Source organism: Anastrepha ludens, chromosome 5, assembly GCF_028408465.1.
Source record: "Anastrepha ludens isolate Willacy chromosome 5, idAnaLude1.1, whole genome shotgun sequence".
Taxonomy (NCBI): domain Eukaryota; kingdom Metazoa; phylum Arthropoda; class Insecta; order Diptera; family Tephritidae; genus Anastrepha; species Anastrepha ludens.
Window position 1 is genome coordinate 13,636,533 of NC_071501.1, and position 144,179 is coordinate 13,780,711.

The following is a 144,179-nucleotide window of genomic DNA, read 5'->3' on the forward strand; positions in this document are numbered from 1 at the left end:
ATTTAATTTATATTAAAGAGGCGAAGTGAATGTAAGCCATTGCGAGTTAGAGGGTCCAAACAAGTTGGAGCCCAATGGGCAACCACCATAACTCAACTTAACCTCTGTCTGGTAGCTACTCAAGTGAATGAATGGCGTGAGAAGAAGTTGGCTTCATATTATTTTTCTAATGTGTGTCACTTCGTCCAGAAATTCTGAAATTGTTTCATAATTTTGCAGAACCGCAACCAAAACCACTTTTAAATGCTCACAAGCCTTACAACTAAAATATGGAGTCGAAAGCTATTAGCATTAAATAAAACTATCAGAAATCCATAAACCAACAGATAAATCAATGCAATTTAGAATTGATGATTTTTTTCTTGATTAAAATGAAATCGCGGATCATAGAAAAAATAGTTCTTTCAAATTAAAAATGTCGGTCAATAAAATAATTAAGCGAAAATCAATGCTTTCCTGCTGGGCCTCCATTTCAAAAACGTTTATGGAAATGGGAACATATTGGCAGAATAAATTAAAATGTTTTTGAAGTGTAAGAAGCAATTTTTGCAAGGTAAACCTGCTTTTCTTTGGTACTAAAACAGCCCCTGTGATTCTATGCAAGAAGTTCATTACAGTTTATTTGAAGTAATAATATATTTCAAAAACTAATTTGTAAGTGGGCACCCACGTCACTGTAGACAGTTATAATTTCGAGGTTGTAAAAGACTTCGTCTATTTAGGAACCAGCATTAACACCGATAACAATGTCAGCCTTGAAATCCAACGTAGAATCTCTCTTGCCAACAAGTGCTACTTTGGACTAAGTAGGCAACTGAGCAGTAAAGTCCTCTCTCGACGAACAAAACTAACACTCTACAAGACTCTCATCATGCCCGTCCTAACGTATGGCGCAGAAGCGTGGACGATGACAACATCCGATGAAGCGACGCTTGGAGTGTTCGAGAGAAAGATTCTGCGTAAGATTTTTGGACCTTTGCACGTTGGCAATGGCGAATATCGCAGACGATGGAACGATGAGCTGTATGAGCTTTACGACGACATAGACATAGCGCAGCGAATAAAGATCCAGCGGCTACGTTGGCTGGGTCATGTCGTCCGAATGGATACAAACGCTCCGGCTTTGAAAGTATTCGATGCGGTACCAGCTGGTGGTAGCAGAGGAAGGGGGCGGCCTCCTCTGCGTTGGAAAGATCAGGTGGAGAAGGACTTGGCTTCACTTGGTGTGTCCAACTGGCGCCGGTTAGCACGAGAAAGAAACGACTGGCGCGCTTTGCTAAACTCGGCCAAAATCGCGTAAGCGGTTATAGCGCCAATTAAGAAGAAGAAGAATTTGTAAGTGGGTCCCATAGTCTATGCTTTCTACATACAATGGCTTCTTTTCGATTCTAGCTTCTCGGTTATGAAACATCAAAGTAATATGTTAATACACAAATGTTCTCGAGGTGTATGATATTCAGAAAGCTTAGATGATTCGACCTCATCCTCTAGACAGTGATACCTCTGAAAAAAAGAATCGACATATGCTAATGGAAAATTCCCGATCAGTTTTTGTTAGTCTTAAGAGTTCTCTTCCGGCTTTACAACTCTGTGTTGCTCAGGAAGCCCACTTTTCCAGCATGATGAGGATATCTCATTTGGATTTTCGAAATTCCAACTGGTGGATTCTCTATGATACACAAAATTAGAATCATTAAAATGTTATTAAAAATGTGTACACTAAAAATATTGAATCCATTATTCTACTCCTGTTTTTGATATTGATAACACGATTCACACGACAATTTTTAAGGAAGTGAGTAAGAAAATGTCTCGAGCCTGGTATCAAGATTCTCTATAATACATTTGTGGTATTATCTAGTGAGATTCCGACTTCACATTCGTTGAGAGCCGATTAAGGGTTTGTTGTTAGCCACACCTTTGCATTCTGTTCATTGGATATATTATCGAACTCACTTTTTAGTAACCAAAAAAATCTGGGCGAAAGCCCTTTGGTTTTTAACTAAAATGCGCATCGAATTAATAACAATTGGGTTTCTCAGAACTTCTGCCACTGTCCTGCTAGGACAAAAAATCACTCGACCGTTATTAATTAATAAGAATTTCAGTACTCAGTACTCCTTTTAATTGGTACCGTAAATAGTCCATTGTCTTGCTTGTGACTGCAGTAGGAGCTTATTTCAAAACTCACCAGGCAGACAAAATACCAAAATATAAAAATATGCAAATAGCAGAAGCTCAGCTCAATATGTTTTATTATTTTGAATTATTATTAATTTAATTCGTAACAAATTTATAAATAGAGAAGCACCAAAAATTGTAAGTTGAATAAATTCGTACAGTGACTGCAGCTGCTGTGTGGGTGACTAGCGTTCGTTTGATTCGGATCCTATGTGGGCATGAAGCATCAAGTGGTAGACAAATTCTTTTCGTATAACGGTCCCTCCTCGGTGGGCTATGGTTAATTTCTTAGTGCATCTTGCCATGCAAAAGTTTCTCTTGAAGAAATATCTGGCGCTCAGAGGCGACAAGAAGCTGTAGATTACACACCACAGCTTGAAGGCGAAGCTGGGCCAAACACGAAACAAAGGATGTTTGCGACATGTAGATATATATATTTTTGTGTATATCTACATATATACATATTATGTATATACGTATATGCTATACACTATGTATGTGCTATACCTATATATATATATGTAGATATGTCTGAATAGAATAATATATAAATTATGTAATATAATTTTAAGCCGTTTCCGAACGGCAGATGTTTCTCCATATACATATGTATGTATATATATATATACGTAAGTACACCCGTATACCTACCCTCTATAACAAAAGAACCCGAAAATGTTTGTAATTACTAGTACTTATGGAGGATTTTAGTAGCTTTAACTATGACGTCACTATTTCTACTATGGTTTATTCTGTGGTCAGAAAGTGAGTTTAAAGCAAAGAATTTTGATTAAATTTTATCTTGGACTTGGTAAATCTTTCATCGGAACGTCCCAATTGCTTCAAAAAAATCCATCGTTTGGCTAGAAGTTGTAAGTGAATTTCTAACAAAAAGGCAAATTATTTCCTTGCACACATTCGCATTTTTCACTTGATTTGACACCCATCGACTATTATCTATCTCCGAAATCTATCTCCTGCACTTGGCAAGAATCGTTTGAAGCCATTCAGCCGTAGTCCTAAGCAACATCCGTAACACGTTTTTGATTTTTTTCGCTTTATTCATCAACGTAATTTCCATTAAAAACAACGAAATGCTTCCAGCACCGCTCTAAAATTTCATTACCATTTTTGTGCGAGCGTAGAACGATTTGTCGTTTGTCTCAAAATAGGCCTCAATTTCAGCGAGAAGCTCTTCATTGACCATAACCACAGAACATTTTTTCTTTTAATATCTTTACGATGTCAGCTAACTCGCGCAACTTCACATTCGAAACGATTTTGTGGATTTTTCTGATGTTTTCTGGTGTTACCGTCTCATTTGGACGTCCACTGTCCTGTGCATCATCGGTGTTTCTACATTACACATTTGGCATTTGACTACATTTGAAGTCAACAAATCATCGTTTTAGTGGTGTTTCTGATGGAGCGAAGCCCCCCTAACATTTTTCAAGCAATTGCTCTGCTTGCACGGTATTGTTTCCCATCAAGAAGCAGTGGAAAATTAGGACACAAAATTAATTTTAATCCATTGTTTTGAAAATAACAAAAGTTGCGTCACTTTTAGCACAATAACTCACGAACTAATGAATAGAATATCATGAAATTTTAACAGCTGCCTTTTTATGGTTAGTACTAATTGAACAAGAGGTGAATGCAATAAAACTAGTGCCATCTATGTGTTAGGCCTGGGACTTTTCAGCCCATGTGTTAGTAGTAGTAGCTCCTTTGATAATTTAGAAAATCATACAAAATTTTGCCTCCAGAGCCAGAAATCAAATATGTGGATTAAAAAAAAATATTTCTCTCAAATTACTATAAACTGCTTGTTGCTTGTTTCTGTATGAGTTTCTTTGCACAGAGGGTACATATATATATTTTTATACATATGTATGTATATATACTCATACTGTTGTTGTATTGCAATATTTCTACCCGCCTCAGGACAATATGCGATGGAGCAAACCAACTATTCACCTAGTGTGCTTTTAATACGCACCCAAGTCGGGAGTGTGGAAACAAATTTTTTAACTTGTGTTGTCTTACGTGTCTCACATCGTGAAAAGTGACATTTTAAACAATTTTAATTGGAACATATGCATGTATGTAGCTCCATATTAGATAAAGTAATAAATAATTGAACAAATTGAACAAAATTAAATATAACTGCGAGTGCACTTGAGTAAAATAAAGGTGAAAAGAATATTGCCATCTAATGATTCTGGATTTTAGGTGCTGTAACAAGCTACGGTAAATGGTTTCAGAAAACAACAACAACAACAATAGAAAAGGTCGAGGAACTTCTGGAGCATTGTCCATACATTGTCTATACATTTCATCGCGTACAGTTTTACCTTTCCGAGTGTGAACTGAACTAAACGCAACTAACTGAACGAAGGCCCTTAAAAATGTGCGCAATGAACATAAATTCGTGCTATCGAGATCGATGTGGCGTCATAAATTGTAATGTTAATTAAACGTAAGTTGGCACCTTAACTGCAAATTTTCACGACAAACGACAAACGGCAAACAACGGCAGCAACAAGACAATAACAACATCAACACCAACAAACAAACAAGCAATACAAGGGTAACTGTTTAAGTGAGAAAAACAAAAACAAAATAAGAACTAAAAACATGTACCAACAACAATGCAAGAGTGAACATTACAAAGTCAAGTGAATATTGAATCAGGATCCTATGAGCACACGAACAACGAATGGATAGGCAATGGGGAATATGTAAACAGGAACTGACTGCAGTTAGGAGGGCTGAACTGTTATAGCATCAAAAAAAGAAAATTAAATAAAGACAACTAAAAACTGGAACTAAATGAAAGGAGTACCTTGTTGAGAGCAGTATTAAATGAAAATCTAAGATAAAAAACACAATAAAATAGATTAAAAAAATATAATAAAATAAAAAACTAAATACAATACAATTAAATAAAGTGATAAGAAATAAAATCAAATATGATTAAATAAAAAAAAAAAAAAAAAAAAATGAACTAAGAAAAATTCAACAGAAAAATTTAACTAAAATGAAAATGAACTGAATAAAAAAATGTATTTAAATAATATAAAACAAAGCAAAATGTCGCGAGCTAAGTGAAAATATATTCAATTAAAAATTAGAGTACAACAAATTAAACTCAAATAAATAATAAAATAGCATTGAAACGAGAAATAAATAAATAAAATAAAAATTAATTAATAAGATGAGCTAAATAAAAAAATAAAATAAAATATATCAAAGTGAAATGACACGAAAAAAAAAAATGAAATGAAATAAATAAGTTTAAATAAAATAAAATAATAAAATATGATTAAGACGAGAATAGAAATAAAAGAAGAAAATAAATGAAATAAAATACAATAAAATAAAACAAAGTAAAATGGCACAAATTAAAATAAAATAAAATAACAAAATAGAATTAAAATACGAAATAAAATTAAAATTAAAAAGGAGAGCAAAAAAAAGTTAATAAATAAGATTAGCTAAAAGATAAAATAAAAAATGTCAGGAAATAAAATAAAATTAAATTAAATAAAAAAAAATAAAATAAAGTAAATTTAAATGATGAATCGTAATAAAATAGATTAGAAATTATTAATAGAAATTCTTGTGCCTACTCGAAGCTTTTTTTCAAAATTAGCAATATGGCGGCCTCAGGAAGTATTTTTAAAATTTTCGAGATAAAAGCCGACAATTAATTGTTAAAAAAAAAATGGAAATTTTTGAAAACAAAAAAATCCTTCGATCAGGCACGAGTTTTTTATGTTTTTCAAAAGTAGTATAAATTTTATTGAAATCTGCCAAGGGCTTTTTAAGTTACAGTGATCACCAGTTCAAAAAACATAGTTTTGGGACAAACGCATTTAAAGTTTTGCCATCGAGTCCGGAGCTCGAAATAGTATTTGTCGGGTTCACTTCAAATTTTCATACAATATTTTTTAAGAAAATGCAAAAAAATTCAATTTTTTGAAACTTCTGACTACCCCTAACGAATCTAATCGAGTTATCGACTTTGATGTTCACACACATTCATTTAAGCTAAGTCAATTAGCATTTAATAGCTAAAAATGTTTTGATTATATTTGTGAAAATAGTAAAATGGAAAGAACTTTAGCTAAGACACATAAAACAGGTAGTAGAGCAAAAACAACAAGAGCAATGCTTTCCTTTTTTTTTGGTATTTTGCTTTTGGTCGTTAGAATATCAAAATCTATAAGAAAGATTGACAGTTCAGAGTAACTTAGGCCAAATGTCACAATTTAGAGACCTTTTTTCACTTTTAAATTACCGATATTTAATGACTCTATGCCACGTATTCATGTTTCAGATATGGCCTACTAAAGACGTCTGACAGAGAACGCTCAGAACTTTTTACCTCACCTATTACTTAAGAACGAACAATTTAATAAAAATAGACTAAACAAATATTTGTACTGTATTTTCATATATGTATATTTATATTTGATCTAGTGCGAACTTGTTTGGATGTGTATATATGTGTCTATGTGTGACATGTGAATTTGCTGCGAATTATTCGAAAAAATCCGTAAACTAAGCCCGGAAACGGATACGCTATTTAGAAGCTAAAATAAAGTAAGATTGAGCACCATCGGGAGCTGTTGTATTGTAAATGTACTTATGTGAAAAAACTGTTAAAAAGCACATCAGGATTTTTGCTAAGTAAACGAGATCAAAGCTGCTGTAATAGTATTAAATCCTTTAAACGAAGAGCCACAAAGCCACAGCTTATAAAGAATGACAAGTATGTCATCATCGTCACCAACCCTTCCAGCAACGGCTTCGCGACGACAACTATCCATCATTCGTTCAAATCATCATTACAACCTAAGTATTGCACATATTGCCGCAACAGCACGGCATAATCATCCACATAATGCTTGCAACATAACGCCACTAAGCGGTATCAGTGCGCCACATTTAAAACTCTGCAACAACAAAAAGTTCCTATTAATTTTATTTCTCTGCTCCTCGTTTCTACTGCTTGCTTGCAATTGTCTACCTAGAGTTACGGCGGACACAAATCCACGCATACCCCACAGACGACCGAGAGCGGAGCCGGGCATATGCACAAGCATCGATGTGCGTAATGAATGTGAAAGTCTGAATCAATTGCATAACTGCACTTCTATTCGTGGCTTTCTGTTGATAGTCCTTTTGCCGACGATTCGCCAGGAGTCGGATCGATGTGTTTATGAGAATTATAGTTTCCCTTTATTGCGTGAAATCACCGATTTTCTGATATTCCACGATGTGAAGGGACTGCGCAATATACGCGATATGTTTCCCAATTTGACTGTGATACGTGGACGTCGATTGTTCCTGAACTATGCGCTTGGCCTTACAAGAATGCCCGATTTAGAAGTGGTAAGTGAAAATAGTTGATGATTAATTGCTAGCGCGCCGATCACTGGCCGATCACTGGCCGCATAGTGCCAGAGGTGTAAATATTTGTAGTGGTTAAAAAAATTGTAAAAAATTATTAGATAATTTTGTATTTTACCGTAGCGTGTATATCGCATAAGTCATAAATCAATTTCCTTTCCATTAAATTTATTACAAATCCTTTTTTTTAAATTGCAACGAATTCTGGCTTAGGTTTTATCAGACCACCATTTATAATTTGGTGTAGCCATATAAAAGAGGAGGAGATTTCCTTTTCGTATTCGGCAATTCTCTCAATTTTCGTATAATTCTCTTCATTTTGTGTAATAAGCTCAGCTTTAGCTAAACCCCGGCGGTCGCCGTAGCCGAATGGGTTGGTTCGAATCTCGGTGAAACACCAAACTTAAGAAAAACATTTTTCTAATAGCGGCCGCCCCTCGGCAGGCAATGGCCATGCCATGAAAAAGCTCCTCATAAAAATATCTGCCGTTCGGAGTCGCCTTGAAACTGTAGGTCCCTCCATTTGTGAAACAACATCAAGACGCACATCACAAATAGGAGGAGGAGCTCGATGCAAAAAATGTTATGCGATCGGTTGAGCCCGCATGTAAGCTTGAACAGTTTTTATTATTCCAAAAAATAGTAATTGAATATGAAGAAAAATGTATTACAAAGTTCATTTAAAAAAATGATCGGAAAAAAAATGACTACTGCTACTGCTGAGGTTACGCTGACGACTTACTCTTTCCTTTTTCGTACTGGGGTGTTACATACGATTCAGGGCTGGCTGCCATCTTACATATATATATATATATATAGCTAAAGCCATTCTTCCTGCGTATCCTCCATCTTTAAATCCTCAGTCTCCGACAAAATTTGTTCATACGATACAAAATCTCTGGCACTAAAATGATTTTCGCACTCACGCGAAGAGTGTCCTAATGGCACACCGCAGCTATTTGCCCAAAGTTGTCGCTTAACTTTACAATTATATATACATGTATATACATACATACAAGGTGAAGTCCAAATTAAACGAGACTGCGCTAAAATAGAAACGACGGGAGCTTTGTTTTGATAACTTCGAGTGCATTACTCCAAAATAGTCCTATCTGGCCTCGATGCACTGTTGTGCGCGATATAAAAGCTTTCCGAAAGAGTATTTCAGGTCATTGACCGGAATGTCCTTCAGGATGTCGGTACAAGCCTTTTGGATGGCCTCTACGGACGCAAAACCTTTTCCGCCAATGAAGACCAAATGCAATTTTCCATATAGGTAGAAGTCACAGGGACCCATTAAAGTCGAATACAGTGAGTGATTGATTGAGTGGTTAAAATGCGATTTCTAGTCAAAAACTCAGTCACAAGAGTGGATCGATGAGATGGTGCATTTTTATGCAATAAGCGCCAGCTTCCTCCTTCGCAGTATTCAGGGTGATTTCGACGAATGCGATGCAACAAACGCTTCAAAACGCCAAGATAGAAAACTGCATTGACGGTTTGGCCCGTTGGCACGAACTCTTTGTGGACAATTCCCTTGGAATCGTAAAAACAAATGAGCATTGATTTTTGACTTCTCCAAAGTCGATTTTTTAGGTGGTGGCTTGTCATGGGGCCTTCCATTGGGCACTTTGAGGCTTAGTTTCAAGTTCATGTTGGAAACACCATGTTTTATCACCAGTTACAATGTTGTAAAGGAAGTTATCGTCTTTTCTCGCCTCTTTAATGAAGCCTTTCGAATGTTGATCAATTTTTGGTCTCCAGTTAACTTGTGCGGAATGAAACGAGCACAGACCTTTCGTGAGCCCAAATGATCAGTTAAAATGCGATAATCCGATTCCATGAATTTCAATGATGATTTCGGTTCATTTTTCAAAAATTTACAAACAATTTCGTTGAAGCTTTCGGTGATTACTGATTTTGGGCGGCCCGTATGTTCATTGTCATTTATGTCCACACAACCATCTCGGAAAGGTGTAAACTACTCATGAACTCTGGCACGAGATAGACAATCATCGCCAGAAATTTTTCAATTCAAATATTTCCGTAAACGTTTTACGGGTTTTAAAACATTTGGTATTAGCTGTTTGTTGGAAATTCATTATCGTACCGATGACAAAAACATACTGACACTTTAGACGCAATAACTTCGCTTCCACTGAACCGAATGTCACCAAGCTTTCACTGGAAGTCAGCTAGGGATGTAACTTCCAACGCATTAACTCATTAAAAAGGTAGCGCCATCAAAAGCATTTTTATGACGCCAATCTTTTTTATTGTCGACTTCACCTTGTATGTATGTATGTTGTTTATTAGATGCATCAAAAATGCTTACATATATCCAAATACAACAAAAGAGTGCTTGCTGCAAGAGCTTACATAAAATACAAATAAAGTAGGCAGGTAGGGTGGCTGTCGTAATGAGCCATTTAGACCTGTCGTAGATCCATTGTGAAACCACTGGAATTTTTCCATACTATAGGAACCTTTTTAAACTCTTACTCGTACTTACTCATTATTTCTATAGGTAATGGCGAATAAGCACTTCACTTCACATTATTATGAGTTTTACTAACAACAACAAAAATTGGTATTTAATCATTATTTTGAGATTTTAAAAATTACGATAAATAAAAGTAATAAATTTAAGAGATTTATAATTCCGAAAATACAATCATATATCAAGTTATATTATTTTGATCAAAACTTAAACTAATTTTTCTAGTGATGTTTCTTCGCTCTGAAATACTGATTACTTTGTGATTTGTTATGTTTTTAATCATTATGTTTTAGGTTTAAGTTTTTGATAAAAAATAAGGATTTTTTTGTTTGTTTTTCCTTGTTCAAGCCTCTCTGGAGCAAAGGGCCTCGGCAAGAATTGTCTTGCGTTGGTTTCGTTAACCTTTTTGGTTTCTAGCAGGGTAGGTAATTAGCCTGCCGCTACCAGAAAAAATAAGGATACTTTTTTGGATTTAATTTTCTCACTTAGCCAGAGATCAGCTCGAATCTCCTTAACGCACCCTACCTCAATTAGCCCCTTCTCAACTCTACTTATACAGGGTCTGGCACTCGAAGTGTAACCAACTTTCAAACCGCTCGCGCAGCTGATGCTCGGGCAATGCTGGTAGCATCGCAAAACGTCATGGAGTTGATCAACAAAAAATTGCAACGTCACGTGAAATGGTTCAAACAGTGAAGAAACTACTTGAGCGAAGTCCCCGACACAGTGTCAATCAAATGGCGAATCAACTGAAAATATCTGACCGTAGCATCCGACGCATACTGAAAAATGATCTCAAAGTTAAGCCTTACAAGAACCAAACGGCGCATGATCTCACACCAAAGCATCAACAAGTCAGAGTTACTTCACTCGGCCGAAAGCGGTCAATTTCCGAACATTGTGTTTTCTAACGAGAAAATTTTTCAAAATGAGCAATTCGCAATTTCCCAAAACGGGTTCATTTGACCGACTGTTCATAGGACAATTTGAGTCACCGATTGGCCACCAGGAGGCAGCACCCGCCGGCTGCACAGGTAATGGTTTGGCCGCTGTAACCGCAAATGGGCGCTCTTCAATCGTTTTCATCGAGACAGGCGTTAAGATAAATGCGAAATATTATCGGGAAAGTGTGTTGGAGGTTGCTTTGAAGCCGTGAACAGACAAACATTTTCGGTGAACGTTTCAACAGGATTCGGCACCGTCTCACAAAGCTCGAGTGAACCAGGAATGGCTAAAAAACAACGAACTTCATAAAATCCACACAATGGCTATCAAATTCACCAGACACGAGTGCGATGGTTTATTCTCTTTGGGCTATTTTGGAGAGCAAGGGCCGAACTAAAATATTCACCATTTTCGAGGTGCTGAAAAAAGCCATTCTCCGCGAAAGGTGCCAAGATTCCTGCAAGTTATGTTCGGACAGCTTGCGACTCGTTTCTGGACCGTCTCAAGGCCATAGGTTGGCATATTGAGCAAAAATAAAGTGATTTTTGATTTTGTATTCTTTTCACACATTTTTTACTTTGAATTGAATAAAAGTAGTTTTCCAAACTAAATTGATGGCCTTTTTAGTTGGTTATATTTCGAGTGCCGGACCCTGTACATATGTAAGTTGATACATAAAGTGCGTTTTATAAATATACTCAAGGACCTACAATTTATTTGCTTCTTATTTAAATCTAATTTTTATAAATTTTTCATCTACTAAAAAAACGATATAAATCAAGTTTCCAGCTTTGCTCAAAAAAATCAACAAATGTCCATTAAAATTTCAAACGTTTTCCTCAGAATATCTAGAAAATTTTCAAATATGCAGTGTTAATAGGTCTATGAATAAGTTCGTGCGGTTTTTTTCGAAATTTGAAACTTTATTGACGTAAAATGGTTACAAATTTAATATTCAAAATATTGTCCATCGCTTACTACTACTTTTTCCCATCTTTCTGGCAATTCACGGATTCCCTTTGTGAAAAATTCGGTCGGTTTTGCCGCAATCCACGAATCGATCCATTTTTTGACTTCATCGTAATTACGGAAGTGCTGGTCAGCCAGGCCATGTTGCATCGATCGGAAGAGATAGTTAGTATTATATAGTATAGCCTACAGCCCAATGGGGTTTAGGAGTAATAAAGAGCAATCTTAAGGTCGCTCAAAACTCGTGTTGACTTTTATAATATTTTTTTGCTCGCGCTGTTGGGTGTTCATAAAAAAAAAATAAAGTGCATTCGTTATGCAATCAAATACTCGTAATAATAAACTAAGCTTTACTATAATTAATCTACATCATTATATTATTTTTTGTCACTCATATAATTATTTCATAATTTACAGTAAAAATTTTCATTTCAGCTGGAGTTTAGATCATTAATAGCCATACAACGTGGGCACGTTTATATAAATAACTGTCCAAAGCTATGCCATTTAGACAAGGTATGAGTATATTTTATACTGCTTAGGGAATACTCTGCATCGCAACCCACACATAAGCACACATACTTGAATGCATTCAGTTGAACTTCTGCTTCGGATGCTTCAATATAACTCATCAGTTGTAGTTCGCAGTTTCTCTCACCAGATTCAATATACATTTGCCAATGCTTTTCCCCTATACTTCTTCTTTTTCATATATCTATTTTATACAAGGCGAATTTCAAATTTTTTCAATGGTTGAAATCTTATCTATCCGATAGACGATGTGAGGTAATCATTCAGGGTAAATGTACGAAACCTTTCATTGCTTCGTCAGGGGTGCCACCAGGCAGTATTTTAGGTCCTCTTCTCTTCGTTCTATTAATTATTGATATTAGTACCTGCTTTTCATTTGCCAACTTTCTTTTATATGCTGATGATTTGAAAATATTTTCTGCTATTGGAAAAAATGAGGATGTTCCTATGCTGCAAACGGAAATTAAAGCGCTCCTTCGCTGGTGCAGTAACTCTGGTATCTCTCTAAATATAATATTAAGAAATGCTTTCATGTCACTTTCGCCAAAACTCAAAATGTTTTCCAGTCACCTTACAGCATTAGTAATACTTTACTTCAATCTGTTTATGAAGTCAAAGATCTAGAGGTGATCTTTGACTCACATTTTTCTATCAACAGTCCCATTAACTTTATTGTGTCCACTTCTTACTGAATCTTAGGTTTTATATGGCATAATAGCTCGATGTTCTCGGACCCTTACACTCACAAATTACTTTTTACTTCCTTTGTGCGCTTTAGAATAGAATATGCAACATTTATCTGGAGGCCACCAATTTACTATTGAGAGAATTGAACGTGTACAGAAGGTGTTCCTTAAATATGCTCTCAGGTAGTTAAAATTCTCAAATCCCATCCTTTCCTATCATTCCCGTTTGATTTTAATTAACTTAAGACCTCTAGAGAGTAGAAGATCTATACACAAAGGAGAAATTGACTGTTCATCCCTATTACGTTGCATTCACTTTCATATTCCTACTAGATCTCTACGCAATACTTACCCATTTCATCTTAAATCTCTTAACACAAATTATGCGCGTCCTGCTCCTATTGCCCGCGCTTTAAGAAAATTCAATGAGATCTCGAGGTCAAGCGGACTGACTTTTCGGTTTTAAAGAATGAATTTCATACATTTCTAAACTCTTTTTTCTTATTTATTTAATAATTATGTAGTAATTTAAGCTCATATTAGATCTAAGTGGCCTGTAAAAACAATAATTATGTTTTAGACTTGAAACAAACGAAATAAACGAATAGAAGGCATTATTCCATCATTCTTGTATTTCATATGCTTCCTCCGGCATTGCTTGCAATGCTGACAGTGAAGCCTTAATCGACGGCGAAGAAGCGGTAATTTCAGCTCAAGTAAAGGTTCTGAGTGCTATTTAAATTGTTTGTTTGAAATTGTTAGGACTACCTGATTTAAAACAATTTGCTCTTATTGGTTCTATAACTTTTGTATATTTTAAGGGCAATTCCATAAGTACACGATTGAAGAAGTTCTCTCTTCTATTGATTAGACACTTAACAAGTAAGACCGATTTTCTGTTAGTGAGCTACTGTTATTAGATATCGCCATGATCTTTTTACACTGACTCTGGCGTTTAACGCAATACTCAATATGAACCCGTGAACATGATAAAGCTGATATTAGTAACTATAGGCCTATTTCAAAGCTTTCCGCCGTACAAAGCTTTTTGAACGCATCATCCAGGACAAATAGTTTTTGCTATCAGGAGCAAGGTGCGTCCGGAGCAGCATGGCTTCTTTCCGGGCCGTTCAACAGTGCCTAATTTAGCTGTCTTCTCGTATGATTGTATCGCTGCTTTTCAAACGGGGTACCGGGTTAATGCCGTTTAGATGGACTTCTCTAAGGCTTTTGATCGGGTTTCCATGTAATATTAATTAAAAAATTAACCTGCATTGGCTTCCACTCAGCCTTCTTGAGTTGGTTCTCATCTTATCTGCTCAATCGCTTACTTGCTTGGTTGTCGTCGACAATATCAGGCCTCCTTCGTTCATTGCTTGCTCTGGGATTCCGCAAGTTCTTGTGCTGTTTATCAATAATACGAGTATTTGCTCTTGCTCTTCGAAAGCAAAACTGTCGCTGCGTGTATTGTAAACAGACTGAGAGGCTTGGGTTACAATTTGACTTAAATTAGCAACTTTGTGCACTTCTCCGCTGTGATCTCCGAACTGATCAATGCGCACGCTTCGCGAGGCCAATTGCATCATTCATATCCTCTCAAGGAAAAGGGGCCGCGTGTAGCATTTGGAGGATTATGCGAAGAACTTCCGATCAAGCTCAAATTCAGGCTACTGGCTGTAATTAATTCTAAAAATTTCTTCGATGCGACCCACGAGTTATTTTTCAACAATTCCGTTCATTTGCTCTTCAAGTCTTTATTTGTCGTTTGTCCTGAAAGTATCGAATTCCGAGTGGTAGTTTGCCTGAATGTATAAAAGTAATTTTTAAAATATTCTAAAGCTAAAATGTTTAACTTGTAAACCAATTTTAGTTTATGATCGTATTTTCATTGAAAATAATTATGTTTGAGAAAAAAACTTGTGAACTTACATCAATCGAATAGTTCAAAAACGTGGTGCAAAGTATTCTGCTTGAGATATTTAAACAAAACAAAAATTATTTTACGTTTAACAAAATTATTTCAGATTAATTGGGATCGGCTCACTTTATCGGTGGGTGAAAATCACGTATTTTCCACAGCGCCAGAAGAAGTATGTCCAAACAAAACTGTGTGTCAAGGCTGTGCTACGGAATACTGTTGGTCTAATAATGTTTGCCAACGCTTTGAAAATGATAATATAATCGAATCGAAGCAGTAAGTATATAATAAAGTCAAAGAGTGGTAGCTTTAGAATGAGAGAGAAATGCCGTTAGGTCCATTTGTTTACCGTCCCCCATCTACCATCTATGCATATTTCGAATTTAGCGCCATTATTAAGCCTATTTCGTAGAGGTGTTATTTAACAGCTCTGAAGGGTGACTATTGATTCATGGAGGAAATTACAAGGGCGCATAATGCACAGAAAATATGGAAATACTTTACTGAAATGATGATGTTATAGGAGTATGTTGGCGATAAATCATTCCACGACGACCCGAATTGGCAATTTAATGCCATCGAATCTTATTCCTCGGGATTTTTAAAGAAAGTTGTAATAATCAAAGATTAAGTACTGATTCAAAAAACGTGGGTCGTCAAGCTATTAATGAATTGAAATGGACCGAGCATGGCTCCGGCTCTGGGGTCTACGTGGAATCCAGCGGGACAAAACTGCACTTTGCTCTTGGAATACATGCATCCGTGTTTCAAGAAGAGGTGTATGCTGTTCAAGAAGCGATGAACTTTGTTGTGGAAAACAGATGGAGAGGCAGATCTATATGTGTCTGCAGCGACAGCCTAGCTGCGCTCATGGTCTTAGACAGCCCCCAAGAAGGGTAGTCGAGTCCTGTAAATCTAGGCTGAACCAATTCGGTAGACATAATAGCCTGATGCTAACATGGGCCCCAGGACACGTGGGTCGCGGGTAACGAGATCTCTGACTCATAAGCCAGACTGGGCTCTGAAGTTGGCCCGGAGCCCGTTATGCCACTCCCTTCTGCAGCCATCAAAGCCACGGTTAACAAACGGGTTACTCTAACCCACAAGAGAGCTTGGCAGGCTGAGAGAGGCTGCAGAGGGACAAAACTGATGTTACCTGTCATGTGCGACCGACTGTCGCAGTTTCTTCTGTCACTAAGAAGAGGGGACTGTAGGAGGCTGGTTGGACTGATGACGGGCCACTTTCTATGGGCGAAGCACATGGAAAAGGTAGACATCTCAGACAGTGCACTCTACCTAGCATGTGGAGAGGAGGATGAGACGGCGGACGACTTTCTGTGCGTCTGCCCCGCCTTCGCTCGAATCAGGCTTGAGGTCTTTGGCACTGATGTGTTAAGAAGCGACCACCTTGACTCCTTGGCACCACAAGATCTACTCAGATTTCTTCAGAGGTCGAGTAGATTTAAAGAAAATTAGAATGGAACCCGAGTGAAGTACAATGGAATGAATTGTGTCTGAGTTCTGCACTTGCTAGTCTGTCTGCCCCGACAGAAAAAATAAACATTGGGATATACATATGTATGTAATTGCTTTTGACGAAGTAATAATTGTTATGGAGCAACGCTTTTGGGATAAAATTTATAACTATTGTATAGTATTACGCCCCTGCTCTTTGTGCCTGTTAGAGTAGAAGCTATTCATAATAAGCCAGTTACCAGTTCAAGAAGTCTGGGTAGCCACTTAAATATTTTCATACGAATTAAAATTTAAAGGTTGAGTACTAAATCACGTTAGCTGGCAAGTTTAATACAAATAATAAACTATACTATGGAAAAATCGAAAGGTCGGTTAGCGGTTTAACACCAAATCGTCGAATTATATTATTGTCGAATAATTAAACACTCCATTTTTTAAGAAAACCGCTTTTTCCGCAGTTTTACAAATCAGCAATCTTTTCCTTACTGATTTTTTCAAAATACCCAAGCATGGTTTTGTATTTCTCCCACAAACTATTTTTTTAGGCAGGTGAACTGTTGTAACAGAAACTATTTTATGCTTCAGACAACTAGTAAAAAGTATTTCATTTTTTATTTTATTTCATATCTTTGTGCTCTTAGAGGTATCCAGCATTGTCATAGCGAATGTTTGGGCGGTTGCTATAACAGTTCCAGTAATGGTTGCTGGACCTGCAAGAATTTAATTGATCATGGCGCATGCGTAAAAGAGTGTCCACCAAATAAGTGAGTACAGAAACAAATATTAAGTTTAAGAAAAACATTTGAAAAGTATTTATTACACGCTTGCGTTCAACATTACACTAATTTTGAAATTAACATTTCAGGTATTTATATGACATTGATAAAATGTGCTATACCGAGGACGAATGCACGAAAAGTTTGAATATGACTATCAAGGGCAACAAATGCTTGTTAGAGTGTCCGGAAGGTTGGGTATTCGATGTAAGAATTTTATTATATTTGCTTTGAATACAGGGTGTTTCAATAAGTTTTTTTATAAAAAAAGCAAAAAAATAGAGCGAGCGCTTCTTGACTTGCTTTGGAAGTTGACAGATAAATTTTGACTGCCCTTGAACGAATTTGCCCACTCTCTGGCCAACCCATTTATGCGTAACTATGTTTCGAAAATATTATTGCCATAATTGGAAGTTATGTCAAAGTAAAATGTTAGCCAATTTTAAAACATTTACAATTGTTGTTGTTGTTAAATCAGCATGAACATTCCTCATACATGTACCGGAAATAGTGCTGGAGTGATAAGTCTTTGACAGTATATAAATCCGGGTCATATTAATTTAAATTCACAACGAAGCAGTGATGTCATTTGTAAAGAAAGCAAAATTTCAATAGCAGCTTTAAATTTTTCCGGGCGGTACAACGAAATCGCTAGATAAAGCCAGCGTACCTATTTTGATGGCCATATGTGTACATATGTATAACTATTTGCTTTAGTTAGTTTCGAGTTACAATCGGGAAAACTGTAAAATTTTACCTTTTTCTACGGTTTTCCAACTTTGAAGATAATTTATTGCTAATATTCTTTCAAAATTACGGTGAAGGCGCGATGTTGCACTCGACCATGCTCCCCATCAAGGGGAACAATAAAATGTTCAGTAAGCCATTCCTGTTTACAGATATTTGCTAGAGCCTGAACCAAAAGACATCTCCTCCACTACACCATGACCAAACACGACTGTAGCCACTAGATCGGACAGTATGTAGGCAGACATTGAACGACATTCATCGGGAGACTCTCACCATCAACCTAAACTCCCAATCCACGAAAGCCGTTATCGGAGTCCAATCAGCTTCAGCTGTCTCGTGAGACCTGCTTAGTTTTGGCTCAATTACGGTCTGAATATTGTAGCAGATTGAACTCCTACTTATTCAGAATTGACGCCGACATACTTATATGACCGGCATGTGAAGGTACCGCGCACTGTACTGACCACCTATTCACATGTCCTCTTATACCCGTTCACCAAACACAGCTCTCCCTCTAGGCCCAACCAGTCAAAACAGGACGTTTCCTGGGCCTCCCGTTAGAACAGTTAAACGATGCCGATTGGAGACTACATTGCACCGGCAAGGCCTAGTTAACTGCTACAACAACAACAACAACAACAACAACTAGACAAGATCTACAATGCCTACTTTGTCATCTTGAAAGTAAAAAAATTTTAAAAACTAACTTTGCTCATGAAAAACTCGATCTTTGGAGGTATTTTCAAATCAAAATGTATAAGTTTTCCGCAATATTCTTGCGGAATTAATAGGACTATGAATAAGTTCGTTACGGTTTTACAACAGATGGCGTAACTTGATTATTATTCCATCGATCCACATTTCCAAACATTCATTGGAGAGCTACTGTCGTAAGGCACAAACGTCAGTATAAGTTTTTTATTTGAAGCGTAAACAACAATATTTTTACCACACTTGAAAATGTCGAATTTCGTGCCAAATAATGTGTTTTTGCGGGGAATTCTTCTTCATTATTTTAATATGAAGAAAAAAGCAGCCGAAAGTCATCGTATCTTGGTGGAAGTTTATGGTGAGCATGCTCTATCTGAGCGAACGTGCCAGAAGTGGTTTGCACGCTTTAAAAGTGGTGATTTTGGCTTGGAAGACGAAGAACGCGAGGGTGCGCCGCCAAAGTTCATGGATACCGAATTGGAGGAATTGCTCGATCAAGATCCGGCTCAAACGCAAGAAGAGGTTGCAAAAACTTTGGGAGTTGATCAATCAACCATTTCCAAACGTTTAAAAGCCATGGGAATGATCCGAAAGGTAGGCCATTGGGTGCCGTATGAATTGAAGCCAAGAGACGTTGAACGCCGTTTTATGGCATGCGAACAACTGCTTCAACGGCACAAAAGAAAGGGTTTTTTGCATCGAATTGTGACTGGCGATGAAAAGTGGGTCCATTACGACAATCCAAAACGTCGGGCAACGTATGGATACCCTGGCCATGCTTCAACATCGACGTCGGCGCAGAATATTCATGGCCTGAAGGTTATGCTGTGTATCTGGTGGGACCAGCTGGGTGTTGTGTATTATGAGCTACTGAAACCGAATGAAACGATTACGGGGGATGTCTACCGACGACAATTGATGCGTTTGAGCCGAGCACTGCGAGAAAAACGGCCGCAATACGCCGATAGACACGACAAAGTTATTTTGCAACATGACAATGCTCGGCCACATGTTGCACAAGTGGTCAAAACATACTTAGAAACGCTCAAATGGGATGTCCTACCCCACCCGCCGTATAGTCCAGACCTTGCGCCATCCGATTACTATCTCTTCCGATCGATGCAACATGGCCTGGCTGACCAGCACTTCCGTAATTACGATGAAGTCAAAAAATGGATCGATTCGTGGATTGCGGCAAAACCGACCGAATTTTTCACAAAGGGAATCCGTGAATTGCCAGAAAGATGGGAAAAAGTAGTAGTAAGCGATGGACAATATTTTGAATATTAAATTTGTAACCATTTTACGTCAATAAAGTTTCAAATTTCGAAAAAAAACCGCACGAACTTATTCATAGTCCTATTATTAAAATATAATATTTTCCGATTCCGGTGGGAAATCCGCAATTTCGTCGAGGCACCCTAACGCAAATAATATATTCGTCATATACATTCATGTGTCTCCAACATCTCTAAATTTCACAGATCAATGGACGCGATGCTATCGGTTGTATTCCTTGTGAATCGGGAATGCGCTTTGATGTGTATCCGGTTTCCAACTTGGCTGATGCCGATCGCATACGTGGTTGTTCGTTACTCAATGCAAGTGTTATTATATCGATTCGCACCACGATTAACGAAGATGATTTAGCAAACAGTTTGAGTAGTTTGCGCAACATAACTGGCCATTTGAAAATTTTCAGGTATGTTTGCTCAGGATACTCCCACTCTGTTCCAATGATCATAGAATTAAAAAATTTTCATTTACCATTATTTTCCAGATCTTCTGGACTTACTAGTTTAAAGTTTCTATCGAGTATACAGTCGATTAGCTCTGATGCGGATCTTTTGGAAGCTGGCGTGTATGGACTCGTCTTATATGATAATGAAAATTTGAAAGATTTATGGCAACTAAAAAAACTCAAAATTGTGCACGGCAGCATGTATGTGCATTTAAATAAAAAACTATGTAATCGTAAATTACGCGAATTCGTACGAAATGTGGAGCACGATCGTTCGAAGAGCTCAATACAGGTGAACGATCAGGAGGTACTATGCGATCCGGCGGTATTGACGTTGAGCATTGAGGTGAGTGCATTGGAAAGCATATCAAAGCGTAATCAAATATATATTTACTACAAATTTAATTTTATTTCAATTCTAAGCTTAAGATAGAACATCAATTTCTTCTACGCGTCATTTCACCCTAGGCCAACCAGTCGTTTTTAACGCTCAAATCGAGATAATTTGCCTACTTAACTTTCTACTTAACTTTCTATGTCTCATACCCCTTTCGATTAGCTTATTTTTGCCACTTGAGGTTCTCAGCCCATGCCCTTTTCGCAATACTGCTTTCTTAAAAATAAATAAATAGAAATAATTGCCGCGTACACTTCTGTTGGATGTTTAGCCGAGCTCCTCCTTCTTTATGTGGCGTGCGTCTCGATTTAGGGAACTAAGTTTTAAGCCGACTTCGACCTGCAAACTGCCGACTTTCCTGACAGAAATACACTTGGAGGTTTGCCATTGCCTACCGAGGGGCGACGGTTATTTGAAAAAAATATATATTTTCGTCATTTTGGTGTTTCACGGAGACTCAAACCTACGTAATCCGAATTGCGAATGGTAGTCACGCACCAACCCATTCGGCTACAGGGGCCGCTATTCTTATTTGCCTTAAGCTTGGTGCGCCATTTCATATTCAACTCTCTGTTGTCAGATACGAAAAAGTTTCGCTTTTGCAATTGGTTTGGTTCGAAAAATCTGCTTTTCTAGATGAAAGTGTTATACGATTGCCAAGGTATGGACCAAGGTATGAGAAATATATCACAATCGCAAAAGATTCACTCGAGACTAGCAGTTCCCAGTTAATTTTGAATTTTGGTCTAATTCAAGCTGGTCTCCACGTCTACCAAATTGACATCAGTTTGTAATTCTTTCTGCTAGATTTACATGATCTGTGCAACCTTTTTCCACGAGGCTATAGCTCTATAGGTCTACCGAATAGTTACCAAGGATTGTTTGAGAAACTGTCTGAATAAGAAAATCAGAATTTCAAGGTCTTCCTTTAGATACTCGAGATTGAAAATCTAAATAATATCAAAATTTCGTAATAGGGGTCAAAGGTATAGTTACTCGTAGATATGCTAGACCTCGGATTCTTATGGACTTGAGCCAGTTAGATGCTGGCATCGAGTCGAAGATATTTGCGAACTGATTTATTAGAAAGCAATTAGGAATATCTTAACGAAATCATCTCAAACTCATCTTTCGATTACCCAGTTTCCTCGATTGGTTATCTAAGTATTAAAAAAAATCTTAAACGATGTCTTCTGAATTTTATGAAGGTGCTTTGTCAAGTAGCGATCGTAGCGATCAAAGTACTTATCCTTAGGCGCTCGGTAATGATTATCTCAAAGTGTATCCAGGAATGTAAAAATCCTCGACACAAATTCTCGGTTACACAGTGTCAATATGTGTGTGCGGTTATGAAAAATGAAGACTAGAGGATGGACAGAGAAAATAGAGTCCGAGCATTGAAGTTCCTCTAGTCACAAATTGCAGAGTAATACGTTCACTTTGATCAGCGGAACTTATTGAGTTCCTTAAAATCAAATCTTATACTCCTCCTGGAACTATGAACATAGCAAGAACAAAGTTTCAGGATTGCACCCCGCTTAATAATTTCGGCTTGAGTTGATATGAGACGAAGGTAGACTTCAGGTAAATGCGTTTCAATTTTCTGTATAACCACTTATTCGGGAACAGTCTCATTAGAAAGGTTAACTAGAGTCGCCGAGAATTAGGTTGGTTTAAAGACAAATCGGGCTTAAATTCGGATAATTTTTTAATGCTGCATAACGAACATTTTTGAGCTCCGAGTATCTTGGAGGGTAGCACTTCTAGCCTAGCCTAACTTTGCTTCCAAATCTAAAAAGAGCTCCCTCAGATTTTTTTATTACTGAATGGTAAACAAATAAAGTGACTAACTGGGGCAGCCAGGTTCCAAGATTTTTAACTCTATTGGCATGTAATCCTGCATTTTATCAGGCGTACATCCTTTGATGGTGTTCTACAAAACGGAAAGTCCTACATTTTTGTGCCGACTCTGAGTAGCAGATGCTTCTTATGAGAAACTTTTTCATGGCAGAATACACTCGGAGGTTTGCCATTGTCTTTCTCTATAATTTGGTATTTCATTTCCGCTTTGGGCTTCGAACCCCGATCTCTCATGGTAGTCACGCATAAACCCACTCAACTACGGCGGCCGGAAGTAACTATTTTATTTGGTTAGTTACCATTTATTACTTTTCTACTTTTGGAAACACGTCGAAAAATTTGTTAAGAACTGATTAGTGGTATTTATGTTGCTTCGATACCCAGATGTCTGGATAACGACAATTCGCCACCCCTTTCGGATTTTTTGTTTTTTATATCCTTGTTCACCCCAGTCGGGAGCATAGTGCCTCGACAAGACTCTTCCATCATGCACGGTTCTGAATTGTTGATTTTGCTGCGTTCCATGGCATCTGCTAACTGGGGCAATATCGACCTTTGGCCGACCGCGACCTCTGCTGCCTTGCAGGGTTCCAGTCCAGTGCCATACACGTGATGCTATCTGGTGATTTTCTAACCTATTTATTGCTACTTTCAGCGTTTGCTTTGCCATCTCTCCAGCGCGCCGTTGCTGATGGAGTTCGGCCAGAATATTCTACAGATGATGCGGAGGCATTTGATGTCGAAAGATTGTGGCCTCTGTGTGAGGCGTTGGAGACCAGCCCTGTTCACTTCCTATTCGCAGTTTAGTGCATCTGGAGATTTGCATTTGCCCGATCGCCGTCCTTGCTTTGTTTAGCTTGCAGTTGACATCTTCATCTGCTCCGCCGTCTGTCGTGACAGTGCAGCCGAAGTAGCAGAAGCTTTCGATGTTTTCCCCCAAACACCCGTGAAACGGTATAGGTCGTGCTTTATTGTGGTTGAATCTCATAGCCTATGTCTTGGTGATATTGATTTCCAGCCCGACAGTGCGGGCTTTAATATCTAAGTGTACTAAAATTGCTACAATAGTGGTGATTTCCCCTAATTATATAATACGAAAAAATTACGACGTGTATCTAAAATTGAAACACCGTTGAAGCCTCTCAATATTTCATGAACATCATATTGTTATTATTATATTATTTTTGTTTATTCTCATTCTTTGATATTTCTCAATTTCTTAATAAATCTTTCCACATATTTTCAATATCTTCGTAGGTGTTGTCCCATCGCTCGGCGAAATTCAGCTGGCCCAAGGTGCAAACATCCAAGGAAGTGGAAATTATGTATCGCGCGATCGCTCCAAATGAAGAATTTGTCGAGCATAGCGAGTTAGATAGCCATGTGTGTGACAGAGTCCAATGGACGCGTGTACTCGTTTTTCCAAAGGATCTACCAAGCAATGATACCCACTACAGCTACACAGCGGAAGATTTGAAACCACACACTCGTTACGCATGTCTGGTAAAAACCTTCGGAGTCGACGATATATATGATGCACGAAGTGATTTGAAGTATATCGTTACAAAAATGGAGTTGCCAGGTCCACCCACCATCAACGTCACAAAGAAAACTGACGTTTCACTCACAATAAAGTTGGAACATTCGAGCAAAGATATAGTTAGCCATTATGTTTTACAACTGTACGAACATCCCGACGTTCAAGAGGTGTTGGACCAACGTGATTTCTGCATGGAACCGAGTTACATATACCATGAAGGTGACACTGTCAAAACCGATGAAGATCAGGATACCTGTTGCTCGCGTAAGGAAGAAGAGGTGGATGATCAGCGTTTCACACGAAATATGCAGACACTTTTCGCTTGTGACTTAGATCACAAACAGAATTGCGCGCCAGACGCCAGTACGAGTAAGGCAGAGGGCAGCACAGGCATAACCAGAACAATGAAAGCAATGCTACAATTAAATTTGGATGCAACGGATGGCAGTCCGACAACTATTCCGCGTCTCGATCGTTTTCACTTATATACCATACAGGTGCAGTCCTGCAATGAAATCGGTTGTGGGGCATATGCGTTCCACTGGACGCGCACTAACTTTTCCAGTGGCAGCGAACGTTTGGAAACTTTGCACGCGTGTCGTGTATCAGATCTTAATGAATTTCATGTGTATTTCGAAGAACCGAAGCATCCGAATGGCCTGATCACCTCATACGTGGTACACTTCCGTCAAGTACTGCCGAATGTTACGAAATATAGAAGTCACGTCGAATGCGTGACACGAACCCAACATATATACAACGATTACCATGTAATCGCACAATTGAGCTCACCATTCAACGAGGTAGCCGTACGTGTGTATTCGCTGGCTGGCGGCTTCTTCACCAATTGGATGCCGATCACTATTTGTCCGTTTGAAGAGTCTGCCATTAAAGTGGGATCGGTCGTTGATCACGATCACATGGTCGCTAAAGTAATTTTGATATTAGTAATATTCACTGTCTGTGCAATCACTGTATGGGCAGCTTTTAAATGGTGGCGAAATATTAGAAGTTGGTGGCGTAATTTGGCTTTGTTTTGGGCTCGGCAACAGCGGCAGCGGCGTAATGACGACGCTGGAAGTGCACTGGTGTCTTATCGGCCTCAACGCGAAGAGGATCGATTGGACACTGAGTAGAAAAACAAAAAAATAAACGGGCAAAAAAAGAAATATATCGGCAGGGTTTTCAAAAACAAGATCGTTATTGTATTACTCAACTGTCTTTCATTTCTTTGGGGGGCGGCGGGGAAACTAAGCTACTAAATAGTTATGTACATATAAAGGCTGTTGGAAAGATGCAAAATATACCGACTAGCGCGATAATGCGAAATGGATGGCAGCCTCTAAAAGGAAAATGGGGAGCACTTTTATGTGACGTAAAAGGGATTATGAAGCGATAGTAAGGAAAATGGGATTTCAATGTGGTGTAGGAAATACAACTGCCAGCTCAAACGTAAATCGACAGCTTTGGAGTAACAAAAATGCATCATGAAAAGTGTTAAAAAGAAACGGGAGAGGCATCACAGAGAAATGTCACCTTTGTTATTGCTTTGTACTATAAATAAATTCATTCTAGGCTGAATCAAAGGAAACTTGAAGTGAAACTTTGGTTGGAAATTTCACCACACACAAGACTTACTTACTTACTGATGTTCTGATCACCTCGTGGTGCATAGAGCCCGACAGGACTAATTAGTTGTAAATTCATTCTAACTAATTTTATGTGCCGAAATTCCCCACCCTAATTATATTAAGAATACAGCTGGCTGTCTTTATCCAAACATTCTTTGGCTCACTATGTACTGTTAAGACAGTGATGACCTCTGTTCGAAGCCACTTAACTTATCCAAATCAAGCCGACTTCCTGACTATGCCAGCGTGGAACCAGACAGAACTACTAGCAATCAGAGAAGCATGCAAATCACTAAAATACTACAAATTGGTGCAAGAGTAGCTATCTTTTCAGAATGTCAAACAGCTATTAAGGCCTTAGATTCCAATTTCATTTCATCCAAGTTAGTTTTATAGTCCAGAAAGAAACTAGAGCTCCTTGGTCATTGGCTTCAAATTACTTTGAGAACATAGAGGGTAATGAGATGACAGATGAGCTAGCAAGAAAAGTTTCGGCACTAGTTTTAACAGAGACGGTGGCGGTCGCTAGCCCTTTTAACACAGTAAAAACATCGATTGCTTCGCACTTCTATGCTTTAGCCGAAAGAAGGTGAAAGCAAATAAATACGTGTAGTACTACAAGAAAAACATGGCCGCCGTACAATATCCAGAGGACGATTTATCTGTTAGGATGCTCTCGGCCAAACATTTCACATACCTAACTGCAACCCTTACAGGTGACTGGAAAGTAGGGGATCACACAGCCAGACTTAACCTACCTTTCAATACCATCTTTAGAAGCTGTGAAAGTCTCTTCCACTATTTATGCGAATGTCCAGGTTTAGTTAGAGCAAGACTTCGCTCTTACAGAAAATTAATGAAATCCCAGACGTAGAGATAAAAAGTTTGCTGTTGTACCTAGATCTAACGAAATGGATCTGACTTAAAAAAAAAAATTAGCGCTGCTCGCTAATTACGAATATTTCCGCAAGAACGCTCAACCACAACAACAACAACAGCAACATAAGATGGTGACTTACGTAGGCAGTTAACAAGGATATTCGGCCGGAAATCACATTAAAATAGCAGCAAGAGTAATAAGTCCTGTTAAAGCCTACTAGACCAATAATTCCTTGAAGATGAAAGCTAGGTTGGCCTGACTGGCTGTCTATCCGTGATTTCATGTCCGCAGCGATGTCATTGTATACCGTATTTAATCATGCTCAGGCATCTCTATTCGAAGACTTTCATCGTAGCTTATATTCCAAAGTTCCAGTACGAGTATTGCGTGATAGTAGAGTAGCTGCGTGATATGGAGTGAAACAATATCCCGTCAGTACTTCAATCAATATTTTACATTCCCTCCTTGGGAGTGATAAAATAAAGTGGGTTGTTTTCCTGTTGCAAGTTCATAGCATTATTTTGGCAATCTTGTGTGAGGTCGAGACTTTCCATATATACTATTCTTCCAGAGTTAGTTCCTAGTCTATTTCCGGCTTCAAAACTGAGAGTGTGAGATATATGTTCGTCGTACTTATCCATGGCAAACGGGTGCCTGCCTTAGCAAGCTCGTCAATTCCCTTACTTCCTCCTACTCCCTCGTGATCTGGTGCCCAGTAAATTGTCACCTGCCTCACACAGCTCGTCCATTTTGGATCTACAGTGTTGCATTCACTCCGAGCTGGTCATTACAGCCATTATTGCTTTAATAGCGGCTTGACTATCGATGAAGATGTGTGTGCGAATGTTGAAGGGAGTAAATTTCAACGCTAATTCAGCTGCTTTGGTTACAGCATAGAGCTCAGCTTCAAATATGCTGCAGTGATTAGGTAGTCTGAAAGAATTTTGAAGATCAAACTGCGGGCAGAAGACAGCCGCTCCTACTCCTTCCGTCATCTGGATCCACCTGTAAAGAAATTGTATGCGTGGTACTCGGATTCTTAAACCTTCTGCCAGCCATTCAGTTCTATTACAAAACCAGGCCTCTTGCCAAAGTTTACTTGTGGAATACGGCTAAGTGCCGTGGTTTATTGCTCTCAGAGACTCCAGCCCAGTTTATCACATATCTCTACATTACTGCTATGAGTCTGCTTGTTCTTGTTGTCGTTGTTGTATTTTTAAACATTACGTGAGTGGTGAAACTGCTAAGTAGAGCCCAGACAATTTAATGATTGGTCTACTGTTCTAAACTTACGAAATTCAAATATTTTGTTGCCATTTTTTTTATAAAAGATAATGAGTCAATTTATTTTACACAGGTGGTTACGCTTAAAACAACTATTACAGTTGGGTAAAATAAATAATAAAATACATATTTAAAATGTACGACCAAACTAAAGGAAACATTCGAAAATATATGAACAAAATTATAAAATTTTTCCATCCAATCAAGAATCTTATCTATCCCACTCAACCCATTGGCCATTAAATACAATATTCAATGTATCCTTTGCAGCAAGGTACCGTGGGTCCTGAAAAAATATTAAAATTGAGTACACTTTCTTTACATTCTTATATAATTTGTGTGTCTGTTTGCGATTTTTGGTTTAGTGAAATATTGAATGTTGAGTTTTTCTATGCATTCGAGCACTGTGCTTTTGAGCTTTTGAGGATATAGGAACGAAGTCATTCAAGCTATCAAAATTCGTTTATGCCTTTACGTGGTTTGACTCAAAGCTCGAGGGCAGGGTGGGCGGAGGTGTATATTCCGAACATCTGGGGATCTCCTTCAGTTATCGGCTCCCCGACTACTGTAGTGTCTTTCAGGCTAAACTGATACAGTGTGATCCGATATCCGGAAATGATATCTACATTTTCACTGACAGCCAAGTGTCGACAAAGTCCCTCACAAAACAGTCGACAACCTCCAAGGTAGCCATGCAATGCCGCACATCTCTTAACGAGATGGCTGAGTCATTTCACCTAAAGGTAACATGGGTTTCTGACCATCGCTACATTGCGGGTAACTGTAGAGCCGATGAACTAGCGAGACTCGGCACTAAATTGTCTGATGAGTACATAGATAATGACATAGGGATACCCTTACAAACATGTAAGCTACTTATCCTTGAAGAAATTGTAAAGAAAGCAAACGAAAGATGGCGTAATGAACCCACCTGCAAAATCGCCCGTCAAATGTGGGCGACTCTAAATGCTAAACGCACAGAATCTCTGCTAAGCCAAAATAAACACAGTCTTAGCACATTGATCTCAGTCATAACGGGGCACTGCCTAATAGGTAGACACGCCCAAAGGATGGGTGTGCAAACACATGACTTCTGTAAAATTTGTCTAGATGAGGACGAGGAAGAGACAATCTCGCACCTACTGTGCCACTGCCCTGCTCTATACAGCCGCAGGCTTACTATTCGGGGTAGACAATTTTTTAATGAGTTAGAAGACCTCAGCTCTACAGAATTCAGAGATATTTTAAAATTTTTGAAAAGCACCAACTGGTTTTAGGTGAGATAGGGACAAGCTCTCCACGCGGCATCACAATGGGCTATGAGCCTGAGTGTGTCCCACAGGACAACCGCTTCAACCTAACCTAACCTTTACGTGGCTTGGAATGATATTTGGCACCATGGCTATAGAATCCTAATTCGAATGATTTGATATTTAAAACTATGATCGCCATGGCAGAGTGTACTTTAGCGTGGCATATCTACTACAAAGCCCTATTTTCGGCGTAAATAATCATACTTCATATCATAAAATAACGAAAAAGAGAGCGCAAAATAACGTCAGAACAAGAATGATACCTTTACCCGACAGTCGGTTGTACACCACCGCAACGACCTGTATTTTTATCCTCATAATTACTTGTCACTCCAAGAATGGTGGAGAGAATTCAGAAGGTGTGGTTATTGTTGTTGTAGCAGTACATTAAGACCTTCCAGTGGGGTATAGTCACCAATAGTCATCGTCTAACTCATCTGTTTTGATGAGTTAGGCTCCGAGGGAAAGGGGTGTTAGATGAGAGAGTTTACTAAGACATGTGAATAGGTGGTTAGCATCGTGCGGGATACCTTCACATGCTGAATATACCATATATTCATACGTCAGGGTCAATTCTTGATAGGTTGGAGTTTAACCCGCTACTATAATATGTAATTGTGTCAAAGCTACACGGGTCTCAAGCGAGCAACCGAAGCTCTTTGTCTGCGATGGGTGGTAGTTGAGTTCCGGTGACCACATTCGAGGGCCAAGAGATCTTAGGAAAGTGGCAAGGAACTCCCGATAAATGTGGTTTAATATCTATTTGTATACTGTCCGATCCAGCAGTTGGAGGCGCATCTGGTCCTGAATCTCGTCATTATAGTCGAAGAGATATTTCCTGACTCGCCTGGGAGGTTGCTCAGCCTGTAGCCGGTGCCTGCACGGGTGATTCCTGCAGTAGCACCCAAGAAGGAATTGCTTGCTGAACAACTTTATCTGCTCGTTAACCGGGAGCTTGGAGGCCTTGTTGTGAAGGGAAAACATCAGGAGGCATTCCGTGGCTGTGCTGATAGCAGAATTGTGGCAGGTGTTCACCTTGGTATTCTATCATCCTTAACAATTTTGACGCAGTTCCTATTCAGTGGGCTTCAAATGCGGGATCAACCGAATGGTATTCACAAACCTGCTATAATTCTTTAATTATTCTTGCACTAAGATCTAATTTTTAATAAAAAGTTGAGAGCTTCGATTTCCAAAAAAAAATAAAAAATATATAAACTTTTCCAGAACCGAAGATGGACACGTTGGCCTTACTGTGAAAAAAAAATTAACCGATATCTTCTTTTTCTTGATTGGCGCGATAACCGCTTAACCGATTGTGGCTGAGTTAAACAAAATGTTATATCTTGTGCTAACTGGCTCCACTTGAGGACACCAAGTGAAGTCAAGTCCTTCTTCACCTGATCTATCTAACGCAGAGGAGGACTTCATAATCCTCGGCTACCACCAGCTGGTACCTCATCGAATGCTTTCAGAGTCGGAGCGTTTGTATCCATTCGGACGAGATGACTCAGTGAACGAAGTCGCTGGTTCTTTATTCGCTGCGCTATGTCTATGTCGCCGTAAAGCTCATACAGCTCACTGCTCCATCGCCTACAATACTCGTTGTCGTCAACGTGCAAAGGTCCAAAAATCTTTCGTAGAATCTTCACCGATATTAACAGTGTTAATTTGCAGGAACAACAGCGCTTGGTCAGTTAAAATCTGACATTGGAAAGGGAACACTTAATTGTTTTATCGATACCACGTTCTCAGTCGTTCCCACGCCAGTCCGGTCTACTCTACCGACGCGACCCGGTTTTATATACGGACCAAGGGTTTCCCTCCCCCAAATGTTTAATTCTGTGGTGTTTGCTTTTGTTGCTGTACAGCAATAAAAACGTTTCTTTCACTTGTTTCAACTGACCTTTGTGATGCCACGACGAATATTCGTCTTTTGCAAATTCAATACAAAATTCACTTTCACCGCTCGTTTTTCCAACACCCCAATCAACTCGAATATAAATGCCTCAGTGATGTAGGCTTTGAAGAATAATTGCACAAACTGTAGCTTCGGACATTTCTTCAATAGCGTCAGCACATCCTTTGGCGTTAAGGCATCTGGTTTATAGAGATTAAGGCAAGTAAGTTTGCGTAGATTCTCAAAGCCATCAATGCAGCCAGGTGTGAACTCGAAATCACCATCACAAGCCAGTTTTTTCAACTCACGAAATTGCGTAAGCATAAATGTCGCATCTACTGTCACCTGCTGCTGAGTATTCAAGAAAATCACTTGCATATGATGCGCTCGATGGTTACGCAAATCGACGAGAAATCGGCGTACACAGCCGTATGCGAAAATCTTCGTCAATTTGGGTAAACGTGCGAGCGACTCATAGCGTCGATGTTCCGGCAAGGTCACACGCAATTTATCCAAATTGAGGCAATAGCGGCCGAGTTCGGGGAAAATCGGCACAAGATTAGTATTCGAGTAGGGCTGGTAAATGTCGAGTATGCAAAGGGACTTAGCGCGTTTGAAGACATGCACTAAGTTAATCGGGTCCAAATTTTTACAATCGGACAAATAAAGAGCGCGTAAATTCGTCAGATTGTGAAGACCATTGCCTTAAATGAAAAGTTGTATTAACAATTAAAAATATATGTATAAAAACTTAACAATTCATACCACTGATTTCATTATTCTTGGATAAATCGAGTATGATTAAATTCGAAAGCATCGAGATCATCTCCACATCCTTGTCGGATAGTTTACAGTTTTGTAAATATAACTCCACCAGATATTTGGCACTTGCAAACAACTGAAACACTTGAAATGTCACACGAACCCCTTGAAAGACAACGCGACGCAAGAGTTCACAATTTCTAGTTATGCCCATGAGAAACTTCTTTGCTCGCAAATTATTCACGCACGGCGTGTTGGCGCGCAACTCATGAATTAGGGGGCCCACGAGTTTTGCGAAGTTTTCAATATCTTTAACCGACATTGGCCAAAGATTCTCCATTTTGTATGATGTATAACGTGGCGCATCACGCACCTCGAATATCTTGCGGAAGCGTTTGCAGGTAAAAGCCAATTGCACCCGATCGATTGGCTCCAATTTTCCCCAAATCCCCATTATGGCATTGTCATCCAGGCGAAGTAAATTCCTACGCTTCACCGTAATATGTGGCATGTCTTCAATGCCTTCAAGGGGGCTGCATATACATACGCATATGAAATAAGTCGTAGAGAGAACTGAAACAATTTCCAAAATAGCCATATATACATACTTACATGTGCAAACAGTTTGGTGAAAACTGCGTTGCCGAAATTTGAAATCAAAGTGGAGTGCGAATACGTCTCAATATTCGACCGACGTTGAATTGGATAAGCCAAACAGATATGTAATTGTACATCAAAACACAGGAAATAAGAATTTTTCAAAATATTTTTTGTATTGTTTTCACATAGAATTTACGAATTCACTGGATATTTCAATAGAAAATGTCTAGAGAATGTAAATATCTGCATATGTATGTATGTATTCTCAAGTAGCTGTGTATGTGAGGAAAAAAAGTTTCTTAAGTAATATTAGGTTTGTTCATGTAAAAATTCTAAAGTAACTTGCAATTAACTCAATCTCCGAGAATTCGCTCACAAAGAGAAAAATGGCAAAAAAAAGTACAAAAACGCCAAACCAGTAACAATTTGTCACCAAAATAATTGTACTCAGGCGCTTCATATCGTGTGAAATACTAGTCCGGGAGCCAGGGGTCATTTTGACCTCATCATTTCATGCCGACTGATTTTAATACTGAAGGTAGACGCCATTCAATGGATGACGAAACCAACCGTCAGCTGCTCCAGTAGCGGTGGGTACGTGCGTGGGATGGTGCGAAACGTGTGGGAAATTTTTTTTTAACAATTCATTTAATTGTTTTAATTTCATTCATAAAATTTTTTTGTGTATTGTCGACATTTAGTAGAAAAAAAAAATAGTCAGCTGCGCCGTAGAGGGGGGAAATACATCAGCTGAACAGGCGAACTTGTAAAATAAATTAAAAAGTAAAACTAATATACTTTATGTCGATTGAAATTTTTTTACATAGTCTTGGACACATATGAAATTATAATAATGATGGTCAGCTGCGTTTATAGCGGTGGGAAGACCGTCAGCCGAAGCAAGAATGTATCATTGCGTTCAGCTGACATATTTTTCCCCCTCTACGGCGCAGAAAATTTCAGCTGGTATAAAATGAGTTGGTAGAAATTTTTTTTTCGTCACGTTTCGTACCCTCCCACAATCACACCCACCGCGGGTGCGCCAGCTGACGTTCACTTTCGTTATTCATGAAAGCTAAATCACAAGTATAGTCAAGAATTTAACGGTATAAAAACGCAGTCCAAAATCGACCCCTGACTCCCGGACTATACGAAAATACTCTAAGTGGTAGTATCGAAGTTCAAATCGGTGTTAGGCAAGGATGTGTGTTATCTCCATTCTTGTTCAACCTGGTCCTGGACCTAGCAATGCGACAAGCGGGTTCGGTCAGCAGGGCCATTTCCTGGGGTTTATGCGGCCGGCTTGAAGACCAAGACTATGCGGACGACATTTGTTTACTGTCGCACAAATACTCAGATGCATCAGCTAAACTACAAGCGGTATGCCATGCAGTAGCACAAACAGGTCTAAAACTTAACATAGCAAAGACCAAAGTAATGAGAGGAAATGGATTGGACACACATTGCGCAAACCACAGGATGGCATAGCAAGGACAGCGCTTGACGGGAACAGCTTTAAACAAACGAAATTATAACTTGTTTATTAAGGCTCTATGTTTCATCTAAGAACTATGGAAAAACATACGAATTTTTTTTTTCAGTTAAGCCACTTCGTATTAAATTAGAAAAATATTAAAGAAATAAAATGCAAAATAACGAGCTTAACATCACATGATTTTATTTTGCCAACAGGGCTCCTTGATGGAAGTAATTTTTTTGCAGTTAAAGTTCAAATTAACCAAATATATGCATTTGGTATTGAACGAGTTGGAGAGAAAATCAATTAAGGCTACCATTGGATCGACGTCTTTTCCGGCAGTCAAAACCTTCGAGTTATTATATTATATATGTCGGCTAGCAGTTTTTGCTGCTACTTCTTAAGCACTGACTGAATGAGCACACATTTAATTTTGTGTAAATGAATGATTCAATAATTGAATCATGATGTAAGTGCAGATAGGAAATATTTTAACAGAACTTTTAAAAATTCAAAATTAACATCCAGGACATAAAAATTTCATAGACTTCCGTAAATGCAATCTTTTACAAAACATCATCGCTGATTGAGAAATCACAACGTGAATTAAGCTGCTCTGAAGAAGAAGAACCGAGTAAACAACAAGAATGCACAGATTTCGTCGAAAATTGGTGGTAACTGGGAAAATTAGTTTACGAACTTGTGTATTTCAAACTGAATTGTGATGACATTTCTAGAAAGAATTACATTCCATTGTGGCACGGTGCCTTTCCGATTTCCGTCGCAATGATTCCAACGCTGTGATGATTGCGTCAGCAGTACGTACACCTATTACCGGCTTCACTGGACAACATCTGCCATTCCCTGCAACTCAATTGGGCGCTGTGGCTATTGATGCTGCACTTAAACAATCCGCGGTACCTCCTAATGCCGTGCAACAAGTATACTTTGGTAATGTCTTAACGGCCGGCACTGGTCAAGCGCCAGCGCGTCAAGCCACACTTTTAGCCGGTTTGTCAAAGCATGTGTGCTGCACAACGGTGAGTGCGTCCAGTGTAACGGGAATGAAATCAATTATGTTTGCCTCTCAGGCAGTCAAATTAGGACTGGCAGATGCGGCAATAGCTGGTGGCATGGAATGCTTGTCAAATGTACCCTATTATATGCCACGCACTTGTCTTCACTTGGGAGATGTGCTTATGCAAGATGGGTTGGTTGCAGATGGTATGATACAAAACCCAGACAAAAGTCAAAATATGGCCTTAGGCATAACCAAAGACGAATGCATGAAGTATATAAAAGAATCATATGTGCGTATGCGCAGAGCTTATAGCGTTGGTTTGTTCGATTCAGAACTTGTGCCATTACGGGTAATGCAAGCATCACGATTGCCAATTATTGTGACCGAAGATGATCTGCGCCCATTGCCTGATACATTGGCGGAGCAAGAGAACAACTACGGTTCCATTTGGGGTGATGGTGCAGCTGCTTTAGTGCTAACTACAAACGAAATGGCGAGGCAGTGGAATTTGAAACCCTTAGCCAGGATAATAGGGTACAATGAATCAAAAACAAATGAAATTTTAATGGCACCTGCTTTGGCCATAAAACGACTACTAGAACAAGTTAGCTGTACAAAAGATGATATTTCGCTATGGGAAATCGATGACTGTGTTTCTGCGATGCCTTTGGCTGCAATGAAAGAGTTGGAATTGAATCCGGAAAAAGTGAATGCACATGGTGGTGCTATGTGCATGGGTAATCCAATAGCAATGTCAGGCGCGCGTTTAGTAACACACTTATCACATGCTCTACAACCCGGTCAAATAGGCTGTGCGGCAATAACGGATGGAAACGGAAGTGCAGCAGCACTTTTATTACAGAAAATGTAGGTTTAAACATGATCCAATTATAGAATAATTATAAAATAATTGAATCATGAGTTTAAAAATATCATTTTTCATTTTATTTTTTTTTTTTAATTTCAGCTCATACAATACGGAGCACGCCAAAAACAAGTTACCTGTACTGACCTTATATACCAAGGATGACTGCACACTGTGTGACGAACTGGTTACAGAGCTGGAAATGTATTTCGATGGTCAATATACGTTAGAAAAGGTTGATATTACACAAAAGGATAATCTCCGTTTTCTAAGATTGTACCGTCACGATATACCAGTGCTCTTCCTAAACGGACAATTTCTCTGTATGCACAAGCTAAATGTAAAATTGCTAGGTCGTAAAATGGAAAAGTTGGGGATGAAGTGTAAATTCTAGAAATATATGCAACAATACATTTACTTAACATTGGCTTCGCGTTTAAAAAATAACTGTAGAATTAAACTCCACCAGTAACTGAAAATGTTAAATAAAACTTCATCAAATATTTGCATCATCTGCACTTACAATTGCTGGAAAAACGGGTCACCCCTTACAATATGACATCCCTTGCTCTATATATAGAGCCATTCACAGTGCGTCTATCGCGAATGTTGACAGCAGAAAGGGAGAAATGTCATTTGTGCTTTTTTAGTGTATGAAAGGAATAAAATTTGCAGGTGGAGCAATTTGTACTAAAATAGCACAATTTAATAAATAAAACTCTGCACAGACAAAGCTTAACAGAAACAACGACTTTAAAATGGCTCAGATGGATATGGAATTAAAGAAGGTATGCATTTCTTAGCTCAATTGTTAAGCAACTTACCATTCAAGGAGCGGTGCTTGCTTCTGCTGCTAACTGTGATTCACTAAATAATTGCTTCCATTCCAGGCATTTACCGAAATGCAAATTAACAAAATCGAGACTACCAAAAAAATGAATATGATCGATATGAAGTGCAGTATGGTGAAAAATGGGAAACAAAAATATGAACTAACCGAAAAGGGCACGAGCGATCTGAATGATGACACAAGGTTTGGCAAAATCATAATGTAGAATGCCATTAAATGCATTAATGTAATCATGCTGCAAAAGTGATGCACAGTCTCAAACTTTGTTTGGCTTCTTGCATCAGAGAAGTTCTAATAAAAGCGCATCCGATTCACATGAATGCATTTAGCCTGTCAGCCAGTTTTTGTTACTAACTTTTTTTTTTGTTCCAGAGTCTACCTTTCCGTGGGGCGCATGTTTGTCCTAACCGATGTAGATCATATGCGTACTGATCTCAAGAGTAAGCAGGAGAAGTGTGATAAGGCCATTGAGCTGCTCAATAAAAAGAAGGAATTCTTAGTGAAGTCGTTGAAAGATCAAGAAGATGGCTTGCGCGAATTGGTGCAGCAACGCAAGGAAGCTGATGCAGCGTCAAAGTGAATAAATGTTTAAATTAAGATCGCCTAGTTTATCTGTAAATTTTTGCAAGCACTTTTTCCCCCGATAATATTTCTCACCGATTGAAAAATTTCAATCAGTGTATAAATAAATTAAATTTATTTTTATTAAACTTATTTTATACTACTTATATTTCTAAATTATGTATGCACGTAATTGTCAAGTTCGAAATTCGCATACGAAACAAACTCGTTGCCCAAGTTACGTTCATGCGCTGGCTCGAAGGAACACTTTTTCAGCTGTAAACTTTGTGTGAGCCATGGCTCTACAATGGCGCCCGAGCAAAATATTATTTTTGTACTCGATTTCTGCAATTTTTTTATGATTTTAGAGATTTTCATAATACATTCTTCAGATAGAAATGGTGGGTCGGCTACAATAATATCGAATGTGTCCTTATATTCTTCCAAGTATCCATTTTCGTCTGCGCTGTTAAAATCATAAAACACAAAATCGTCGCCATAGACTGAGAAGCGCTTATCGAACTCGAAGATTTTCACTAAACGAATGAAAAGAGTGGTAAGTTTTAACAAACGAATTTACAAGTCTACAATTACCATTTCCGTGCACTTGCTTTACTGTGCCGTATAGTGATGGGCAGGAGAGTAGTGCTATGCGGTAACTCAGCTTGTCTGCCTTACTTTCCTGTTCCGCCAGCAGTTTTCTTATTACATTTCCAAGCGCTTGTTTCGTTGATTCGCTGTACCAAAACTGACTCAATTGCTGAAAATATTGAAATATAGGTCGTGAATACTACTAGGTATTAATCCCTGCAGCATACCCAATCTTCCTCGAACATTGCTTCTGTGCCGGCTTGATTTTCTATCCGATCTAACTCTTCGCGTTCGCGTTGTGCCTTCTCTTGCAGAAAATCATTGAGTATTTGTAATGTATCCGCAGGTAACGTTAATTCCTCCTCGTCCATTGTCTATTTGAATTATTTAAACGATAAGCACTAAAAGTTAAGTTTCTATTTGCGAAAACAGCGCGTGTTTTAACCTAAAAAAGTTCGTTTTTTGTTTTGATTACAAATCGCAATACATTTCATTGTGAATGAACAGTGTTGCTGTAATGGGCAGTTACCCACCAATGAAAATTGAAAGAATCTGCCATCTTTTTGCAAGAAAAATTTCGGTTTATTTACGTTAAAACCTTCCAGATGTTATTTAAATTGATATTCCAAACGTATTCTTCCTGTGATTTGGATTTAATAGGACATTTTGATCAGCTGTGTTTAAAGGAACTTAATTGTAATCAAATATTTGTACGTTTTCTTCCTTTAACATCTATTTTTTCACTATTTTCCCGACAAAGCGCAATTTATTCTCTTTATTCTATTCTGAAGCCGGAATAAATAAATAAATGCAGTCAATGTTTCATATAAATGGAAATCCATTAGCCTTAACATAGAAATTTGCAACAGGGTGATTTTTCGTAAGCCGCGTCAGCTGATAGCTTTGTTTTAGACAAGGTGGCTTACATGGTATGCTCTTATTGAAAATGAATGAAGTAGATATAACTATCAAATTTCCTTATTATAAATGGTTTTCCAATAACAGGTGTTATTTTGAATAGCCCGCTATTTCGGTAGATGTCACTTTTGAGGCTGTCATTTTTGGATATTTGACAAGTAGAAACTACGCCAGTAATAAAAATGGAACGATACACGCTCAAATAACGCATTGAAATTATTAAAATTTACTATAAAAATGGTGAAATTTGGGCCGAAACAGTTCGTAAAACTCGAACATTTTTGGGCCTTCGTGAAGCACCTTGTCGGACCGCAATACAGAAATTGGTGAACGAATTCGAGGTGTTGGGACAAGTTAGTGATATGAAGAATAAAACCCGTGCATGTCGCTCAAAAACAGCCGAAAATATTGCTGTTGTATCCGAAAGTGGCCGAAGAACCCCAGGTTTGTCCATTCCTCGTCGTTCTTTGGAATTAGGTATTCCACAAACATCTTTACACCGCATTTTGCATAAATATTTCGGTCTTAAGGCTTATAAAGTCCAGTTAACACAAGAACTCAAGCCGGCCGATCATCAACAACGTCGTGTCTTTGCTGATTGGGTCGTTGAAATGCATGAAAATGATCCGGAATTCCATCGAAAATTCATCTTGAGTGATGGGGCCAATTTCCGCCTCGGCGGCTTCGTCAACAAGCAAAATTGTCGGATCTGAGGCTCAGAAAATCCAAGAGTTATTGTTGAAAGGCCTCTCTATCCTCAACGTGTGACTGTTGGGTGTGGTTTATGGTCCGGCGGAGTCATTGGACCTTACTTTTTAGAAAATGAAGCTGGAGCAACAGTTACGGTGAATGGATTGCGTTATCGAAAGATGATTAACGATTTTTTATAGCCGGAATTGGATTGTATTGATCTGGACAACGTTTATTTTCAACAAGACGGCGCTACGTGCCCCGCAAGCATCGAAACCATTGATCTTTTATCAAAATAACACATCTTATTGGAAAACTCTTTAGAATAGAAACTTATTATTTGTAGCCCTCCGTTGGGCACCTTTTTTAAAACCTTCGGTTGGGCAGCCGGGTCTGGCATTTTTCTGTTCGAGGATTCTTTAGGAAGCTACTTGGAAGCTTAAGTTGTTAGGTAAGGTTAGGTTGACCTGGTTGGCTGAAGCCATCACATAGACCTATTGGTCCTTAGTACTACCATATGGAGCTAGACCCTTACGTTTCCTTGTAGGAGGCTTCTTGTAATAAGCCTGCGTCTTTTGCGAATCTAAGTAAGCTCTGAAGCTCTAACCCCGAGCGACATTCTAACCTCTCACAATGTAAAGCTCCTAAACATTTCATTCGGGTTCTATCTAATGCAGGACAAGCACAGAGTAGGTGTTCAACAGTTTCCCTCTCTTCTTGTGAGTCCCATCTTGTATGCGTGTGCCGCTAACAAATTGTGGCCTGTCAGCATACCTACGATAGTTCTGCTTTCCTTTCTAGACAGGGCTAGTACGAATCTGGCGTATTTGTCTGCATTCTGTGTACACATGATTTTCGCGGTTTCGCAAGTGGCTAGATTATTCCACCTCCTGTTTATCCGTGTTTTCATGTCCGCATTGATGTCTTTGTATATCCTATTTGATGCTTTCAGTATGTCGTTTTCTTGTTCGAATTGTATGTAAACAACGCTTTTGGCAATCTCATCTACAATTTCGTTTTCTGCATTGCCCTTATGTCCGGGTGCCCAATAGACGTGCAACCGTCTGTCTGCGGCTAGTCTCTCTATGGCCTCCTTGGTCCTAAGAACGTTTTTAGATGAAATTTCTTATGAGTTTATTGCCTTATTGTCGCTTGACTGTCAACGTATTCATTTATGTTGGAGTTGCTCGATGCTGTTCTTAGTGCTACTTCTACAGCCTTTCCTACCGCAAAGACTTCTGCTAGAATTCTGCAATGGTGAGGGAGCTTAATTGACCGCCTGATGTCCAGCTATGCGCAATAAATCTCTGCTGAAATCGTTAGCTATAATAGAAATATTTGTCCTAAATTCACGTCCAAAGTCGAAAGCTAGTCTGGTCAGACTCGGGTGCCCAACGGAGGGATATACATATATATATATATATATTAGGCCGGGTCGATTTGTGAGGAGGCAAAAAAATCGCCCATTGCTCTGTGAAAATCATATTCTAGGGATCAAAATAAGAAACTTTGCCGAAGGAACCATACCTCTAAAACGAATTCTGATGTCCCCCCAATTTGGGTTGAACTTTTTAGTTTCTTTTCTCATGTAAAGGCCAAAAATGGTGATATTTTGAAATGATTGTATGGGGAACCCCCCAGGGGAGTTCCAGGGGGTGTGCCACTGGCATGGGTGGATCGGCCGTCCAAAGTTAGTGGGGGTCGGTCATACATTTGGACTCGATTGGATTTTTAAATCGACCCGCCCTAATATATATATATATATAATTGGCGCGTACACCCTTTTTTGGTGTTTGGCCGAGCTCCTCCTCCCATTTGTGGTGTGCGTCTCAAGCCGACTCCGAACGGCAGATATTTTTCATGGCAGAAATACAATCGGAGGTTTGCCATTGCCTGCCGAGAGGCGACCGCTAATAAAAAATGTTTTTCTTAATTTTGGTGTTTCACTGAGATTCGAACCTACGTTCTCTCTGTGAATTCCGAATAGTAGTCACGCAAGAAAAGTTTCGACGCTGTATTTATTTCTGCAAAAATAATCGTATTGGAAAAGCGATTTTTTTTCTTTCTAACAGATATTGAATTATCTTTACATTTTATTGCAAAATATACCCTAATATAATCGTTTTAAACTTAAAAGTTGATGAAAAGAAAAATGGTGGGTAATGTGGCCCAGAGTATTCGGGTAAAGTGGGCCACTAGATAAAATCACCAAAAACAATATTAAGAGTTAATAATAAGCCAATGAATTTATTGATACATATATTTTTTTATTTTAATTAATGACCTTCTTGGTTGACTATTTGAAAAAAAAAACTATTAAACTTAGTTAAATCCACATTCTGTATATCAGATGGTGGAAATTTGTGTTTAGCATACTCTTGCTCAAGTAAATCGAAAAACATCTTTACATTTTCTTTTGTGAAGCCATTGCTCTATTAAAAGACGTTCCCGTTGGAGAACGAAAATTAAGCTAATTTTTTGAGCCTGCGCAGGAATCCACGCAGCCAGGCTTTCCCTGCAAATGGCTTAAGGACCGAAAATTTGTTTGACATTTTGGCAATTCTGTCAATTGAAACGCCAGGGAACGAATGGCCGCAAAGTCTTGATTCCATTTCTAATGTATATTTTCCAAGGTCTTTTCCTGTGGCTTCGTCCAGTATTGGCTTACGTCTAAGTGAAAAGTTTAAAAGCAGGTTAGGGGATGCATTACTCCTTGCCATTCTTTGCAATGTAAAACGCGGCACAACAAAAGTCTTTGATGCAAAAAGTAATGACCATCTCCTCATTCCTAACAGCTACAATGGCTTTTTTCTTTTTTCATTTTTGGCATGTCTAAATATGTGTAATTGGGAAATACATAACAGGAAAATTAACGAGAATTAGGAAAACACTAAGGGAGTAATGTGGGCTTCTAGTTCACAATACCCGACGCTGATTATCTCGCATTTTTTAATGCGGTAAGAAACTCTTTTTAAATTATTTCAACAAAAGTTTGTAATACTTTTTTCTTGTAAGTGGTACAGTAGCTAATGCTAAAAAGAGTTTCTTACCGTATTAAAAAATGAAGAATAGTTTAATAATTTTATCTGAACTTTTACACTCTAAAAATAATCACTTGCTAAAAAATACCATTAATATTACACGCCACTGAAAAACAAATCTGTTAGTTTTATGCGTGCACTTATGACTTGTTGCTTTTATTGACAGAACGCAAGTGTTGGTTACATTCGAAACAAGTTTAAAATTAATGTGCTTTCTTATTAATACTTATGTTCGACAATTCGAACATGAACAGATGCATTGCTAGGGTTGCTTTTATAAAGTAGCATTTCAACAGCCCTCCTCAATGCAGATGTTCTTACAAAATTATTTGTACATTACTTAAGGCTTAACAATTCCAAAAATTCATTGTGTTTCTTTTTTGACAAATTCTTCCTTAATATATCTGCTATCATTTCATTAGTTGATACATATTCTAATTTAATGTCGCCTCTCTCAACAATATTTCTCACGAAGTGATATCTAATGTCAATGTGTTTCGTCCTTGCATGATGCACAGGGTTCCTTGCAAGGTGTTGAGCACTGAGGTTGTCTCCAAATAACACAGTTGGTGTGTTCGCATCGCCACAACCAATTTCGATGATAATACGTCGCAGGTGTAACACCTCCTTTGCTGCAGATGACATAGATAAATATTCCGCCTCGGTACTACTTAAGGCGACGCAGTCCTGTTTTTCCGACTTCCAGGATATCGGACCACCAGCCAGAAGGAACACATAGCCGGTATAAGACCTGCGGTCAACTCTATCACCACCCCAATCCGCGTCAGCATACCCTTTCAATGGTTGCTTGCATGCACGATAATGTAACTTCATATCGGTCGTAGCTGCTAAATACCGTAACACATGGATAATACCTGCCATATGTTCACTATGCGGATCTTTATTACGCTGCGCCAATTTCGATACTGAGTGAAAGATGTCTGGTCTCGTAGATAACGCTAGCCACATCAGCGCCCCAATTATAGACTGATAAGACGTTCCGTCAACCCTCTTACAGTTTTCGCTGTCACACGCGACCTGGAAACCTGCGTCCAGTGGTGTCGATGCCGGTCTGCACGATTCGATACGATGCTGTCGCAACAAATCTTTGATGTACTGTGATTGTCCAACCGATATATCACCCAGTTCTCCATCTCGCTCAATCTGCATGCCCAAAAACATCTGTACTGAACCTTTGTCAACGCACTCAAACTTTTCGCATATGTTACTTTTGACTTTCATTATAACTTCTTTTGACTGGCACGCTAGAAGGAGATCATCTACATATACAAGTATTAGGCAAAGATTACCTTCTACATCTTTCTTATAAAGACATCGCTCGCTCTCGCACTGAATGAAACCCAGATCACGCAACGTCGCATCCAGCTTGGAATTCCATTCTCTACCACTTTGCTTTAGACCGTAAATCGCTTTATTTAACCGCAAAACCTTTTGCTGATTATTACCGCTGCAATACCCTTTTGGCTGCTTCATATAAACGACATCGTTAAGCTCACTATTGAGATACGCTGTGCACACATCCATCTGATGTATATACATTTTCAGCTCTACCGCTAACGCTAATAATAATCGTACCGTTTCGAAACGACACACCGGAGAAAAAGTGTCTTCATAATTTACGCCAAACTTCTGCGAACAGCCTTTCGCCACCAAACGCGCCTTATAACGATCAACGTTGCCGTGTTTGTCTCTTTTGATGCTAAACACCCATTTGCAGCCGATTACCGATTGCCCCTTAGGCACATCTACCAATGACCAAGTCTGATTTGAAGTGAGAGCCTGGTGCTCCCTGTCCATCGCCTTTTTCCAGATATCCGCTTGCTTACCAGCCATTGCTGCTTCATATGTTTCTGGTACTTCGATTTCATTCGTGCCCATAGCATTCAATACGTTAAATTTCTTCTTGGGACGACCTGGCATACCTGTCCGAACCAGCATCGGCCTTCCTGGTCCACGCTTCACCTGCTGCTCATCAGCACTTAGAAATTCGTCATTTTCACTGCTGATTTCTCTAACACCATCATCGCTGTCATTCGCGTCACTCTCACAGCTGCTGTCTTTTTCATTAACTACTTCCCTTGTGTCACCAGATTTGTTGTTGTTGTTATTGGCTTCTATCTGAACTTGCCGCTTGCACTCAAAATCAAACATTATTCCGTTACTACCAGATCCTTCAACGCAACTTGCCTCATCGAACAACACATCCCGCTTTTCGACTACTTGCCGCAACTCTGCATCATACAGCCTATATGCCTTTGACACCAAAGAATATCCAACCATTACATACTGCTTGCCTTTTTGTTGGAATTTCTTATGATGCGTTTTGTCCAACGCCACCGCCACCGAACCAAATACTTTTAAGTGCTGCACTGATGGTTTCCTGCCATACCACGCCTCGTAAGGCGTTTCATTACTAAGCGCTCTGGTCGGCGCACGATTGCGCAAATACGCTGCCGTCGCTACCGCTTCTGCCCACAACGAATCGGGCATACCCGAATGCACCAGCAAACTTCTGGACATTTCAACCAACGTGCGGTTGGCCCTTTCCGCTACCCCGTTTTGCTGCGGAGTGTAGGGAACTGACAATTGACGTATAATGCCTCGACTCTCGAAAAAATCGTTCAACTGTTTATTTATATATTCACCGCCGTTGTCGCTTCTTACCGCCTTAATACGATTACCCGTTTGTCGCTCAACCATAGTACAAAATGCGACAAATTTGTTGAACACCTCAGCTTTCGATTTTATAAAATAGACAAATATCCTTCTTGACATATCGTCTATGAATGTCAGAAAATATTTTGATCCACCTAGCGATGGTGTATCAAAAGGCCCACATACATCCGTATGCACCAAATCTAGCAAATTCTTTGATCTATGCTCATTCGTATTTGGAAACGGTTGTGTATGAATTTTGCATAACATACATGTCCTACATACTGGCTTTTCCGAGAAACTTATTTTTTCCATCCCATGAACTAAAGATTTGTGTGCAAGTTCGTTCAAGCTGGTATAATTTAAGTGCCCATACCTATTATGCCATATGATTGCTTGCTTTTGCATGGCACCAAAACAACTGCTGCGCTTACCTTCAAACATGAACAAGTTGTTGCTTTGTTTGAGTCGTAAGATATCATCACCGTTCTTTGTCACCGTTGCATATTTTTTGCTGAAGTTTACTGCGCAACCCATTTCGACGGCACGGCCAACTGATATAAAATTGCCTCTCATACAAGGAACGTACAAAACATCTTTCAATGTTAAATCACACATGCCAGTTTGTATTTTAACATCGCCTTTACCCTCGGCACGAATGCTGTTGTCACCTGCCAATGCGATCGATTCTGTATGATTCACGAAGTTCGAAAACAACGTACGGTCACAACACATATGCGCAGTCGCACCACTGTCTAAGCACCATTTTCCTCTGCCGAACGTGTCGAAGTCTGTTGCACCTAAAGCAGTGAACGAACATTGTTGTTGACGCTTCTTCGCTGAATCTTCTTTCGTTGAATTCACGAACTTGTTTGATTTCGGACAATTGCTTTTTATGTGGCCCTTCTGCCCACAACCATAGCAAGTAACATTTTTGAAATTAACGTTTCTCTTTTCTCTGTCGCTACCCTGCGTCGACTTCGCTGCAAATGCTTGCCGCATATTGATTTCGTTTGAATTTGAATTCGTCGAACTACGCATTTTGCTAGAATTTTCTCGAACCATAAATGCTTGCACGGTACTTTCGGTGTTTTCCACACTACTAGAATTACGACGTTCTCCTTCTTCTATTAACTTTATCTTTATAGCACTAAGCTTGGGTAATTCGTCACGAGATTCTAATGCTACAACCAAATTCTCGAAGGATTTTGGCAAGCTTGCAAGAAGCATTATCACGAAAAATTCTTCTTGGAGACCAACTCCTATTTCTTCTAGCTTTTCAGCCAATGATGTAAACTTACACACATATTCTTGAACGCACTCACCATCTTTCATACGCATTCCAAGTAAACGCTTAAATAAAGTTACTTTGCGTACAGGTCCCTTTGGCCTATGAATATCACGAAGAGTATTCCATGCCTCGCTGGACGTCTTACAGTTCTTTACATACGCTATCTGCATCGGTGTTATGCTCAATATAATTGTCGCTGTGGCCTTTTCGTCTTTGACCTTCCATGCTACCACATTCTTGTCTTCTTCAGCTGCTTCTGGACATGGTGTTACCCCCGACGCTACTGACCATAGTTCCTGATGAACTAGCACACTCTTTAGCTGTATACTCCAAGAGTCATAGTTGGATTCGTCCAACTTCTCAATGTTAAAAAGCGAAGAACTCATCTTGACACTTGATTTAACAATACACTTTACTTGGATTCCAGGAATTTGTACCTGGGCCCATAACCTGTTAGTTTTATGCGTGCACTTATGACTTGTTGCTTTTATTGACAGAACGCAAGTGTTGGTTACATTCGAAACAAGTTTAAAATTAATGTGCTTTCTTATTAATACTTATGTTCGACAATTCGAACATGAACAGATGCATTGCTAGGGTTGCTTTTATAAAGTAGCATTTCAACAAAATCGACTTCACTTCACAAAATATTTTGATCAACTGCTCATTAGTAAAGAGTCCAATTTAAAAGGCGAGCAGGATAAAACATCCGTTATATGAATTTTTAAGTTCATAAGAAATCTTTCTAGTGCATTTTCGTTATTATGAAAAATACAGACGTTGACCACATTACCCGAATAGCGCACAATACCCGATTTTGCTCTACGATTTGTAAACGTTGTTGAAGTATAAATCTTTCCATGATAAAATGTCAAAGAATACTGAAAAAATTATGTAGTTATTTAGTTTGACAGTAGCCATGCGTGATCTGTCAAAAAAGACCTATTGGAAAAAGGCATTTTTCTGTTCACTCTTAATTATGGGCGAAAATGCCTATGCTTTTAAATGAAACAAATTAATTTTATAATTTTTATAATTTTATTAATTTTTTTTTCGCTTTTCACAATGTTTAATGTTTTTTTAATACAAGCAGGTTATATTGGTTTGGGGTTTTAAATGTTAATTTATTATTTACTTTCATTTTTCTTTTTTTGTTTTTTTATTTGCTTAAAAAAGAACACATACAAAAAGTATTTTGTGTTTTACTTGCAAGTTTGAAATAAAAAAATTTTGACAACTTAAAGTAATACATTAATACATCATATAATTAATAAATTAATAATTAAAGTGATACGAAAATGCGAATGTTGCAAAGTGATGGTAACGAAGCAATGAGCTTTCGCTTTTTTCTAAGCATTATCGCTCTCTCAAAAAATTTATTTATTAATCGACAAGTACACAACAAACCATTTCCAAAGAGCGATACAAAAGGGCAATAGCTTAAATTTAATGGAAATACTAAATTTTAATATATTTTTATGCGAATACAACAAATAGCCCATTTTTTAAATGTTTACAATTTTTTATTACATTTTCGTTTTAAGTGAATCTGAATACCGGTGAATGGATAGTTTTAGGTGTTTAACGTTTTTTTAGGTTGATTTTCTTAAAGCGTGAATTGGTGAAGCACAAACGCAAATGAGGTTATGAAAAAGCCTTCAATATTAAATTATTCAAAAGTTCAGAAAACAATTTTTCTTTCCACACGCGTCGCTTCTCTTCATCCACCATATAACGATTTTCTTCAGAATTTACGATTTTTTGTTTTACAAAGATTATATGTGTTGTTAGGTTTTCCTTGCAAAATTACAAATACAATACATGGTGTTACATAGACAAATATGCCGAAGAGTTTTGCAGCAAACCCATATTCATTATGCAAGTCGTTAGAAAAACATTTAAACCCCAAGTACATTTATTTATTTCCTTCTACTTCTCCTTCGATCTCTATTTAGTTACAAAAAATCCCTTCGTTTCGCCGACTTCGATTGGCTTCAACACCGTTTCACACGTTTCCTTCAAGAAATGTCAAATTTTGTAGCTGTTTGTTTGTTATTTTTGTTTCCTTTTTTTAGCTGTTGTTGCTTTTATTGCGATTATATTTAATTAAGTAGAGAGAGTATTGTTGAATATCTGAAAAAGAGCGCTTGCGCCACTTGTGTGTGTGTGTGTGGTGTATGTGTTCGTGTTTGCTTACAAATCATTCTATAATTTTTTTTTGTGTTTTCTCTTTATTTTTTTAATACGAAATATACTTATAAAATGTGAATCAATTAAAATCCATGAATCAGTAAAATAAATCAGTTAATTAATATAATAATAATAATAGTAAAAATATAAATATAAATGTAATTTTAATTTATAATCGATAGTAATAATGAGAATAATAATGAGAATATATATTTTAATGCGTTTAATGCTTATGCTTTCGCTTCATTTTTCATTTTTCTTCGAATAGTTGTGTTTTTGTGTATGCTTTGCTGCAGATCATTCATTTTTTATATTATTCATAAATTTATAATTATTAAGTGTTGTTATTATTGGTTTTCTGCGGAGTTTGCATTTTTCGAGTGTTGAGTTACAGATCTTTGCAGTTGTTGTTGTTGTTGTTTCGGTATCGTTTTTAATTATTACATATTTTTGTTTTATTTTTATTTTTATTTTTTTCTATATGCAAGAGTGATGTGAAAACGCTTCTTTAAATAATTTGTATGGCTCTTTAATTTTTATTACTTCTTTTTGTAGTTATCCTCGTTTCTTTTATATATTTTAAATATCATTTATGTAAGTTGTGCAACGTCTGGCTTCGTTTCGACCTTTGACCTATGCTTTAGTTGTTTTTGAAATACATATTACTGAAATACATATACATAAGTAAGTGTTGTTGTTTTGAAGCTACCAAAAGTTGTTTAATGCTCATATGCTCGATTGCACTTCTAGCGCTGCTCCCAAGGCGGGTCCTCCCTTTCTCTCTCGCACATACCCTTTTCTTTTTCTTTAGCAAAGCTCCTCTTAACCATTTTGTTTTTACGTTTCTAAATTCAGTGTTGTTGTTGCTGCTATTTTATTTTGCTCTTAATCTGGTTGTATTTGTTTATTGTTTTCTATGTAGTATGTATGTGTGCTGTTTTTGTTTTTATAAATATTATTGTTGCTATAGTTGTTCATGTTGACGCTCTAACCAGATGAGGCAATAGCTGTGTTGGTATCATCACAAATCGTCTGCTGTGCCGCCTTGTTTTGGCGCACCAATTCAGCGCGACGTTCCTGAAGAGAGAGCAGTAAACGAGGGAAATTTTAGAGGAATTAATATGAGTTAAATATAATAAAATAATAGTTGTACACGTAAAGACAGTGCTTGTTTAACATGTACATATGTATGCACATACATATGTATTAGGTGAACAAACTTATTCTCCAACAACAAAAACGTAAAGTGAAATAAATGAATGCAAAATTAAGTATAAAATAAATAAAATACATTAAACAAATAAATATATAAGTTAAAAAAATAAAATAAATTCGATTTAATTAAATAAAAAACTACGCAAAATAGAATAAAATAAATTAAAATTGAAATAAAACAAAATAAAATGAAATAAGATAAATTAAATAAAAAGTTAATTAAATTATAATTATAATATTCAAAAAATTAGAGAAACTAGCTTAAAATCAAAATATAATAAAGTAAAAGGAAAATAAAATTAAGTACAATAAAATTTTAAAAAATATAATAAATTAAAATCAAATAAAACGAAATACACAAAAAAAAACAATGAAAAATAAAATACATTAAATAAGAAAAATTAAATTATAATTATTATTAAAAATTAAACAAAATATAACAAAATAAATTAAAATAAAAATGAAGTATAATAAAATAAAATTAAGTAAAATAAATTGAAATAAAATAAATCAAATGAATTTAAATAAAAAAATTAGAACTAAATAAAATAAAAAAATACATTAAAAAACTAAAATAGACTAAATTAAAATAAATAAAATAAAATAAAATAAAATAAAATAAAAATAAAATAGACCTTCTGCGCTGCTCAGGTTTGCTAAAACCGTTGACATCCTAGGTGATGTCTAATTTAAATCTTAATAAAGGTCAGGGCAATACCCATCTGGTATTGCTAGGGACCAAAAGGTCTGTGCGTGGCTTAATGCCAGCCGGGTTAACCTAACCTAACCTATAGGCCGTAATAACTCATTTAACAACTATTGGAGATTAAAACTGACGAACTTCAGTCGGGTCTTAGTGGAGGACAATTAATAATTTAAAAGTTTTAAATGGTCTTAAATCGGTTGAAATTGATTTTTTTTTTTAATTATGGATGTTTTAGTCGAACAGTTTTTCGGCAATTTGAGATCAAACCCAAAATGATCCAACCTAAAAAAAATTTTAATAAGTATTTCAAATTCGACTATTTAATTATGTGTCTGCAACTTGTTGATATTAAAAAAAAATAAATTTACATATGCATGTTTTTTTTTTCTTATTCACTCCTCTCGGGAGCATAGGGCCTGGACAAGACTCAGTATTGCGTTGGTTTCGTTAATATCTATTTTGCTTTGTGGCAGGGTAGGTGATTTTAGCCTGCCGCTACCTATGTATGTGTGTAAACAGAAAATGTTTGAATTCTTGAGTGCAATTAGAGCTAATTTAGGCCATCCTTTCATTGAAATTATTAGGTAATGTTAAATCTTGTAATTCAGTTCTTTTGACATTAGTCTTCTGTGCTTTTCCTCTGCTTGATGCCCACACTCGCATTTTCTGTTTCCTACTTTCATCAGTTTCCTTTCAGGTGCAGACACGAAAATTTTTGAATTAGATTTACCGATATCTTTTCAAAATTCACACAAATGCGAATTTACGGGGTTTTTTACGCGAAACAGGAACAACTGTCATGAGAACTTAAAAACAGTACGTTGAGACAGAGCAAAAGTTTGTTCAACTTAAATTTTGTGTTTACATTCAATATATGCATGTTTGTATGAATGTATTGTATGTGTCTTAATTAAATTGCTAATATCTAATATAATAATTTCTCAGCTGAAGTTTTAACTAGAAACACAGTTGAAAACAAAATCTCTAATATGTTAAAAAGGTATTCACGAAACTAATAAATTGTTTATTTCATTTACAAACTCATATGGAGAAATCAGGCTTCAGATAGGAGTAACTATTCCTTTGTAACGGTAAAAACAACATGCAAATTTCCAATAGATGCTGAAGTTTTGGCAGTTACTTGATTATGCATTTTTATCATATTTTTCGAATCGACCAATTCCAGAGGTATTTATCCTTTTCTATGGTGAAACTTAAACTCTTATTTGGTATTGAATTATATTCACCTTTTGAAACCCAACCCACATTCATTCTAAAACAAGTTTTACTAAAATTAAAAAAAAATCTTATAAAATTCTGAGGTTTTTATAATACAAAATTTTGAGAAGATAGCCGCTTTGTTTCTTTTTCTTTAACTCAGTTCTAAAAAAAAATTGCCCACCCACAAATTATGACCTGTCAATAAGGTGAATTTCAATGCCTGGTATTCGTTCATAAGCTGATATTGCAGCAGAATCCCAAATGATAAAATTCATTTAGATATTTGCCTTCATCTTAATTAATAATTAGGAATAACATTATCCAAGACGTCAATAGGGCATGGAGGGATGAAGACACCTGTGCAACAGCTAAGTTACTAGGCCGCAAATAAATAAGAAAAAAAAGGAACTGCTTAGGCTTTCAAGAGAGGATATCGCGAAGGTCGTGGCTTGTATAACGCGTCACGGCTATTTGGCAGGCATTCCTTGAGAAAAGGATTTTTCTCCTAAGAATACTAGTAGAAATTGTAGAGATGAGGAAGAAATTATATTATTATTATTATAAAACGGCTATTTGTGCACTGCAACTTAAAAAGATATATTGTGAGGCCATGTAGCCTACTCAAAAAGTTGTAGGCTATTATTGTAATAAATCCTAAAACTGCTACAGGCTTAATTTCTACTAGGATGTTTGCATCTATAAGCCTGTTTCTCAGGTAATTTAGTCTGCGTCGTGCCACTGGGCAGTCGCATAGAACGTGTTCTGCTTTTTACCATGTCTTGAAATTCTTGGGGAATTCTAGTTTTCTTTCCATCTTGTCACAGAAGAGGAGGAAATGTGTAATGGTCCAGCCTTAGCTAAAATAAGAGCACGTTTTCTGTGAAAATATGTTTTCAATTCTCTTTTATGGAACTAGCGTGGGCCATATTACTTTGTAACTAGTAAAAAGTTTTCTCATTCACAAAATATACGATTTTAGGTAGGTAGGTAGGTGGTTAAGTGTCAGTCTGGCACTCCTGAAGACACTCCAATATAAGACCTCCAACAGGCAGATATCTACAGCCAGCCAGGGCTGTTGATATAATAGAGAAGGTTGATGGTAGGTTGGAGCACCACCCCAGGCTGTCGAAGAAAGAAGCATTTACAGAGAAAATGCTCTACAGTCTCCTTCTCTGAAAGGTCCCCACAGTTTCTGCCTGCAATGGTGGTTAAATGGTAACCCTAGCTTTTCCGCGTGTGTGCCGATCGTCCAGTGATCGGTAAACACAGCTACGAGTTTGGAAATTTAATGGCGACGAGTCCCAAGGACTTTCTGAGACCTTGGTATATCGTATTGAGGCCAAAGGGTTTTCGAAATAGCACATGAAGAAATGGAGGCCCACCTTTTCTGCGCTTTCCTGAGAAACAATTTGTGCAGTTCCCCTTTAACAACTGTCAGGCGGATGCCAATGACCGGGTAGGAGGTCTCTGAGAACAATTCAGTCCCCTTCCGGGCAAGCTCATCAGCAATATCATTTCCCTCTATGTTCGTAAGTGCTGGAACCCAGATCAGAGAAATGTTACCTGCACACCCAAGAGATTTGATCTCCTCCTTACAGGAGTTTACTAATTTCGTTCTGCACCATGGCGTCGTCAGAGCCTTGAGAAAATGTTAATATCTCCCTCGCTCCCGCGTTCCCTAAGCATTTTACATGCCTGCAGGATCGCAAATACTTCTGTTTGAAGAACACTAGCAAGGTTCGGCAGTTTAAAGTAGATAGATAAATTGGCTGATTTAGAGAAAATCCCTGCTCCGACTCACGATTCCATCTTGGAACCGTCAGTGAAGACAGAGGTGCAAGCTTCGGTGCAGATTTTCCCTTCGATCCAATCCTGCCTATTTGCTAACTGCCTGAAAATGCTACCATATACGATCTTACTTTGAATTGAATATTATGGCCTTATTAATTAATATTTATGTATGTTTTTCAAATTCTTTACAATGATATTTCCATATAATTTTTTTTTTTATTTTTTTTTGTTTTTTTTTATTTTTTTTATTTTTTTTTTTGTTTTTTTTTATTTTTTTTCCTTATAAATTCGGTTTCACTGCAATCATGAAATTATGCTGTAAAAAACATTACATTAAACAAAACAATCAACCGATTTCGTGAATACCCTTAATAAGTTCTTAGTTACTTAGTTTAAAACTAAAACATTATAGCATATAAAACCGCCGCTAAAAACATCAAACAAGCACACAGAAACAGCAAATTAAGAATATAAAAGATTTCAAATGTTAAATAAAAAAGTTAGAAAGCTATTAAACGATTAAGCAAATATCCAAATTTAAACTAAGCCTCGGGAATAAGAAACAAATTTTGTTTTAATGCACAAACAGTGTTGATGAGATACGAGTAATTACAAAATGAGAGACAGTGGTGACACCTACAAGTTTTTGAACTTTATCAATTTTCTTTTGTATCTCCTTTTCGCGATTTTGCTCGGCAGTGTACAATTTATTTTCAATAATGCGGGTCTTCTCCTCGAGTTTTTGTGTTTCCAATTCGTCGATTTGATTTTTTTTGTTTGTGTTCTACAATGAATACATACAAATGCAGTCAGTCAGTAATTAAGAAATGCATGAGCACAAGTTATTAATTTTTTTTTTGTTTTTTTTCAATTTAACATAAACAAATTGGTTAGTATTGCAAAGCAAAACATAAAGGCAGAGAAGTGGTTGCAAGTAAGAATCATTTTAAATGGATTGCATGGATGTTAGTAGCAGACGAGAAATTTGCTGGACAATTTTTATTTTTTTATTTTTTTGTTTTTGTGTATGTTTGTAGTTGGCAGAAAATGTATTAGTTAATTTTAATGTAATAGGCAGAGATTTTATTTTAAATGCAGGATTTCTTAAAACGGATTATTTTTATTGTATTTAGAGTCATCCAAGCTCTGGGCAACATGCCAGTGCAGTGTGGTTGAATGTGCAATTCAAGTTATTTATGGGTTTCTTCTCATACAAAATAAGCTCAACTAATGGTATACAAAATAAAAAAATAAGAAACTAAAACTTCTAAACTTACATAGTTCTTTACAAATTTTAAAAATTCAAACAACTCTGTACATTACTTCTATTGAATGGTAAAAAAGCTGTAACTTTTTGAATGATCAAATTTTTTGAATCAAGTTTGAATGCGATTATGGCATGTGGGTGGGTGGTGGTGGTGGTGATGGTGGTGAGAGAGAGTGAATGTTAGTACGAAAATGAATTGTGAGTTGGAAATCTTTCGAAACATTGTTAGAGCAAAAGAAAAAAGTCGCATTTGCTTACATGTTCCTTAAGACGTTCGAGCATCTTTTTGATGTTCTCATCTCGCAAAGTCTGAGCTGTCTTCAATTTCTCTTCAATGGCCTCTTTCTCAATGGATTTCTGCTGTTCCAATTGTTCGCGTGTCTTCTCAATTTCCTGTGAGTGAATCTGCACAGACAATGAGAACAACAACAATAATAGCGTAAAAAAAAAGAAAAACAAAAAAATGTTATAATAATGTCATGCTGCTCACCTTCAATTTCTCTTTCATGTCGCTAATAATGGCTTCACGCTTCTCAACATGTTGCTCAATTTTGGTCTCCAACTTTTCCTTGGTCTGATTGATGAACTCATTGGTGATTTCATCCTTTTTGCGTGTGGCTTCTTCGATTTTCGATAGTTTGTAGGATAAATCAGCCATTTTCTTTTGCTCCAAAGACTGCAAATAAAAAAAAAATAAAAAATATAGTTTTTATATAATTAATTAAAAAAAAAAATGAAAGTGAACTTACAACACGTCGCTCTTCGGCAGCTTTCAGCTTTTGCTCGATTTCCTCGGCTGACACATTTTTACCTGGTGTCACTGGACGCTTGGGCACCACCACATTGGGTGCTGGCTCGGCTAGGATTACTTCATAGCTGAGACCGCCACGCGATTTCTCCTGGCAGCGAATTTCAGTGGCTGTAAAGAAGAAAGAGAAAACGATAAATATAAAATTTAATTTTTTTAATTAATTTTTTAGTTTAATTAAATTTTAATTTTAACATTTTGAAAAATAAGGCGAGGTAAAATAATTCACAATTGATTGAGTTGCGTTTGCTTCTCGTGCATGGAGTCTGTCTCACATGCAGGCTCAATGAGAGGGAGAAGGGCAAAAATTGTAATTTGCGATTCTATATCAAGTATTTTGGACATTCTCGTACATTTTTCTGAAAATTGGTTTACTTGTAGGCTTGAGTATAATAGGAAATAAAATTAAAAAATTTATAATTAAATTTATTCCATGTTGAATACTTTCAATACATTTTAACATAAAGAAATTAAAATTTTTTAGGTTAAAATATACTTAAAAAAATTGTTTTGGAAAATTTGTTATGTTTTTGAGAACATTTTTTAGGAAACATTCTTTTTTGTCATTTTTGTGAACCTCCAAATAACTATTTTTTTTTATTATAAAAATCTAGTCCATTTTAATCCCACTTAGTTCATATGCTAGAAATGGAACTTGAGAAATGGGAATTTTAATGTTAAAGCATTCCATTATACGAATATGCGATGATGATGAATTCCACTGCGCTTTGGATGTTTGCTACCCAAAATATTTATACTTAAGGGTGCCGTAGCTTCAGGGCTTACTTAGATCCGCAAAGGACGTAAAGGTCAAGCTCCAGCTGGTACCAATAAGGATCCATTGGTCTGTGTGATCGCTTTCAATCAGCCAGGGTAACATAACTCAACTAAGGGTACCATTAGAGGTCGATGTCACTCTCCAGGTGGAGCGTAATGTTTTCAAAATAAAGAGTAAATTGAATAAAAAGTAGTATAATCGGTGTAGAAAATTTTGTTGCAATAGGCGCTTACACCCTATTTGGTATTTTACCGAGCTCCTCCTTCTATTTGAGGCGTGCGCTTTGATGTTGTTGCACAGATAGAGGGACCTACAGTTTTAAGCCGACTCTGAACGTCAGACCTTTTTGTATGAGGAGCTTTTTCATCACAGAAATACACTCGAAGGATTGCCATTGCCTGCAGGCGACCTCTATTAGAAAAAACGTCTATCATTTGGTGTTTCTTGGAGGGAGATTCGAATCCGGGCGCTTTCGAAGAGTAGTCACGCAACAACGGTTGAAGAGTTCATAGAGCCTTCAATTTTGATCATAGATTTTTAGAAACCAATTTCAAGACCAACCTTGATTTAATTTGGTGAAATAACGAATGACTTTGCCTACAATAGACAAAAAAATCCAGAACATTTTCATGCCTCTTAGGTCATACGAGTATGCTTGAAATGGAACTTCAAAAATTGGAAATTGCGTTTTGACTACCAAAAATATTTATTTTTAAGAGAATTAAACTTAAGGGATTTTACTTATACCCGCAAAGAGCGCGGCCTTATTACAAGAAATCTGCTACAAAGAAACGTAAAGGTCAAGCTCCATCTGGACCAATAGGTCTATGTGATGGCTTTCAGGTTAACCTAACCTAACTTAAGGGTACCGTAGAAATTAAAAAAAAAAAAAAAACCGGTGTCACTCTCCAGGTGGTGCGTACTATTTTCAGAATAATAAGTAGTTTATAATTGGCGCTTTGGCTACCACAAATATTTATTCTTAAGGCCATCGTAGAAACTAAAAAAAAATAAATTTTTTGTTTTGCTTTAAAGTTGTCCTGATATCCTAAAAGTTATATACTCAAAGAATTATGATTGGAGAAAGTTTCTAAATACTTCTATTTTGAATTTTGGAGCAGGTTATCTTAATCCCATGAGTACTGTAGTGAAAACATTGAACACGTTGTTCTTAAAACTATAGTTTTCAAGTCAGCCTGAGTCAAAACTTGAACAAATCTTGACCGATGGACTTGAAATTTTAAATAAAGGATTTTATAAAAGACGCGTCTAGATGTTGTTCTAAACAGAGAGGCTGCAGATGGACAAAACTGATGTTACCTGTCATGTCCGACCGACTGTCGCAGTTCCTCCTGTCACTAAGCAGTGGGGACTGTAGGCAGCTGGTTGGACTGATGACAAGCCACTTTATATGGGCAAAGCACATGGAAAAGGTGGGCATCTCGGACAGTGCACTCTGCCCAGCATGTGGAGAGGAGGATGAGACGGCGGACTACTTTCTGTGCGTTTGCCCGGCCTTCGCTCAATTCAGGCTGGAGGTCTTTAGCACTGATGTGTTAAGAAGCGACCACCTTGGCTCCTTGGCACCACAAGATCTACTCAGATTTCTGCAGTACAATGGACGGAATTGTGTGTTCCAAAAAACAAAAATTATAAATTCTTTCAGGTTTCAATATTTTTATTTAAAATACGGTTCTTGACAATTATATGTGAATAATGACATCATTTAAATGCACATCAAAAGCACGTCTACAGGTGAAATCCGCCAAACAGTCGATTCATGAATGCCTAATTGTATAGAACGTCGAAATATCGATGTTGAAGGTTGTTCAGCGCTGCAGCAGCAATATTCTTACCAGAAAGTGCAGTGTTTGGTCAGCGAGACATTTTTCTATCCTCGACAGAACCAGTTTCTTGCAATTTTTTCACCAACCTTTCAATTTTTGATTCACTCGGATGATTCATTTCCACCAAAAAACAATCACGAATTTTGCGATATGTTGTTCTTGAAGATCGACCATTTTCATAATAAGTTTCAATAATTTTAAAGCGTAGTTGTATCGTGTAAAATTTTTGAACTTAACAAATGTCAAAGATGATATAAGGTAGTAGTCTGGGCAAATACTCATTTTTTATAGATATTTTTTAGGAATTTTCTTTTAAGAAAAAAAAAGCGATCGTTTTGATTTTATAGTATTATATTATTGAATACAAATAGTACACAAAACATTTTTTTTACATATTTTTTTGAACTAGTGTGGCTCCAAAGTAAGAGTCTCAAAAAAAAGATAGGTGGCTTGTCGAAAGGATTTTGGCTCTTCAGGACATCTGAAACGAAAAGTTTAAACTGATTTTTATTCTGTAGGCTTGTCATTCTGGCCCGTGTTACAATGAGAAATTTTTTTTGAAAAATATCAAAATGGCGGGTTTTTGAAAAAAAGGTATGTTTACGGGTGGAAATCAGTCTGTTAGGGCTGAAAAGAACACCTGCCAGAATGACAAGTCTACAGAATAATAATCAGTACCGTCTAGGAATTATTCACTACTACATTTACTGATGTCACTTTTGAAAGACCATTTATATATTCTCAATTACATTCTGCACTAAAGTGCAGTTGGATTTTTTCGAAATATTTCAAGTTTTTTTTTTTAATAATTTTCGGATGATATTTTTATGAAAATTTGGTCCTTTTGTTTTTAAAAACGTGCGGTTTTTGAAAAATCTATACATAAAAAATTTTTTACTTCTATGGCCTTTAAATAATCGAAAAAAAGATTTGTTCCCCATAAATTAAAAATGTGCTTTTGGCGCAGCCGTGCGCTCTCCAAAATAGCCTTCACCGCTGTGCAGCCGACATTTCTTTTATATTATTTAAAAAAATATATTATGATTTGTACAGTTTATGACAGGTAAAACCAACTACTTATTTTAGAATTGTGATTTATTTAATTGTCGCGCTGAAAAAACCTTCGAAAATATGTTTATTTTTTCCGGCGCTACACAGGCCCAACCTTTCAATGCATATTGGTATGCTTCCCACTTTTTTCACTTTTGCATGTGCACACTATTTTATTATTATTTCATTTCAATGCCTCCAGAGTAATTATGGAAATAAATGTATTGGAAAAAGTATTCTTGCCATGCCACAAATTATTATATACGTATGCACATATATAAATTGTTTTTTATTGTTTTTCGTTTTAGTTGCTTTAGCTGGTTTTTATGAAATTCCTTTTCATGGGGAAATATATTTTGCTGAAGTTTATTTTAGTGATGAGGCTCTATGAAAAGTTTGTGGCTAAAAAGTGCACGTTTTTTAGTGAGGGCATAGATGCATTTCTCTTCCATGAGCATACACCTGTATATGTATATGTGTGTGTGTACTGGATTGCAACACTTAAAATGTATGCAATATTAAAATGGCACAGCAGGTGTGAAAACATTCTTACTTTAAAAGTTTTTGTGTGCACTTTTGCTTGCTGCACATGCTTTTAGTTGATATTCACAGAAAATAGCTATGTATGTACGCACAGCAGAATTTGATTTATAACGCGATTATTGCGGAATTTTTTAAGGTTCCACACGCTTTATGAAATGGTACAATAAATTACTTCCGAATATTCCAGCTGTGTTTTTTGTTTTTCAACTTCCTTTTTTCAAATGCTTTGAGTTAGAAAAAAATTAAGCTATACAGAGAAACAGCTGCTACAGTGTTTTTCATTTCACATAACACAAGCGGAACCCACAAAATGACTAATGGTGCTCACACTCACCAACGTAAACGTACGCCCGTATCAGCTGACACGATGAAACTAATGAGAGCCACATGTAAATGAATTCTCATCACCCTTCCGTTCCGTAGTATCGTAGGATTTTTGATACAATTTTTATATTTTTTTTTTAATTTGAACAGGTCGAGCCAAGGAGCACCAAGAGATTTGGTGGCTCCTAAAACACTCAGGCTAAAAAGCCCATTGTATTTAGAGCTCTTGAAAAAGGGTAGATAGTCAAGGAGGGAAGGAGAAAAGTATCAGAGAAAGAGATAGGAAAGAATAGAGACAGCGATAAAGGTAGTTGGTCCTGTAAGAATTTTCCAGATTCCGTTACCGTTTTTCTTCTAGCGCTTCTATTTAAAACACGCTTAAGATACGTGGGACTGCCACAGTTTGATGGATTGAAAGATATTGCAGCAGTAGGTTGCAAATCTCTTTTTAAATTCGCAACAGAAATAGGCACCATGCGGGCGGACTATTTCAAAACACATAACGGTCTACCAGTTTAACCTAACCCGGTGATGTGGCAGTCGAAGTGGCTCACACAATTTTGTTTTTCACCATAGCTAATGGCCAACAAGCCTGGTAATTTATCATTCTTGGGAGTTACTTTTACAAATTTCAAGCAATGGCGATACAATTTTGGTAAGAATGGTAATCACAGATGTGGCAATTTCTTCTTCTTTCATACCGTTACAACTCGGGATGCGTCAAAGCTTCCTTCAAAATGCGCCTCCAAAGCGATCTATCTTGAGCTGTTGCTTCGTAGTTACGAATTTCCAGCTTCTTAAGATCGTGCTCCACTGCATTTATCCAACGGTTCCTTGGTCTGCCTTTGGCTCTCACGTCCATTAGCTTTCCTGTCAAGGCTTTCTTCACGGTACAGTCAACAGGCATACGGATGACCTAGCCATCTTATGCGCTACGCTTTAACAAAACGCACAGCTGTCTCGTTCTGAGTTAGATCGTTCCGTTCCGAATTCAATCGGATTCTATAGGTACCATCATCCATTCTTATTGAGCCAGATATTTTTCTTAAAATTTTTCTTTCCATGCGAGCAATCTGAGCACAATCATCAACCTTAAGAGTCCATACTTCACAACCATATGTTAGGATTGGTCGAATAAGAGTCTTGTACATAGTGAACTTTGTAGCTTTAGACAAAAGTCGGGACTTAAACAAGTTAAGGTGGGCGTAATACGCTTTGTTGGCGGCGTTGATGCGATCCCTGACGGCGGGAGTTGAACCACCGCCTCATGCGAACATAACTCCTAGGTACTTAAAATACTGCACTGCTTCAAAAGTATAGGCTCCCACATGGAAATTTGTGCAGGCCGCCTCGATTTCAACAGATATTTGGTTTTGCCCTCGTTTACAAAAAGGCCAATATCGTTCGCAAAAAAAAACAAAAAAAAAAATAAAAAAACAGAACTCGAATCAGTTGGCGTAGAGCGTCTCCGTTCCGTTGTTCCGCGAGCTTTTTGATCAAGGTAATACTAACGGAAATAGTTAACTTACTGATATGTACTGCAGTATCCTGTATATATCTTCGTATATACTTATCCAATCGATGACATGACTGTCTAATTTACAGAATCAACGAGCGTTCGCACGAGTAAGTTTCAAATGACAGCGTCTTAATCTGTGTCAGCAACTTCGATTTCACTTAGTTCCAATTCGTATGAAACCTTTTGAAAAGCAATAAAAATAGAGATACTTGATTTTTTGTTTGAACGCCACTGAAAGCTGATTCAAGCTCCGCAAAAAATGTTTAAATTTAACGATGATTTTCCCTTTCCTATTTTGCTTCATGTAAAACCAGTCACATATGCCCGCCTTAAGCGTTTTTCGTATTTAATGCAGCAGAAAACGCATTGAAGATATTTCATTGTTAAGCAGGTGTAAATACCAGCCACAACCGCACTCCCACGTACAAAATTTAACCAATGCAATTGCTCGCATTCCTCCAACAACAATACATATACATACATACATATTTATATATAAATGTAAGGATTACATCCTAAAAGAGTCTGCATACCCTGATGAGAATATTTATTGAAAATTTTGTTTTATTTGCCTTTAAGGTACTTGACCACCTTGGAAAGCTAAAAAGTACAACATATTCAATAATTTTTTTTTCATGTTCTGTATAATATATTAAAATAAATTTTTTTTTTAATTTTTATTTAGAGCTTATATAATACAAAAAAAAATTGATTTATTAAAATTTCTTTTTTTAACATATATCCAGGAGGCGCCAAAGTCGAGGCCTGAAGAAAATCATGTCTTGCGGCGGACAGTTAATCTTAGAAATGGTAATTCTAAAACAAAAGAGAGAAACAAAATTTTCAAAAGGAAGGTTCCTTGCGTGAGAATTTACCACAAACTGACAAAAAAAAAAATAATAAAAAAATGGCGGATGTTTGAAAAAAAGTTAAGAAAACACCCCTGTTTTTCACAATGTTATGCTTAAAAAGCAATACTTTATTAACTTTTTTTTGCAAAATGTGGTAAATTGGCATACAAAACATCTTAACAAATAAAACAAGACCAAAATCATTAAAATCGGCTAAGCAGTTTCGGAGCTAAAGTGTCCGCCATTCGAAAAAAAGTAATTTCTGGAAAAACGCGTTTAAAGTTAAAACTTGCTATTTTCTTTCAGCTGAGTCAGCAAGTAATGAGTGCAGGATGCGCCTGCACATTTTCACTGATTTCACTTTGTTAGAATTCGAATTTAAAAAAACAGTTTCAGGTGATGATTTTTAAAAGTATAAGGATTGAAAAAATGTAAAAAAAAAAAATTTAATTTTTTGAAACTTATAAGGTGGTCAAGTAGCTTAAGCTTATAGGTCTAGGTTGAAAATGGTGTGAGTATATTGGCGCAGTTAGACTCACGAAAAAAATAATAACAAATTAAAAATAAAATTAAATAAATTAAAAATAAAATAAAATAAAAAAGAAAAAACAAGTGTGAGCAAACTATCTACAGTGAATACTTCATTGGAAATTCAGCAAGCCGTAAATTAGAATTTCCTACAGGGTGAATGAATTCCATAGCACCATAAAAGAAGAACGGACACAAAAGGTGCGCTTTGTGGCGTTATGAGTCCAGTCGAGCGTGTAAAAATGCTTACAACTCCGACAGGTTTGGGTAGAGAAAGGTGGGAAATAACTGAATCGAAACCAGAAAATGTTTGTATGAGTATTTTAACCTTGGCCATGTCATGCTTTAACCTTCAAGCGTTTTTTGTGTCAATTTGACTGGGGATTTTGGCTCAATGTGAAAATCGTATACGCACTCTTAGTATTGCCGTTAATTTTAGCCAACAGATGTCACTCTATAGCTCTACAGGCTCTACAGTAATAATTTAAATAATAAAAGTTATGAGTTTACATTCTAGAATCACATTTTTAAATTTTGTAACTTCCATTCTGTAGATGTACAAGGTGAATTCCAAAATAAACAAGACTGGCGTCATAAACATGTTTTTGATGGCGCCATCTTTTTAATGAGTTTGTGCTTTGGAAGTTACATCCCTAGTTGACTTCCAGTGAAAGCTTGGTGGCATTCGGTTCAGTGGAAACGAAGTTATTGCGTTTAAAGTGTCAGTATGTTTGTGTCATCGATGCCCATCCCTACGCTCTCAAAACCTCTTATTGTCCTTACAGCCGCACGAATGAAAAAATTAAATAAAATAAAAAAAAAAAGTATTCACACCTTTGCCAAGGGATTATGACATAAAATGCCTGCGGCAGTCTCGTAAGCACAAGACCTCATGCGTACGAGTATTTTATTGTGGTCAATGAAATAGCAAAAATATTGGCACTAAAAGCAAAAAAAAGTGTTGAATCAGCGAACGAAAAGCTGGAGAGAACTCCAAAAGACTGGAGGAAAAAATTTCATAGTTAAAAGGAACAACTAAAGTAAGAAATATTGAAGGTACGGCGACATAAAAAGAGAGCGGAAGATATGAACTTGAAACCAATGATGACAAAAAAGTCTAGTGATTAAGGATATATGTATGTGCATATGTGTGCGTGGCTGAGTGGCACAATAGGCAAAAAGTGTAAGGACATAAAGCATCTTCGCCTGCTGTTGCTTGTGTTTAAGTTTAAGCTTCTGGGCGTAAATGAAGTGGAAAATTATTTGGCGAGTGGAACAAAAAAAGAGCCAACAACAAGGACAGCAAGCAAGCAGGTGAGATTTTATTTTTGTGTTTGTTGTCAACACAATACTGTGTTTGCTTTCTAAGGACTTTTTTGTGAAAGACTTGCTTGACACTTTGTATTGCTGGTTATTGAGTTAAGCCGCAAGTTAGTTGCATATATCGGTGTTTTTTGAGCATGCACAGCATATAGTTTTGCATATACATAAGTACATTAGGGTGGCTCAGCAAAATTTCAATTCACTTTAATTTGTAAAAAAATTTTAATTTATTTTTATTTGTAAAAAAATTTTAATTTATTTTTATTTATAAAGAAATGTTAACTAGTTTAACTTATAAAAAATGTTTAACAAATTAAATTATTGAAAAAAAAATATTTACAAATTTTATTTTTATTTATTTATTGTAAAAATAAAATTTTATTTATTATTATATTTATTTATTTTATTATTATACTTAATTTTATTTATATAAATTTTTTATTTTATGTTTAAAAATAAATAAAAAATTATGAAATACAATTATTAAGTAAAAAATAAATAAATAAAATTAAATATAAAAATAAAATAAATAAATAAAACAGTATTGAAATAAAATAATGAAAAAAAAATTATTAAAAAAAAAACAAAAAAAAAAGATTTTAAATAGTACATAAAATAAGTTAAACATAATAAAAGAGTTTAAGTTTAAAATGCCTGCATAAAAATGTTTAAACATTTTATCAATGCAAGCAAAATAAAGAGATTTTCGTAGATAATTTGTTTTATTACTAGAAATATAATACTTAATTTTATTTCTAAAAAACTTTTATTTTATGTTTGAAAATAAATAAATAAATACATTTTTTATAAATAAAATTAAATATAATAATAAAATAAATTAAAAATAAATATTATTATTATTAGAAGGCCATTACGCACTGCGACCAGAGCTGATCTATTGTGAAAGGCCTATTTTGTAACCCTAGAGTTTTAGGCTTTTTAGAAATTTTAGCACAGTTTTGGGTTTGTTGTTCCAAAGATTGCATGGAGATACTACGATACCACCAAGGTGGTGAAGTCTTTGTCTGCCCAACGCAGGACATTCGCAAAGCACATGTTCTGAGCTTTCTATGTCCATTTTGCAAAAGCGGTAGACATTGGTCTCGGATAGACCAATATTGTTTAGATGGTACCTCAGGCTGCAGTGACCTGTAAGGTATCCGGTTAAAAGACACAGATCTACTCTGTTTAGTGAGAGAAGTTTGTCAGATATTCCTTTGTTGGGACTTAGGAATAGTTTGGCTTGACGCTGACCGGCACAGTTTAGCCAGTGTGCGGTAAGTTTTCTTTCCTCCCATTTCCTAAGGAATTCATTAATGTGGCCTTTTGTCAGTCCACAGAAAGGCTCAGGACCAGTAAGTTGCATATTTGCTCCTTGTTTTGCAAGGTCGTCAGCCATTTCATTTCCCTCATGTCCTTCATGTCCCGGAATCCAACATAGTGTTACTGTGTTGAGGTGTTACAATTTAGAGGTGATGGTTGTTGATAGAAGGGCTTTTAAAGCCGCTTGGCTATCTGAAAGTATGTAGATGTGAGTACCTCTCATTTTCCTTCTAAGGCATTCTCTCACACATATTTCAATGGCATGTATTTCTGCCTGGAATATTGTTGGGTAGGATCCCATCGGAATCGATTTTTTGAATTTGGGCCCATTGATTCCTGCCCTTGTTCTACCATTTTCCAATTTGGACCCATCAGTAAACCATAGCTGGGAGCCAGGTTTGAAAGTGATAGAGTTAGTTCTCCAGTCTCTTCGTTCATTGATTATAACTTGGAAGTTTAAAAATAAATAAGTATAATAATTAATAAAATAAAAAAAAATAGTAAAAAAATAAAAAAAAGATTTTATAAAAAAAATTATACAAATTTTTTTATAAATAAAATTAGTTAAAAATAATAAAAGAGAGTTTAAGTTTATGTTTAAACATTTTATCAATGGAAGCAAAATAATGAGATTTTCGTAGATAATTTGTTTTATTATTATACTTAATTTTATTTATAAAAAAAATTATTTTATATTTGAAAATAAATAAATAAATGTTTTATAAGCAAAATTAAATATCATAATATATTGTAATAAAATAAGTATAGTAATAAAATAAATAAAAAATAAAAAATAGTAAAAAAATAAAAAAAAGATTTTATAAAAAAATTAAACAAATTAGTTAAAAATAATAAAAGGTCTGCATAAGAGCGTTTAAAAACTTTATCAACGGAATAATAAAATAGTAAAAAAAAAATGTATAAAAAATATATATAAAAAAAATTATAAAATAAATACCAATTTTTTTATAAATAAAAATATTTAAACATAGTAATTAAGTTTAAAATACTTGCATAAAAATGTTTAAAAATTTTATCAACGAAATAACAAAATAATAAAAAAAAATTTAAATTAAAAACAATTTATAGAAAAAAAAATTTATAAAAAAATATATAAAAAAAATTATAAAAAAATAAATGCAGATTTTTTTAGAAATAAAATTAGTTAAACATAATAATTAAGTTTAAAATATCTGCATAAAAATGTTTAAAAGTTTTATCAACGAAATAATAAAAAAAAAATTAAAATAAAAAAAAATGTATAAAAAAATATTTTATAAAAACATATATAAAAAAAATTATAAAAAAATAAATCCAAATTTTTTTAGAAATAAAATTAGTTAAACATAATAATTAAGTTTAAAATATCTGCATAAAAATGCTTAAAAATTTTTTCAACGAAATAATGAAATAATAAAAAAAATTAAAATAAAAAAATTATAAAAAAATAAGTGCAAATTTTTTTAGAAATAAAATTAGTTAAACACAATAAGTAAGTTTAGAGTATCTGTATAAAAATATTTAAAAATTTTATCAACGAAATAATAAAATAATAAAAAAAATTGAAATAAAAAAAATGTATAAAAAAATATTTTATAAAAAAATATATATATAAAATTATAAAAAAATAAATGAAAAATTTTTTAGAAATAAAATTAGTTAAACATAATAACTAAGTTTAAAATATCTGCATAAAAATGTTTAAAAATTTTACCAACGGAAGCAAAATAATGAGATTTTTGAAAATTTTAATATTTTGACGAAATATTCTGGCTGAAGCCTTAAAACGTAATAAATTGTATAACTCCAATGGAAAAATAGTACCAATTTTTATTTTGTATTTTAAATTTTTTTTAAATGGACAGCGGTGCACCCTAATATATTTAAATACATACAAATATTTAGGTATTTTAACAACCGTACGTGCCAGCAAATTATCCTTAAAGCAGTTCATGTCTCTTCGGCGACAACAACAGAATAATAACTAAACAGCAGCACCTGCCCGCATGCCACTTACCGACGCATACGAAAGAGTATGAACACTTGGAAAGCAAATACCCAATTTCTGTGGCTTATTTGTTGGGAATCCTGCTTGCAGCATCTCCGCTCCAAACACGAATAAACACAAATAGTATGCACATACAGACTTATGCGGTTATTTGCTCTGTACTGGCTGGCACTCGTAACATAATTTGCCTCCATTATTTGCTGTCAATCAATTTTTCGTAGCCGCTTCTGAGTGTTTCGACACTATTGATAAATAAAATTGATGATGTTGTGCTAAAATAGCGATAAATTACTTGCATACCCGCAGGCGTAAGTACATACGGGTGTGTGTATATAGTATACAATTTGTGTGTGGGGAGGTGTGTAATCAGGTTATGTGGGTAGGTGCAAAGCAGTTGCTTTGTAAGCATTTATTGCTATCTGTTTGGTCAATTAGTTGGCACATAAAAATTAAAACTAAGGATTTGTCCTTTCGTGAGGGTTGACTGTCACGAACGACGATCCAATTTGTGGTTCATCTGAGTTGAATGGCCAAGAGACAAGGTCAAGAAAAAGGTAAAAGGACGAGAGATTTCGAAAGATATTAGATAAAATTAGTAACTGTAGAGGGAAAAATTTAATGAAAGCCGATTGCCTATTGATAGAAAGCCGACTAATGCCCAAGCCTGAAGGGTAGAAGGCTTAAACTTAGCCTCGTGAAAGTAGGCTAGCTGCTGAACGATCCGGATTTAAATCTGACCAAGAATTGTCACTATAGCAGCATTTCGCAAGCAATTGATTGTTAATCACAACAACCAGCGCAGATGTTGCGATGATGGCATCTGTTTACTTGAGCTCTTTAACAATTTTCAAAAGTCATTTGAGAATTGATAATGCTGATTTTTTTTTCAAACAAGTTAATTTTTAAAAATAGTTTATTTTTTTTGGAAAATTTCGAGTTTTTGTTACTTTATTTGGTATGCCATTTCTGAAAAACGCTCATTTCAGGTTGTAGTTTGGTCAAATACTTATTTTTTATAGATATTTTTTAGGAATTTTTGTTTTAAGAATCGTTTTCATTTTAAAGTATGCTATTATTGACATCAAATAGTATACAAAAACAATTTTGACATATTTTTTTGTAGTAGGGTGGCACCAAAGTAAGCATCTTAAAAAAAAGATAGGTGACTTATCAACAGGATTTTGGCTCTTCAGGACATTTGAAACGAAACTGATTGTTATTCTGTAGGCTTGTCATTCTGACATTGTGACAATGGGAAATTGTTTTTGAAAAATAAGCAAATGGCGGACTTTTGAAAAAAGTCGCGGTTACGAGTTACTTGTTCCATTCAATCAATTCAATATGTTTATTACTTTTTCCAATAAATCTAAAAAATAAATCTAAATGAGTTCAATAAGCAAAAATGCAACGTAAACGATCGCCATTTGACTTCAATTCTTGCAAGAGCTGTATTTTTGAGGCACGTAAGCCAAAATCCTTACGTAAAATTTTTCACATAACTGAAGGACAAAGGCCGACGACGAATCGACATTTCGGCGTTTTCTTCAACACTTCGCTTTATGAATTTCGCGAAGTTTTTCAAAGTAAATTTCTACAATTTAGAAGGGTTGCCCGGCGTTAAACATTTCATGATGATTTGCCAAATCCTACTGAACAGAAACGTCAACACAGTTTGCCATTCGCAGTTGCCAACACACAGGTATCCATATCGAAAGTTCTTATGCAGCTAAAAAAGCACTCGATATTAATTTTTTGGTTTCAAAATTTTCTAGGTTTACTTTTTATTACACTCAAGACTTAAATTAATGAATTTTCAGAATTTCAAAATTTACGACACTGTGAAAAATACTGGGATCACTTGACTTGGAATCGCTCAATATAAAGATTTTTCCAATCCTCGAAACAATTCTAAAAATGATCTTCAAACTCAAGCTCATTCTCAGAGCTTCGTAGCATTGGCACGACTCATTATTGAAATTATTAGTTCAATTGTACATTAAATTTCTGGAGAGTAAGTTGAGGGTAAAACCGACACATTCCTCCTCTAATAGAAGTACTCTGAATTGGTGAAATCATAAATAAAATTTGGAATTCTTGAAAAATTCGAAAATTTATAATTTTTCTTTGAATTTTTAATTTTTTCTTAATTTTCAAGAAATTTTGTGGTATTTTTTAGCAAACATTTTCTCTTGAAACTAAATTTACCATAAAAAATATACGAAATTTTGAATTTTTTCTTAGTTTTCGCGAAATTTGTGTGCCACGTATTTTTTTACCAAAAATATTCTCTTCAAACTAAATTTACCAGAAAATATATACCTTCCATGATTTCCCTACGTTTCCATTTCCATACCTTTCATATAGAAATTTTAATGAGAACTTGAAAAATTCGAAAATTTCTAATTTCTCGGAGCCCACTTGACGAATATTGAGTTTTCCCTTAATTTTCAAGAAATTTGTGTGCCATATATTTTTTTAGCAAATTTTTTTTATTTTAATTAAATTGACTACAAAATACATATATACCTTCCATGATATCCTTACATTTACATTTCCATACCTTTCATCAATATATTTTACTGAAAAATTTTGGAAATCAAGAAAAATTTGTAGTTTTTCTGCGCATACTTGACGAATTTTGAGTTTTTCTTAATTTTCAATAAATTGAAACACTTAAAACTAAATTCACCACAAAATATATACCTTCCGTAATATCGCTACATTTCCATACCTTTACTGGAAATTAAGAAAATTACATCCTACTCGCAGCAAATTACCGGCCATTTACATTATTTTCCACCATTCTTTCATTTTGATTTCATTGCACCGTTCTACTCTTTTGACGTTGGCATAACCATACACATTCGTATGTAAATACATACGTACTGTACACAACTTGGCTTGAGCATCTGAGTGCGCACTCAACGTTTAGTGGTACATTGTATCCTGCCTTATCGCAGCAAGTGCGGTCGCCGGCTCACATGAAGCTATCGTAAATATTTATTTAAGCTAAAAATGCGCATTTAACACTATTCGCAATTTACTTAAGTGGCTTTTAGTCATCATCAACATTCTCGCATCGCACGCAACCCACCCACCTTTGTTCTCCTGGAAAATTACTAATAAATATATCTATATGTATCACAACAACTGTCCAACATAATAGTGCGTACACTCTTATTCCCCTACGTACACACTATTGAAACACCTTTTCTCGCACTCTATTGCCAGTCATATGCCAGCCAGCCAGCCTCTTTAGCATAATTTCTACTCCTCTATTCCTTGCTTACTGCTGGCCATTCGACTTGTTTATGCAACAGGCAGGCTTGGTTTACTCTACTCAATTTAGCAATGAGACGCTTTTAATTCTCTACACTTTAGTCTTTGTTCTCTTCTCATTTCACATTCTCCACGTGAACAAGTATTCATCCATTAGCGTAGGGGTGGTAGTAGTAGTGGTGTTATGGGAGTGTCGGCTCAATTTTGTTAGCTCGGATGAAAAGCCATTAAAAGTAGTTAAGTGCTAATATTGTAACCACTGCTATAGAGCAAATGATGATGGCTGCACTTACATACATAAATGCGTGCAAGGGAAAAATTATGTGGTTTATTGTAATTGTAGCGCTGATGCAATAGGAAGTGATTAAATGGAGATTTCATGGCATACGAAATGAAAGTTTGTTTAGCTAAGTCGTTAAACTCAACTTCGATAAATATTTTGAGCAGTGAACCTTATCGCGGACTCCACGTGAAAGAACAATTCACATAAATAAAAAACAAAAACAAAAAATTGGTAAAATTTTCAAGTATTGCATTTTATTTCATTGGAATGATTTGCTCACTTTAACCACCAACACTCAACGTGGCACCCTGTGGACTATACTGTACGCAGGATTATATAACTGCCAATACGATGCCACCCTTGGACTATACTCTACGCAGATGACATTGGCTACTGAGCGAAGATCGAGACGATATTCAGTCCACACTCAAACACTGACTAAACAAACTCGAGTTGCAAGGGGTAAAAAAAAATAAGCAGGAAAAAGAAAGAGTTCGAGCGCTGCGAGTTTTCCACCAATTCAACATCAACCTGCTGATCACCGATCGCGCTGGATGACAGCCCACTAAAGGAGGTCTCCATGTGTAAGTACTTGGGCTCCGTTGTAAACAAAAACCGGAGGAGTCAAAGAAGACGTGTAGCTTAGGGTAAACTCAGTATAGTTAAAATGGAAAATACTAGCCGATATCTGAATACTAAATGATATCTGAATCCGAGATGCCAAAGAAAGTTCCAAACATGGTTAGAGGAAGTCAGGGCGACCCTAACACACTTGGATGAAGCATATCGAAATTACATGAAACGTGCGAATTTAAACACCGAGATGAGCCAAGATCGAAAAATTTGGCGATTATGAGCTAAAAAAGTTGACCCCAAGTAAAACGGAACTAAAGCAATGAAGAAGAAGAAAAATGATTTGTTCACATGCGGTACGTGATAGTTGGTATTTATAGCCGAGTACTTTTTTGGGTGGCTAAAGTTCAATTCGCGCACGGATTCGTTGGTTGAAGTGCTGATTCATCCAGAATCTATGTTAATTAGAGTTTCTGCAACCATTTTTGTCACATTCTCCTTACCAAGTTGTTTAACAGTTATTTACGGCCTGACTATATCCAGTCTGTGCGGTTGAAGAACCTTATTAGATTGTTGACGTCTAAGTTGTGCGAGACTCTCGAATAGCGGTTTACCCAGGGTTAACATTTTGTCCTTCCATAGGGCAGGGCATTCACAGAGGAAATGGAAGATTGTTTCTTTTTTCTCCGGTTGTTTACAACTATGATAGTATGTGTTGTGAGGGATTCCCATTTTGGCTGCTTGTTCTCCGACAGACCAAAAGCCAGTTATGACTGCCGTGATTTTCAGGCGTCCCGTAGTTTCATCTTTATCAATATTGACGTTTGTCTGAGGTTGTAGGTGGGCTATAACGTTTTGCTAGTTTTTCATTTCGTCTGGTCTCTTCATCTACAATTCGCGATTCGGAGGTATTTTAGGGAAATTCTATTCTTAATTGCACCCAGTGGTGTGAATACCGATTCTGCATATTCATGGCAGGCCCCCCTCTTGCCAGTTTAAAGTAACTTTATGGTTTTCACTCAAGGTGGTGAGGCTATTCCTGCTTTGCTCCATCAGTTTAGAGGTTGTTGTAGCCGAACCCAGTGCCTGGATTGCAGCTTGGCTATCCGAAAGAATAGCGATATTGCTCTTAAAAGAGAAATCTGCGATTAGTAGCCTAGAAGCTTCGCCAATTGCCAGTACTACCTGGAAGGCACTGCTGGTATTAGGAAGACCTACAGATTTTTCAATTTTAAGTCTATGAGAATATTCAGTCTGTGTCAGAGGAAAAGAACTGTTTTTTTCTTGTAACTTGAAGATATATTTCGTTCTGCTTTTTGCTGCATAATAGTCCCACTCAGGGGCTACGACGCCAGTGCTAACTCAGGTTAGTATCGTTCGAAACTTTCCCGTAAACGCAACCAAACAAAAATGAGTGAGAAGTATGCAAAGCGTATTGAGGCCGTATTTTTATGCACGCATTCAAAACGGTCGAAATTATCTTAAGCAGCGGCTGCAAAAGTGATTAAAAAATGAGAAAAGTTTGTTGTGTTGTGGAACCAGCGGTTGGTATACACAAATGTTGATGACTTTTCCGAGCGGTGTGAGTATCAACATCATCGAACGTCGACTGAAGGAGGCGAATATATCTCACATCATCAAAACCACTGCTCTCAGAAAAACACATTGAAAAACAACAAAACAAGAAATAGGCGTCACAGTATTGGACTGGCCTTCCTCATCCCCAGGCGTCAATCCCATTGAAAATGTGAAAACGCATCTTGCCGGAAGGCCAGTCCATGATTTAAAGCAACACGTGGGTCAAGTCGACGCAGAAAAGCTGGTTCAAAGCATGAAGAAGATGCCAGGCTATACTCGACAACGATGAAGACTACACGGCTTATTGAGTAATTGCGACTCGTAGTTTTGTACATACTTTCATGCAAAAAATTTTTAAATATATATCTTTTATAAAGGGTGATGTTTTAAGAGCTATAGGAAAGTTTTTCAAAAAAACACACGTAAAATTCAGAAAAACGCATGAAATTTTTATTTAAATCGATAGTACAGACCATATAATTTATTGTTTGAAGATTATATACATATAATTGGGGCGTACACCCTTTTTGGGTGCTTGGCCGAGCTCCTCCTCCTATTTGAGGTGTGCGTCTTGATGTTGTTCCACAAATGGAGGGATCTACAGTTTCAAGCCGACTCCGAACGGCAGATATTTTTATGAGGAGCTTTTTCATGTCAGAAATACACTCGGAGGTCTTAGGTATGGTACTCACGCACCAACCCATTCGGCTATGGCGGCCGAAGATTATTTCATGCAAATCTTGACCGCGACTGCGTCCAATGGTCCATCCGTTTAGTCCAATTTTGGCATACTCTTTCTAATGTTTCGGCCGGTATCTCACATATAAATGCTTTAATGTTGTCTTCCAATGCATTAATTGAATAGATCTGAATTATATGAATTGACATGAGCTTTAACATAGCCCCACAAAAAATAATCTATAACGCCTTTAGATCGCACGATCTGGGTGGCCGAACTCCCCTCTCAACAAGTCCATCGTTACGCGCGCTGTGTGGCATGTGGCACCATCTTGCTGAAACCACATGTCATGCAAGCCAACAAGTCAAGCTCTTGCATTTTGGGCAAAAAAAAGGTGGATATTATTTCACGGTAGCGTCACCTTTCACAGTTACGTTACGATTCGCAACATCTTTGAAGAAGTACGGTCCAATGATACCTCCAGCCCATAAACCGCACCAAACTGTGACCTTTTCTGGATATATTGGCAGCTTTTGCAATTCTTCTGGATGATCTTCACTCCAAAATCGACAATTCTGCTTATTTACGTACCCATTGATCCAAAAATGAACGTCGTCGCTGAACACAATTTTTCGATAAAAAAGTAAATTTTTACAATAAAATTCAATGGTTTGCAAGCGTTGTTCGTTTGTAAGACGATTCACGGTTAAATTATAGACCAAACTGAAGATGTTTGACAGTGAAACAAAACACGAAACGTGCGTCAGCTGTTTAAACCAACTGTTTAAAAAGATAATAACTAAAAAATCACCCGATACTTCATGAATAATCGCAGTTCCAGCTGTTTAAACCAACTGTTTAAAAAGATAATAACTAAAAAATCACCCGATACTTCATGAATAATCGCAGTTCCTTTTTTCTGACACATACTGCATATCTGACGCAGGGACTTCCTAGTCACTTTTAACAATTTTTTTGCAAATATCTGCCGCGCGCACGTCTAAAGATATGGATGTTTTTGGTAAAGCTTTTGAAGGCATTTAGGCATAATTGGTGTTTATCTCCTTTAATTTTGCGCCGATTAATCATTTGATCTGCTCAATCAAAAACTATGTTCAATACAAAACACTACGGCGGCAAGGAGGTGATTTGGTTTGAGTGTTGTAATAAACTCCCAATTATTTGACTTTTTCTGAACCACCCCAATGTATATTAAAATTTGTATTAACAACCTTTGCTCCAAATAAATTACAAATCATACTAATGGTACCTGCATATTGGATACTAAATTCACATAGATCACACGCTTGTACATATTAATGTGTGCTCTTATGTGTGCCAACTTTTGGTACCGACCAAAACATTCAGATTTCTTGTATCATTACTCATATGTGACATTTACCACAAGCCACTTGTCGAACATCAAATGCAGGTGCCAACCGATGTATTTACTAAAATTCGGTGAGCTCTATCATCTTGCATTACAAGAGCAGCAATGACCAAGATATGGGTGTATGTATGTATGTATGTATGTATGTAGGTGCAATATAGCTTATCAAAGCGTTTCACATGCAGAAGCAGACTTCATTACTGGCTGCTAGTTATTTGGCAAATATGCCTGTACGTATTAATATAATATATAAATATTTACTTATTAAATTTTCAATAAATATTTGAAATACGGAATATATGGAGGCACATGAACAGAATTTAATATGGCGCATTTGTATGAAATAAAATCTCATATGTGTAAGTATGTAAATGCTACTACATTCACCCACCGGTAAATAAATATGTGAATAAGCCTGGCATATTAAGGGCTGAATTCGAATAACAAAAGCGAATTGTTCACTCATTTCATAAATGTTTTCAGTTACACTTATGAACTAATTAATTTTAAGGTGATTATTGATGTACTGGCCCAATGGTTGTGTCTAATTGTTGGCAGTTGAATAATTGGATATTTCATGGCGCAATGGAGCGCCATAAATTATTTAATAATATTGGAATTTGGCAGAAGTTGTCGATGTGATCAAATAGTTCTCGGAAAATTCAAAATACAAGTTTATTCCTCAAAAGTGCTATTATCGCCTTCAAAGTACTCCCCTCCATCAACTGCAATGCACCTACGCCAACATTTGATCCAGCTCTCGAAAAATTTCAGGAACTCTATTTCCCGTATAACCGTCAGAAGCGTTTCGATTTTTGAAGTACTTTCTTTCGGCTGTTAAAACAGGTTCCCTGTAATGGTTTTTTGACTCGATCAAAATGAAAAACAAAAAAACGCAGGGAGCTATTTCCGGGAATTCGATGGCTGTTGGATGGCATTCGTTTCGTTCTTGGTCAAAAAATCACGGATAATGATGGCGGGACGGTGCCTTATCTTGGTGCATGATTCACGAGTTGTTTTCCCAGAAATTTAATTTTTTTCTTTTGACGAACTGCTTCACCTAAAAGTCTCATAAAACCTAAATAATAGTTCATATTAAATGTCTGACCTTGTGGCAAAAAATCGTGGTGCACAAGACTGTTGTAATTCATAAAAACCGTAAGCATCGCTTTTTTTACCAAAAACGACGTGGTTTTTCATCTTGGCTCATTTGGAGCTCTCCACTCTCTCGTCTGAAATCTGGATTGCGTGGCGTACTCATAAGCCCACGTTTCGTCTCCATTAAAGATTTTTCTTTTGACAGGACAGACTAACAAGCGCAGCACTCAGACACAATTAGGTCCATTGTACTGCACTCGAGTTCCCATTATAATTTTCATTAAACCTACTTGACCTCCGAAGAAATCTGAGTACATTTTGTGGAGTGTTGGAGGAGCGCCTGATCTCCTCTTGGTGCCAAGGAGCCAAGGTGGTTGCTTCTTAACACTTCAGTGCCAAAGACCTCTGGCCTGAATTGAGCGAAGGCTGGGCAGACGCACAGAAAGTGGTCCGCCGTCTCATCCTCCTCTCCACATGCTGGGCAGAGTGCACTGTCCGAGATGCCTACCTTTTTCATGTGCTTTGCCCATAGAAAATGGCCTGTCAACAAGCTTCCTACAGTCCTCTCTGCTTAGTGACATGAGGAACTGCGGCAGTCGGTCGGACATGACAAGTAACATCAGTTTTGTCTATCTGCAGTCTCTCTCAACCTGCTAAGCTCGCTTGTGGGTTAGAGTAACCCGTTTGCTAACCGCGGCTTTGAAGGCTGCTCCAGTAAAGATGCGCTTAATGAATGTTGGGTTCGATTTAGCATTGGAAATCACGTCTTTGGCGATATCAAAGTGGTCCTTTTTTATATAAATTTCAGTTCCTTTCGGACCAACTTTGCAACAACACGTCACTAACCCCAATCATTAACTACAATGCCCTGAAAGTATCCATAAGAATTCTTTGAGTAATCTGTCAACTCTCTTATGGTTAATTTGCGGTTGATGATCAAATTTTCTTTCCTTTTACTTTATTGATGACTTTCATTAGTTTTCGATGCCGATGGCCTGCCACTACGTTCGCCATCTACGATGGACTCACGATCTCTTCGGAAGCGTACATGCAGATTATAAACGGCTTATCTGCTTTAGAATACCATTACCGAAATAGTTTCCTAACATTTCTAAGGTTTTCGCATCAATAAATTTCGCATCAAAATTCAACACAAACTCGTTAATGCGAATTCAAATCTATTTTTAAAATTGTAAAAAACCGACAATACGTGCAGAGGTGGATTTACTCAAGACGGCGTAACTGTTACAAATGTCAAGCAATGGCGATCAAATTATGGTGGGAATGTTAGTCACAGACGTGGCAATCTGACAAAAAAAAGCACTCTAATCTATAGTCCTGACCTTGCACCATCTGATTACTTTTTGTTTCGATCTTTACAAAACTCCTTGAATGGTAAAAATTTCAATAATGATGATGATGTTAAATCGTACCTGATTCAGTTTTTTGCTAATAAAAACCAGAAGTTTTATGAACATGGGATTATGATGGGGCCTGAAAGGTGGCAAAAGGTCATTGATCAAAGTGGGCAATACATTACAGAATAAAGTGATTTAGTTACATGAAAAAATTGTCTCTGATTTTCTAAAAAAATACGCAATAATCCAATATAATAATGGCAATGCTTGCTGCTCGAATAAACCAATAATATACCTAAACCACTATACGGACCACCCTGTACATATGTATGTACAGGTATCCCTCGTATAACGCGATAGTTACGTTCCAGAAGAATTGCGCGTTGTGTAATTCCGCGTTATCTAAAACATAGTTTTCATATAAATTTGGGGGTTATGTTCCAATAGGTTTTTTTTAAATAAAATACATACAAAATAACAGATGCACATATATTTCAACTCAATACTAAAGTTCAGACTTTCTTATACAATTAAAAACATAAGATATGAATAATAATACATATGTACGTACATATTTCAAAATTCAAAAAACAAAATTTAAATAATTATGTGCACATTAAAAATTTTAAAAACAAACTAAAACAAATTAAAGGTTTATTAAAAACTTTATTGTTATTCTTCAAACTTCATATGGTAATTAATCTGTTTCACTGTCTTCAAAGATCTTTGCACGTGGGCGTTTTGGGGGAGCAATAGCTTCATCAGAAGATATTTCTTCAACATAGTTTTCGCTATTGGATAAGAAACTAGTTGTGGGACCTTGTGGTTCTTCTACTGGTTTTATAATTGCAAAATCTGCTATCAGTTTTTGGTGGGTGGTTTTTTAAGCTCCTTTTCAATTTCGTAATAAGGCTAAGGCTCGTAAGCTAGATTAATATCTATTTCCCTTATTATTTTGCTGGATCTCTCCTGCGAAGGATCATTAGTTGTAAAGAAAGATTTCATTTTCTCAACCAAACTTAAACCCTCTCGTATGCGCTTCAGAGTGAAACTGGGAATTGATTCACAGATATCTTCTACCGAAGTGACGTCATCTTGTGCGAGATTTGAGACGGATGGAGATTCAGTTGTTAATTGAATTAGGTCTGTTTCGGTGAAGTCTGTACCTTCATTCATAATTTCATAAATGTCATCTTCCTTCATATCGTCAAAGCCAAATCGCGTTATATCGAAACCGCGTTGTATATTATAAGACTGCGTTATACAAGGGATACCTGTATATAATCCAATGTATGAATAATCCGAAAATGCATATCGCTTAAATTCATTTAATATATTTTCAGGTATTTTTTCGCTTAAGTAATTGCCTTTATTACTCCTATTTGAATATGTGACTTAACCCAAGCGCCGGCAACTAGACTTCATTTTCAAAAAATAACTAAAATGTTGGCGGTCTTCATTGTACTGGGTTTAGTTCAAAAATAGCGCTACGCGTTCGCACTCATTTGCATTCTCATTAAAAAACAAAAAAATAATCCAAAGCTTGGCACTAAAAAAGGGCTCCATCGCCCAAACGAGAGAGAAAATAATATTCAAACCAAGCGGCACCAAATCCGTAAGTAGTCGCGCGCTCGGTGATTAAAACATAGTGGCTTTGCATACTGCGTATGACGCATAAAATTTAATTAAAAGTAAAACCAAGCTTTACTACGGTTTGCCATTCGTATTTTTTTGCTTTAAATTATTTTTATTTACGTTAGTTGAAGCATTAACAGCGCATTTCTTTATAAATGCACTCACACACACACACATGCGTACGCAAGTCCTGCGAACATTTTTTCATATGAATGCATTTTCACAGCACAGCAAAGAACGCACAAAGAAGCGCTCTTTGGCACGCCATTTTTCAAATGGTATTTACAGTTCAAATGAAATGGGTATTTTCCTAACATTTTAATGGTCGCACTACTTAAATGAAATGAAAATGAAAATATGAAAAGGAAAAAAGCAAATCATAATGAATAAATAATAAATAATACCAACTACAAAAACAAAAAACGAAAAACGTTAACGATGTTGATAGTGAATGAAAATTGTGTTTCCATATCTGCTACGCATAAAGTCGTGCTCTGGCGCTAATGTGTTCTTTATGTCGTGGTGAGTTTGTTTGTTTGGTAGGTGACCCACTTTAAAACGTTCCAAATATGTACGATTTCATGAAGGGGCGATGATATTGCGCTGGACATTTATGATTCTGTGCAAATTTATCGTTTCCTGCTGTGCAGCGCGTAAAAGTGCTCCAAATAAACTGCAAATGGAAGCTGTAGTTAGCGGCCGTTACTGCTGCTGCTTTTTCAGTGGCCTTTAGCCAAAAATCAGCAGAAACTATGTCACCACTAGAAGCTGCCAAACCAGATCACCATACCATCAGACCAGCAGAACGCCAGACCAGCTCTTCACTCAGCTAATCAAGCTGCATAATAGTCTAGCAATGTGCAAAGTGCCTGATGGTAGATTCCCTGTGCTTCACAAAAATATGCTATGCTATTTGCTTTGTGGCGTGCCAGTGTCTTTTTGTTAAATATGCGTACATGCAGATGCGACCAACTAAATAGAGCCAAGGCTATGGTGGATCAAGAAAAACATAAATAATAATAATTGGCGCGCACACTTCTCTTAGGTGTTTGACCGAGCTCCTTCTCCTACTTGTGGTGTGCGTCTTGATGTTATTCCCTAAATGGAGGGACCTACAGTTCTAAGCCAACTCCGAACGACAGATATTTTTTATGAGAAGCTTTTTCATGACAGAAATACAACTCGGACGTTTGGCATTGCCTGCCGAGGGGCGATCGCTATTAGAAAAAATTTGTATTCATGCAAGGAAATTCGAACCTACAAACCATTCGGCTACACCGGCGGTGACGCTTTGGCTATGGTGGCTACGGCGAAGAAAAAAGTTCTGACTATTTTCCGCTAGATCTCTTTAGTAAACAATATCTCATAATTTACTTATATACTGGGTTGCCCATATTCGACGGACCCATGTGTTTTGTTTTAATCAAAGAAAAACACAATTTTTTTTGATATCGACGATAATAATCATTTTATTTGGTTCAAGTAGATTTGTTGACATCACTTTTTGAATATGATATTTCTCAAATGGCCGCCTTGAGCCTGTACGGCATATTGTGCCCGTTTTGCAGCATTTTCCATAGTTCTAGCTAACATTTCGGCTGGAATAGCGTTTATTTCCTCACGGATGTTGTTCTTGAGCTCTTCTATGGTCTTTGGCTTATTAATGTAAACCTTTGATTTTAAATATCCCCGCAAGAAGAAGTTAGGTGGCGTTAAATCGGGCGAACGCGGTGGCCAGTTAAAATCGCCATTTTTCGACATCAAACGACGAGGAAACAATTTCTTCAAAATGTGGTGGAGCGCCGTCATACGCTTTCGACGAATAATTGGCATCACAAAAGTGGTTATCATATCGCGATAACGCTCTTGATTGACGGTAACAGCTTGACCATCTTTATTTTCGAAGAAAAAACGGCCCAATAATCGTTTTCGCACTAACGCCGTACCAAACAGTGACTTTTTCGTCGTAAAGAGGTACCTCTTGAATTTCGTGAGGATTTTCAGTGGCGTAAATACGGCGATTTTGCTTGTTTACCGTCCCATTCAATAAGAAGTGTGCCTCATCGGGCATGATGATTTTGTTCCAAAATTGCTTGTCATCTTCAGCCATTTCGATGACTCTTTGGACCCATTCCAATCGACGAGGCTTGTCCGCAGGCAACAATCTTTGCGTCAATTGAATCTTACACGGGGAATAAATGCAAATAAATGCGGATAATTCGTTGTAAAGTGGTCCGAGCAATGCCCAACTGCTGAGAACGGCGATTTCGGGATGTCCTTGGCGACGTCTCAACACTGGCCCGTACAAGAGCAATATTCTCATCCGATCGCCTTGGTCGGTTTTGATTTGGCCTCTTTGGATTAGAAAGAGCATCACCAGTCGAAAACCTTTCGTACAAACGTTTAATGGTGTTCTTAGAAGGAGCACTTTTCACATTATTTAATTTCTTCAATTGACTTCTTTTGTTGAATGTAAATTTCAACAATTTGGGAGCGCTCGCGTGCCGTGTACTGTTCCATGGTAAAACTCTGCTTGGACTGACGCTTCCACCGCGGTATGTCATTAAGCGATCTGACGTATCTGTCAAAAAATACAGGATTGCCAGATGGGTCCGTCGAATATGGGCAACCCTGTACATCGCAATGGATCCCACTACACATCGATTTATTCTGCTGTATATAAAAAATTAAATTCCGCTTCATAAAAAGTGAGTTAGAGAGTTTTATGTTCGGTGAAGCCCATAGTGCTTGTTGAAATTTTCAAAATATGTAGAGGTATAAGAAGATATAATTGCATACATTCTTCAGTACCACTACGATCAACGTCAAAAGTCGCCTCAAGCGGCCAAAAAAATTTGTATTATACCAATGCAGTATTAAATATTATAGAATAACAAAGCGTGGTTCGAATGCCTCCGTTCTGATAACATGCACATCCTAGATGAGTCACGTCCTGGTAGGTTAATCATAGAAAGAAAAAACATGGCGTCGGACTAGTATGTGGCTACTTATTAAATTGCTCAGAAACTGAAGATTTTCAAGGAAATACTTTGAAATCATTCACAGAAGACTAGCCTCAAGACCTTGCGCCAAGCCGCGGTCGCAAGAGGGGCTTCTGAAAATGAGTTTTTTAGCAATAGAGACGCACGAGATGGACTCCTTCAATCATAGAACAGTGGATTTGTCTTCCAAATGCACAAAAGTTATAGACCGAAATGGCGCGTGTGGAGTGACAACAAATATGTAAGTGAAGTCCAAAATAAACAAGACTGAGCTAAAATAGAAACGACAGGAGCTTTGTTCTGATAACTTCGAGTTTATTTATTCAAAATAGTCCCCTCTGGGCTCGATACACAGTTTTGCGCGACCTAAGGCTTTTCGAAAGAGTGTTTTAGGTCAGTGACCGGAAGACCGGATGTCGGTACAAACCTTTTGGATGGCCTCTACGGATGCAAAACGCTTTCCTTTCACTGACAAATGCAATTATCCGAATAGGTAGAAGTCCTAGGGAGCCATGCCCGGCGAATACGCTGAGTGATTGATGGTTAAAATGCGATTTCTAGTCAAAAAATCAGGCACAAGAGTGGATCTATGAGATGGTGCATTATCATACAATAAGCGCCAGCTTCCTCCCTCGCGGCATTCAGGGCGAATACGACGAATGCCAATATAGTAAATTGCATTGATATAGATTTTACCCGTTGGCATGAACTCCGTGTATGGACAATTCCCTTGGAATCGTAAAAACAAATGAGCATCGACTTGATTTTTCACTTCTACAAAGGCGATTTTTTGGAAGGTGGCTCGTCACTTGACGCCTAGTTTCAGGTTCATTTTGGAAACACGACGTTTCAAATAAAATGGGTGTTTTAAAATTATGGATCAAGTGTTCTGGTTGATCAAAATATTGCGTCCAAAAGATTGGCACTTGAAGATAGGCAGGACTGAGTTTCTAGAATTGATATCTTCAAAATGCCGGCTATAACTATAGTTAATGGCGAAAAGATATTGAGACGTGTGGGCAAGATCAGACCGTTAACCAACTCTCAGCGAATTTGAAAGAATCAGCTGATTGGTTGACAGAACAGGCGTCATGAGAACGGTTTGTTTACGAGTTTGTGGCGGTGATATACGAAAAAAAAACAACAGAGTTTCCACTCATGTTGCTTCGTTGCCGTCTGAGCAACGACTGATTGGAGGAGTGTGTGAATACATGTGAAATGAGCGTGTAAGTGTAAAAAGTGAGTTAGTGTAAAAAGTCAAGCTTGAAGTTGCTGAAAATGTTCGTTTATTTTTGATAACTTTTTCCGATGACTATGTTTCGAATTTTTCTTCATTTTTTTGTTTTCCTTGTTCACTCCTATCGGGAGCATAGGGCCTCGACAAGACCCAATATTGCGTTGGTTTCGTTAATCTATTTTGATTTCTGACAGGGTAGGTGATTAGCCTGCCGCTATCAGTCCTAAATGGTGGGAACGCCTTCTTACTGCTTGGAGCGCCAGCTGTGTCTCACATTTTTCTGCCAGAAGGATCGCACAAATGGTTGAGGACTTTGCTAAATTTGGTGTGTCTGCGCTATTACTGCGGTTGCCCGCTTCCTCTTGCTGGCGCCACTGATGCATTGTGTAACTGTGTATTTTTCTTTGTTTTTGCTTGTTTTAGCAGCCACAATGCAAATAATGCGGTGACTATTGTGCAGGAGTAAGGATGGAAAGGATAAGTTTTTGTGGTTGAGGGAAGAGACTTTTTTTCAGAAACAGGGAATGTAGGTCAATTTAGAAAAGTGCGAGAACAGTGCTTTACGTGGGATTAGAACCCACAACCTCTGAGACTAGACTACCGAGGTCGCTTTTTCTCTATATCAAAAGAAACAAATTTGTGCTACCAAGCCTGCATAGTACGAAAAAATGTGCCTTTATTTAAAGGAATATAGCCAACAACTTTAGGCGACAAGCTAAAAACAGTAGTTTTAGCTCTATTTAGTTGTCCACAACTGTACATAAAAGTTCCCTGTACTACCCCGCCACGTTTAAGCTATTTCAGCTTCTTGTTGCGCTTTCGGCAAATTTATCTAAGAGTCTTTCATTTTATCTTCGCTTAAATGTGAAATTTTTGCACAAAAACTACCAGCTAAAATGTGATATTTATGGACGATCAACAACATTTTTATTACAAAGTAGATATTTAATGCAATTTAGTGAGACTTAAGATTTCATTTAAGCAATGCGGAGTGCCAAAGATTAGTAAAATAAAACCTTCTTGTACACAACTTAGTTGGAAATTGAGATTTTTTTCTTTGTGTAGAGTAGAATGGGGTAAGATAGGTCATTTTTTTTTGGAGAGCTCTTGCTACGGTGTTTTTGCATTGATTTTGAAAAATAAGCAAGATTTTGAAAGGTTATTTATCTGCTAACATTTTGGTTATACTGACTTATGTTTGGCTAAATATTTTGGAAGCTGCATTCAATAAGACAAAGGTACTTTTTTTTGATATTTTTAAAATCGGGGGGCACGATATGTGAGGGGAAAAGAACAATGTACATGGCTTGGAAATTAACGTTTTAACTTTTATTTATATAATATGAACACTGCACATATTATAAAAGTTAGGAATTTTTCTTTAATTCATCACGCGAGCACGTAAGGTTTCGAACGGAATTTTAAATTGTTTAGAGGCTGATCGAACACTAGCGCCATCTCGGACTGCCGCGATTGCGTTTTTTACGTCCTCTTCACTTCGTTTCGGCGTTTTTCGCACATAATTACGCACCATTTTGCTGCAAAAACAATTAAAATTTATTTTATTCAATTAAAAGTAGTGACCTATAATGCCCCCAGAAGGCTGACCTATAGTGCCCCAAGCACATGTTTTATGTTAGTGTCGATATTTTTTTTAAAAACAAAAATATCAAAAAACTAACACGTTATTCGTGTTCAGCATTATTTTCTACGTAAAATAAAACTCACCTGACAAATATTTACATACATTAAATGCACTGCACCGTAGAATAAAAAAAATGCTATGTCGGAGAAAAGCTCACAAAAAACTAAACGACGCCAAAACTAGGATAACTAATCAATGGTGACGGCCGAAATGAAAGTCGCGAACGTTGATCCCCACCACGTATTCAATTCACATAAGACGAGTGACCTCTGCAAAAACAGTGCGACGAAAACCCCACCTACCTATTGTGCCCCCCTATCTTACCCCATTCTACTCTAATCATGAAATTTAGAACTTACTGGCAGAAATAATTTGGTTATTTAATTTATTTAATTTCGGTTGAATGCTTACACATAGCCCTTACTGTACGCAGACTTTCTGGTTGCTATATTTACATGTTGCTGCAATTACTTACCGTTATGTAAACAATGAAGTGAGGAATCTTGTTATTTTCTTTTGCTTTCGTAACTTAAGAATGTAAGAAAGAATAAATAAATAAAAACTGCTTTCAACTATAAATTTTTATAGTGTTTTTAATCAATTTAAAAGCATTTGTAAGGTGTACACAGACTTTAAGGGCTATGTGTATATATAATACTGGTATACTGATAGTTCCTAGGCAATTTTTTTGTGAGGCGCGACAGGAAATGAGGACCACAATGGCTGAATTTTCTAAATATTTAATTCCAAAATTTCGTAAAATGTTTTTCACGGCAAGATGGCAAGAGTACCACAGGTACCCTTCAAGTAGCACTTACGTGCCGTTTTGATGAAATGTTGTTCATGCTCTTAATAAAATATTTGTTTTAATATATTAAAAAAAATGAGAAAATATGATTTTGTTTTAGATTTCGAACCCAATCTAACCCCTTAATCCCCACCCTTTCTTTTTCATTCCACGACCTTTGTTTTTTACTTCCACTCATGCAGTTCCATAATGGGTGTGTTAGTAGCAGCCTTGGATGCACTAATCAGTTGGTGAGTAGTGAAAAATATAAAAAAAAGATTCCCCTGAATCCGATGCTGCATATGATTTGATTCCTGATGGAAAAGCTTCGAATATTTTATACAGCAACATTTTGTAAAAAATTTAATAAAATTCATTATTTTCGTTTTGACAAACTGTAATGTGAAGCGCCTTTGATTTGCTACCTCTCTGCTCGCTTTGCTTGGGCTCTGCTCACTTTACGAAAAATGTGTTGCATGTGAGAGCAACAACAAAGTTACTGAGCAAGATTAATGAGTATGGTTATACCTCATAAAACTGGTATAAGTCTTTATTTTCAATCCTGCCAAATCTCTCTTCAGATATTAGGCGTCCATACACATACATTTTTTTTCTTGAACTTTGGGTGCCGTTGCTTGCAATTGTTTAGTTTTTGGTCTACATTCAAAAGGAAAACATAAAGGGTGTTGACAGCGCACGAGTATCTCAAGTAAGCAACAAATGTTAACCTGTATGAACGTGGGCTTACTTCTACTCATTAATACTCCAAACAAATGTAATTTTTGGCAGTTTTTTTCCAGTGCCACCAAAATATGTTTGTATTTGTATATACCAGTTGCCGCTATTAAGGCTCTGACGTCTCCATGGTACAGAACGAAGCTAGTAAACTCCTGTAAGAAGATCAAATCACTTGGGTGTGCAGTTAACATTTCTCTGACCTGGGTTCCAGGACATAGGAACATAGACGGAAATGAAATTGGTGATGAACTTGCCAGGAAGAGGACTGAATTGGCCTCACAGACCTCCTACCCGGTCATCAACACACCCCTGATAGTTGTTAAATGGGAACTGCTCAAATTATTTCTCAGAAAAGGGCAGAAAAGATGTAGCGCCATTTTTTCATATGCTATTTCAAAAACCCTTTGGCCCCAATACGATATATGTACGAAGGACTCATAAACTCTTTTGGACTCCTCGCCATTCAATTTCCAAACTCGTGGTTGTGTTTACCGGTCACTGGACGATCGGCACACATGCGGAAAAGCTAGGATTACCGTTTAACCCCCATTGTAGAAGCTGTGGGGACCTTTCAGAGCAGGAGACTGTTGAGCACTTTCTCTGTAAATGTCCGGGTTTGGCAGCTAGACGATTAAGATCACTGGGTGCTATTTTCTTCGACAGCCTGAGGCGATACGCCAACCTAAATCCCATCAATCTTCTCCATTATACCAACAGCTCTGGCTGGCTGTAAATATCTACCTGTTGGAAGTCTTATAATGGTATCAAAACGGCGCTTCAGTACAACTTGAGGAGTGCCAGAATTGTACTTCAACCATTTCACCTACCTACCTAACACTTGCTTCATCTATTCGCCGCTTGGTGCACCAGAGTCCAGCATTTTCAAAGTGTCTCGTCTCAAAGTGTACCAAATGGTTTGACCCCGTCGTAGGACGGGAAAAAGACAAGCGTCGTACTCCTCGGCACATGTCGCTCAAACTGTTATGTAATTTCTTTGTTTTTAAAGTATTGCGCCCTAAGGTATGCCTAAATAAAATAAAACGAATATCCCTACTTATACCTGGAAGTACTGACCTAAGCACATCACTCTAAACAAAGCCGCTTGATCATCGCTAACTTGCTGTTGCTTTTCCATACAAAATTTTCGTTTGGCGAGCAGTGGAATTCTTTAGCGAGCGGAGAAGTGGTCAATCGAAAGCTGCAGTTTTTTAGTGTAATACAGGGTTTGATTGAAAAGTAATGAGCATTATTTCTTTTAAGCAGTTTTATTAAACCTTTTGGCTTATACACTAATATTCTTCAAAATAGGACCCTTGAGCGTCAATACACCACTGGTAGCGGTCCTCCCACTGCAGGAAACATTTTTTAAACTCATCCGCCGGAATCGCGTTCAATTCGGCTGTCACAGTTTTTTGGATCGCCTCGATGGAGTCGAAACGCCTCCCCTTCAGCTTTCTTTTCAGGCGCGGGAACAAGAAAAAGTCCGGAGGGGACGGGTCTGGGCTGTAGGGAGGGTGGGGAAGCACCGGAACCCCCATCTTGGCCAATGCGGAAGTGCAGAGGAAGGCGGTGTGCGCCGGCGCATTGTCGTGATGAAGGGTCCAATTGTTGACGAGGTCGGACCGAACCCGGGCGACGCGGTTTTTCAACCGAAGGAGCACTTCTTTGTAAAATGCCTCGTTTACAGTGCTTCCTGGAGGTACAAACTCCTTGTGGACGATGCCTCGAAAATCGAAAAAGAGAGAGTCGCTGTTCGTCTTCGACGTCCACCCGGCCTTCCTTGAACGACTTGTGCCAGCGTTTTACCTGGGCACTGGACAGATATTGGTCCCCGTAAGCATCTTTGAATAGCCCACCAGCCGATTCGGTTGATCGCTTGGCAGACGCTCTGCGCGGGAAGGCTCATTACCTTTCCATCAAACCCTGTATACAGTGTTTCTCATGACTTATTGACACTTGTGACAATTTAATACGACAATATGTAATTTGAATAAGTTTTTATTAAAATAAATTCTAAAATTCATTCTACTACAAAACCATATAAATCCAAGTTTAAGATTTTGTGCAAATCTAAAAGACAACCGACACATTTGCATGAAACTCTCAAATTTAAGTAAAAAATAAAAAAATATTTAAAAAATTTGTATCAAAATTTCAAACTTCTTAGTCAGAATTAAAAACCAAAAAAATGGAGTATGTAGTTGTGTAGGCCATTTCGTTTTGGTGTAATAAAGTACAAGTTTGAAGTGCTTAAGTGCAATATTGCGTTGATTTTTCACGATTTTTTTGGCTAGCGATTCTCTTGTGCATTTTCTTCATATAATGAATGCTCGACCCAACATTGTACGCTTTTTTACACATATATATATACGTATATATATATATATATATATATATATATATATATATTTGTAAACTCAGAAGAAGCGAGCAGTTCAAAGCTGCAGTATCGTCCGAAAGTCGCAAATTCTTAACTCCAAAAATATTCAGCATTCCACTCAGTAAACTCATACCGAACTCATTCAACGTCATCTTTATGTCTTGGGGAAAATACTACGCTTTTTATTGCAGCTTTTGTTAACTATTTTTATTTTTCATCGTAGGTACCATTAAAGTAAGCATAAAACTTATCATAACGCACTTGACATCATTTCTTTAAGGTTAAGATCAAAGAGACGCAAGAGACGAAAGAAAATTGCTTTCGAACTTACGAACAGTTTCATTTTTATATTTCCGACAATGGCCCGAATGAATTTGTTGCATTGTAATTTTTTATGCTTAATGCAATGGTTAAAAATAGTAACAGTTAAAACGTAGCAAACTCGTAATAACTGAGCGTCGATGATAACAAAGTGGATATGAGTTGGCAAATGCCTTCCTGTCGAAAGATGAAAGGGACACAGAACAGAAGCATTCAGTTATGACAGCTGTCACTACAAAGGGAAAATAATGCATCCACGTGAATAGGTACGAAATGAAAGGAAACTCAGATTGATGGAATATAGAATATATTTGATGGTTTGAGCTGCTTTTTTAATGCCACGGAGAATAGAACAAAAAATAGAAACTAGTAATATCTGAAGATTAGTTCCTGCACACTTAGCGAATTGTACTCTTTCCGCCACTTCTTTCGGGCATTAAAAACAATAGCATGAAGCAAGTGAACAGACACAGGCACATACACAGGCAGGCACTACTGCAATCAACCCCTTTCACTGTGAGGTATCCAAGGGGAAGCAGTAAATATTGCTTAAGCATAACAGGGCTTATCAGGCGTTTCATTGAGGCACGTGTTCAGTTCTTATGCTTGCGCATTTTCTGGTCCATACTACCTGCCAGCAAAAAAAAAAAGAAGAAAACATCGAAGAAATAAAAGCAATCACGCAAATAAGTGCCAGTGCTGGAATTTTCTTAAGATTAAATGGCTTTAAGTGGCTACTTTAGGATATTTCTTTTGCCCACTCGCAGATTAAATGTAATGGAAAATGGTTATTTTTAAGACGCAGCACCAGTTTTCATTTTATGCAGTGCAATGGTGTTAAGTACAGTAAATAATTCGCGATTTTGCTTGAAGCAATAGTAGTTGGCAGGAGTATTTTCTGCTCTGAAGGAATATCCTCAAAGAGTTGAAGTATTATTTTTGTTGATTAGTAAATTTTTTCAACTGCTGCTGTAAGGTCTTGCATATCCAAAATATTGAAATTTTATGCAATGTAAAGTTATGCAAAGGCAAATATGTGTATGTGTTATTGCGTTTGGATAAAGTTCATACTCTTCCTCTTCCGAATCTCTTAAGATTCATCAATGAATCCAAGAGATTAGATTTTCCGTCTTACCACCCACATTTTATCTCTCCTATCTCTCTATTCTTTCTACTGAAATCTATTCTGGTGCAGTACAATGGTTTCCTGACTAACAGCTTGGACTTGTTCAACCCCCCACAAATCTAATCTAATCTAACGTGTATACATATGTATACGCACAAGGAGTTTGTTGACCGAAGTAGGAGCGTCAGTGTGTTCGTCTGTACATTAGAGTGAATCACTTTCTATACAAAAAAAAAAAAAATTGGTGTTGTTTTTACATCAGTATTATAACATCTCGTATAATTTTAACGTTTTGTACGACAACAAAACCACAATTTATATTGATATAGTAAATATTACAATCATTCTATTGGCAACTATATTACCTATGTACAGAGGGTTATGAAAGTGAAGCAAAATGCATCCCACGCTTTTAACTCTAATTTGAATTATTCTATTTGTATCTTAATTTTTGTTATAATTCTGTTCTGAGGTAGTTGACTATGACTGATTGTTCGATTTGCTATTACTTCATTATAGGTCTCTTTGTCATTAAAATTTATTTTCTACTTTTTAGTTCGATTGGCAATAAAAGCGTGTTTTTTAGTTTTTTTAAACTATTTTTTATTTTGTACTTTTTAGTTCGATTAGGAAAAAAGCGTGTTTTTTAGTTTTTTTTTTTTTAACTATTTTTTATTATGAATGAAAATTATTGTGTCAGTGAATTAATGATTCGATATATTCGTGTTATATTTAATTCCTTTCTTATCGACTGTGAGTCTAAAGCTATGCAGTTATCGGCCGTGATAAAGAAGTAATCGGGATGAAGAACTTATTTCGTGGAGGGAGCCTGAGAAACGGCTACCCCACTCCATTGGCCAGTTTTTTTACGATTTTCGTGGTGTGGTGCACTATGAATTCCTTCCACCTGTCCAAACTGTTAATAAGGAATATTATTTAAGCGTTATACGCCGTTTACGTGAAGCAATTCATCTAAAAAGACCAGAATTATGGGCCAACAAATCTTGGTTTTTGCATCACGATAATGCACCGTGCACACTGCACTCGTTCTTCGTGACCATTTCGCCAAAAATTCCACGCATATCGTTCCGCAACCACCCTATTCGCCTGATTTGGCTCCGTGTGACTTCTGGCTATTCCCAAAACTCAAGAGACCACTCCGGGGAACGCGTTTCGAGTCGATTGAGGAGATAAAAGCTGAATCGAAGAAGGTGCTGATGGCTATACCGGAAATGGACTATTTGGCATGTTTCGGGGATTGGAAAAATCGTTGGCATAAGTGTATTTCATCGAGAGGGGATTGTTTTGAAGGGGATGAAATTGATTTACAAGAATAAATAAAGATTTTTCATTTTACAACCAAATTCACCTTACTTTCTGCCCACAGGTAAAAAAAGAAAATATTAATCCTGGCAATCCTAATAAGGATAATGGAAAACTTTTATCAAATTATTGCATTGTCATCGGTCCTTGATAGGTGTGCAAAATTCCAAGTCGATCAGATTTTTAGAAGCCAGTGAAAATTAAGCTCAAAGATTCCGTTACATACATACATACAACCCGACCTAATAAAAGTGTGTTAAAAAAATACATAATTTAAATATCCACCATTAGCACGACTACAGGCTGTCACATGCATTGAGTCCAAAAATTTCGCACCGAATGTTGTGTTTCAGCTCTGGAATTGATTGTGACTTATTAAAATATAGTAGACTTTACTTTTCCAAAAATCCCACAATAAGTAGTCTAGTGGAGTTAGATCGCTTAAGGGCGAACGCCACTGTGAAAATTCAAAAAAAATCGATTCCTTTTTTTTTTGCATAAATTCTTAGTATTACTACTCAAGAAAATGTGGTAAAAATTTTAAAGCGAAATTCGCTTTATACCCGATTCTATGTGCACTTAAGTGAGTGCCCGTCGGTTCGGACTCCGTAGCGCTTACAATACGATGCTTTATTTCAAACGCGTTTTTCTCGAAACGACTTTTTTTTGATACGGTGGCAACGATTTCTCGAAGACTAATGAACTGATTTTAATTTTTTTTTTTTCAAAATTTTTGTTATCGCATTGGCTACCGCTGTACGTAGCCGATTTTCAAAATTTTGAAAATAACTACAACATTTTTTTGGGCCTGTTCAAAATAAGAAACAAAATGGTGAAAAACACACATCGAAATTCAAATCACCACCATTTTGTCAAAAACAAAAAAAAAAATCGGCTGCGTACAATGATATCCACTATTGTGTAGATTAATAAAATTTTTGGTTTTTTGGCTTCAGGTGATTATTTATTGCTGTATCGCTGCCACCAGATGACGCCATTTTTTTAACTCGTTACGTTTATTTACATAAATTTGTAAATTTTCAATAAAAATTTACATCAACGTAGTTTAATATTGTATATATTATCACTACATAATAGGACTATGAATAAGTTCGTGCGGTTTTTTTTCGAAATTTGAAACTTTATTGACGTAAAATGGTTACAAATTTAATAGTCAAAATATTGTCCATCGCTTACTACTACTTTTTCCCATCTTTCTGGCAATTCACGGATTCCCTTTGTGAAAAATTCGGTCGGTTTTGCCGCAATCCACGAATCGATCCATTTTTTCACTTCATCGTAATTACGGAAGTGCTGGTCAGCCAGGCCATGTTGCATCGATCGGAAGAGATAGTAATCGGATGGCGCAAGGTCTGGACTATACGGCGGGTGGGGTAGGACATCCCATTTGAGCGTTTCTAAGTATGTTTTGACCACTTGTGCAACATGTGGCCGAGCATTGTCATGTTGCAAAATAACTTTGTCGTGTCGGCGTATTGCGGCCGTTTTTCTCGCAGTGCTCGGCTCAAACGCATCAATTGTCGTCGGTAGACATCCCCCGTAATCGTTTCATTCGGTTTCAGTAGCTCATAATACACAACACCCAGCTGGTCCCACCAGATACACAGCATAACCTTCAGGCCATGAATATTCTGCGCCGACGTCGATGTTGAAGCATGGCCAGGGTATCCATACGTTGCCCGACGTTTTGGATTGTCGTAATGGACCCACTTTTCATCGCCAGTCACAATTCGATGCAAAAAACCCTTTCTTTTGTGCCGTTGAAGCAGTTGTTCGCATGCCATAAAACGGCGTTCAACGTCTCTTGGCTTCAATTCATACGGCACCCAATGGCCTACCTTTCGGATCATTCCCATGGCTTTTAAACGTTTGGAAATGGTTGATTGATCAACTCCCAAAGTTTTTGCAACCTCTTCTTGCGTTTGAGCCGGATCTTGATCGAGCAATTCCTCCAATTCGGTATCCATGAACTTTGGCGGCGCACCCTCGCGTTCTTCGTCTTCCAAGCCAAAATCACCACTTTTAAAGCGTGCAAACCACTTCTGGCACGTTCGCTCAGATAGAGCATGCTCACCATAAACTTCCACCAAGATACGATGACTTTCGGCTGCTTTTTTCTTCATATTAAAATAATGAAGAAGAATTCCCCGCAAAAACACATTATTTGGCACGAAATTCGACATTTTCAAGTGTGGTAAAAATATTGTTGTTTACGCTTCAAATAAAAAACTTATACTGACGTTTGTGCCTTACGACAGTAGCTCTCCAATGAATGTTTGGAAATGTGGATCGATGGAATAATAATCAAGTTACGCCATCTGTTGTAAAACCGCACGAACTTATTCATAGTCCTATTATTATAAAACAAAGTCGCTTTTTCTGTCCCTATGTCCCCTTATACGCTTAAATCTTTAAAACTACGCAACGGATTTTGATGCGGTTTTTTTTTAAAGATAGATTGATTGAAGAGGAAGGTTTATATCTATATAATGTGAAGAAATATATAAAGGGGGCGTGGCAATCGGTCAAAATGTGGCAAAAAAACATAATTTTTTTGTTTTCACGGCCATAAATCATAAACGAATCAACCAATTAAAATGAAACTTTCTTGAAGTTTAACTTTGAAATATTTACTTTCGTTCTGCATCAAAAAAAATAATTGATTTATTTGTTATTTAACCAAAATTGTTTAAACAAAAGCAGCTCTTTTTCCAAAAAAAGCTGTTTGTGTGTGTGTTCGCTGTCAACCGAATGAAGCAACAGGCGTTAAGCGATAATCTCACCACACCTCATTAATGTTGAATTACATCGTATGGTGACGTATGTATGTATGTATTTACGAATCGCTCGCATTATTTCATTTCGGACATATGTACATATGTATCTATGTATGTACTGAATTCCATGTAATTATATGTACATACAATTTTACAGCGAAATAAAACGCTATTTTCAGGTTCTATATTAGTAAATCGCACATAATTAAAATACAGTTTTTGAATAGTTTTTATTGATTCGGAGCGCGTTTAGTTTGCTATCAATTCCATACAATAACATTTTTTGTCATTTACTTTTTACGACAACTAATAGCTTATTTTCGAAGCGATTTCAACAAATGGGTACAACATTAATCCTTATCCAATTAAATACCTTAAATACATTGTTGTTTTCATATAGATCTATGTATATGGCTCTTTACAGCATATAATTAAAAACAATATTTTTCAGGATATTACAACAGTAATTAGTAATTGAGATCTACCGGAAAAATTGCGTTAGCTGTTGCGTCATCCGGCATTGCCGCTACTCTTTTGGAAAGAGGCCGAACCACACACTCTACAATGAAGCACCCGCTGAAAATCGCCACCGATGATGATAACAGCGTCTGTAGTGTTTCTAGACAGAGCAATACAGGAAAATTGATGCGTGACTGCTCATTAATAGTCTGGGACGAAGCTACCATGTCAAACAAGACGTCTGTGGAAGCACTGGATAGGACAATGCGCGATTTGCGCAACAAAAATGCACCTATGGGTGGATGTACAATGCTGTTCTCAGGAGATTTCCGTCAAATCCTACCAGTTGTGACTCGAGGAACACGTGCTGACGAAATAAATGCTTCGCTAAAAAGATCCCACCTTTAGTCGTATGTCAATAAATTAGAGCTTAAAACTAATATGAGGATTTCGTCATCTTCACGTGAGAACAGGCTATTTCCAGAGATGCTGCTAAAAGTTGGCAATGGAGAATTAACACAAAGTGAGGAAAGGATTAAGCTAGAAAACCTTTGAGTTTTGATAGACAACATCCAAGAGTTAGTCAACAATGTCTATCCAGACATTGATAACATAAGTTATAAGACAATATCTTGGTTTAAAGAAAGAGCTATTCTGTCACCAACTAACGAACAAGTAGATAAAGTAAATAACTTGATTATTTCAAAGATTGATGCGCCGACGAAAATATACTACTCGGTCGATACTGTTCTCGATTTGGAAGAAGCTGTTCAATTTCCTACAGAATTTCTAAACTCTTTGAAACCGTCTGGACTCCCTCCTCACAAAATGGAGCTGAAAATAGGTTGTCCTGTTATTTTATTAAGAAACCTAAGTCTACCTAAACTTTGCAATGGCACGCGTTTGATGGTAAAATCACTGAAAACTTTCATAATAGAGTGCACAATACTCACAGGATGTGGTACCGGAGAAGATGTATTGATTCCCCGAATCCCTCTGATACCATCGGATCTACCATTCCAATTTAAACGCTTACAATTTCCGGTAAAGACATCTTTTGCAATGACCATTAATAAATCTCAGGGTCAAACCTTCAACGTTGCAGGCTTAGATTTGAGTGTTGACTGTTTTTCACATGGCCAACTGTATGTCGCTCTTTCAAGAGTAACCTCTAGAGAAAACATGTTTGTATTGTCTAATGACAAGAAGGCTATGAACGTTGTATATAAAGACATTCTGTAATATAGTAATTGTTGTAAAAATAAAATAAATATATACATATGTAAAAATGCAAAAAGTTAATATGCAAAAATGTAGGGTATGAATTTAGATATCCCAAAGATAGCAGGAAATCTTCATGCTATAAAGAAAGGAGAATTGTTTTACTCCAAATTTAACGCGTGCGGGCCACGGGCAATAATGAATAAGCCAAAACTACTGGAACGATTTTAATCATTTTTTCAGTGAGTGACATAGGGTATATATTTTATACCCGTGCGAAGCTGGGCGGGTTGCTAGTATATAATAAATTGCCTTTTGTCCGATCCTCGAATAATCATTCCAACTTACAAAAAAACATTCCCAAAAATCGACTATTTTTTGATCCCGCACAGTAATCTAGCTGGCCATTTTATATGTTGGGTGAAATTAATTAAATTAAAAAAAATTTAAGTTTTTCTCTGCGTCGCATTTTTATTAGAAACAGAGAAACTCTTCAATGCAAAAACCACTTCTGAGTTATTCCACACGCTAAGTATGGCTCGTGTAAAATAAAAACACTAGTTTTTATTATTTTACGTTTTTTTTCATTAATTATGTTAAACCTCTGCCAAACCTCTGCCAAACCTCAGCGCTTTTCCTTGGCTACTGATTGTGGATGAATAAATTTTGTGCCCACTGTATAAATGAAAAGTTTGCTATAAAAATGATAAATCGATTATTAAATGGTATTTAAGTCTTGCGGAATACCCACCACCTTTGTTGGTGTTGTAGGGGTAAAATACACCAACCATTATGCACACATGTAAGAGCCCACACATACATGCAAACATACAAAGGCACGTAAAATCATCTCAATTAGGTGGCAATAAAAAGCGAGTACAACACCCATAAACGCAAATAACTAAGCATATCACACACACACGCACGCTGACAAAAGCTATTAAAGCAAGTGAAACACGCCCTGCCTTGGGTACTGCTGAATGTTGGCGGGTGGCATAATTAAAAAGCCATAAAAAATCACAAAAACCACACGTCAGTATGTATGAAGTTACGCACTGACACTCCAACATTGCATGAGCTTGATGTCATCGGCGTTAAACCGACAATGAAAAGGGGAAGTGACAGAAAAAAAAGAGTTATTGCAAAGAGAGGAGGCGAGAGCAGGAGTGAGATCGGTATGTTCGTTGAATGTTAATAAAATAATGCTACTTTTTGCACGCCAAGCTGGCTGGTTTGACGTTAACTGTCAACAGTTTTTGTTTTTTGCTTTAATATTTCACTACAAACACTTGATTTCATACTATATGCACACATACATAGATGAATGAGCGACATACCTCTGTATGTATGCATGATACCGTAAATTTGCAATTGGAATTGGTTGGAGTTGGCTGACAAATAATTGCGTAATGCATTTGAAGCCGTTTCTGTCATTTTATTATAGTTGACAGACAGCAGGGTTTTGAGTGGCTTCATACGGTTGCTGCTGCTGCTACTGCAGAGTTGCGCCTTGTACATTGGGTACATGTATGTATGTATGTGTAAGTGTGTATGTATGTATGTAGTTGCCAAAGATTAATGCAATAAATCTGTGTAATGCCAAATTGTCAAGAGACAATGACGTTGATCAAGTTGAAAATGATAAATGATTTTGGATGCAGACATTTCGTGCGCACTCAGCTGGCTTTTATGCTACAATTGAGTGGTGCTTGTTGGAAATTTTAATAGCTTAAGTGATGGGGATAATGATTTCCTATCGCCAAAGGCATAAGTTAAATTTACTAGGTATGTTACAAACTATAATTCATGTAGGTTACAAAATATATCTAGCACTAGAGAGTGAATGATAATCACGACATGGTACGTAAAAGTTGCAGGGATAAAAAAATTTGATATTTCTAAAAAAATTAAATTTAAATTATAAATAAATTATGTTAAAATAGATGCGTTACTCATTTTAATCGAGTTTTTTGGTGTAACCTTGATTTTTAACAAGAGTTAAAATAGTTGCAAATTTTCTAAAATACGTTATTTTTGTTTTTATTTTTTAAAAGAAACAATTTTCGTGAAATGGCGAACTTGGAGTATTAGCAAGAAAAAATAAAATAAAAAATAAATTGCATTTAATTTATTTTGTGCAAAAATAATCGAATTTCTTTCAATTTATTCAAGAATAAATTTAAATTGAAATTCTGGGCATTTTTTCTATAAAACAAATTTAAAATAAGATTTTTTCTTCTTTGCCATCAAAGTGCCGAGTAATATTTTTAATTAGACTTTACTCTGTGGAAAAAAGTTAAAAAATAATAATAAAAAAAAAAAATAATATAAAAAATAATAAAAAAATATAAAAAAATTAAAAAAAATAAAAAAATATATAAAAAATAAAAAAATATATAAAAAATAAAAAAATATATATATAAAAAATAAAAAAATATATAAAAAATAAAAAAAAAATATAAAAAATAAAATAAATAAAAAAATAAAAAAAAATAAAATAAAAAAAACAATAAAAAAAAACTATAAAAAAAAATAAATAAAAATTCAAAATAAGAAAAAATATACCTCGTGAAGCTAAAAATCTTTGTGTTGTATCCGAAAAAAAGTTTAATTTCTTTTAAGATTCTGCAGATACTTTTAATTAGACTTTACTCTGGAAAAAAAAAAATTAAAAATAATAATCCAAAAAAAATTATTATACAACGTTTTTTTTTTTTTAAGTTTAAAAATTTACGATTTATCCGAAAAAAAATTGAGTTCCTTTTAAAATACTGCAGAGAAATGTTCTTAATTAGACTTTACTCTGGCAAGAAAAAAATAGAAAAAAAAAAAAAAAAATTTAAAAAAAGTAAAAAAAAATAAAATAAACGCTTTTCCAATGCTAGGAGCTTCCAATAACTTTAACAGCTGAGCGATGTCATGTCCAGTGATCCAAGTAAATGGTCTATCAAAAGCTGCGCTTAGATGGTTAATAATGAATAATTCCTAGACGGTACCCTTTCTTTTGTCATCTTTGACATTTATCAAGTAGGCAGATGTACAATTTGAAGCGATAGAACAAAGCCTTAAAATTATTGGAACTTCTTATCAAAATGATCCGTCTTTGAGAAAAAACATATCGCAAAATCCGAGATTTTTTTGATGGAAATAATTATCTCTATGAGCCGACAATTCAAAGGCTGGTGAAAAAATTTCAAGAAACTGGTTTCGTAGAGGGCAAAAAGCCGACTGGCAGATCAAAAACTGGACGTTCTGGTGATAATATTGCCGCTGTAGCGCAAAGTGTTGCTGAACAACCTTGAACATCGATATCGAAACGTTCTCAACATTTAGACATTCATGAATCGACTGTTTGGCAGATTTTCCATAAGGTTTTGAATAGATTTATCAACAAACAAAATCATCGCATCGGCGGAGAAGAAAACCCTCGAGTAATTTCAGAAAAATCATTGCATTTACTAAAATGTACTGTTTGGCGTGGTTTTTGGGCTGGTGGAGTAATTGGCTCGTTTTTCTTCGAAGATACAAATGAAAGAGTTGCTACTGTCAATGGACATCGCTGTAGACAACTGATTGAAGATTTTTTGTGGTCTGAGCTTGGGGAAGAGACGTAGATGATCTTTATTTTTGTATTTATTAGAAATATGAAAGGCACCAGAAGCCAAGACTATCGGCCGATTTATTTTCCACAGAATGAAGCCACAAGTCACACACAACACGGGAAACATTGCATTAATGCGATCTAAGCTTTCCGGTCGGTTAATTTCACGTAATGATGACATAAAATTGCCAGCTAAATCATGCGATCTTACTCTATTAGACTACTTTTTGTGGGGTTTTTTGAGAAGCAAAGTCTATTTGAATAAGCCACAAACAATTCCAGAGCTGAAACACAATATTCGGTGCGAAATTGTTGGACTCAATGCGTTAATGTGTGAGTGAGTCCTTGAAAATTTAAATTCTCGTATGACAGCCTGTAGACGTGCTAATGGTGGACATTTAAATTCTGCCATTTTTCACATGTACTATAATTTTTAAGAGCCGTATTTTGAGGAAAAATATTTAAATCTGTTCTTTTACATGTTTTATTTTAAAACAACATCTATTCCCGTCTGCTGAAACACAATATTATTTTGGAACTTGCCGTCAATTCTTCTAAAAATTGGTTTGTGTGAAGGCTTGAGCAAAATAAGAAATAAACTGAAAATATAAAAAAAAATATGTGGTTTTGAGATTTATTCAGTGTTTTTATTTTTATTTGGGCATCTCCTCTGGGTATATACTATTTTAACTATTTTAGAAAATGTTTGTTTTTTAATATTTTAAGATAAAAAATACATTAAAACATTTTTTAGGAAGAAACTATATATTTTTGGTTCAAATATTTGTAAAAGTTATTTGTTGCAATTTTTGAAAATCACTTCCCTTTTCAGGTTTGTTTTTTTATTTTTTTTAAATAGATGCTATAAATAATACCAATAAGTTGTATAATGGATGTCCTAAAACTGTTCGGGTTATATTCAAGTACATACGTACAGCGAACCATTTATACTACTTTTTACTGTTTTCTGTTTTTTCTTTTGTATTATTTTTTTTTTTACTTTTTTTTATATTTTCATTTTAATTTTATTTTAATTTGTTTCATTTTACTTTATTTTTAATTTTGTTCTTTTTATTTGCTTTACACACATACACATACATATATATTTTTTTTAAGGTTTTATTTTACTTACACTTATTTTTTTTATTTAATTTTTTTTTCATTAAATTTTTTAATTCCTGTTTTTACTTTTTTCTATTTATTTTATATTTTTATTTTCTTAAAAAAAATTTTTTTGTTCAATGTTTTTAATATTTTTATTTAATTTTGATTTTCAGTTATTTTATTTTACTTTATTAGTATAATTTTTTTGTACACATACGTACATATTTTTTAGTTTTTATTTTATTTCATTTCTTTATTTAATTAGATCTTTTAATTCCTCTTTTTAGTTTTAATTTTTATTTTTACATATTTATTTAATTCTTATTTTCATTTATTTTATTCTAGTTTTTATTATTATTTTTTTCTTTACAGACACATATAAAGTGCATATGTACATATATATTCGTTTTAAGTTTTTATTTTATTTCATTGCTTTATTTTAGTTTTTTATTAATTAAATTTGTTTAATTTCTGTTTTTACTTTTTTTTATTTTTTTTTGTATATTTTTATTTAAATTTTTAATTTAAAATTAAGAAATTAATTAATTAAAAATTAAAGTTTTTTAAATTTAAAACACTTCACATTTTTTTTTAATTTTTCTAATTTTTTTTTCTATTTATTTTATTTCACTTTTAATTATTTTTAATATTTTTTGCTTTACAAACATTTTCATTTTGGTTTAAAATTCTGTTTTTAAGTATTATATATATTTTAGGATGAAAAATAAATAATTAGCAACCGCAAGGAAAAATAGCCTAAAGTGTATAAGTGTATCTAAGATCCTTATATATATCTTAGCTATATATATATATATATAGCTCTCTCTCTCTCCTTTTCCTTCACGTTATATCGTTTTTCTCTCTCGGGGAACGAAAATGCCCAAAACGTTGCATGGCCTTGAAATTTTACTCTCGATTCTCGTTCGTCCATTGACGTCTAAGAAGTTTCACTTCAAAAAATTTATTATTCTTTCAAACTAATTTTCTTCACCAAAATATATTAGCGAGCATTGTTTGAGCTCACACACAAACACCAACTCCACACATATATTTTCATGTAGTACAATCAGTCATCACACAAGCTGCAGTCATGCTATCATGCAATTAAATTCCATAATATTCATGAAAGGATTTTAATTTGCATTTAATTAAATTAGGAGCTGTTTCATGGAACGGCAATAAAAGTCGTGAGTGTTTGTGTGAGAGCAAGTGCTCGCACTCATTACTCAGCAATTTTGTAGTGCCGTAAATGCATGCCTGTGTTGGTGGCGGTAGAAAGCAACTTTAATGTAAATTCCAAAACTTTGTCTGTGTGATATTGGTAGACACACATACATATATACTTATTTACATATACAGAAATATCAGGCGAAACATTGGTCGACAGCAAAAACAGCAGTCGAAATAATGAAACCACTAACACCAGAAGTGAAAAAGCTCGAGGGAGCAACAAGACTACAAGCATACAACAAGTACAGGCTCATAGTACGAGTAATAGCACCTCAGGCATATGTTGAAACATCAGCTGATATGAGTATGTCGCATGCGCTCAAATGTGCGCTACACTTTCAAGGAAGTAAATGTGGCACACGCACATACACACTTACATTTGCTACCGCTGAATGTGCCTATACTTATTTGAACAAATCCTACAATTCTCAAAATTTGTAGATACACGAAAGTTTCCCGTTGTCAATTAGAAAATTATTTCGACTGCTTGACTATGTTGCCGCCCATTTATGTATATGTATATGTACATACACGTATATACTTGCACATATTTGAGTGCCTGCCAAAAGCGATGAGTAAGCATTTGCCATTCCGACCTCATAAGGCAGACGCTGCAATTTATTATGCGAAAATTAAATTAACTTCATCACAGTCCAAAGTGTGAGTCATTAGAAATTCGCTACATGGCGTATATTTTTGCTCTACTCCCTTTGGTGGTGGTGGTGGTGGTGGTGTTGTTGGGAGTCGCTGATGCTCCGCTGGAGGGCACTATCTGTTAGCACGCCTAAAAGCATTCTGCAGGAAATGATATTATCATCTACTTGCTGGTTATCCAGCACGAATTAAATGAGAAATTCAAAAACAGTGAAATATCTGTGAATGTTTATATGTATGTATGTTTGTTGGTTCGTCTGTAGATCAGATGAATTGTGAATTTTGCTTGCGCTTGTGAATAAAATATGTTGAGCATAATGAACTCTCGAAGGAATGACAAATACCAAAACTAATTATTTTATTCATTCGGATTGAATAGTGGAATAAAATAGTAAATAAAATAAAATGAAAACAAAGTGGCGTAACCGCATAACAAAGCATTGCATACTATAACATAGCACAGCATAACATACAAAATTCATGAACTTGGAATGAATGAAGCAAAAAAATAATATGCAATACAACAAAAGTAAAAAGATTTGGCAAAAAAGAAATTGAATAACAAATGAAAAATATTATTAAAATATAATAAAGTTAAACGAAAATTTAATAGAGATAAATTAAATGTAAGTGTAAAAGAATAAAAAGTATGTATAAAGCAAAAAAAACTAAATAAATAAAAAAAGTGTAAAGAAAAATATAACAAACAGTTAAAAATGAATTAAAAAACAATATAAATTGTAATAAAAAAAAATTAAAAATAAAATAACACCAAAATTGAATAGAGATAAATTCAGTTTTTTAAAGAATGAAGAAATAAAAGATTTTTATAGCATAGCATTAAACAAACACATTTTTTATATAAGAAAAACACAATAAAAAAAATAAAATTAAATAATGAACAAAAAAGGTGAAAAAAGCTAAGTTCAAATAAAACGAAAATTAAAATAAATATGAAAAAACCAAAAAAATCAAAATATTGTATTAGATAAAATAAATAAATTTGTGTCTAAGGCAAAGGAAAGTAAAGAAAAATAAAATAAAAATGAAGTAAAAATGAAAGGCGACCCGAAAGTAATTGAAAATAGCACAAAATTAAATAAAATAAAAAAAAAACAATAATTAAGACCAAAATTGAATAGAATAAATTCAGTTACTTTAAATAAATAATGAAATACTTGCTTTTAATAAAAAACCGAGTGAAAAACAGAACAAAACAAAAATAGAAATGAAATAAAATAAAAACTTGATAAAAATAAAGTTGAAATAAAACCTAAATTAAATTAAATACAAAAACACTAACAAAACCAAAAAAAATCAAACTAAGTAAAGTAAAACAAAATAAAAATTGTGCCTGAAATATGACCAAAAATAAACAAAAATACCACAAAATTAAATGAAAAAGCACCAAAAACAAAAAAACAAAATAAATGTAAATCTACCAAAGCAAAAAAAAAAAAAATTAAATAAAATGAAACAAAACAAATAAATAAAATATAAATAAAATAAATAAAATAAAAATTAAGTAAAAAGAAAAACCAAAACCGAAATAAATCGAGAATAGCACAATAAATAAAATTAAAAAATTAAATAAAATAAAAAATTTGAGAAAAATAAAGTTCAAATAAACTAAAAGTAAATTAAATACAAATAGCTAACAAAATAAAATTAAAAAACAAAAAAAAAATTGTATCACAGAAAAGCAAAGTACAGTGAAATAAAATAAAAGTGATGCCTGAAATATGATTGAAAATAAACAAAAAATGCACAAAATGAAATAAAAAAGTAATAAAAATAAAACAAAATAAATAAAAATTAAATAGAAATAAAAACTTGAACACAAATATGAAAATAGCACAAAATTAAATTTAAAAAAAAATAATAAAAAAATATAAATATACACAGTAAGCAAAATAAAATAATACATGAAAATACAAATTAAGTAAAAATAAAATAAAATAGAGAGAAGTAAAAATATAAATTAAAGAAATATATAAATAAAATAAAATAAAATAATGAAATAAAATATAGAAATTAAATCAAATAAGAAATTTTAAACAAACGAAAAACGCCTTAAAAAAATGTATACAAGATAAATTAAATAAATAAATAATGAGTAAATAATAAATAAACAAATAAATAAAAATAAAAATTAAAATAAAATATAAAACTGAATTCCATTAAAAAATGTAAGAAAGAGTAGAAAAAGAATATGAAATAAAATAGAAAACAAAAATAAAAAGAAAAAAATAGTAGAAATAGAAATTAAAAAATGAGATAAAAAAAATGTAATAAAAAAAAAAATATATATATATATATATATTAAAGAAAAAAAGTAAAATAAAATCGAATAAAATGCAATAAATAAAGTAAAAAAAACAAAAAATAAAATTTTATGCGAAAATTCGAAGATAAAAAATCGAACAAAAATCTCTCACAAGAATTATTCTAATGTGTAGTTGTATTTGTTTTGGAATACATTATGGCAATGAGTGCATTCCAAATTTTCAGAACTTTTGCACTAATTTACGTATTCAGCAGCATAAATTTGCTCAAATTGTTGCTGCTACTGCTGCTAATCGTCGGTGAGTTGTTGGCCATTTACCAGTTCATTCATATGCGCAATTAGCAGTTATGCGCCACCACTACTCTCTGGGGTGTTATTGTGGAGTGCCAATGGCCAGCGCTGTTGGCTCAGTTTGAGCCAACGGGTGTGAACATGGAAATTCATGCATGTATGTATATATGTATGTATGTATGTATGTATGTATGTATTTTTTAAATGGAAAGCCTGCATATGTTTGGATGTGCTAGTGTGCGCTTATTTAACTTCGTTGACATAACACAAACAGCACATGAAGAAATTCGAGCGAGTTGAATACCATTTTTTCTTATTGCAGGGTGGTGGCTAAAGTTTTTAATCGTGATGTAATGACAGAATGTAGACATAAAAAAAGGAAACATATTTACATATATTGTATTTGTTGGTGCAAACATCGAAATTTTTCCATCTACATAATCGCATTGTATGTTCAAGTGAAAGGTTAATGTTCGCTTGGTTTGTCACATTTTGAGTGTGCGGTAACTATAGAGTTGCCATGTACACAAATACTTTTTTTTATAATTATTTTGTATCCAAAAATTGTTGAAGTTTTATGATAAGTATATTCATTTTTGAATTGAGGTGAGCATTTTAGTTAAGGTTTTTAGTCTAGGCTCACCTCATGTGGCCTGAGACTGCAAAATTATCAAACTTTTACAACCAGAATGCAACCTTAAGAGAATATTTAAGCTGTTACCGAAGCTCAGACCTCACTTTGCCCAACTAGGCATTGGTCTATTAGTTAGCAGGCAAGGTGAGTATTACTGCAGAAGCTGATGAAATCCAGCGAGGCAAATGAACAGTGAAGCATCTGCTGAGTAGATGGTCGGCTGAAGAAGTGATTATCAAAATTGGGAGCATTTGAGTACAATTTCTTGCAGTATTTGCCTGCACAGCATTCGCACTTTTTTCCCGACTACGCTGATTGGCTTTCGAACAGCCATTAGAGGAACGAAATGACACTTTTACAGTGAGTCAAACAAGTTTTGGCACAATGTGTTTTTGCTTAACGATGTTGGCAATGTTTTCCAAGCCAGTTTTTTTTTCGTTGATTTTACATAAAAATATATTTCATACTACAACAAATGCAACATATAAAAAAAAAACTGTTAAAAATCAACGGAAATTTTCTGCAATTTTAAGCTGACATCCACTTTTTTACACTTAAATTAAGTAGGCTATAAAACAGCATGCCAAAAAACTTCTTAAATTCTTAAATAAAATCTTAAAATTCTTATTAGAAAGTTTGAAATTCTGATGAAATTTAATTTTGTGCAAAGTGTGAGATTCGACTTATACAGCTTTTCTTATAATAAGTGACATATTTTTATACAAATTAACAAAAAAAAAAATTTTTTTTGTATGAAAATATTGTAAAAAAAATCACTGTGCCAAACCTTTTTTTTTTAAATAAGCGGGAATTTGCAGAAATTTTAAGCTGACACACACTTTCTCACACTTAAATTAAGTAGGCTATAAAATTGCATACCAGAAAAAATGTAAAAATTCTGACTGAAAAGTTCGAAATTCCGATAAAAATTTTATGAATATTTTTAAATTTTGGGAATAAGTACAAGATTCGATTTATAAAGTTTTAATTATAATAAGTACCATATTTTATAAATCAGCAGCAGTCATAAGGGCACCGAATTGACATTTTTACAGTGAGTCAAACAAGTTTTGGTACAATGAGTTTTTTTTTAACAATATTGGCAATGTTTTTCATGAAAATTTTTTTCGTTAATTTTGCATAAGAATGGAACTATAATAAAATAAAAACAACACATTTAAAGTACCAAATTTCAACGCGCAAAAAAATTATTAAAAATAAACACGAATTTTTAGAAATTTCAAATTGGAAAACACTTTTTTACTTACACTTAAATTAGTAAGCTTCAAAATTGTAAACCAGAACAAAAACAAACAAAAAAAATAAAAATCAAAAATGTTTGAACAAAAATTAAAATTAAAAATTCTTGTGCAGTTTTGAGTGTTGTTTGGAGCTCGATTTTTAAAGATTTTTTATAATAAAAACTATATTTTTATACAAAATATTTGCATTTTTTCAGTTTTGGGTGAAGATTGAGACGGGATTTACAAGCTTTTATTATAATAAAAAGTATATTTTCATACAAAATTAACAAAAATAAATAAAAAATTTCATGAAAATATTTTAAAAAACAAGTCGCTGTGCCAAAACTTTTTTGACTAACTGTATTAGTTAGTTGGACGTTGTCACTTTGACGTCATCCTAATCTAAATTGCTTTAACAGAACAATTCCTTGATTTACTACAGAAAACTGGGGTGAGAAAAAAAAACATTCATGAAAATATTGTAAAAAAATCACAAATCAAAATTAAGAAAGAAAAAAAATTGTGATGAAAATATTCTAAAAAAAAATCACTTGCGCCAAAACTTTTTTGACAAACTGTATTAGTTACTAGTCACTTTCACGTCATCCTAATCTAAATTGATTTAAAGGAACAATTCCTTGATTTACTACAGAAAACCGGGGTGAGAATCTGGCTCTTTCAGTACTACCTCCTGCTAACCTAACCTCAATAACCAAATTATTTTATTTTTGATTTATTTAATTCGGTCTAAATAAGTAGATTCTTACAGACTAGTTTACAGTTATTAAATGAATATTAGGAACAGATGAATGTAAAATTTACCAATACTCCAATCAAAATCAATTACACTGAAATATGAGTCACACAATTTGACGCACTTAGCCTTCATTTTTTGACGTAGCTAGTAGTATGCACTGTAGCTACCAATATTCCATTGTTCCTGAAGTTACACGGATCATCATTTAAATTGTGTAAATGGATTAGATCGAACCACCATTCAAAAGTAGAGGGAGTTCCTTGTACGCTGCAAAGACTGCAGGCCTAGCAATTGTCGCGTGGAAACATAAGATGGGAGGTAGCCTTGCCATAAAAATCTACGCATAACAATTTTTGTAAAATTTTTCGGGAATTTTTCTATTTTGCTCAAATGTACCCCATAATAAAGTTTCCATATTAATGAAGAGTACGCAAAGCGGCTCCTAACTAAAGTTATGTAAAGGCACTTTAAGTTGAGGGATCATTGAACTGCTGAATATTTCCCTAATGAAGCTAATTACCGAAGAGGAAAATCGATGTTTTGAAACTTTTATTTCACTTTTAGTAGAGTTTTTATTATTAGTGGACTTTTATTTAAACCAAAATGAATGCTTACGCTAGGGAATTTCTTTCTAAGACGTGGGCAACTCTGATACTAATAACGTAATCAAATAATGAATTAGTCGAAAATGGTGCCACCGGCGTATCAAATATAGTTGCATATTGAATTTGCTATTTTGGTATTGTATAATGGGCAACAACGTTAGTGATATGTCACTTTATTTCCAAAAAAAAATTTTAATTTGAAAAAAAAAAAAAAAAATTTTTAATAGTTTTTTGTTTAATGGAAAATAACACAGAAAATGAATTCTCAACGAAATAGCAGATCTATGCAAGTAACCCCTTTTAAAGCATTTTTAATGCATAAAAAAGTTTCACATCCAATAGTTACTGTTTAACCCTCTGTTGGGCACCCGGATATGGCCATACTGGCCTTCTCTACTTTGGACGTGAATTTACGACTTGAGTCTCCAGGTAGCTTCCTAAAATTTCATATTCTATCGATTTATGAATATAACCTCTTAAAAGGATATTCGAGGTTCGAGGACGAAAAAAACCCAACCGAAGGTTTTAAAAAAGACCAGTCCAACGAAGGGTTGAAAACTTTATAATCATTTATTGCAAAACAATTTCTTTTTTAAATCGGTATTAAAAATTAAAAACAAAATTTAAAAATTAAAAAAAAAATTAAAAATTAAAATCATTTCCCTAAAACTACGAAAATTACTTACACGTGCAGTTGATGGCCACCATTATTATGCAGCTTTAGTTGTAACTCAAAACAGGCAGTGTAAGGCAGACGGGAAATGCACAGCAAAATGCTTCTTCTTGTTTAGTTTTAAATTATTATCTAATATTATTTATCTATTAGTACCCGATATATTAGTTTTTTTTTGGGTTTTTTTGAAAAAAGGTCGTTGTAGCCACAAGCCACTTAAGGCGTTGAAATTCCTGCACAACACACTTGAACGGGCAAGAGATCACACCGGAATGTTAGAGCTGACTGCTGACTGAAATGAACACAACACCATCGACTGGCGGTTGCAACACAAACTGCGATGGCGATGACAAAAATGTGGCGAACAACATTCGACTGCGAGGCGGCAGCAGCAGCACCTAATAGCGAGCAGCGCGACAGCAACAGCAACAAGAGGGGCAGCGACAGCGATAGCGCTAGCAGACACAAATAATAAATACACACACACACGAACATCTAAACATACACTCATGGGCAATATGCATATGTATGTATGCAACAAAAAAGCAAAAGAGGACATTGGACGAAGAAGGACGGAAAAGTGCAAATGTATGTAAGTGGGGGAAAAATGTAAAACGCTCAATGATGAGCTGCTAGCAGCGCCAGCAAAAGGCTTATAGAATCGAGTTATAAAGGATAGACGAGAATGCTGGTTTTGTAGCATACTTTTTGGCGTGTATGCCAAGCGATTTTTCATGCACACAGACACACACCATCACCGCGTACATATTTTGGGTGTGTTTTATACTTATACGTTTGTACGTGTGTGTGTGTGTGCGGTGCAATGGAATTTTATGCTGTGCAAGCATTTCTCTGCTGCTCGTTGTTATTGCCGTTGTTGTGCTGGGTAACATTTCCACGTACTGTATAAGTATACAGGGGCGATGGATGGCATAACAGTAAGGATACCAAACTGTTGTTGTTCGTTGTTGGTGTGCAGAGCGAAATGGCTTGCATATAACGAATACACAAACAGCGCAACGAATGCAAAGGCAAACATGCAAGGACAAATAACAAATACAAATGCAAACGGCAAATAGCATGCATTCACACACACACATATATACCAATACTTATGCAACAATATTACGAACAAATTCATGTGTACCGGTGCTGAATTGTGCAATAACAATAATGCCGTGCAAATTGAGTTGTTGCTGAGTTGGTGAGCACAGTGTGTCATAATTGGCTAAATGGCAAGTGCAGAGTTTTTGTTTTTTAGCTAAAGACAGCAAAAAAACAAAAAAAAAAACAAATTTGTAGCTAAGGACAACAAAAAAAATGTGCAACTAAAGAAACCAAAAAACAAAAAAAAAAGATTTTTGTTGATAAAGACAACAAAAATAAAAAAAAAATCCAAAAGACAACAAAAAAAAATAACTTTGTAGCTAAAGACAAAAAAAAAAAAATTCTGTAGACAAAAGACAACAAAAAAAAAAAACAAATTCTGACTAATAGACCGCAAGGCAGCGGGCAAGAAAGCCAGCTAACATTAATTTCGCATCTGAGTCATCTTTTGATGCTAATTAACATTTTATGATCTATTATTGCGATTTAAAAAATAAATTGCATAATTATACAGGCTGCCAAGAAATTTTACCAGAAATCACAGTATACTTTTCTAAGAGCTTTCGGTGTGCTGATTCAAAATACGAGCTTATAATTGCAAGTTTTTGTGATATTCTAACCTAAAAATGCAGAAATTGCTATTTTGGTCTAAATTTGAGGTTATGTGGCATTATGACTTTTACAAAAAAAAAAAAAAACAAATTCTGCATTTTAAAGTAAAAGTGTTCTACCTTCGGCCCCTGAATTTGCTTCAAAAGCTTACTTTGAGAAGATATCGAATTTCAAAAATTTTTCGTTCCTGGTCCTTAGTAGATTTTTTTAATATTGAGAAATTTATTAATTTAAAAATTTATAAAAAAATTCTTCGTCCCTGTGACAATGTTTGTGTTTAATGGAACTTCAGTCAAATACGCGTGCAGAGTAATATTTTTATTTCTATTTTTTGGCTTCTGGTGAAATATTTTTACTTAATTTTGATGACTCGGGCTATTAAAACATTTAAGGTTTCTCTTACCTGATATTTAACCGAATCGTTTATATCACCAAAGTAAAGCGACTTTGGCTCTCATAGCTCACTTTTATATTTCCAAGGAATTTAACCCATCAAACAGGAAAATTTGCACTTTTTTATAGAAACTATTTTGACATATGAACTTCCGCGTTTTTGTGTGTGTCTTTTTGGAGTTGTTTCGATTTTTTTTAATATATATACATACAGAGTTTGATTGAAAAGTAATGAGACTTATTTTTTTTAAGCAGTTTTATTAAACCTTTTGGCTTATACAACTAATATTCTTCAAAATAGGACCCTTGAGCGTCAATACATTCACTGCAGGAAACATTTTTTAAACTCATCCGCCGGAATCGCGTTCAATTCGGCCGTTATAGTTTTTTGGATCGCCTCGATGGAGTCGACACGCCTGCCCTTCAGATTTCTTTTCAGGCGCGGGAACAAGAAGAAGTCCGGAGGGCACAGGTCTGGGCTGTAGGGAGGGTGGGAAAGAACCGGAACCCCCTTCTTGGTCAATGTAGAGGTGCAGAGGAAGGCGGTGTGCGCCGGCGCATTGTCGTGATGAAGGGTCCTATTGTTGACGGGCGATATGGTTTTTCAGCCGAAGGTACAAACTCCTTGTGGTCCATACCTCGAGAGTCGAAAAAGATGATCAGCACGGTTTTGACCTTGGATTTCGACATGCGCGTCCCGGCCTTCCTTGAACGACTTGTGCCACCGTTTTACCTGGGCACTGGACAGAGATTGGTCCCCGTAAGTCCCCTTGAGTAGCCCAATGGTTTCGGTACTCGTTTTGTTTAGCTTTACGCAAAATCCTAACACACTTTTAAAACAGCTTCACGGGCGGAGCGATGTTGAAGTGAAGGGGAAGGTCCAACGATCATTTTCCCTCACTAGACGATTCGGTTGATCGCTTGGCAGACGCTCCGGACGGGAAGGCTCATTTCTTTTCAATCAAACCCTGTACAGGGATTACAGCATACGGCATTTGAGGATATGCGTATATGTGGCTATAACTTCCCAAAACCACTACTCTTCTTTCCGCTCATTTTCACATAGGATATGGAGGACTACAACTTAACTTAAGAAATTAAGAGACCAGGGGGCAAGCGTTCAAAGGGGGCTGGTGCAAGAGAGCTTAATATTTCGCAGGGTCTTATCCGTCGAGTTTTTCATAAAGATCTCCGGTATAAATCCTACGTTATGTGCAGAAGACAGGGAATGTAGGTACTTCACGTGGGACTCGAACCCACAGCCTTTGGGAAGGCAGGCTAGTATATTTACGCTAGACTACCGAGAACGCAGCGAAAATTCTTCATCCGCACATCACCGTCGTCTGGAGCAATGAAAAGCTGACTCCATCCTGTATAAAAGGCATCATCGTGAAGCTGTCCAAGATAGGCGATCTGCGTGACTGCTGTAACTGGCGAGGAATAACCCTACTTAACACCATCTGCAAAATTGTAGCCTTGAACGCTCCTCAAGAGACGAGCAAGCTTGTTTTCGCCCTCACCGAAGCTGTGTTGACCAAGCCAACACACTTCGGATTACAGTAGAACAATCAGTTGAGTGGCGCTTCCCGCTCTACATGCGATTCGTAGACTTTAAGAAGGCGTTCGACACTATCAAACGAGACGCAATATGGCTGGCACTGAGTAGAAAGGGAGCTCCCGCCAAGATAATACGCCTCATCAAAGCCCTCTACGAGAACTCCGAACTCGTAGTGATTCACAAAGGCGATATCAGCGATCCATTCGCTATCAACGCAGGTGTAAGGCAAGGTTGTCCCCTGTCGCCAGTTCTCTTCGCCAACGTCCTTGATGACGTCATGAGCCAACTGACCCTGCACAAAAAAGGCATCGTATGGAGTTTCACCAGACATCTTGAGGACATCTGCCTCCTCACTCACAAGCTCTCTGACATGCAAGCGAAGGCGAACAAACTAGTCGCACTTGCACGCACTGTCGGCCCGGAGGTCAACATCGCCAAGACCAAGGCTATGAGAGTTAACCACAATGACGCAGAAAGTGGCGATGGATCGGTCATACATTGAGAAAACCACCAGATAGCATCACGAGAATGGCACTGGACTGGAACCCGCAAGAGAGCAGAGGTCGCAGTCGACCAAAAAACACTTGGAGAAGGTCGATGTTGCGCAAACTGGCAGATGCCCACATCTTATGGGACGGTGCAAAAATAACAGTACAGAACCGTGTACGATGGAAGACTCTTGTCGAGGCCCTATGTTCCCGAGAGGGGTGCACAAGGAAAAAAAATTTGCAGACGACAGTTTATGTCAGAACAAACACGAAAAAAGCGAGTTAACCGATCAAAACGCCTTCTAAACAAAATTAAACACCCTGAAGCGTCAGAAATGTTATGGTTTTCTCTGACGTATGACTGTAGATACCTCGATATCTGATTTGTTCAGACCGATAAATGAATTTTTTGTCTTGATTTTGAGCAAAAATTCGACATTTGTGACCTATTAAAATCATAATCTAAGTAAAACAAAAAAAAATTGGTTCAGCCCTGTTACTTTTGATGTTTGCTTGGTCAAATCGGTCAATTAGATGCCGTCAAAAACTACGAATCAATTAAACCTGAAAATAGAAATCCAATAATCGGATCTCTTGAAAAGAGTTGCATGAAATATTTTTCGAGTTTACTTTTCGTTTTTGGCAGAAATATATGGGAATTAGGGTCGTGTAAAAATACAGACACAGTTGAACTGTTTGGAATTTTCATGCTCCCAAGACCTAGAATAAGAGAAAATGAAGAAAGGGACACGTATTTTTTATTTTTAAATTTGTGGTTAGTATTTAGTCCTCCGTTGGACACCTTTTTAAACGCTTATATTCACAAATCGATAGAAAATTTAAATTTAGGAAACTAACTTGGACGCTCTAGTCGTTAGAAATATGTTAAGTTCACGGACAAAATCGAAAAAGTGTGGCCAAAAAAGTTTGAAGTTTCTCATTTCACAGCGAAAATATTTTTCTTTTATAAAATTTCTATAAATATATATAAAATTATAAATTCCTATAATAAATATTTTTTGGTGGAATAAAATTATTTCCCCGCAAAAACTTAAATTCTGATTCATAATTAGTTTAACTATTTTTTCCTTCACCCATATGAAAAATGTGATTTATATATTTCTGAAAATTTTCAACATTTTTATCGTCATTTTCACACAGAAAAATAGCGGGAGAAAAACACGCGGAAAATACGTTGTTATAGGGTTTTACCCCCGCTCTTATCAAAATCATGAAGACCCCTTTGGTCTTCCTAATTTTGATCAACGCACAAAACTAATTCGGAAATCAGTTGAAAAAAATAAATAAAAAAATTAATACAAAAAAAACTAAAAATAAAAAAAACCAAAAAACAAAATAAAAAAAAAAAAAAAATAAATAAATAAAAAAAAAAAAAAATAAATAAATAAAAATAAAAAATACATATGCTACCGCGCGATATATATATTTAAAACTTCATGAGAAAGCCACTGAGTTGGACATTTTTCTATCAATAAGAGTCTAAATGATAAACCACTGTACAAACATTTTTGCCACCATCCATTTGAATGACGCTTGTTTGTTGCTAACGTCGCTGTTGCCAACATTCCCGGTCCCCTCTCGCTCTCTCTCTCTCTACATTGGCCGCAATATTCGCCACATGAGAATTGAAAGGGCCCTCAAGTGTGGTTGTAGGTGTGCAGACGTAGACGACAAAATATGGAATTAGTAAGAAAACCGAATTATTGGACGCCTAAAAGGCAGCTACAAGTCATGGGTACAATAAATACACACACACATACACATAGATTCAACTATGTATGGGAAGAGCAAAAGCAGAGGAAATTGTAAAATGCATTTAAAGGATAATGGATAGGTAAAATGGAAGAGAATAGCGCAACGGAAGTGGCGAGTATTGTAGTGTGGCGGGCAAACAAACAAGCAAATCAACGAGGTGGTGAATTGGAGGTAGTGTTTGGTGAGTGCACTGAGAGAAATATTAGGATAAATGAAATAAGTTGAAAGTAAAAAGTGTGACTGATGTGGATTTAAGTGAACGATAGTAAATTAAATATTAAATAAATACTAAAATATGTATTTAAGGGGGGAGCCTGGTTTATAAGGTCAAAAAAATCATTTTTTTTTTTCCTTTTAAGCGATTCCTAATATATTTCAGAATATTCACACAAAGTTACAGAGCCTAATTCTCAATATTTCCGTAGATACAAAGCCAAAGGTAGGGGAGCGTTAGGTAGTTACGCTGTGACCGGACAGCTATAGTACAAACTTTATCTTCTTTTCTCGACTTTTCATTTTTATGATTTCTTTGAATTGGCGTACATGAATGAAAAAAAAACTAATGAACCTTTTGAAATGAATCATAGCTTGTTCCCTTCAGTATTAAATTCTCTTCTATTTGAACTAACAAAATTGATAAAAAAAAATTTTACAAGATTTTTATACCAAGTTGAATTGAATTTTTTTTTTTATAGAAAGGCATTTTTTTCTTTAAAACCACCAAGAAGTTGAAATTTTGGAATTTCTCTCAGTTTTCTTAGATCATCTAGAATAAAAAATCATGATAATTAGAAATCCATTTCAATTTTTTGCTTTAGATAATAATTACGAGCTGTATCTTGTACTCCAGTTGGAAACTCCAGCGTTGCAGCGCTCTACTAATTTCTATGTTAAACATTTTTTTCAACTTATTTTAACCAGTACAAACATTTTTTATACTTTTTAAATGTTCATTAAAAGATAGAAAAAACTTTGCAGTGCTAAATAAATTTCTTCCTTAAAAAAAAATCGCAAAGAGATGCAATTTTTAGACCTCGTAAACCAGGCTCCCCCCTTAAGTACATTTTATGTATATTTTACAATAATCAGGCCAAAAAAGCTAGTCTATCAGACCTGGCTTCAGCGTAATCCATCAGGGTACACTAGTGCTTATGGATTGAAGGACGATAACAAAATCGATTCCGTTGCCATGAACGAAAATCAACTGTTCAAGGACTTAAATTGTGATCCTGATTGTTATCAGGATTTCAGAACTCTTTTGTGGAGCAAAAAATGCTCGCAGAAAATGATTAGCAGAAGGAAAGCTTGACTTCGAAAAACTTCAAAAGCAAAATACAGGAGAGTTCGGCTCCCACTTCGGCTACCTCAGAGCTTTATAATCACTTGCTGCACACCGTTACCGCAAAATATAAGCGATACGTAAGTAATCGCGAAAAAATAAATAGCAAAATGAGAAATGTAGGCACAGGAGAGACTTAGTGCGATCGGGACACAACTGAAAAAGAAGCGAGACGCATTTTTAAAAAGAATAAGAAGTCGGAGAGCAAATATACTAGCGGACAGGGAATCTAGGCTGAAATTCAATCACAAATTTCGTACTTGGGTCGATTTGCCGAATAACTAAGAATGGCAAACGAGGAGATGTCCAGAGTATACTTAAATTATAAATGGAAACCTTTTCCACATTACTGAGTGGGCATCAGCAATTATTGAAATTCTGAATTTCTCTTTGAAAATAAAAAAAACACAAATGCCTTACTATGGGCGATGGAGTAGACGTCCCATCGACAAACTACATATAACCTAGAAAGGAGTGCGCAAAAGGAAGATCTTCTCGCAGCTTCTAAAAACAGCTCGTTGACGGACTAACACGGACGTCTGCAAAATAACTAAGCAGACATGGCCTAATTCCAACAAATCCAGAACTGACGAGTTGTTAGGAGAGTCACGAGCAAACGTATTCAGAATTACGTCAACAATAACCGGCCACTAGCCGTACAACGATTGATGCAGTAGCTGCAATCAAGAATAATGCAAGGAAACAGTCGAAGTATGGGAAATTGTGCTAAACTGCAAAACCAAGCGCAAAGCACTGGAGGCTGTGCAACGATCAGCGGCACTCAGAGTTGCCTCAGCCTAACGCACTGTCTCAGGCGCAGTAATTTTTGTGATCAGCAGGCATATACTCGTCGACTTCTTGGTCTGGGAACGAATAGATGCGTCGGACTCCAAGAAGAAACAAGACATTACTAGCTTCTCAGAACGGAGATGCCAAACCATGCTGTGGTGGCAAAGCCGATGGGGCACTGAACCGAGTGGCAGATGGACGGCGAAACTTATTCCTTCAATTGACAAATGGGTCCAAAGGAACTTCGGGGAAGTGAACTACTTCTTAACTCACTTCCTCTCGGGCCACGGATACTTCCGGAGATACCTATACCGCATGGGCCAGTAAACCGATGCCAAGTGCATATACTGCGAAGTGCTGAGTGATTACGCTGAACACACGTTTTTTAGTTGTAACATATGGCTCGCGGAAAGAAATGCTCCGAGGGAGCAGATTGGCGACATCGCGCGGAGCAACATAATCAGCAAAGTGCTCAAATGCGAGGACAGGACAGGACAAATATGGGGGACCCAGACGTGGGTGAATAGAATTGGTCCTCCTCCGCTTAGAAAACACTACAGTGGTCCGGAAGCCTGAATTTAAGTTTCATGGGAAGCTCCCTACAGAATACTCCCCCACCAACCCTTCCGTACAACTTCGAGCCATCCGTGAACATGTTTGCCATATCTTGCCGCCCAATGTTGCATCCCGCCGACGCATCCCTTGAGGGAATGTGAGTAGAAAACGGTCCGCTCGGACCTACCGTGGGGGTACAGTGATCCAGCACCATGGGGATGAACTCAAAATTTTTAAGAACGCTAGAGTGTCCGTAACTTAAGTCTAGCTTATGGCTCCAACTCCTTAGTCTGATTGCGGCGCGTGCAGCGGTAGTTTTTCCTACAACGTCCACGGTTGCCACGGGCAAGAACATGTAACTCCATCTGTATTAGGAAAAACTCATCCGAGCCTTTTGATGACAAAGATTTCAGCCACGACGACTTTTTAATCGAAAACCTCAATTGTGCCATTTTAAGTTTGTTCCATTTTAGTAACTAAAAGTTCGCATTCACCTAAACTATTCAAATATTTTTAAAACTTGCCGCTAAGTGTAATTTAAAGCTATTGGACAAACAAAAAAAAAAAAAACAAAAAAAAACATTTTTTCCTCAAAGGCTTTACCAATCACTATAACCTACAAATCAGGCCTACTTTCTATTCATGAGCTAACAAAATAAAAGCTTTTTAGCTTTCACATTCTTCAGCGCTTTTCAAGCACTGCCTACTTGCCCGCTATCTAAAGTATTTCTTCACAAATTTTTCGCATCTCTTCTACACACATTTCAAAAGCACTCAAAGCACATGCCATAGTTAGTTATCGAGAGGCCGGCCGCCCCTCTCAACTGCCACTACAATCGGCTTTGAAGTTGAAAACAAAAGCAAAAGAATCGATGGCGTTGCCAACTAAATTTTTTTTCCAACACTTTAAAGCGAAATTCGTTTGACGTAAAGCGCTTACGGGCATTTGCTGTTAATTTCAACGACTGTCGCTGACGCTGAAGGACATAGGTCAAAAAGCGGTAAAGCAGACAAGCAAACAAATGCGGCGTGAAAGTGTGGAAAACGCGGAAATAACGCTAAAGAAGTGTACATGGCAAAATGTAGCAGAGTCGAAAGCGCACTATAGATAACCAGAGCTGCACGATGATAGTGTATTCGACAGTGATGGCAAAGGTAATCTGTGTAAAAAAAAAATGCAAAAGAAAAAAAATACAAAGTTACATGTAACTTAGCTAGCAATAACAATAACAAAACAGCATATGCAACATATAATTTTTTTCTCCCTTTTTTTTCGAATCGTGGTAGACAGCGGTGAACGGTAGTAACTAAAAATTTTACAATTGTACATGTTGCCAAGTCGCGACTTAACCAGGCTAACCTAACCTCGCCTGTCTGTCTACCATACATTACATATACATATATACTGCATATGTATGTATGTATGTATGTATGTATATATGTAAGGCGCCTATGTCGAATTCGTGCCACTACAGTTATGTCGGACGACTACACGAAGTCACGCCACTCCAACGAGCCGTTTGCTTAGTCTCGGTTTATTCCTCCTTGCCGGTAGAAAATATGTATGTATGTACGTTGTTGCATGTTGCACGTTTCGCGCATGTTAGGTTAATGTGCAATAATTGTGGCAAATACTACAGACCACTTTAGTATTCATGGCTGATTTGTTACTACTATAATGAAGTATGTACATATATACATATATATATATGTGAATATGTTTGTATTGGGTACGAAAAGCAAACTGTTAATATTGTTGCTTATTTTCCAATTGGCCTTTTGCTTGCTGTCAGTTACTATTGCCGATGTTTTCGTGACCGGTAAATGTGCAACGCCGCTGATGATGAATCATCAGTAGACTTCGTTGTGGTTGTTTTTGTTTTTTGTTCCAACATTTCGTTTTGTCTTCCACTTCCTTTTTTATACATTGCGGATTTTCTTTTTCGACGTCATTTTCCACACCACGTGCTTTTCCGCTGTTTCTTCAATCATTTGAATTTTTGCGTTTTCGCTTTTGCCGTCGAGGTGGAGATTTTCGCCGCAAAATTTTGTAGTGCATTACACCTCGTGAGTCATTTGACTTATACTAATAGGAATAAGTGGCATACAGCAAGCACATGTCTTTTATATAATACAGACGTATGTATGTACATACACTAGGGCTGGTCGATTTAAAAATCGCTCATTGCTCTGTGAAAATCGTATTCTAGGGATCAAAATTAGAAACTTTGCCGAAGGAACCGTACCTCTAAAACGAATTCTGATGTCCCCCAATTTGGGTCGAACGAAAAATCCCACTTTGACCCATTTAGAGTGCTCCAATCGAGTCCAAATGTATGACCGACCCCCACTAACTTTGGACGGCCGTTCCACCCATGCCAGTGGCACACCCCTTGGAACTCCCCTGGGGGGTTCCCAATACAATCATTTCAAAATATCACCATTTTTGGCCTTTACATGAGAAAAGATACTAAAAAGTTCGACCCAAATTGGGGGACATCAGAATTCGTTGTAGAGGTACGGTTCTTTCGGCAAAGTTTCTTATTTTGATCCCTAAAAGATGATTTTCACAGAGCAATGGGCGATTTTTTGACCAAAATTATAGAAACATTGAATTTTTGGTCACTTCTGACTTGCTTTCCTTTGGCCTTTAGATTTTCATAATTTTTTTTTATACAAATAAAGTCCATTCTACTACAACAAATATCGTATAAATTAAAGTTTCAAAAATAGTGCAAGATTTATCAAACCGACAAAAATTCATCAACATTTCAAACTTTTTAAGTAGAATAGAAAATGATATAAACATCTATACAGATGGTTCAAAACTAGGTAACAGAGTAGGTGGAGCGGTTTACTCCGATAAACTTGGAGTTAGCCAATCATTTCACCTACCTGATAATTGCATAAAAGAGGGACTTACGGTAATAAAAACGAGTGTATTATCCTTATCCATGAAGTCTTAATATACTCGGATGGTCAAGCAGCAATAAAAGCGCTTAAATCAAAAACGCACTCGTCAAAAACAGTTCTAGAATGTGCTAAACTTCTAAAGGATGTATCAAAATACTACAAAATATACGTTATTTGGGTGCCAGGCCACAGGAATATAGCAGAGAACTGCAAGGCGGATGAACTTGCTTGAATTGGTACAACGCTCGACCTCCAAGCGGATAAGACGCTGGTAATCATGCCTTTAGCCACTTGTAAGCTACTGATAGATAGGGAAACCATCAAAAAGGTAAATACAAGTTGGCAAAACCTCTCAACATGCGAACTAAGCAGACAGACATGACCGAATTGGAACAACGGTCGATCGAAAATCTTGTTAAGATTTAACAGAGAAGCTATAAGAAAAATGATAAGGGTATTAACTGGTCATTATCTGATAGGCAGCCACGCTAGAAGACTTCCGTACTTCGATTTCTGTAGAAGCTGTCTAAATAAAGAAGAAGAGGAAACAGTCAGGCACCTTTTATGTGAGTGTGAAAGTTCAGCGACAAGGAGGCTCCGCACTCTTGACAAGGCATTTTTAATTGATGTAACGGGTATAGGGCATCTTAAACTAACGAAGTTAAGCTGTTTTATAAAAGCCACAGAATGGTTTGAAAAGGAACCCATAAGTTCCAGTGGTATCACAATGGACCTATGAAAGGTGTAAGTGTGTCATTGCGACAGCCACCCCACCTACCTACCTTCCTAAGTAGAATTAAAAAAAAATTGGGTATGCAATTTTATAGCCTCTTAGATTTTAGCATAATAAAGTGCAAGTTTGAATTGACGCAAAAATTCTCGTTGATTTTTATCAGTTTTGTTTTTTTTTGCCGACAGTGTTGCGCATTTTCTCTATATAAAGAAAGGTTGTTCATCCATGACATGGAAAAAAATGCAAAACACCGTCAAGCTTCCGCCTGCAATGGTGGTTAAACGGTAACCCTAGCTTTTCCGCAAGTGTGCCGATCGTCAGTGACCGGTAAACACAGCCACGAGTGTGGAAATTGAATGGTGAGGAGTCCCCAGAACTTTCTGAGCCCTCTTCTGTTGACCTGGGGCCAAAGGTTTTTCGAAATAGCACATGAAGAGATAGAAGCTCCATCTTTTCTGCGCTTTCCTGAGTAATAATTTGTGCAGTTCCTCTTTAACAACTGTCAGGGGGATGCCAATGACCGGGTAGGAGGCCGTCTCTGGGGCCCATTCAGTCCTCTTCCTGGCAAGCTCATTAGCAATTTCATTTCCCTCTACGCCCCTAATTGCTGGAACCCAGATCAGAGAAATGTTACCTGCACACCCAAGAGATTTGATCTCCTCTTTACAGGAGTTTACTAGTTTCGTTATGCACCAAAGCATCGTCAGAGGCTTGAAAAAATGTTAATATCTCTCTCGCTCCCGGGTTCCTTAAACATTTTGGGACCGCAAAGACTTCTGCTTGAAAAACTCTAGCAGCTTGAAAAACGGCAGTTTAAAGGATCTAGATAAATTGGCTCATTTAGAGAAAACCCCTGCTCCGACTCCTTACTCCATCTTGGAACCGTCAGTGAAGACAGAGGTGCAAGCTTCGGCGCAGATTTTCCCCTCGATCCAATCCTGCCTATTTGGAAAGATTGCCCTAGCACGACCCTCAAACTCTAGTTTGCGGATAGAGAGATCTGTTCGAAGTTCGGAGAAATACGGTGTTAACTGTTCGAAAATGCTACCATGCCCCTTGAGAGATTGCCTCCAGAGGCCAACCTCCTTTAATCTGATTGCACTTTGAGCTGCGATGGAAATAATGGAAAAGTCGATGGGAAGTAAGTGCAAAAGGGCATTCAGGGCAGCACTGGGGCAAGTTTTACATGTTCCGATGATGCCAATGCATGCAGTCCTTTGCACCCTCCCCAGTTTAGTGATATCATAGCCCTTCCGAAGAGGTTTCCACCAAACTAGGTATCCATACGTTAAAATTGGCAAAACCACTGCGTTGTACATCCACAGCACAACTTGTGGCTTGAGTCCCCATTTTTTAGCGAACTTAGATTTGCAGGAGTAGAAGGCTATACTGGCCAATGGAGTTTGGAGTCAAGCGCTGCATACTTTTTTACATTTGTTTCATTTATAAAGATTATTTAAGTTTTTGGCAGCAAAATATTATCAACAACATCAACTTGAAAGTTACTTTTAAAATTGTAAAATCACGTTCAGTTCATTCTAAAGTTAAATGCTCATTTCGAGATACGAATAAAACGAATTTTAAGTTGACTTGCACAACAGAGTTAAAATAAAATAGTGCGGTTTTTAAAACACGGCTTTAATAGTTAATATCTGCTTTCAGCCTTTTCGAAACAATTACCCAATTTCTTGTTATTTATGTACATATAAGTACATATATATCTACATATGTATATATTATGAACGTAATGCACGCCGTATTATGTTTAACACGAGCTACCATTGCCGCCAGCTAAAGCTAACTAATCAAGCCAATGGCTGACTGCTCATTAGTCATTCTCATCTAACCACAACATCTCAATTAGTTCAAATTTCAATCGATTGTAGTCGAATTTAGTATACTCGTAATTTATGAGCGAATGAGCGTAATTATGATTGCAAATCAGTGTATTGTACATCAGTGTGTACTATTTTGCTGCTGCCAAATTGGAAATACAAAACGGCTGCTAACCTGAGCTGAAATTATGTAATAATGCAATTTTCAAATACAATGCCTCATAAGTAGATGTGTGTGTGTAAGTGGGTAGGCACATACCCTACAAGACAGTGCTGAGCACTTTCGACAAAAATTCTAACGCATTTACAAGTATTTTATTAGTCTCCAATACATGCACATTATCAGAATAACATATACAATATTTTTTAATGGGGCAATCAAATATTTCATTTGATATTCTTTTCCCCTGTTCGGTGTGAATTCTATCTCTCTTTTACTAATAGCCATTTCATATAAGTGAAAAATATATCTACTGTACTGTAAACACCAAGGCAACTCATTTGTATGCTTATAACGGGGCTGCTCTGAAAAAAGTTCTAGTGTGAAATTTGGCTGTTATTGTTGTAAGGTCGCCATAGCCGAATGAGTAAATGCTTGACTAAAAGTTAAAAATTCGTGAGTTCGGGTCTCCGTAAAATATAAATTTTATAATTTCTAAATAAAACATTTTCACGAAAATCCTCAGTCTGCTTACTTTTTAAAAAGAACTAGTGTGAAATTTAGCTGCATTTGTTGTATAGTCGCCATAGCCGAATGAGTAGATACTTTGCTAAAACTTGACAATTCGTGAGTTCGAATCTCCTTGGATGAAACACCGAATGGGTGTGTAAAAGTTTTTTAATGAAAACAAAAAAAAAATATAAATTTTATAATTTCTAAATAAAACATTTTAACGAAACTCCTCAGTGTGATTACTTTTTGATGACGAAAATGAGTAGTTTGGCCCATCAGTGCTGATTACTTGTTGAGAACAAAAATGTGAAGAGCATAGTAGATATATTTTTAAGTTATAAGAAATTGCTATTGGTAAAAGAGAGATAGAATATCACGCCGACAAGGGGAAACTATCAGAACTTTGCCATGGCTAGAACAAAAATGTGTAGTTGGATGAGGATAGTGATGATGATAATATGAGTGCTAATATGATAGTTTGCTGTCTTGTAGGGTATGAGTGCCATATACATACATACATATACATATGAAATACGAGTAGTGCACACGTATTTCGTAAGTCAGAAGTGACTTGTAATTATGTTTGAGTAAACAACTGAGCAGCCTTTATTATTAAAGACAATTTTGATTTGCTATTTGTTGGCAGGCATTTATTGCTTTTCATAATTTATGAATGCATGTGTGTATGTATGTATATCTAGAGTATTACTTACTGCTGTTCGAATGCAAACGAAATTGAAGGGGAATTTTTTCTGTTATAAGACGAAAAACCAGATTTGAACTTACCTAAAAAAGAAAAGAAGAAAATTTATATTAGTTTTATTTTTTTTTTCATTTATGTAAGATTATATATAATAGCAGTAAAAAAGATCGCATAACAGTATATACAAATTTATTTCAGTTAAGAAAATAATAATTTTTATTTGAGTATTTGTGAATTACGAACGATGAAGGAGTTACGGTTGTGTTAACCGCTCGATGCTGCTGATGAAGTCCATCACATTTTTAATATCAAGGCCTGCAATATCAGCAGGCGTAGCAAAGAATTGAGAGTCAAGATGCCTAACTCTGCGAGGACAGGCCAGTTACGGAGAAGCTGCTGAGATGATTCCACCTCATCGTACATACAGCTGACGCAAAAAGAAAAACTCAAAGTAATGCCGAGTCTCACAGCATGCAGCATACCTCGCAGATAATTTCCTGTGAAGACACCCACGAGATTCGGGAGCTGAAATTTCGTCAACCCCAGAAGATCTTTCGAACGCCTCCGATCCACACGTGGCTAGAAAGATTTCGTGACCTTACAAGTTTTTGTATTGGCCTAGCGTTAGATGAGTTGACGCGTTGACACGCTTCCAGGATTAGACCGCAGGTGGTCAAAGGAATTCCGGGGTAGTTTGCTTTAGGTTAGATTAGGTTAAATGGTTGCGAGACCCACGCTTCAAGGATTATACCATAGGTGATCAAGGGAGTTCCAATCCTCTTCTTTCGCCGGGTAGTTTACCTTAGGTTAAATGGCTACACTTGCGAGGAGCCCACTTGGACAAAAATTTAAAAATTTGTCCGTTGTGATATCATACAGTGGGAGGGGGAAACGGAGAGAGGGAGGAACCAGACAGGTAGAAAAAAGGAAGAAGAAGCTTGGATTAGAGGATGACGACCAGTAGTGGCGATTTACGTTTGTATGAACCGCTTCAAGCCACTGATGAATTCCATCTGATTTATGATATTTAAATCCGCAATATCCGCCGGTGTAGCGAAAAAGTGAGAGCCTTACAGGTCGCTTGTCTGGCTAGCTCATCTAACTCGCAGTTTCCAACAATGTCGCTTTGACCAGGTACTTATATGAGCCTCATATCAAAGAATTCGGATGCAATCGAAAGTGAAGCCAGGCATTCCCCCGACCAATTGCGAGTGCATCGTCAGCGAGTTCAGGGCCTAATTGCCACTTGGCTATTGGAGTAAATATTTATTTCGTAGCAGTTATTACACAAGTGGCTACCTCTAGTTGGAACACACTGCACTGGTCCGGTAATTTGAATTTGAGTCTGATGGGGAGCAGAATACTCTTCCTCCAAGGTTTCCTGATAAGCCTAGGAACCAACCTGCCTCTAAATGCTGCACCCCGACCCACTCCCCCTTTGATGGAGTGGAGAATGTTCCACTTGGATTAAGCGACAGATAGTCAAAGACAAAGTTTCTAAAGCTCCTTGATTGTCCGTGAGGCCGAGCCTGTCGCCCGAGCCTCACAGTCTGCGGCACGTGCAGCGGCAATTTTGCCTGCGATGTCTACAGGCACTGCATTTAACATTGCTTCTAAAGTTGCTTATGACGAATACTTTAGTGTTAGGTTTTAAAATTTAAAATTTAGATTGGCGACACTGATTGACATAAATGAACTTTAATTTCGTACTATGTACTTTTTTGGATTTTTTTTTTATTTTTTTTTTTTTTGACTCCTTGATTTGGAAGACGGGAATAAAAATTATGGCACCCATATTTTTTTGTGGCAGGAACTTTGTATAATATTATGTAAAAAAATCTGAAACCGCACTTGAACTACTTGCAAACCTGTTTTCTAAAACTAGAGTTTATGATTTTCTAGAGTTCTTGACTGGAGGCTGGTCTCTTGCTAGCGGCCAACCAAAATCTCCCAACATAGGAGTACCTCATTTGCCCTGGTATCCTTTTTACATGCTGGAAATACCCTATGGAAGCCTTTTCGATGTTCAATGCTTAAGTCTTCCAGGTATTCGGGGAAAGAAGTCGAGGTGGAAAAATAAACAGTGAATTTTGAGTGACGCCATATTCATTCCATTTATATTATAAAAGCAAAAGTAGCAGTCAGATAAGTTGTCCACAAGCTCTGTCCAAATAATGGACTCTCCGAAAGCAATGCGAAGCGTTCTTTTTGCCCAACCTTTAGGATTCTTTACGCATGCCGTATGGCATATAAGAGGTGCCTAATCCCTTATGTTGCATTGAGGCTTTGTTCGGTTTCTCATTGAGAGGGGAGAGGATTTTTACGTGGCGGGTCCCAAACTCAGCGCACAACCAGATAATTCAGATTTGTTTCGCCTTTTCACATTAAGTAGCCCGGAAGTTGTGAGGTGCACAAGAATCGCCCTGGCCACTCCCACGTGAAGGGCAATCTGGTACTTTCCCCACTTGCGTGGACTTCTACACACGGAACCATTCTCATAACACTCTATAAAGCTTTCATCATTTCCGTCTTAACATACAGCACGCAGAAGCTTGGATGATGACAACATCCGATGAGGCGTCCCTTGGTGTGTTTCAGAAAAAGATTCTGCGCAAGATTTTTGACACTTTGCACATGACGACGACGAGTTTCGCAGGCGATGGAAAAATGAGCTTTATGACGACATAGACATAGCGCAGCGAATAAAGATCCAGCGGCTACACTGGCTGGGTCATGACGTCCGAATCGTTTGTATACAAGTATTCGATGCGGTACCAGCTGGTGGTAGCAGAGGAAGAGGAAGGCCTCCTCTACGTTGGAAAGATCAGGTGGAAAAGGATTTGGCTTCACTTGGTGAAGGATTTGGCACCAAAGCAAACGGTTGCACGTTACCAGAACTACACCGATTTATATCCGGCCAAGAACTGTCACTCCAACAGCAGTCTACGTACATGTGTGGAGGATGTTTATGCTGCTACAACAACAACAACAACAACAACAACAACAACAACAACACGAACCAATTCAGTACAATTTCACCGCTGACAGTTGAAAGTCAAGTCACCACAACCATCTGTGCGATCCTTCTGGCAGAAAACTGTGAAACACAGATGGCGCTCCTAACAGTAAGAAGGCGTTGTTCCTAAGCAACGAAAGGTGGGCATTCCCACTACTTAGGACTGGTAGCGGCAGGCTAATCACCTACCCTGTCAGAAATAAAAATAGATTAACGAAACCAACGCAAGACAAAAGTCTTGAAAAGGAGTGAACAAGGGGGGCACAAAACAAAAAAAAAACATTTGAACAAAATGTTCACTATATTGGGCCCACTAGTTGGAATTTGTCGAATTTGAACACAAATTTTAACTCGTCAACTCAATAAATTTTAATAAAAATTTACATTTCAGAGTTTCCGGTGCCGTTAAAGGTTTCATATGATTCTCCACAATTTATTGTTTTCCAATTTTCAGTTTTATTTTATTTTTTTCTGTTGCAAATTTAAGTACTGGCTAACCACCTATAATTTTGCATGCAAAACGTTGGTGTTCGCCCTTTCCGGTGTTATTTTATACCGATACCATATAAGTACACACGTGCATACACACTTCACACATACACCCGAACAAATGCCTAGTGTGTAAACCCAATCAAACGGAAGTAAGGTTGAATTGTTTAAAAAATCAATAATGCAGTGAAATTGCCTACGCTCAAGCAGAAGGTTGCTCGTTGCAACACCTTGTGCCAGCCACATTGTACGGATGAAGCAAAAAATACCCATGTAGGTATGCATGTGTATGTGTAAATAAGTATATAATTGCATTTATAAAATATTAAAATTGCTACCCAACTAGCAAAAGTTGGGTTGATAAATAATCCTCGATAATACTAATTATAATAACTGTACTGAACACGTGGAGGTTTGTCAGTTCCTGCCGAGGGGCCACTCTTAGTACTACCAAAATCTTGAAAATATTTAAATTTTAGCCATTTCTTATCATTTCTATCCTAGAATTCACCAATCGTCGTCAACTTGCACCCGATATCAATACGGGATCCGTACAATAGGTTGAAGAAAATATTTTAAATCTTTAAAATCCTCATAATGCCTTAAGCACTTTTAGCTGGATGAAATGTTAGAAAAATCTAAAAGGTCGGAAAAATAGTCAAGTTGAAATCTAAGAGGCCGCAAACACAGAAAGTTGACGGAAGAAAAAATGCTGGGTAATCGACTGATGAGTTACTATTATTATTTCTTTTTTTGAAGTGTCGCTTTTCGGCTTTAAGAAAATTGCATTTTTTTCTGAAATTTTCTTGATGCCGACATTTCTTTTTCATACTTTTCCATTCTTCTGAGCTAACCGCTGTTTGGTTTAAAGCATCTTTGTCATTTTTTCCTGTTTAGTGGTTAATGATTCTGAAAAATTGCTACTTTTGTGTTACATATTTTTTTGTAACAAATAGTATAAAAAATCAATAGGTTCTTTTAGCAACTTAAATTTTGCACTTTATTGCAGAAATTTAATGAGTTATAAAACTGCATACGAAATTTTTTCTAGAAATTCTAACTAAAACCTGCGGAATTATTTCCTCTGTAATTTTTCAAATTATTTATAAATTTTGGGTAGCCATTTTATAGCTCATTTAATAGTTTTAAGTGGCTAATAATTCTTTTTCGCCAGACATCTTGAGGACCTGGACTTCGCCGACGACATCTGCCTCCTCTCTCAAAAACTCTCTGACATGCAAGCGAAGGCAGACAAACTAGTCGCGCTGGCACGCACTATCGGACTGGAGGTCAACATCGCCAAGTCCAAGACCATGAGAGTTAACCACAATAACGCAAAGTAGATATTGGTTGTCGGATGCCCGGTGGAATTGGTCGAAAGCTTCTGCTACCTCGGTTGCATCATCACGGCAGATGGTGGAGTAGATGAAGATATCAACTGCAGGCTAAACAAAGCCGGGACGGTATTCGGTCGCATTATACTGCGAATATTCAGGTTATGGGTGAAGTCAGTGTTGTTGTGCGGAAGTGAACAGGGCTGGTCTCCAATACCATCACACAGAAGCTACAATCTTTCGTCAACAAATGTTTCCCCATCATCTGCAGAATATTCTAGTCAAACACCATTAGTAACGACGCACTGTGGAGATTAACGAACGAAGAACCAACCCATCCTTAGGCAAATCAAACGCAGAAAGTGGCGATGGATAGATCACACATTGAGAAAACCACCAGATAGGATAACGAGAATGGCACTGGACTGGAACCCGCAGAGGTCGCGATCGACCAAAAAACACTTGGAGAAGGTCGATGCTGCGCGAACTAGCAGATGCCGACATCTCATGGGACGGCGCAAAAACAAGAGCACAGAACCGTGTACGATGGAAGAGTCTTGTCGAGGCCCTATGCTCCCGAGAGGAGTGAACAAGGAACAACAATTTTTTTTTTTAATTTTTAACAAGTCTTTTCGCATTTTTTTCCATACACTATAAAAGACTTCCGGAATAAAATTATCAACATTATATGCAAAGTACAAAAAAAAAAAAAAATGCCAAAAATCAGCCCAATTATTGACCGCTTTAATCGTACACTTCTTTTTCTTCTTAGCATCACAGTCCCTGGTGAACCATTGTTTCATTCGCAACCTTGCGCCATCTGTCTCTATCTAAGTCTACCTCCTCTCACCGCCGCACGTTTAGCTTGACAAGGTCAACTTCCATGTCCTCGAGTTACGCTCTTCTGAGGCGTCCTTTTCTTCGGCATCCTCCAACAGGGCAACTCGTAATACAACTGCCATCTTTTACTCTGATATTTTATAAATCTTATCACAGTTTCGTGTTCCAGCTCATGATTAAATATAATTCGATAGGGGCCGTCTTGCAGTCTTACAGGTCCATATCTTTTTCGCAATATTTTTCTTTTAAAAACCATTAGCTGATTAATATCAGCAGTTTTTAGCTAACACTTTATTATACTAAAATCGAATAGGCTTTAAAACTGCATACCTTGAAGTTTTCGAAAAATTCGGATCGAAAAGCTGAACATTTTGAAGACAATTTTGCGAAATTTGTTAAATCTTTTTTTTAAATTTGAAGCTTTGAGTTATAAAGTTTTTGTTGTAGAAAACTTTTATAAAAATTTAAGCAGAACAAAAATTTCCTAAAACTTGATAATTCATCGCGCTCATCTTATTTTGAACACAAGTGTACATATTCCGATCTCGGAGACTTTAAGGTTATATTCAGTGCATCGCTTCATCACGAAAGCAACTTGAAAGGTGGGGTCCTAAAGCAAATTAAATTTTTTTTTTTTTTTTTTGAGTTAGTGTGACCAAGTGTCTTAAAAAAATTGTATCCTTTGTGATAGGCGTTTCATTGCCCTTAAATATGTACGCATATATTTCCATATGCAGTCCTATTAATTTATTGACGAGCAAAGGGCCAAATCGGTTTCGTTAATCGCGTTTTTTAAGATGAGGACCTGATTAGACTTTTACATCCGATGCTAGTACTGGGGCTGCCAGTCAGCCTCCAGGCAGGATATTGCAACAGTACTTCCTCTGAGCAGATGTTAAGGTTCTCCCGCCTTTTCTCGACCACTAGAGCCTCGTCTGCAAAAGTAGGATGCACCACCAACATGCGAAGTTAGCACTCGAATGGGGAGGTCATAAGCACAACACATCCCTATTATTAAAAAAAAAAAAAAAATTGCAATAGTAACAAAAAAGTTTAAAATGTCTTAAGTAAAAATGATTATCTATTGGAGGATAGAAAAAATTTTACCAACAAGTTTTTTTTAGCAAAAAGAATTTTTTTTTAGCAAACATTTTACTAGCAAAAAATTATTTTTTTTTTTTCTATTATGCAGTTTATTGCGGCCGCCGTAGTCAAATGAGTTGGCGCGTGCCCCTTCGTTCGGAAGTACTGCCCAAATCTGCGTGCGTGAAAAACCAAATGAGAGAATGTTGTTTTTTAGCGAGAAGAAATTCCGCTATTCTCCGAGAGAATCGCTACTCTAAAAAAGGCGGCATACAACTGTAAATCCCTCCATGAAAGAATATCATCCAGACACCCACCACAAGTAGGGGAAATAGCTTGGCCAAACACCCAACAAAGGGTGGAAGGAAGCGCCAATTGTTAATTATTTGCTGTTGTTAGTTTATTGCAAACGCCAAGGTGTGGATCTATAACTATTTTAGCACAAATCGATTGCTTGCCATCTGGCATTGGTATTCCCGTAAAGACACGTTAAAATGAGCCACCTCCGCTTTCAAATAACAAATCTACTATGGAAAAATATAAAATATCCATTTTAACTTCAATTATGGGACAGAAAAATAATTTCCGTTAAGAGTTTTGCTCTGCAGGCTTGATAAGGTATATATACGTAAGTGTGTAGGTGGAGTATATGAAAATATTTCACATACGAGTGTGTATTTATACTTGTATTCCAGCGTCAAACGGTAATCGAAAAGTTCATACAAACCTGAAACAACTTTTCAACTGCACCTTCACTGCAGTAAAACCACTTCGCCGTGCTGCACTGTTTATTTTCTCATTCATTTCGTTTGTACACATATTTTTTGTCAGCACTGTTTATTTGCGAGCGCTACCCAAGAAGCATTGCAATTGCATGCACGCTTCATTGATCGAACAACAGTAAAATGAAGGGGAGAAAAAAAAAAAAAAAAAAATACAGAGTTGCATGTTCAAGGTACGTAAATTGTTTACGATAGCAAAAAGGGTTAAATACATGAGTGCGGTCGATTGAAAATAAAAATGAGGCGAAAAAATAATAGGGCGAAGGAGGTTATTTGCAACAAACCAAATAATTTCATGTACAACAACATTTTCCATTTGTATGCACCTCACTTTTTTACTTATGTAACTTCACACATTTGCTGGCCAATATTTTTCTATGAGCTTTTCATAGGTTGCTAGCGTTTAGTGTGTCGCAAAAAGCTGTCAAGACATAATTGACAGCAATTTATACGATACAAACGGGGGAAAAAGGACAAAAAGAAGTTATTCATAAAGCACGAATTTCCAAAGAAATTAAGGAAATAAGCCTGGCGTGAAATTAGTATTAGTATTGGTATTAGTACAAACCCCCTTTGCTATGCCACAAAACTGCACTTAGGCGCTGTTTTGGCGGTGTTTGCGCCATGTATGTATGCAAGTAGGGGAAACAGAAAAATGTGCCGGAAAACTTTTCTATATTTATTGTCTTTTTTTTGTTTTTACTTTGGCCTTTTTTGTTTTTTGCCAGCTGACGCTGAAGTCATGTGCTGCATAAAATCGGCAACACGAAACTTTTATTATCGTTACTATGTGCAGCAACAACGACGGCAGGCGTAAATACTATGCCGGCACGACCTGTAAGTTTATGGCGTTCCATTAGATGCACACGAAATTTGGGCGGACATATGGGCAGCGAATGGATCACGCCCTTTGAAATAGAAACAAATGAGTGAGCGTACATAGACATGCACAAGGCATAGACGGGGAAGTGTAGACAACAGCAAAAAAAAACAAAAACATAAGAAACAAAAAAAAAACACGTATAAGTAATCATCTTTCTCTCTTTCACATACTTTGGCATATGAGAGCAAAACTGTACAGTAAGAAAGTAGTGAAAATTGAAAATTTAAAAAAATTTACTGAACGCCGTGAAGGGGAAATCTGGGGAAATTGTATTGAATTTTCGGTTGATATGATAGAATAAACTTTACCTTTATAAAATATTAATGAAAAAAAAGAAAAGTGCTCGAAATTGGTCAAAATGTTGTTGTATTGATGATACAAAAAAAAACATACTGGTATTACTTGATCTGTTTGTATTTAAAAAATGACACAATCAGGGTTTGAAAGGCTCTTCAAGACGAGTATGGAGAAGGGGGAATTAAACTTTTATACAGATAGTTCCTAGCTAGACGATAAGGTTGGCTATGGAGTTTTCTCGAAGGAATTAGGACTGGAACTATACGTTCGACTGCCAGACTACTGCAGCGTCTATCAGGCAGAGTAGTAGCTAAAGGGTTTTTCAAAAAGGGCGGGTAGATGTTGAAATGGAATAAAATAGTGTTTGCTGTGTAGCACGTAGCGCCGTCCTGCTGGAACCACATGTCGTCTAGGTCCATATGGTTCAATAATGGGCCATAAGAAATTGGAAGGGCCAGCACGTCTACCGAAAAATGGGCGCAATGCGCGCAACGTTTGCCTTAATGAACACTCATTTTGATAATAAAGTTTTATCATTTGAACGTGCTGTTCAATCAATTAACTTGCCATGATGATTTGCAATAAACAACTGAATAATAAACAAAACATTTGACAGATGTCACCAAAACAAAATGGCTGCCACAGGGCGCCAAAATCGACCCGCGCCAATTGAAAAACCCTATATAAAAGAAGTGGCTACATATCTAAATACGCACGCCGTAACGACTATAAATATATTCTCGGATAGTCAGGCGGCCATCAAATCAATGAATGCGGCTTTACTAAGATCGAAGGTTGCACAGGAATGCCGGGCAGCTCTAAATGATTTTACTGACGTATTCAAGGTCTGCCTTATTTGGGTTCCGGGACATAGAGATATTGAGGGGAAACTGTAAAGCTGATGAGCTAGCCAGAAAAGGTACTGCTCTTCAACTCTTCCGTGATAAAAGTACCATTGGAATACCCAATATCCGAGAGGCCATTAGGTCATGGAGAAATGAAGATATGTGTCTAACAGCTAGGCTACTATGGCCGCAAATAAACAAGAAAAGAACAAAGGAATTGCTTAGTCTGTCAAAGCCTTAGTCGTGGCTTGTTTAACCGGTCATTGGCTATTTGGCAGGCATTCCTCGAGACTAGGAGTTTTCTCCCATGAATATTGCAGAAGTTGCAGAGATGAGGAAGAGGAAGAAACAGCCGAGCACTTTCTTTGCAATTGTCCAGCCCTAACTAAAATCAGAGCAGGTTGTCAGATAAATACTTTTTTAATTCTCTTACAGAACTGTCTGGCGTGGGGTTGGCATCAATACTACGTTTGATAAGAGCCACAAAATGGTTCCACGAAGGAAGATAAATAGCACAGTGGTATCACTACGGACCTGTAAGGTCTAAGTGAGTTGGTCGTGCAGACCGACTACCACCATAACCTAACCTAACCAGGGTTAAGGTAAGGAAAAATGTCTAAATACTTTTATTTGAATTTTGGCCCAACCTCAGTCCGATGGCACTGTACCCAACACATTAAACACGTTTTTCTCGAAATTATATTTTTCAAGGCGGCCGCCGTAGCCAAATGGGTTGGTGTGTAGCTACTATTCGGAAGTGTACAGGCTATTGGAATAAATTTTCAACCTCCGTGCCTGAACATCAAATAAAAGAAAAGGCTTTTTCTAATAGCGTTCGCCCCTCGGCAGGCAATGGTACATAAATTTCCGAGTGTATTTTTGCCATGAAAAAGCTCAGACCTCAAGTCGTGTATGTGCCATAGGGGAAATATTTTAGGGTTTTTATTATTTGTTTTCCTTATGACGATAATAGATGTTTCTTTTTTGTAGAATTTTTTTCAACGATAAAATGTTCCATAAAAGATTGCTTGAAATTATGGAGAATTGCACAATACCGCCAGAAAAAATTGTCAAAAATTAAAGCGATTTTTAAACCACTTCAAGCGTGCACTGCATCCTACCAAAATGCAATGAGCTATAAAACTGCATAGTAAAAGGTTAGAAATTTTTATGAAAATTTTAAGAACGTTCTCTGAATTTTTCAAAATTTTGTACACATTTTAAACTTGAAGTTGTGTGGTTGTAGTTGTACTAAGAACAAAATTTTTATAAAAAGCTAAAAAAAATAAATAAGTAATAAAAACTTGTCACGCTGCTAATATTGTGAACACAGGTGTACATGCACATGTAGTTGCTAAAAAGGGGTTGGGAAATTAGCACACACGCAGATCTACGAGAGATTAAAGCTATCTTACGTGTTACTTTTCGCTACGCTTTTGCCTAAACACGACCGTGAAGGACATAAAAAATGCCAATTTATAATTAATACCACGTCGTACACACTTAAAGACAAGCACAAATAAAGCATACATCGCAAACCACATAAATATCGATTTCTGAGACACCTACACAAGCACAACGGGCCAACAATAACAACAATGTATGAGCGGACTACAATCCAACAACTCAGCGAAATTATCAAGCAAGTAGTTAAGTACGAACACTGGCAACGGGATTTCGAGGGTGGCCGCACCACTAAGGTGGGGTAAAGTAAAATGCAATAACAACTGAGGTGGTTGGGGAAGTAAGCAAGGAATAGTTTACGACCAACGGTGTTTGCAAAGCTTTGTGTGTTGCCTATGAATAGCCAACTAACTTAATGTGCAATAAAGTCGGACATCGGACGTCAGGCAAGTAACTGACGGGATAGCTAAGAACACCTATGGATGCATGCATGTGTGGAGTGGTTTAATCAACAAAACCATTAAGGGGTTGATTGTACATTAAAAACAAAGAAAATAATGTTTATTGGGGGCGCTGGAGGCGTCAGAAGGAGGTATTAAATTAGTTTGATTCAAGTTGGCCAGTTGACCCCTGTCCACAAGAACATGTTTTGCTGGCCATTACTTTGCTGGCTTGTGGCCATTACTTTGTTTGCGCGTATTTGCTAAAGGCGTAGTAATCGGCTGAAATGAATGACGCAGCAGGATGAAATGCTTCGTGTGTATGTCCGTATGTGTGTGTGTGTGTGTGTGTTTATATCAATATAAGTGGTGTCCACTTTGGTTGGATTCGGAAGGTAATTAAATCGTGCATAGGAAACGTGAGTGAATTATGTGCAACACAGCAAAATTTGCAATCTTACTTTCTTGCCTTGAGCCATTAAGTTTCTAAGAAAGCATTTAATACTGGGCAACAGCAGGGAGGAGAAGTAATCAAAAATTTTGATTTCCGGATGGATTTGTATAACGACTATGCACTACCTGGAATGCAAACAATTCACTTTGGCGGCCTTCATAGATATAGAAGGTGCTTTTAATAACTAGATAGACTAGAGGTGGAAAGACCTATCTGTCTCTGGATCTCGTCCCTGCTTGGCTGCAGGGAAATTAATGCGGTCGCAAGAGGGGCTAAAGTCACTAGATTCGTTCACAGGAGAACGCCGCAGGGAGGTGTCCTGCAATTGACGAAGTTCTGATAATGCTAAATAAGGGTGGGGTTAAGGCAGTAGCATACGCCGATGTCTTGGCCCTGATGAGATTTTGGAAAGGCAACTAGCTGTTCTCAGTCGCTGGGCTGAGCTCGGAGCTCGTCCTATTTACCAGAAAATATAAACCTCCACCCTTTCGACTTCCCAAATTAAACAACCAAGTTCTCTCGCTCTCATCGGAAGTTAGGTATCTTGGAGTGATACTTGACTCCAAACTCCATTGGAAGCTACATATTGAAAATCTATGTTCGGTAAAAAATGGGGACTCAAGCAAGCCACAGGTCGTGCTGTGGATGTACAACGCAGTGGTTATGCCAATTTTAAAGCATGGATGCCTGGTTTGGTGGGAAGCTCTCCGCAATGGCTACAATATCACTAAACTGCGGAGTGTGCAAAGGAATGCATGCATTGGCATCACCGGAGCATGCGAAACTTGCCCCAGTGCTGCTACCCTGAATGTCTTTTTGCACTTACTTTCCATCGTCTTACGCTACGTTATTTCCATCGCAGCTCAAAGTGCAATCAGGTTAAAGGAGGTTGGCCTCTAGAGGCAATCTCTCAATGGACATGGTAGCACTTTCGGGCAGTTAACACCGTATTTCTCCGAACTTCGAACAGATCTCTCTATCCGAAAACTAGAGCTTGAGGGTCATGCTAGGGCAATCTTTCCAAATAGGCAGGATTGGATCGAGGGGAAAATCTGCACCGAAGCTTGCACCTCTGTCTTCACTGACGGTTCCAAGTTGGAATCGGGAGTCGGAGCAGGGGTTTTCTCAAAATGAGCCACTTTATCTATTGCTTTCAAACTGCTGAATACAGCTAGTGTTTTTCAAGCAGAAGTATTTGCGATCCTGTAGGCATGCGAAATGTTTAGGGAACGGGGAAGCGAGGGAGATATTAACATTTTCTCAAAGCTTTGACTACGCCATGGTGCAGAACGAAACTAGTAAACTCCTGTAAGGAGGAGATCAAATCTCTTGGGTGTGCAGGTAACATTTCTCTGATTAGGGTTCCAGCATTTAGGAACATAGAGGGAAATGAAATTGCTAATGAACTTGCCAGGCCAATGAATTGGGCTCAGAGACCTCCTACCCAGTAATCGGCATCCCCTTGACAGTTGTTAAAGGCGACCTGTACAAATTATTTCTCAGGAAAGCGCAGAAAAGATGGAGCTCCATTTCTTCATGTGCTACTTCGAAAACCCTTTGGCCCAAATACGATATACGAAGCACTCAGAAAGTCCTTTGGACTCCTCGCCATTCAATTTTCAAACTCGTAGCTGTATTTCCCGGTCACTGGACGATCGGCCCACACGCGGAAAAGCTAGGGTTACCATTTAACCCCCATTGCAGAAGCTGTGGGGGCCTTTCAGAGAAGGAGACTGTAGAGCATTTTCTCTGTAAATGTCCGGGTTTGGCAGCTAGACGACTGAGGTCACTGAGGTCCTTTCTTCGACAGCCTGGGGCGGTGCACCAACCTAAATCCCATCAATCTTCTCCATTATATCAACAGCTCTGGCTGGCTATAGATATTTGCCTGTTGGAGGTCTCATAATGGTATCAAAACGTCGCTTTAGTGCTACTTGAGGAGTGCCAGGTGCACTTCAACCATTTCACCTACCTACCTATACAGTACAGAATGGGTATGTTTAGTGGGCCATTTTTGTAGAGAGTAAGATAAACAAATATATCAATTGCACAAAATGTAGAGAGCTACAGTTTTGTGCCGCCTCCGAATGGCAGATAGTTTTTTATAAGCAGCTCTTTCGTGACAGAAATGCATTCAGAGATTTCCCATTGCCTACCGAGAAGCGAACGGTACTAGGAAAAACTTTCTCTATCAATTGATGTTTCATGCCTGGCATTACGAATCAGGACTCTACCGAATAGTAGTCACACACCAAAAAGATAATTATCGTACAAATAAAGTGAAAAAACGCTGAAAACCTTTTACTTCACCTAATATTTCTCACTGTTTAGAGGCAGAAATGTATTTATCACTACCTACCAATTAAGTGCCCGCTATTGGAATAAATTTTTAACTACAATTTCCATACTTTATATTCAAGAAATTTAAAACAAACCTACAACCATACAATACGCTAGAACACTAGAACGACCGGCGCCTTAAAGTCAATTTAATTTAAAAACATTATTACCATACATTAAATTCCAACTTGTGCCACTTGCAAAGCTCTGAGAGTTCCAATTAAAGCTTCGTGATTATCACATTTCCTTATTTGCAGCCATTTTCCTGCGACTAGTTCACTGGGTTGAATGAATGTTAAAAGCCACAGAGCATCACCTTCATTACCTCTACACGTAAGCGCTTGAAGCGAGAAAATGTGTGTCTACTTATACATACGAGTATATATACATGTATGTATGTATGCATTTGCATACTCACATATGGCGGGATGAAAATATCCATATATGTATGCACGACTATTATTTCGCTTTGAAGTTGTTTCATTTTTTCCAGTTCGTTTTTTCGCCTTTGTCTTTTAATTAAAACCTGCTTTTCTTACAAGAATAGCAAAGTATGCAACAAAGTAATCTGCACACACTAACACGAATACTTGTCGAGAGTGTGCAATGTCTACTAATATAGCTATGTAGGTAGGTATTTACACGTCACGTCAAAGAAGGAAGAAAGGCGCTGAATGAGCACAGAGTTGAAATAAAAGTAACTGTGTAAATATTGCCTACTTTTTGCCATCGTTTACTTCTTTAGCAATTCGTATTTTGCAGCTATGTATGCGTGTGTGTGTGTGTATCATTGTTGTTTGATGCTGTAAACGAATATGCGCTGGATCACTCTCCATCTGTGCTGGCGTGTCCCCTCTTTGCTTCGGCTTCTTTTACGAGTACTTACTTCAGTTGCTAACTTTTACTACTTACTTTTGTTAAAAATGTGCTGCTCTCTGTTCAACGCATTAGTGTAGTCTGCTCTTTTTTGTTGTTTGCATTTCGCTCTGCAACTCAGCAGTTATTACTTTGCGCTGAGAATAAAGGTATTGTTTTGATATGCCAAAGGCGCTGAGAAACAGTAAACAGAAGTGAAAAAAGTTGTAGTAAAATAATGCTGGCACATTGTACGTATATTAACTTTGTTGTTATTGTAAACAACATTGGCTTTTTTGTTGTTGCTATAAAAAGGTTCTTTACGAAGTGATTTAAAAAATTCACTGTATGGGGGCGAATAACGTACGTACGTACGCACGCATGGGGCTTAATTGGCACTATTTTGCCACCATTTTAAATGAGCGAAAACGCCTTTGTTGTTTGCAAGGGAACCGTCAATTACAGTTTTGTTTATAACTTTATTTCGAAATATCCTCTTTAGATGCAGCAGCTGTAGTTAGTTTAGTGTTACAGCGTTTTACCTTTGGAAAACACACGATTGCGTAAACACCTGAGTACCTTTTGCGACTCTCCTGCGACTCTTTTGCACATCTTCAAACAAATAACGGCCATGTGAAAGGACTTTGGTAACCACCCATGGTCCTTCTTTGTAGGCTGGTTCTAATTTATGGGATTTGTCGAAATGCCCGTTGGAACCTTAGTTCATAAATTTATTTGAATGAAATCACTAATAAATAACTTACAAAGAACAAATAAATAATAAATAAATGAAGAACTCACTCCGAGACACAAATGCTCGGTTCAGCAATAATTTTACCCTTTGTCAAAAAGGTCGCTGGAGTTCATCCCCACGCTTATGTTGATATGAAGTTGCCCCAAAAGTGTATCAAAGACATATATAAGATCGTAAGGCATCTATGTAAATGAACTCGAAGCTAAACACCAGTCAACTGCATGAGTTTCAAGATGAGCCAAATACAAAAAAAGTTCATCACACACGAAACACTTCGAAGGAAATGTGGTCGCAAGTTGATTGGAATAATTACGCGTGGAAAAAATTGGACTAGAAATTTTGAGGAAAGTTTTACGAATTTTTATAAATTTTTTACAGAGATTGAAACATTGATTAGTATGGTCTTTATTAAAGAATGAAAATAAAAATGAGAAGGTAATTTGAATAAAAAAAATTATTAAAAATAATGATATTTTTACTTATTATAAGAAATTGGTTTAACCAAAATAAAAAAAAATTTAAAAAACCAAAATTTGTCAAATCATTAACTAAACAAATTTTTTTTTTTTAATTATCAAAATTTGTCAAAATATTAACGAAAACAATAACTAAAAAAATAAACAAAATTTGTCAGAATATTAAATATTGTAGAAAAAGAAAATAATGAAAAAAATTAACAAAATTTGTCAGAATATTAACTAGAAAAAAAAAATGATGAAAAAATGAACAAAATTTGTCAAAATGTCAACTAAAAATAATATTTAAAAAAAGAAAATATGTTAAAATTTTAACTAAAAATATAATTAAAAAAAATTACCAAAATTCGTCAAAATATTAATTAAAAAATTATCAAAATTTGTCAAAATATTAACGAAAACAATAATTAAAAAAAATAAATAAAATTTGTCAGAATATTAACTAGAAAAAGAAAAGAATGAAAAAAATTAACAAAATTTGTCAGAATATTAACTAGAAAAAAAATAAAGAAAAGAATTAACAAAATTTGTCAAAATAGCAAATAAAAAAATAGTCCAAAATGTCAACTTAAAATATTAATAAAAAAAAGAAAATATGTTAAAATTTTAACTAAAAAACTAATTTAAAAAAATTATCAAAATTCGTCAAAATTTTAAATAAAAAAATTCTTAATAAAAAATTATCAAAATTTGTCAAAACATCAAATAAAAAAAAATAATTAAAATAAAAAACATTTTTTATAATATTAACTAAAAAAAATCAAAATTTGTCAAAATATTAAATGAAATAATATAAATAAATAAAACAAAAATCAAAATTGGTTAGAATATTAATTAAGAAAAAAAAAACAATTAAAAAAAGTATCAAAATTTGTCAAAATATAACCTAAAAAAAAAGATTTATAAAAAAATCAAAATTTGTCAAAACATTAACTAAATAAATAATTAATTAAAAAAAAAAAACAGTTATTAAAATATTAACTAAAAAAAATATCAAAATTTGTCAAAATAAAAACTAAAAAAATTATTGTATCTATAAAAAATAATGAAAATTTGTCAAAACATTAACAAAAAACATAATTAAAAAAAAAAACAACATTTATTAAAATATTAACTAAAAAGAATAATAAAATTTTTCAAAATATTAATTGAAACAAATATTTAAATAAAATCAAAATTTGTCGAAATTTAAATAAAACATATTAAAATATAATCAAAATAGTAACTAAAAAAAATAATCAAAACTTGTAAGAATATTAACTAAAAAATAATAATTTAGAAAAAAATTTTCAAAATTTGCAAAATATTAAATCAAAAAAAGTAATTAAAAAAGTAATAATTAACAAAGTATTAAAAAAAATATTTTCACTAAAAAAATAATACAAATTTCTGAAAATATTACCTAAAAAAAAATTATAAAGATATTTAAAAAAAATTTTACCTAAAAAAAAGAAATTAAAACAATAATAAAAAATTGTCAAAATGTCAAAAAGCGGCCTACTTTTTCGCGCGCTGTTTGCATGGAAACCTATAAAACAAAAACACTTGCCAGCGCATTCCACCTTAACGCCATCCAAAAGCCTTCAAATTAGGCATTCCAAGTAAAGGCGAGCCTCACCAAGAGATAAAAAAAATCAAATTCCAACAGCATTTTTAATTAATAAAGTTTTCCATTTTAAAAATAAAACATCGCTTTAAATCTTAAAACGTACCACTCAACACCGCATTCATTTCTTTGTGCTGAAGAAGAGTGCATTAAAGTGATAAAATTGAACTTTTGCCTTTATTATGTGCCAACACCACCACACCCACACTTCCACCACTGCACTTTGAAGAGGCAGTGAGTGGGTTAAAGGCGCACTGCAAGCAAAGTGGGTGACCGCAAATTTACAGTCACATTTATTACATTTTTATGGCACTTTTAAGTGTTGTACACATACATGTACAAATGCATGAATGGAAATGCTCGTGTATGTGTGCGTACGAACTTCTGTTCGAATGAGATTATATTCGTAGTAGCTGCTGCTGCTGCCAACATTATGTTTTTGTCATTTAAACTATTACGGATAACATTGTATAACACATTGTTGTTGTTGTTGTTGTTGATGATATTGTAGTAGCGTTGAACTTTATCTGCATGTGACACATAAAATACTCTTCGCCACAAGTTAGCTGACAGTGTGAAGCTTGCATGAATACACAGCCAAGTAAAAAGAGGCAACTGTATGTATATATGTGTGGGTGTGGATGTGTGCGTGGGTTTGTTAGCGTGCTCTTCAAATGTGGAAAAACAGTTATTGAGAATGCAAGTACATAAATATGTATGTGTTTAAACGCCCATATCCACGCACTCATAAGTGCAGCAGCCACAAGCAGGTCAA

At 36.3% G+C, this 144,179-nt stretch overlaps 6 protein-coding genes across 10 annotated transcripts; 3 read left to right on the forward strand and 3 right to left on the reverse strand.

Annotated features, from left to right (window-relative positions):
• Positions 1–4,148: 4,148 nt before the first annotated feature.
• On the forward strand, positions 4,149–25,610 carry LOC128862891 (insulin-like peptide receptor). 2 transcript variants are annotated; one of them, XM_054101698.1, is made up of 10 exons: positions 4,149–4,307; positions 4,414–4,660; positions 6,667–7,581; positions 12,449–12,529; positions 15,255–15,424; positions 17,266–17,388; positions 17,490–17,607; positions 20,346–20,563; positions 20,642–20,948; positions 24,117–25,610. In XM_054101698.1, exons 3-10 carry the CDS (start codon positions 6,952–6,954, stop codon positions 25,533–25,535), a joined length of 3,066 nt encoding a protein of 1,021 aa, XP_053957673.1. In that variant the 5' UTR covers positions 4,149–4,307; positions 4,414–4,660; positions 6,667–6,951; the 3' UTR covers positions 25,536–25,610. The 2 variants fall into 2 exon arrangements, with proteins under 2 accessions (XP_053957673.1, XP_053957672.1); XM_054101697.1 differs by having other exon boundaries at positions 4,149–4,283.
• A 2,644-nt stretch (positions 25,611–28,254) lies between these two features.
• On the reverse strand, positions 28,255–33,066 carry LOC128864529 (uncharacterized). Of its 2 annotated transcripts, none has more exons than XM_054104231.1 (4): positions 32,782–33,066; positions 32,173–32,702; positions 31,414–32,111; positions 28,255–28,480 (listed from the first exon to the last, which is right to left on the reverse strand). In XM_054104231.1, the coding sequence occupies exons 2-4, from the start codon at positions 32,678–32,680 to the stop codon at positions 28,406–28,408; spliced, it is 1,281 nt and encodes a 426-aa protein (XP_053960206.1). In that variant the 5' UTR covers positions 32,681–32,702; positions 32,782–33,066; the 3' UTR covers positions 28,255–28,405. The 2 variants fall into 2 exon arrangements, with proteins under 2 accessions (XP_053960206.1, XP_053960207.1); XM_054104232.1 differs by having other exon boundaries at positions 32,778–33,066.
• Positions 33,067–34,745: 1,679 nt separating this feature from the next.
• Positions 34,746–36,556, forward strand: LOC128863806 (acetyl-CoA acetyltransferase, mitochondrial). Its single transcript, XM_054103162.1, has 3 exons — positions 34,746–34,920; positions 34,984–36,134; positions 36,235–36,556. Exons 1-3 carry the CDS (start codon positions 34,894–34,896, stop codon positions 36,524–36,526), a joined length of 1,470 nt encoding a protein of 489 aa, XP_053959137.1. The 5' UTR covers positions 34,746–34,893; the 3' UTR covers positions 36,527–36,556.
• A 177-nt stretch (positions 36,557–36,733) lies between these two features.
• Positions 36,734–37,696, forward strand: LOC128863808 (prefoldin subunit 1). The gene is made up of 3 exons (XM_054103165.1): positions 36,734–36,920; positions 37,023–37,165; positions 37,355–37,696. The coding sequence occupies exons 1-3, from the start codon at positions 36,891–36,893 to the stop codon at positions 37,560–37,562; spliced, it is 381 nt and encodes a 126-aa protein (XP_053959140.1). The 5' UTR covers positions 36,734–36,890; the 3' UTR covers positions 37,563–37,696.
• Positions 37,657–38,946, reverse strand: LOC128863807 (protein-lysine N-methyltransferase CG9154). 2 transcript variants are annotated; one of them, XM_054103163.1, is made up of 4 exons: positions 38,668–38,946; positions 38,362–38,579; positions 38,138–38,303; positions 37,657–38,079 (listed from the first exon to the last, which is right to left on the reverse strand). In XM_054103163.1, exons 2-4 carry the CDS (start codon positions 38,503–38,505, stop codon positions 37,721–37,723), a joined length of 669 nt encoding a protein of 222 aa, XP_053959138.1. In that variant the 5' UTR covers positions 38,506–38,579; positions 38,668–38,946; the 3' UTR covers positions 37,657–37,720. The 2 variants fall into 2 exon arrangements, with proteins under 2 accessions (XP_053959138.1, XP_053959139.1); XM_054103164.1 differs by lacking the exon at positions 38,668–38,946 and having other exon boundaries at positions 38,362–38,653.
• A 10,835-nt stretch (positions 38,947–49,781) lies between these two features.
• On the reverse strand, positions 49,782–110,149 carry LOC128863772 (stathmin). Of its 2 annotated transcripts, XM_054103110.1 has the most exons (6): positions 110,046–110,144; positions 55,890–56,059; positions 55,631–55,816; positions 55,399–55,545; positions 54,514–54,657; positions 49,782–50,017 (listed from the first exon to the last, which is right to left on the reverse strand). In XM_054103110.1, exons 1-6 carry the CDS (start codon positions 110,065–110,067, stop codon positions 49,928–49,930), a joined length of 759 nt encoding a protein of 252 aa, XP_053959085.1. In that variant the 5' UTR covers positions 110,068–110,144; the 3' UTR covers positions 49,782–49,927. The 2 variants fall into 2 exon arrangements, with proteins under 2 accessions (XP_053959085.1, XP_053959086.1); XM_054103111.1 differs by lacking the exon at positions 54,514–54,657 and having other exon boundaries at positions 110,046–110,149.
• Positions 110,150–144,179: the final 34,030 nt, after the last annotated feature.

What these genes read in the sequence shown, in the direction of transcription:
- LOC128862891 (XM_054101698.1), top strand. Translation starts at nt 6,952, where the DNA reads ATGACAAGTATGTCATCATCGTCACCAACCCTTCCAGCAACGGCTTCG. An exon ending in GAATGCCCGATTTAGAAGTG is followed by an intron (nt 7,582 to 12,448) that starts GTAAGTGAAAAT and finishes TTTTCATTTCAG; the next exon opens with CTGGAGTTTAGATCATTAAT. An exon ending in AATATAATCGAATCGAAGCA is followed by an intron (nt 15,425 to 17,265) that starts GTAAGTATATAA and finishes TTGTGCTCTTAG; the next exon opens with AGGTATCCAGCATTGTCATA.
- LOC128864529 (XM_054104231.1), bottom strand. Translation starts at nt 32,680, where the DNA reads ATGCCACATATTACGGTGAAGCGTAGGAATTTACTTCGCCTGGATGAC. An exon ending in CAAGAATAATGAAATCAGTG is followed by an intron (nt 32,112 to 32,172) that starts GTATGAATTGTT and finishes TTTTCATTTAAG; the next exon opens with GCAATGGTCTTCACAATCTG. An exon ending in TTCGTCGTGGCATCACAAAG is followed by an intron (nt 28,481 to 31,413) that starts GTCAGTTGAAAC and finishes ATATTTTTTCAG; the next exon opens with GACCCACGGTACCTTGCTGC.
- LOC128863806 (XM_054103162.1), top strand. Translation starts at nt 34,894, where the DNA reads ATGCACAGATTTCGTCGAAAATTGGTG. An exon ending in GATTTCGTCGAAAATTGGTG is followed by an intron (nt 34,921 to 34,983) that starts GTAACTGGGAAA and finishes TGACATTTCTAG; the next exon opens with AAAGAATTACATTCCATTGT. An exon ending in GCACTTTTATTACAGAAAAT is followed by an intron (nt 36,135 to 36,234) that starts GTAGGTTTAAAC and finishes TTTTAATTTCAG; the next exon opens with CTCATACAATACGGAGCACG.
- LOC128863808 (XM_054103165.1), top strand. Translation starts at nt 36,891, where the DNA reads ATGGCTCAGATGGATATGGAATTAAAGAAG. An exon ending in TGGATATGGAATTAAAGAAG is followed by an intron (nt 36,921 to 37,022) that starts GTATGCATTTCT and finishes CTTCCATTCCAG; the next exon opens with GCATTTACCGAAATGCAAAT. An exon ending in GATCTGAATGATGACACAAG is followed by an intron (nt 37,166 to 37,354) that starts GTTTGGCAAAAT and finishes TTTTTGTTCCAG; the next exon opens with AGTCTACCTTTCCGTGGGGC.
- LOC128863807 (XM_054103163.1), bottom strand. Translation starts at nt 38,505, where the DNA reads ATGGACGAGGAGGAATTAACGTTACCTGCGGATACATTACAAATACTC. An exon ending in CAATGTTCGAGGAAGATTGG is followed by an intron (nt 38,304 to 38,361) that starts GTATGCTGCAGG and finishes CAATATTTTCAG; the next exon opens with CAATTGAGTCAGTTTTGGTA. An exon ending in AAAGCAAGTGCACGGAAATG is followed by an intron (nt 38,080 to 38,137) that starts GTAATTGTAGAC and finishes TCATTCGTTTAG; the next exon opens with TGAAAATCTTCGAGTTCGAT.
- LOC128863772 (XM_054103110.1), bottom strand. Translation starts at nt 110,067, where the DNA reads ATGGTGGCCATCAACTGCACGT. An exon ending in GGTGGCCATCAACTGCACGT is followed by an intron (nt 56,060 to 110,045) that starts GTAAGTAATTTT and finishes TCTTCTTTACAG; the next exon opens with CCACTGAAATTCGCTGCCAG. An exon ending in ACATGAAAGAGAAATTGAAG is followed by an intron (nt 55,546 to 55,630) that starts GTGAGCAGCATG and finishes TTGTCTGTGCAG; the next exon opens with ATTCACTCACAGGAAATTGA.